General features: G+C 37.8%; 3 protein-coding genes across 3 annotated transcripts; 2 read left to right on the top strand and 1 right to left on the bottom strand.

Moving 5' to 3' along the window:
* Window positions 1-4,490: 4,490 nt before the first annotated feature.
* Window positions 4,491-24,031, top strand: LOC134669906 (uncharacterized). The gene is made up of 5 exons (XM_063527522.1): window positions 4,491-4,497; window positions 5,987-6,075; window positions 9,013-9,121; window positions 18,394-18,532; window positions 23,863-24,031. The coding sequence occupies exons 1-5, from the start codon at window positions 4,491-4,493 to the stop codon at window positions 24,020-24,022; spliced, it is 504 nt and encodes a 167-aa protein (XP_063383592.1). The 3' UTR covers window positions 24,023-24,031.
* A 38,662-nt stretch (window positions 24,032-62,693) lies between these two features.
* LOC134669905 (uncharacterized) lies at window positions 62,694-63,338 on the top strand. The gene has a single exon (XM_063527521.1). The coding sequence runs from the start codon at window positions 62,694-62,696 to the stop codon at window positions 63,336-63,338; it is 645 nt and encodes a 214-aa protein (XP_063383591.1).
* A 4,004-nt stretch (window positions 63,339-67,342) lies between these two features.
* On the bottom strand, window positions 67,343-136,526 carry LOC134669904 (uncharacterized). The gene is made up of 31 exons (XM_063527520.1): window positions 136,512-136,526; window positions 132,899-133,060; window positions 131,889-132,066; window positions 130,916-131,069; window positions 129,576-130,167; window positions 128,117-128,284; window positions 126,710-126,753; window positions 125,885-126,046; window positions 125,165-125,357; window positions 122,703-124,885; window positions 120,274-120,344; window positions 117,865-118,322; window positions 116,079-116,336; window positions 115,357-115,542; window positions 114,175-114,299; window positions 113,312-113,473; window positions 113,041-113,130; window positions 104,923-105,121; window positions 104,074-104,199; window positions 103,457-103,585; window positions 101,992-102,195; window positions 99,226-99,432; window positions 98,546-98,636; window positions 97,646-97,750; window positions 96,468-96,607; window positions 94,836-95,076; window positions 93,308-93,393; window positions 92,756-92,837; window positions 92,312-92,402; window positions 80,322-80,427; window positions 67,343-67,468 (listed from the first exon to the last, which is right to left on the bottom strand). The coding sequence occupies exons 1-31, from the start codon at window positions 136,524-136,526 to the stop codon at window positions 67,343-67,345; spliced, it is 7,134 nt and encodes a 2,377-aa protein (XP_063383590.1).
* Window positions 136,527-144,179: the final 7,653 nt, after the last annotated feature.

Raw genomic sequence — 144,179 nt, 5'->3', positions numbered from 1 at the left:
TTACAGAAGCGAAATGCTAGTAGAAAAGTGGGTGGTTTTACCTCCTTTTCTACATAGTATACCATCTACAATAATCTTTCACCGGCCCCCATAGAAGTCGGTTTTTTTTCTTAAAAAATATTTATGGACTATCGGAAAATACGAGGATTTTTGTGGAACAAATCGTTCGACACTCGTATTTTATCCGACACGTTCGACTAACGACCACGCGATTGGGCCGCCGGTACCAGCGCTATGACCATCATTTTTATTTCGTTCATTACGTACTTAGACCCCTGACGAACCGCCATACTGGTACAAATGATCCAGTAAAATGTGTCACTATCTCCCGGTCTATTAAATGCTTAAGGCATTAAGTCGGCCTTTGTGCTAGGTGCTAGTTAACTACTCCTTTTTCTGCAATAAAGTTAAATAAATAAATAATAAATAAGTAAAATAACTTGAGTAAACCGGGCCATTCCTGTCTTCAGCCTGTGAAAGTAAATAAATTGGTGCCATGTTGTTAATTGTCAGGATGAGACAGATAAACAGCCTGATGTCCATCTTTTCTGATGCTGATCCCGATAGCTAAAATAGGTAATTCTGTAGGAAAGCAGTTTTAAATTCTTTTCATTGCTTTAGAATCTTTAGATTCTCAATTAACACCTTACAATTGTTACAAAAATTGCAATTTATTTAGGGGCGATCTCGTTTTTTTGAAATGAACACTTCTTTAGCGGCGCTGTGCACTTTTTGAGGTGGGGAATAAATATTAAACTCGAGACAGCGTAAGGCGTAATCCTCTCTTTCTACGGCGCGGCGAAAATGTGTGCCTGAGACTGCTGTTTCGTTTAGGCGGCGCAGGCCGCGTAGCCAAGATGCCAATCGCTTACGCTCCGTAGCGATCGAAACGCAATTGTCACTGTCGCGCTAATATGGAAGAGTGATAGAGAGACATGATGCTTTTCGTTGTCGAAGCGATAGCGATTGTAACCTTGGCTAGGCCCGCAGGGCTCTTGCGTGACGTCACGTGTGACGGACAATGTCATAGTGTTTTTCTATTTTGATTTAAGCGAAGAAGCGCTGGTGGCCTCCGGATTGAAAGTCGCATGCTCTTACCGCTAGGCCACTAGCGCTTCCGCTAGGCCACCAGCGGGTGGCCTAGCGGAAGCGCTAGTGGCCTAGCGGTAAGAGCATGCGACTTTCAATCCGGAGGTTGCGGGTTCAAACCCCGGCTCGTACCAATGAGTTTTTCGGAACTTATATGTACGAAATATCATTTGATATTTACCAGTTGCTTTTCGGTGAAGGAAAACATCGTGAGGAAACCGGACTAATCCCAACAAGGCCTAGTTTCCCCTCTGGGTTGAAAGGTCAGATAGCAGTCGCTTTCGTAAATACTAGTGCCTACGTCAAATCATGGGATTAGTTGTCAAAGCGGACCCCAGGCTCCAATGGGCCGTGGCAAAATGCCGGGATAACGCGAGGAAGAAGAAGAATACATATAGTGCTGCAGACATTTTGAGTTACAATGTCGTTGAGTTTTCACTTCTGCCGGCACTCCCGGAGTGCAACCCGTTGTTTTTTATTTATTTATAATATTTACTTACTTTAAAATTAGATTCAGACAACAAGGCCCATGTTTCCATAGGTAAACCTTATAGACTAACATACATATAAATTTCATGATTTTCATGAACATAAAAACTAAACACTACCACGTCGGTGGCCAACAAGCTTACGGTCCGCCTGATGGTAAGCAGTCACCGTAGCCTATGGACGCCTGCAACTACAGGAGTGTTACATGCGTTTTGCCGACCCTTTAAGAACCTGTACACTCTTTTTTGAATAACCTCATACTGTAGCCCCTTAGGTTCTAGGGTATTTTTTCTTGGAAGCCTTTTTTTTTTAGAAATTCCGCGTAGCTTTGGAAGCAACACGATGGTGAACAACAGTTGTGATTTCAAATCTAAGCAACAATTCATCCATGATATCAAACCTAAGCCACAGACGCCCACTCAGCAAATGTCGCATCGCAATTCCAACGGTAAGGCTTAATGCCGTCATATGTATCAAGCAAAAGATGACCATTGTCCGACCAAAGTTTCGGTTTTGTTCTCGGCAGGGGAGGCAGTCCCAGAATAATTTGAAGATAATCTCTAAGTTTGTTTTTTCCATCTTGAGGAAACCGGACTAATTACTATAAGGCCTAGTTTACCCTCTAGGTTGGAAGGTCAGATGGCAGTCGCTTTCGTAAAAACTAGTGCCTACGTCAAATCTTGAGACTAGTTGTCAAGCGGACCCCAGGCTCCCATGAGCAGTGGCAAAATGCCGGGATAACGCAAGGAAGAAAAAGATCTATTTTTTTTTCTTGTTACATACATACATACATATAATCACGACTATTTCCCGGAGGGGTAGGCAGAGACCACGAATTTCCACTTGCTACGATCTGTACATCTTTCGCTTCTTTCACTTTCATAATATTGCTCATACACGCTCGCCGGTTTAGGGTGCTCTTGACCTTGTGCTTTTCTTGTTAGTCTAGTTAAAATGGGATTTTTTCAGAAATTTCGCGTAACTTTGAAAGTAACACGCCGAGGGTGAACAATTGTGATTTCAAACCTAAGCAACATACCATAAACTATGATATCAAACCTAAACCACAGACGCCCACTCAACAAATGCCGCATCGCAGTTCTAGTGGTAAGTATGTGGTAAGTTTTAGTACTGTCATTTAGCCTAATGACGTCCACTGCTAGACATAGGATCTCCATAGCGACGGGTCATGCGTTGTCTTCACTAATGGTTTCTGTGCGATTTTCACCATATCGACAGTCCATCATAATATATTAAATTATTACCTACATAATTATTTGAAGTACCTATGTAAGAAATAATTTTACAGCAAATTTTACGCCTACGTAGATACGCCATAATTATTGTAAGAAAATATACAACCGGATAGAAATGGTTAAAAAGTCGGTTAAAAAGTAACTGAAGTGATGATCATTTATTATACGATACTTAAGAAACTCATTAGCAGTGATCGTACATTTTCCAGAATTTTTGGTGCGGAGTGGTGTTAACGGAATCGGTATAAATAATTTCAACCCTAATGATTAATTAGCGTTAATTACGTTAATATTCACCTTAATTTACCATTTTAGTTTAAATTATCTATACCAATTCCGTTAACACCACTCTGCTGCACCAAAAATGCTGGAAAATGTACGATCACTGCTTATTAGACACACTTCAATAGATGAAAATATATATTAGGCATATTAAGCTGCTTAAAATATCGTATTCGTGCTAATTATTCCATTTGAGCACAACTTTTATTAAATTGTAGTGAAAAATCCTTAATACTGTTGAACGACATCCAACTTTGCTAACTCGCCCTAACAAGCTCATTACTGTATTTCGGGGAAACTTGTAATCACAAACTTTGTCATACTTTCAAATTATAGATCGCGTCTCACTAGATCCCGTGATGCAGAATAATTAGCAACATGCATAAAAAAATTCAGAGTTGGATCAACCTAACACTGCATGCCATTTAAATATAAATAAAATAAATAAATAAGTATGGCAATGTCATAATTAATATAAAATTTCTATGAAAACATGAAGTTTATAATGACACTCAATTTGTTCTATACAAGTCGGTGCAAAGTTAAGTTCGACATATTCTATAATTTATGTTTGTTAAATAGGTATACACGTCCAACAACACAAAATGACAAATATGCAAAAATGTGAAATACCAAATTTTTTGTTATATTTTTGTTATTTATTTAACATTTTTTATTTTATTTTATGTACTCTCCGCGTGTAAAAAATATATCTCGATGGATAAGGTTGCCAAATCGGATTTTTGTATTTTTGTGTGTACAATTGTTTGTACATGTGTCTGTTTCTCTATAACAACAAAAAAAGTCGTGCACGCTCCATCTAGTGGGATCAATCACTTAGTGGATGTTTCAAATATTCCACAGTTTTACTCCATTGGGTTTTAACTTGGAAAAGTCAGTATCACGGCATTAGCGACGTGATAAAACTTAAATATCATACTCAGACGTGAGGAGAATAGAATAAATATCATTTATCGTGATGACACCTCATTTCGGTAATTTAAATTAAATTTAAATACTTATTCTGATGCCTATTAGGGGTCGTCCAGAAATCATGTTATCATAATATATTTGGCCTATTTTTGACGCCCCCCTCCCCCTTGGTGATATTTGGTGATTTTAACGCAACTTATTTTTTCACGATTTTTAACCGTTATAATCTTATAATAGTATTTTATGCAACCGTTGTTTAAGAGAGGTCAAAAAAGGCGAGTGGCGTGAGTAACAATTTGAGGCAAAGCCGAAAATTGTTAATAAAGATGCCAGGAGTATTTTTTGACTCAGTTAAACAACGTTGCATACAATACTTTTAGCACTAACTTTGAAATAAAATTGAAAATTTAACAAATCTTTTTAGTTCAAGTAGTAGCAAAAATGGAGGGTACGGGCGGGAAAAGAATGAATGAATGAAATTAAAAAAAAAACATGTCTATGGTTCACTATTTGTCAGAGATGACATTTGACATAAAATAAGGTTGACACACACTGTATTTCATTCAATATTTTTTAAGTGGTCATTACAAGAAGTAGAGTCTGGCTACTGAAATTTTACACAAATGTTTGGCGGGAAATTCAAAAAATCTTGGGCTGGTCACACTTTGAGTAGTAGGAATTTTAGTTTTGATACTGGACAATATTTTTGTTTTTCTGTGCACAAGTAAGGTACCTAAGGAAATAAGTTAAATGAGCGTTTACGTGCACTCAAAGTCAGCTCACATAATTTCTACCACTATTTAAAGTACAGTCAACGACAAACACATATGTTTACGTTCCAATCTTTAGATTTTATAGATATTTTTCAGAACTTTTAGTTTATCCGTTTCTTTGTACACTTTTCCTGTTTATGAGATTCAGGCATTAATAAATTCACGTACTTAAACAAAGTAATAGGCAAATGTTAGAACTAGTACTTAAAGTATCAAAATATTTATAGAGCACCAACCTCCTAATTTGTTTACATTTGGTTAGGAGATGTAAACATTGCAGTTTTTCGTTAAACAACGCTTCACGTCGACTTCGCACATTGTCGTAATTATTTACGAGCTTAAATAATAGTTTGCGAACCTCACTCAGTATAGAAATTATTAATATTATTTAAAATAAACCCTTTATAAACCGCAAAAAATTTGAATGAATGACATAAATTGACAACTGACTTTTAGCTTTTTTTTTAATCATAGACAATTGGTGATACAACAACGAAATATCTGTCAACAATTTTTGGCTAGCCAGACTCTATCGTAGTTAACATCGCCAAAAAGATACTGCGTGTATGCACAAATTCTTTTTTGGGGAATAGACTAAAGACTTTTGTCTTGACAACTATAAGGTAGGGTTTTAAAGGTGTGTGCACGACCCTTTAAATGACCAATAAAAATACGGGAGTAGAAAAAAATATAAAACGGGTTATAATCGCGTATTAAATTTTAAATTTTTTAACCGACGTTTCGAGGACGGCTTTTGCCTTGTGGTAAAATTTGTATTTTTTAGGGTTCCGTACCCAAAGGGTAAAACGGGACCCTATTACTAAGACTCCGCTGTCCGTCCGCCCGTCCGTCCGTCTGTCTGTCACCAGGCTGTATCTCACGAACCGTGATAGCTACAGTTGAAATTTTCACAGATGATGTATTTCTGTTGCCGCTATAACAACAAATACTAAAAAGTACGGAACCCTCGGTGGGCGAGTCCGACTCGCACTTTTTTAATTTATATTATGATTATGACCTTAGAGCGTAAATGAACAGTAATTTGGGTTTAAATTGTCTTTTTAGATTAGTCTGAGTACGATTTTACTAAAGTTATTCTAGATTGCTTCCTAAAAACAGTAGAAAGTATTTCTCACAATGACCCTAACTTAAATTGAATTGCAGTTTCCCTCCCAGTCCCTCCGAAGAAACCGAATGAGACGGAAACACCCAAGAACGAAAGCCAAGTCCTGACACGGTCTGACAAACTTAAGGTAAGTGTCCCAAGTTTTGGCATTGGATCCTTTGATAACAACTTGTGGGAAATGTGATTTAGGTACTTTATCTGTAGCTTACGTTTATTTCGCTTTAATGTCACATTTCAGTGCGCAATTAGAGTCATGTTTGGAAAGAGAAGAGTCGTGGAATGTATTGGGCCCCATATAGTTTGTAGGTTTCTAATAGAGCCCGATGGCTAATCCTATTATCTATTGTAAAGTAAAACCGCTCGTGCCACGTGCCACAACCACCTGCACAAAAAATTCGTACTCCGGGTACTGAGTGCCGGCGAGTCGAACGCTACAGAACCAGTCTAAAATGTGTCATCGAGATGCGTAACAAAGGCGCGTTATCGGAGAGCGCACCTACACTGGTTTTTTGAGCGTTGGACTAGCCTGCGCTCATTTGCCAAATAGAATAATTAAGACCCTTCAATGCAGGTAAGTAGCACGTGCGGTTTTTCTTAACAATAGACAAATAGGATTAGCCGTCGGGCTCTATTAGAAACCTACAAACTATACATACCACGACTCTTTTCTTTCCGCACAACGTGCTTACATTATGTTTTATATGTATTTAAGTTCGAACGCGATCATAATTACCTATACTAAGTTGTTTTTGGCCTGCACCTTATTGTATCAAATAAATAAATACTTTACTCAATAAACCAGATAATAACTAGGAAACAAATTAAATTAATTTGATTATTAAAAAAAAACAGTACACAGTAACTTTTAAATGTTTTTTTTTTACAAGTTAAGTACAGGTTGTTTTTCAATTTATAGCCATACTTTTTAAGATGTTTCTCGTAGGTTTACTACTGTTACGTACAAATGTCTGTCACAAAAAAAATGACATCAGTCCTAAAAAACATAGAGTAACTTATATATAGTAAAGATAGTAATCCCCAAAAACCGACGACGTATATGAAGGGGGCTCATAAAATAAAAACTTAAAGCAATGGATCCTCATAAAAGTAACTGGGGCCATCTTCCCCTTTGTCGCAGCGGCAATGGCCGCGATTTCGAAAGAGTAAATAAAGCCCTCATCGAGGCTTATGGCTTCTCTACACGATGGACCAACGCCGGCCACTCCAAGTGTTCAGAGCAAGTGATATTGCTATCTCATTCTACCGCATGGCTGCGTCCCTTGGAGTGGCCGGCGTTGGTCCATCGTATAGAGGAGCCATTAGATGTAGTGATGAGAAGATTGCTCACGTTATGTTTTAACGTTTTAGTATTCTGTGATAATTTTATGGACAGAAATTCTTGAGAATAACATATATAAGCAATTTTAGTTTTATATTCCTGTTCATATACTTAAATACGTTTATCATCGACTCTCATGACGTGCTGCGTGAATATATGCTTTGAAAGGTAGGTAATAATCAGACATCGTAACATTTAGCATTTTTGGCGCAGCTGAGTGGTTATAACGGAATCGGTATAAACAATTTCAACCCTAATTATTAATTAGCGTTAATTACGGTAATATTAACCTTAATTTACCATTTCAGTTGGAATTATCTATACCAATTTCATTAACACCACTCCGCTGCACCAAAAATGCTGTAAAAGTTACGATGTCTGGTAATAATAGTTCAATGTTTGAACTTTACCTCACTTAAAAAGTTGATAAATACCTATGTTCTATTAAATGGCAAGCTGGTTTGACTGAGCCTGCTGATATTATTAATGCTGTAGGGGCGACGTTGAAGGCACAGTCTCCAGTTGGATGCAATATCCGTCGCTTTGTCTTGTAGAAAAATCTAGTTTTTGTATTGAACCAAGAAATGGTAAGGATTAACCCTTATAGGTATCATAGATCAGTTTTATTCTCTAGAGAAAAAAAAACCAACGGGTTGCACTCCGGGAGTGCCGAGAGAAGTGAAAACTGAATGACTAGTCCAAAATGTCTGCAGCACTATGTATAATTGACCCATCCTCCTTTCTATTGAAAAACTTTAGTTCCGAAATTGCTGACCACTGAGCTTAAATTTGTAGCGTTAATTGTTTAAAATTCGAATAGGAATTGTAGTTACCTTGCAGACCTCGCATCTAAATATATTTGGTCATGATATTTTGAGTTTTATTCACCAGTACTAGAGTTCAATTTTATTAGCGATTTCATCAAGATGTAGCTTTATTGAATTATGTTTGAGTGATATAAAGTTAGAATGTAACTGTGAGATCCTCGTATTTCAGCTCGTACAAGATTAGAACATTGAGCTTTATTGCTTATTATACAAGTCCAGTTTTAAATAATTGACCTGATTATGATACGTTATGACTAAAGTTCTTTGGTGAATAACATTGTCCGTCACACATGACGTCATCGTTATGTTACGCGTTACGCTGAATCGAGTTTATCATTTTTTCCCCACCTCAAAAAGTGCTCAGCGCCGCTAAAGAAGTTGTCACTTCAAAAGAATGGTGATGGAGAGTGAACAATTTTTTAACAAAAATCTTTAGTTTTAAATTTTTTGAACAAAAGAAATACTTTACGTAGGTATTAAATGGTGGACTTATCACTCATCCACCACCAACTTATCAGTCAATCTTAAAAAAGATCAGAGAGATTGTAGGCAGTATATTACGGGCAATTTTTTTATGAACATTAAAAGTAATGTACTTACTACAGCTATTATTTAAAAAGTAACTTACATAGCACGAGTATGTATTAGGTATATAAATTGTCTAACGCTCGGCGCATATTTATGCAGACTGTAGATTATAATAACAATACTATAATATTTTAGAGTACCTAATCAGTTGCATACAGTGCCTAAAACTTTCCAATACATTAGTAAACCCAAACACAAACAGTATCCATTTCATAAATTAAATACTCAATTGAAATCCCACATTTAATCTGACAACCACAGACAAATAATTAATTGAAGGCCTAGATTTAAACAAATGGTTTATTTCTAGGCACTATACAGGAGCGGACCGAGGGCCTTTTCAGGCCCTGTCGAAAAGGTTCTGAAATGGCACAAGGCGCTACAAGACATTGGAGTGCTAGTTATCTTCGAGATCGTGGGTAAGTGTCTATTGATTAACACTTTCGTAACCAGAATTTGATCTTTAACCTACAGATCTACAATGTACACTGGCGTTCAAAAGTGCATGGAAATGTTTCAACCGTAATATTTAGGCAGTACGGTCGACATCTATCCATGCACTTTTGAACGCCACTGTACAACTTGTACAAGATCAAAACCTCGGCCTTCGGCCTTGGCAGGGCCTCGAAACCATTAGGAAAATGTTTGGAATTATCAAAATCGAATGCTCGGAATATTTTAGACCATAGTAATAGAGTAAACAAGTTTTTTTGCTGTAACTGTATCAAGTATTGGTGGTTCTCCTTGCTCGATTTTCATACAAACTTTCTTGGCACCCTAGCTCCTATTATATAGGGTTTCTTCACTTGTATATGTAATGTTTGGGTAGTATATATATTTCTGTCTTCGCTTAACGTAAAAAAATACTAGATTTTGATTAAAATTATTAAGAAAAAAGCCTTTGAATATTGGTAAAATTTTGCCTCATTGCTTGTTTGTGTGAGTGATGCTTATAGTATCGTTGTAATTCTAACATGGCGACTTCATTTGACAAGCAATCATTTTTAATTTGTCAAAGGTGTAACAGATGGCATTTTAAAACCGCAACACAGATTACCTGTGTATTTTGTTTTATTTTCACTCAATAGAGGGAGGTATATTTAATGCACAAAGCATGTTACGAGTATACCTACTCATTTAAGAATCTCCTTTCTGATATAATTTCATTCCCAGATTTAATATAACTTAATAATTATTATGATTATTACACAATAAAATACATTTATATATTTATAGAAAGGTCAGTCCAAACAATCATTCGCGTTACGGTCGTCCACCGAAAACCCTTGTGAATTCTGCTTTCGTTTCGGTAGAAATATAAATGTTCTCTGGAAAAGCCTATATTTATTGTAACAATGATTTTAAAACTAAAGTACCTAGCTATATTTTTCTCAAAAATATATAGGTAGGTATGTGGAGAAAAATGTCATCTTGTAAATAAACAAGATTCTATAATATCTTCTGCTTGTGCATAACAATAACATTAGTAGATGATATTTTTAGGGTTCCGTACCCAAAGGGTAAAACGGACCCTATTACTAAGACTTCGCTGTCCGTCCGTCTGTCCGTCTGCCTGTCACCAGGCTGTATCTCACGAACCGTGATAGCTAGACAGTTGAAATTTTCACAGATGATGTATTTCTGTTGCCGCTATAACAACAAATACTAAAAACAGAATAAAATAAAGATTTAAATGGGGCTCCCATACAACAAACGTGATTTTTAACCAAAGTTAAGCAACGTCGGAAGTGGTCAGTACTTGGATGGGTGACCGTTTTTTTTTGTTTTTTTTTGCATTATGGTACGGAACCCTTCGTGCGCGAGTCCGACTCGCACATGCCTGGTTTTTTTCAAAAATGCTGCCTTTCACCCGAGTTAAAACACTCTACTTTTCATTTCGCATACGAGGAAAGTAAAATGCATGTGTTTTTTTAAATACATTTTTATAGTAGGTATTTTTGAGAGTAGGTATTTTCAATTAACAATTTGGCCAAAAGTATCGTTATTTATGGAATGGGGAGTCAAATATCAGAATGGAAATTGTATAACAAATCCATTTATACCCAAATTTCAATTGCTTATTGTAAAAAGAATAATAAAATCGTACTTGGAATTGGAACCTAAACTGCTCTAGTGCAGAAACGTATCATTTCCTGCACACCTTTTACAACAACAATGACCCTCTTTCATATATTCGGTCAAATTGTGCTTTTTGAAAAAATAATTATAGCCAGCCTTTTATGAATGTAGTATGATACCTTAGGGTATGGTGCTTTACGCACACTAGCGTCCCTTCCCCTCCCCCTGACGCAACCTCCCCTTTTTGCATGAAATATGTCCCGGTTCACAGTTTTTTAAATTTTTTGAGGAAAGTATACATTTTAGGACTGAACTGGGACAGAAAAGGAATAAATATAAATGGGAAACTTCTCAGTAATCTCCGTTTTGCGGATGACATCATACTTTTTTCTGAAACAGCATCTCAATTAGAAGAAATGATTAATGGCCTAAATGAAGTAAGCAGTGAGATCGGCTTAGAATTAAATACTACCAAGACCCAAGTAATGACGAACCACCATAAAATACCAATAAGTGTTAACAACAATACACTAGAATACGTTCAAAGCTATGTTTACTTAGGCCAACAGGTGTCATTCTCCGCAACAAGAATCGAAGACGAGGTCAAAAGAAGGGTTAACATTACATGGAATAAATTTTGGAGCAATAAAGAAACCCTAAAATCAAAGCTCCCTATGAAGCTCAAGAAAAAAGTTATCGACTCTTGTTTACTACCCTGCCTAACATACGGCTCCCAAACCTGGATATATAATAAAAAAATAAAAAATAAAATTCAAGTAAGTCAGAAAGCAATGGAACGGAGTGTACTTAATATAAGATTAAAAGACAGAAAAAGAAACACTGAAATAAGAAATATCACAAAAATAATAGATGCTTTGGAACACTCTAAAAAACTTAAATGGAAATGGGCCGGCCATATAGCGCGCATGGACAAAGAAAAATGGACACAGAGAATAACTACTTGGCAAGGACCAGCAAACAAAAGAAAAAGAGGTAAACCGAGAGAAAAATGGATTGACGAAATTATAAGAAAAGCCGGCAAAGACTGGATCACAAAAGCACAGGATAGACAGGCGTGGAGCAAAATGGAGGAGGCCTTTACCCGTTGAGGGGTCCATATTGAAAAATTTGCAATTAATAATTTTAATAATTTAATGTGTTAATATATTTATAAAATTAGATTTTTAATAACAGCTTTAACATAATTAATGATAGAATAATGTAATTTATATATAGAGAATGAAACTTGATTTCTGCATGGAACTACAATTTGTATTAAGTTAATTAATCATGGTTAGACTACAATTTAATGCTCAATGTATAAATTTAATAATTATGTTATGCATGTTAATTGAGTACTTCATTATGGAAATAAAGAGGCTTTATTATTATTATTATACATTTTAGGAAAAAAGTGTCAATGAAAGAAATAATCCTTAATAAATTCTTAATAAAAAAGGTCATATTCATTTTTTTTATATGATGCACCTAATTCATGTGTTAAGCTTGTCAAAATTCGAAATAACATAGTTTTTACTTAGGGTTCGAAACTCATTTATTATACACGGTGTAACATGAGGAAACCGAATAATTTTAACAGCGTATTCCTGATCACATTTAGAGACAAAAATGTCCTATAAACTTTTTGAAATTCGCCTAGTTTCAGAGTTAATACCAATTAACAAAAAAACAAGTTTCTATTGTTACATAGTTCAAAACGCCTTTTTGATGGCGATGTTACTACTATGGGATTTAGTCTAAAAATCCTTATTGATATGTCAAAAAGTGACAAGTAACATTTTGCAAAAACTAAGTTTTACGAAAAAAAACCATAGTAAGTGACAAGTTTACCAATAGCATTTAATTTTTATGTACAAATTCATTCATAAAATTTAAAAAAAAAATTTTTTTTTTGGCGAAATTGACCTAAACACATATTACATCTTTTCCTTTTTTTGGCCTCATGTATACATTTTAGGATAAAGGTGTCAATGAAAGAAATAGTTCCTTATTAAATTCTTAGTAAAAAAGGTTATATTCATTTTATAACACTTATTATACAAGGTGTCCTCAAGAAATGCGAAAGATTTTATTTCTGAGGTCAAAAGAAGGAAAAAATGTATGTATGAGTTTAGGTCAATTTCACCGAAAACAATTTTTTTTATTGTTTTTAGGGTTCCTTACCTCAAAAGGAAAAAACGGAACCCTTATAGGATCACTCGTGCGTCTGTCTGTCTGTCTGTCCGTTTGTCACAGCCGATTTTCTCCGGAACTACTGGACCAATCAAGTTGAAATCTGATACACATATGTAAGCTTGTAAACAAATGAATTTTAAACATGGGGGCCACTTTTGGGGGGGTAAATGAAAAAATTCTAAAATAAAAATTTTCAAACTATATCATGTTACATATCAAATGAAAGAGCTTATTGTAAGGATCTCAAATATATATTTTTTATAATTTTCGAATAAACAGTTTAGAAGTTATTCAAGAAAATAGGCAAAAAATGACTATCCCCCCCCCTTTATCTTCGAAACTACTAGGTTTAAAATTTTGAAAAAATACGTAAAATAGGTCTATACCTATAGATGTCAGGAAAACCTATTAGAAATGTACAGTCAAGCGTGAGTCGGACTTAATTACAGTTTTTGATCCGACTCCTACGGATTTTTTAAAGATTTCACTCACGTTTCGCATAAATAATGTTTAGTTTTAAGTTTATAAAATACATATGTATGTTAGTCTGTAAGGTATTTGTAATATGGGCCTTGTTCCCTGAATTAAATATCTAAATAAATAAAATAAAAAATACATTGTTAAAAATTGTGTAATATACGGAACCCTTGGAACGCGAGTCCGACTCGCACTTGGCCGCTTTTTTTAATTTTTTGAATATATATATGTATGTACATAAAAAGTAAATGTTATTGGTAAACTTGTCAGTTAACATGGATTTTTACTTTTTTTTCGTAAAACATAGTTTTTGCAACGTGTTACTTAATTGTCACTTTTTGACATATCAATAAGGATATTTAGACTAAATCCCATAGTAACAACATCGCCATCAAAAAGGCGTTTTGAACTATGTAACAATAGAAACTTGTTTTTTTTTAAATTGGTATTAACTCTGAAACTAGCCGCATTTCAAAAAAGTTTATAGGACATTTTTGTCTCTAAATATGATCAGGAATATGCTGTCAAAATTATTCGATTTCCTCGTGTTACACCGTGTATAATAAATGAGTTTCGAATCCTAAGTAAAAACTATGTTATTTCAAATTTTAACAAGCTAATACATGAATATGGTGCATCATGTAAAAAAATGAAAATAACCTTTTTTTATTAAGAATTTATTAAGGATTATTTCTTTCATTGACACTTTTTTCCTAAAATATATACTTTCCTCAAAAAATGTAAAAAACTGTGAACCGGGACATATTTCATGCAAAAAGGGGGGGTTGCGTCAGGGGGAGGGGAAGGGACGCTAGTTTGCGTAAAGCACCATACCCTAAGGTATCATACTACATTCATAAAAGGCTGGCTATAATTAGTTTGTCTTCCCCATACATTAGAACACAATTTAACCGAATCAATAGCATGAGAAATGAAACCGATATTTCTTGTTTTCTTTGCATTAGCATTTTTCTCTCGATAATTTAATCAATTTGCAACATAAGTAGAAGAATCCTCATATATCCATAAATATCAAAATATAAAAGGACATACATTTTCAGAAGATTTCCCCGTGCGACGTTGCCAAATGTTTTAAAGTACAACATGCTCGCAACGTTTGGATGTCAATAAGTCGACAATGAAAACTTATATTTCAAATCAATTCAAACTTGATATTTTTGACAGTAATGGGTTACTTAAATAAGAAGGCATTTTTCGCCCGGGTCTACTATGGTCAAATGGTCTAGTGGCTTTTAGCTAAGTATTGAGTATAAGTCTAACAAGTTGAACAGCATGACAGGGTTCAAACCGCGAACAAAGACTCATTTCTTTTTGTATTTATTTATTTATTTTATTTCATCTTTTTGGTAATTTTACATGCCTTATTTTAAAAGTTATTTGAAGTAAATGTATTGTATTTGATTATTTCATGTAGGTATATCATTTCAATAAAATTTTGGAAACTTTTATTTTATACCTGGTCAAGCAAATCTTGTCAGTAAAAAAAGGCGCGAAATCCAAATGTTCTATGAACGATATCCCTTCGCGCCTACATTTTTCAAATTTGCCGCCTTTTTCTACTGACAAGATCTGCTTGACCAGCTATACTTCGTCGATAGTTGACTTCTTATGTACCTATTCCGCGATCCTAATTAGCCTCATGCATGACTTTTTTAAAATTATTTTAATCATTATTTATATCCTTTGAAAACCGGAAAATAAAAATACTTTTATAAATCTTCCCATAATATTATTAAAAAATAATTAAAATACTGAAAATGTTTTACTCACGTAAGTTTAGTTTCGAAGAATAACATACGCTTAAAATAATTCAAAAGAGAATGCTAAAATTATAAAAAAAAAAAATTGGCATTGTCGGGGTTTGAACCATGTATCTTAGCTACAATCTGATTTTTTTCAAAATAGAGGCTACGGGTGCCACGAGCACATGACAGTTGATGGTCGAAAACATTAGTTGCTTCTGAATGCCATGTAATTCTTAATCGTTGCTCAAACAAGAATTTATTATTTAATTTCCAATCTTTTTTCAACAATAAACATTTCATCCGCTGCGCCCTCTAGGTTACTTTACTGTAACATTACGAATCTGCTGACATTTGACACTGACTTTAAGGTGACTTTAAGTACGTAAGTGTGCGTGAATGCAAGAAATTGCAATATTTTGCAGTTGGATTCCGATAATAACGAAATGAGACAATGTTGAGTTGAACATGTCTCGATTTAGATGTAGTATTTTTTATAGTTTTCGCACATATCAACACATCTTATGAAACTTTGTATTTTGGGAGAAATAGTGAAAATCCACAATTCGTGCACAGTGACGCCATCTTTTGGCTGATAATCGGCATCCCATCCCTAGACATCCACCTTATATCCGGCCGTAAAACCTGTACGTACTCATCGTTTTCAAAGCCCGAATAGCACGTAGTATGTTTACAAATAACCCAACTCGACTGTATCTGAGGGTCTACCGCGAACACCTAACTTGGCAAATTGCGGGAATCTTTCTCTTTTATTACAATTAAAGCGTAATTAGAGTAACAGACAGATGCGCTTTTGCGAAGTTTGGTGTTCGCGGTAGGCCGTCTGAAACCTGAATAGACTACATTCGTTCATAATATTGTATTTCATTAAGTACATATCTTACTCGATACTTGTCCCATAATCTCCTACTCAAATTACGTGAGATAAAGGACTATTTGAGAATTGGTTTACTACATTGAAATAGAATATCTAATAATAATAATAATAAGCCCGCAGGGCAGCTTGTGGCGAGCTGTTGGGGAGTAACGACCCCACGGACCCGAGTGCTCCCGAGAGTCGGTCAGGGTCTCCGTCTCCGGCGTGTCTTCGTCGGTCGGAGTGGACCCCAAGGGGACCCGCAGGACTCTCAGCTCTGGCTTGCCTTAATTGGCCGTCCAGAGAGGAGTCGCTAGAGCTATATGCTCCAGGGGTGGAAGTGAAAGATGCATAAGACGCGAGTTGGCACAGTGGCTGGTAACAGCCACTGGGTAGAAAGTGGCGCACACCTCTCGACACCCCTGAGCCGCTCACACCGATGTTGCCCCTGGTCGTCTTCACGACGGCAGTTTCAGGGGCCCATCTAGTCAGCAGCAAGTCACCACCTGCCTCGATAACGTGTGTTAGCATTGTTATGGCAGGTGTCCGAACTCTTTACAATTGGCCTGATGACAAATTTTGAAATACCTTTTAATATTGTCGGTACACTTGTATTGGTTCCGAAAAACACAATATTTCAGCTATACTCATAAGATTTAACATAAATAATTGCATTTTATTATAGCCAGTTTAAACCTCGCGCGAAAACGCCTCGCACGCCATTTGTGACGTCATAAATTATGGTGGTAGACATTGCTTACATACTTACAGTTACGAATTTCCCTTGAATCCGAATGATATTGTTAATTTAGCACCATATATTACGATTAGGGATGATAAATACATTACAAAAATTGTTCACAATAAGTCATTTTATACAAAGACTCTCACACGGTTGCAATTTAAGATGAATTATTTAGATACATGTAAATTTTGAGTGAAAATCACCGAGCCCCGTATTTACTTTTTAATTTTTAATTTTTTCTAGTTACGACAACCAACATGGCAATGATAGTTCCGTTCAGCCAAATAATTAAAAAAGTTTTTTGGGGAAATATCGTATTATTTAGCATTTTATTTATATATAATATCAAATAAATATTTACTTTATATCGTGTAATAATATTTTTTGGACGTAATAAATGTTTAGTGGCGAAACAATATTTTTTTTGAACCTCCAAACTCTTTGGCGAGTACGTAATGGATTACAGTCAATGAGGTTGTCTATGTTGCTCTAAGAAATATGTCATGCATTGATGACGTCAACTCTTACGTCGCCTCTTTTATTTTATTGAATATACTAATAATCCTTCAGTTTATACTGAGATTGGGCCATATTTTAGAATCATATTAACATATACGTTTCTTTGAAACCATTATTTCCATGATTCTTTGTTACTGTCATCAGGCCAATTAATAGCCCAGTCTCATAGTCCACCCAAACTTCAATCCATAGACCGGTATACTATTCACTTTTGCTACAATAGTCCCAATGCCTGCTGAGACCGGTTCATGGGTGTCTATTGTTGCACCTGTGAACGGGTTCCAGCAGGCGTTCTACATGACATTAAAGCTCTCCAAGGGGCCTCTACGTGTTGGATCTGTGTCCCCACGCAAGCCTATCAAAAAACCGGGATTATAGGCCCGTGATATCCAAAAGGAGATACATAATAATAATAATAACTCCACGGCCGACTTCGGCCACGGCGACTGCTGTCAACTCCGTTGCTGTCGTTGGTGTGCTCGCAAGTGGCTGATGTAGCCGATCTTGTTAGTAAAAGTTCGCGAACAGAATATCTATTAATACATTAAAGCATTATTGTAGGCTTTTCGCAGAACACTCTTCAAAGGGTAACAATTACGGGTAACGCGCTAAATTTAGGATATCTACTTGTGCTCACTCTCTGTAACTCTATAAATTAATTAAAAAGGATGTGTCTAGTGCGGAGGTAGAGCCGTTTCTACAATTACATTAATATTACGACGAAATAAAATTTGTTGAAGTAGGTATCGTTAACTTGCTGAATATTGCCTTACATTTCCATTAAAATGATGAGAGATCGTCCGCAAAAAGTCAATTAGTAAATGGCATAAAGTTAGAGCAAGATAATTCTGATCATTCAGTCATTTTATAATGTTTTGAGTATGACACTAGAAACAATCATAAAATTTATACATATTTTCCAAACCTGCAGTAAAGGCTCTCGTGTAAAGTTTGCATTTTGGCGGTTACTACGTTTCCGCTTTTTATTTGCCATTGATACGATACCTATACGTTCTAATACTCTGATGTTTTCAGCAAAATGCGTGAGCATCCAGCCAGGAACATCTTGCTCAAAAAATTTGGTGATAAGAGATGATAACGGACCGGCCATGCAGGTGGTTTACTACGAAATCGACTTTCTGCTGCCAGAGCTTAAGCCTCCGTGTACTGTCAGGTAAGTTATGGTGCTAAACCCTAATACAGATGTAGTGCATAATTGTTTTCCATCGTATTTTCTCGGAAACGTTCGTATTAGTTGAGCTACGTCAGTCAACCTCAGTTCATTTGTACCGAGACTGGCTGAAATAGCAAGACGCGTTCGTACGTTTCCGTGAAAATACGATGGAAAATAATTATGCACTACATCTGTACAGCTTGTATAGTAAAATATAGTCAAAAACACTACGCGATTGAAAGATACAGTGTCATTATATCGCAATACGACCATTATCCGATTCTGGTGAAATTTTATAAACAGTTTTATAATTTTTACTATGTTTTTTTTGTCTATGTACTTAGTTTTGGTTTTTTTTTTCAAATGGCGGAGGCATGGGTGTTTGCGAGGCTCATAGATTGATGTCAGTGCAGGTACTGAACGGCGCCAAAAGCCTTAGTATTCTTTGGATAGGGAACTTTACCCCATAAATCTTCGCGTGTCGGCCTGAATTGAGTTGCATCGCAATATCAGCAAATCCTAGCACTGTCAACACCCCAGGCCGACGCAATTGCCGCAGCTCATTTCATTTGGGCAGTGAGTCATATTTCACTGACCTACTTCCAATCCTCACGGCATTCTGATTGAAAGCCGAATATTCGCCTCGAACTATAGTACATTGTAGGAGAGGACGGAAAATCGCCAAAAGATGGACGAGTGAGTTCGAGGGCCGACACGTTAGTGGAGGCCCTCGAATAATACGAGTCCATCTTTAGCGTTTCCGGCCGAGGCATTACATAGTGCTTTTCACGACTACTGCGAGGAAATAAGAAAACATTTGCATAACTATAAGTACTAGCCCGCGATTTCTCTGGTAGCAAATTACTAGCCACTGCCTGTACTGTCTCTTGAATTTCGGTAGGCGTAAGAATATCATTTTCTTCACTAGAAGAACTCATTTTTATAGCGAGCGTAGATACGCGTTTCTTATATTTTTTAGTCAAACATAATTTACACTATCCAATTCAGTAGGTATTTTCAGATCCCGCCTTTTTTTACTTTTTTTACCACTTTTAAGAGGCGTTTTTCTGTTATTTGCTTCAAACCGACTCTAAAATTAGAAGCGCTTTTGCTAATAAAACCACAAACAGCTACAAAAGTAAAAAACGCCTTAAGCGTGAACTGAATGGATAATTGTTAAAAAAAAATGAAGTGAATGGTTTTGATATTTCTTTTTTTTTAAACAAGAAATTGGTGCTATAAATAACCTAATTTTATTTTTGAAGGAAAAAGTTGCGCAAAAAAAGACCTTTTATTGATTTTTATGATTTAAATGATACTCATTGCTGTAGCGAACTGTCACCAATGACAGATGATGACAACAATGAAACATTGTAGTAGTGGTGCTTCAGGTGCTACAGCTATTGCTTACTTTCCAGTTTGGTTTTAGACCATCTATTGCCACATTTCCGAACAGTGGCGTGAAAAAAATATTAGAGGGTACATTAGTTTCCTCAAGAGATTTCATTGTGTCCCCTACGGAACCCAATTGCGCATAGCCCACAAGTAGGTGACAACAGAATAAGAGCCTCTGTTTATCCGCGCAAAGTATCGATGTAAAGGTTTATACCACGAGATGGAAGACCCCACTAACGCGCAAGAAAGAATGAGTATAGGTACTATGTCCCACTTGGTTAATGGAATGAAACATCAGTAAACGGTATATCTAGCTAGTATTACATTTAAGTTTTCATCTAGGGCAAACCTTCCAACGCGTACGGTCTCTATACAGTTTCCAATTTCGATATATCTGTCTGTCCCCGCCGGGCACAGATGGGAATAGGTGCATTCATATTATGAATCATTCCCACCTATTTCCACCTCTTGTATGGCGGCGGTAACGTGAGGTGGGGACAAATAGGAATACACCCTAATTTTGTCATCTTTAAGCAAAGTAACGGGGACTCTTGGCTGGCCCCTGGGGACTGGCTAGTGTAATCTTTTTTTTTGCTATAAATCATCGCTAAAAGCCTTTTTTAAATACTACGAGTAGTAAATATCCAAGGCGAGTGCTCGCTAAGCTGTAGAAATAACCACCCAGATTCCGAACTCGCCACAGCACACAGATTAAAAGACCACTGCATAGTGACAGTGCTTTATGCACAAAGAAGTTTTACTTGTGACTCTGACTTGTACCGGTTTCTAATTTTATTTGTTAAAGTCCTTTTCAAACTTGGTCCTCTGTGAGTTAAGAAAATTGCGTTTGCGTTGGTACAAAAGTAAGCACTGAATTGAATAGCAGAATAAATATCATGAATTTTCGCACATCAATTTTGACAAACTTCATTGTACTGAAATAAGTAATTACATTTATTTGGATACCAGGTATGGTACTCTACCTACCATTGAAAATGTCAGTTGTATGCATTTATTCAAAATTCACATGTGTGCTCAATCTGATTCTAATCGCAGTTTGATCAATTTGTTGAACAACATCGATATGTGTGCTATTTAGAAATGTACGGTGCATTTTTAGGCGCTTTGGGCGTATTCGTCTCAATGAACTGGATAACATTGGTTAGTCGATACCGAGTTACGGAGCTCATACGATTCTCACGTGCCTACCTACTTCGTGTATATTATGTATAGGTATATGTGCAGATTTTCACGAACTTCGTTCGGATTAAGGAGCTAATTTGTTTTGAAAATTCATAAAATGTGGAAGCATTAAAAGCCAAATGTATCTATTTAGATTTTGTTACATAATTAACACCCGATGCCGATTTTTGAATTCAGAGCGCTCGATTTCGTCACTCGAAAATCGGCGGAAAACGGCGAAATGCAAATTTTTGAAATACGAGCGATAGAAATTGGCAATCGAATGGTATTGACCACTCCTTTTCAATTCTATTAAAGTCTAATTCAATTCTAGTAAAGGCTCCAGTACACAGTGGTCAAGGATGGTCCATGCCAAGCCATGCTTTGCAATGCGCAACTGTAGGCCTATACCACGTAGATGTTCACACAAAGGTGCATCAAAAAAAAAAAAGACAAAATTGCAGGCTTTGATTCATACAAATCTATAAACTGAAAAGTCTCTTCATTGCTCCACGATAATGACATTTAGGGCTATCAACATTTAATCAAGCGGTCAAAAATTCAAGCTATCGTTAAACTAAACAAACAATGGCGACTGTGTGTGTGAACACCACACCAGTACGGATATGATGATCGTTCTTGTCTACGTGACAGCGTGATAAAACGGTGTCCGTCACTTTCTATCCCACGGTGTTAAAAAGTGACAGTTATTTTATCACGTGGATAAAGCTTTCCATAATACGCCGGCTGTCACGGTATCGGTACGCCACGATTCCTTTGAAGTGTGCCAAACAACAACTCCCCGATTGCCCACCATGACTGACAACTGACGGCCAGTCGTCCGCCATTGTATACCATAGCCCTCTGTACACAATCCAATGACGAGGGCGTGGCATGGCCCATCCTTCACCACTGTGTACTGGGGCCTTTATGATTCGTTACTTCTTCTCCTTATTCCACTTTTATATTTTTACACGCGAAATATATTTTTTATGTTGATTGACGTATTATTTTTCAATGACAGCAATGTCATATTTTAAATTCTATTGCTTTTTTATTAGCGGTTAAAAAGGTCGGCAAAAAGGCGGGTGATATGAATAATGAGGTCGAATATTATATTTATGAAAGAAAGAGTGAGCGATATGGATGAATGTGAATGATAATTAATGAAAAGGGGCGCGAACTACCTCTCTACTCCGACTCTATTTTGATTAAAGATTGAAAAATAATAATTATTTTACTATAAAAAATACTTTTTTATTCATTCATCAGTCACTATACGTATTAAAAATTAAAGATATCTTATTAATACGGTTTAACACCCCCTGGCACTGACTAAAATAACCGACTTGGTTTCACATTACATCTCAAAACTTTTTTGTAGTAGAAGAATTGCATTGCGAGACTTGCATTTTTTTACATGTAATGTTTTTGATGGGATACTTTTGACCGAAAGTCAATCTACTAGACATTGAATAATTTTACGGTTTAGATTCACTTGTAGTACTTGAGAAAGGAGACCTAGGCTCTCCGAAACATGTCGCGCGAGTGACTAAAAATAAGAATTATTTAATGTTATACTGCAAAACGTAATTCAAGACCAAACAAAGTGAGACAATGTTGCCATTGCAATAATTTGTTTCTAAAATTGTAAATTCCTTTTGATAAATAATCACGCTATAGTACATTGTAGGAGAGGACGGAAAATCGCCAAAAGATGGACGAGTGAGTTCGAGGGCCGACACGTTAGTGGAGGCCCTCGAATAATACGAGTCCATCTTTAGCGTTTCCGGCCGAGGCATTACATAGTGCTTTTCACGACTACTGCGAGGAAATAAGAAAACATTTGCATAACTATAAGTACTAGCCCGCGATTTCTCTGGTAGCAAATTACTAGCCACTGCCTGTACTGTCTCTTGAATTTCGGTAGGCGTAAGAATATCATTTTCTTCACTAGAAGAACTCATTTTTATAGCGAGCGTAGATACGCGTTTCTTATATTTTTTAGTCAAACATAATTTACACTATCCAATTCAGTAGGTATTTTCAGATCCCGCCTTTTTTTACTTTTTTTACCACTTTTAAGAGGCGTTTTTCTGTTATTTGCTTCAAACCGACTCTAAAATTAGAAGCGTTTTTGCTAATAAAACCACAAACAGCTACAAAAGTAAAAAACGCCTTAAGCGTGAACTGAATGGATAATTGTTAAAAAAAAATGAAGTGAATGGTTTTGATATTTCTTTTTTTTTAAACAAGAAATTGGTGCTATAAATAACCTAATTTTATTTTTGAAGGAAAAAGTTGCGCAAAAAAAGACCTTTTATTGATTTTTATGATTTAAATGATACTCATTGCTGTAGCGAACTGTCACCAATGACAGATGATGACAACAATGAAACATTGTAGTAGTGGTGCTTCAGGTGCTACAGCTATTGCTTACTTTCCAGTTTGGTTTTAGACCATCTATTGCCACATTTCCGAACAGTGGCGTGAAAAGATAATTTATTCATTAGTAATTATACTCCTACTATTTAAAAAAGTACTTTTATTTATTTATTTGTACATAAATACAAGACGCGCTAGTAAAAAAGTGGCAACATTTCTTACTTTTTTTGGTCTTGAATTACGTTTTGCAGTTTAGTATGTCTCACAACAGTTTAAATTCGATTCTACCAGACATTCATAAATCAAAAATAATTCATAATTCATTCATAAATTATCTTTGTTTATAAAAAAAACCTATTTGTCTACAGAGTGGTAGGGCGCATGATGGCGGGCACATGTCGCCTGCAAGCGTTCAGCGTGCGGCCGGCGACGGGCGACGACGTGGCCACACTGTCGCGCCGCGCCGCGGTGGCCAGCCACCACGTCGCCAAGCTGTGCAAGGAGTACGGAGCTAGCGACAACATGTAGACTGTATAGTGATTACTAATTAATCCCAGTGTTCTAAGTATAACTGTCACCATCCCACTAACCCGGGGTTAAGCGGTTAAACCGTTAAAGTCAAATTATACTGTTAACCATGGTAACTCCAGGTTTAACCGGTTAACCCTGGGTTAGTGGAATGGTGCAAGTGATACCAAAATGATAAATGATAATTCGTTTCCCGATTTGTCCAAAAGTGTAACAAAAGGAGGAAGTCTGTGTATACTTGCCGCGATACTAATTGGCGACTGAGATCATAATGTTATCTCCTTTACCCTTGTTAAGACCGACCAAGAGTGAAAGAGATGATGGCATTATGGCCTGACTCGCCACTTAATAGTTTTGCTGCAAGTACTTATTTTGTCAATTGAACCGTCCTTTTAGTGTCTGGGATATAGAAACCAGGTGTTTGTTAGGCTCACTTGCACCATCCCGCAAACCCGTGGTTATGCGGTTAATTTGTACTGGTAACTATGGTAACTCCAGGTTTAACCGGTTAACCCAGGTTAGTGGAATGGTGCAAGTGGCGCTTAGAGATATTTAATATTGAAACCGCTAAAACTTTGGTTACGGGTACAATTTTGTTTTATACACAGTCTACCAACATGCTGTAGCAAAATTATATTATATCGCTGATTCTATGTTATGTAAAATTACATGTTCAATGAATTTTAAAAACTGTTGATTCAATGTCTGTATTCAATTATTTTCATAATTTTCGTGTGTTCTCTTTGCTGAAATTTTAAATAAAATGTTTTCGTGAGAAAATATTTTTTCTTTCATTATTTTGTAGCAGATCTTAGCCAAGTGTAAAAATCGAAAAATAGATGAACGAAAGTAAGCGAATTATCAACAGAGTGGTAAGTAGTACGCATGATGGCGGGCAAGCAGACAGCAAGCGTTCATCTCGGGTCTGTCTTCGCAAAACTCAACTTCGCCTCGTTTTAACGCTGCTATCCGATAGAAAAGCGCCGGCTCGCCCCACGCGCCGCATATGAAATAACGTAGGTACTTAGATTTAAATATCACTGGCACTACTGGCAGTCATCTCCCGAATGCCGGAACGCGGATCCACGGTAAGTAGGTATTGAACTCTAATTCAATACTTTCTGCGCGGATCCACGTTCCGGCATTCGAGAGGTAATTGACAAATAGAATAGAAAAACAATTCTTATGTGGTCGTTCTTTAACTTGTAAATTATAGACGAATTATCCTCAAAATATACACCGTGTTTTTATTGAATTCCGTTAACTTCGGTGTATGGTTAAGTACGTTTAAGATAACTAAATGGCATAGTTAATTTTGAAAATAATTTTGAAAATGTTTTTTGTTTTTTTTTTTCAAAAAAAATACTTAAAAAAGTAATTAAATGTAGCATATAGCGTTGTTGTAACACGGGCATTACATTTAACTCAACCAAACAATTGAAATCTGTGACATATCAATGTCATTTCGAACATCGATCGACCGAGATTGTACTTAAGTTTAGTAGCAAATGTATGAACTCATTCTTAACACTAACCAATATGTAAACCAGCCCTAAGGCAAGTGTACACGCTTGTAGAGGCCTTATAGGAAAAAAAAAAATTATTGATTATCTCCGAAATGGAGTTAATTATAATATCGATGTCTTTGAGAAAGTTACTTGATTTAAGCTCAGGAATGCACCCTTGAAATTAACGGAAATCAAAAAAAACACGGTGTATATCTTCTTCCTCGGTCCCTCATTGCTGAGGATTGCGACCATGTATGCCCCGTCTCCACAGTGTGCGATCATAAGCCATATGGGTCACGCACTGGGGGCCGATTTTTGAAATTCGAGCACTCGATTTCATTGTATTTCGTTAAATGATATCTCCACTACTAGGCGTTTAAATTCTACTAATATAATTTAAATCGAGTGGCCAATACCACTAGATTCCAAATTTCGATCGCTCGTATTTCAAAAATTAGCATTTCGCGGTTTTCCACCGATTTTCGAGTGACGAAATCAAGCGATCAAAATTCAAAAATCGGCCCCCTGTATGTTGCCGCCAACCACCCTCTTCACAACATCAGACGTATAATATAACACACACACATATATATATATATCCAAGTACATTCAATTTGTAATTTAACCACAAATCGTACATACAAAGAAAGCAGACCTAATAATCAGCACAAAGCTCCTTTGAGATATGATAGTATTCTCATTTGGTTCAATCACGCAAGGCAGTCAAAGTGCGCCGATGCTTCAGTGTCGAATGAATGGGGCTGAATGGGTTCTGTGATGTATCGTCTTTCATTAGCGCTGAGCTAATTCCAGTCTGGATATGTATGCTGAAATACTAAAGAATAGAGATGAATTCAAATCGATGACAAAGTTGGTGCAATTGTTATTTGTGAAGGTCGTTGAATGTCTGGGAGTATAAACCTGCGTAGATAATACGAGTACGTGTTACGTCTGCCTGCATCGTAGTGTAAGTTAATCAAAATATTAATCAAATATACCTACGTTTTTTTTATAGAGTTTAATGGCCCAGAAGTCCAATGTTAAAATATGATACAGCTATGTATCAAAATCACGTTGAAGATTTTTTCGTCCAAATAAATATTCTTTATAGAGGAATTTAAAAAAAAAGGTATTTGTTTAAAGTTTATATGTTTTTTCTTAGGAATTGTGTCAATGTGATACCAAACATGAATTCAGCACCCCCGATTTATACGAAAATGATACCAAACATGGCCTAACAGCTTCACTGATGTAGATATCAAGATAAAATTAAAACCCCTAAAAAAACTTTCAAGAGCCGGTATCTCAAAAACTATTCAAGATATCGAAAAACTTGACAAGATAAAACTTGTAACTAATATTATCAGCTTTCGGTTTGTCTTAGTAGTCATGTCGCTAAGACGCAAAGTTTCCAAGATATCAATGAAAAACCGAAAAAATCAACCTTATATACCTATATATACCCCCCTCCCATATAACCCCCTCTACCCCCCAGCACCGGGGCTACAGCCGGGGACTTTAGATATGTTCACCTCCTAACTAGTCCAAACAAAGTTACGGAGTGAAAAATTGTGTTCCTAGCATTTCCCTCTACAACGTTTTTTGAGCATTCATTTCCTGACCTAATGATTGTACGAAGACTTAAATTCGTAGAGGCGCGTATTGAGAAATTGAAGATACTCTGTTTGTAAAATGTAGATATATTTAAATATTAAGAACCCTTCTTTAGTGAAACGTGAGTGAAACCTTAGTAATGCGAGCATCGTTTGGCCTCCACCCAATCTTCGATAGCGAACAGTTTATGAACGAGCCCCAATAACGTAGTACCTACGTTTTAAATTGCCGAAAAGCACCGCAAAGCATTTCCGTATGACATTAGAGGCCGAGGCCGCAAGATGTACTTGAAATGCTGCCAAGATGCAGATGGCTGTTCAAGCGGATTTTGAAATGAATAACGACAATTTTTGCATAAAAAAACCCGATAGCACGCAGAACTTCATTGCTTTAATTATGTTTTCGTCCTAATATCAATTATTGTCAGTAGATTTAATAAAATTAGTAAAACTTGTAAGGTATGTTCGGGTAAAACGTAAAACCGAATAGGTACTTTTGAATGTCGGCTAATTCTGAAAAACCTTTTAATTATAATTAATTATTTAGTGTTCATTTTCGGAATTATCCTGCAATAATACCTTACAATTTTGGCATTACAAAATATGCGTATGGAATATTTATCCCAATAAATTGAACTTTTTCACTTAAGAATATGCATAAACAATTTGCTCCTGAAAAACATCACAATAGCTCCATGCTTGTATCCACCGACAAAATTGAACAGTTTTTCAGACATTCGAATTTCATAGCAATCAATTTCTGTGGGACATAAATTTATCAGATACTGAATTCCGGGTGCATTAAAACCGGACACGATTTATCTGTTAGACGGGTGCCGGATGATATATCGCGTCGTGTGGTCGCTTTGCTCGCTTTATCTGCAAACTCATTCAAAGCGATAAGGTAGTGCACGTGACAGATTGACAACTTTCGATATTTCTTCGTATTGGACTGAGATCTCTATAAATAGACGAAATGGAATGAGTCTTTTAGGAGAAGTATGGTTAAATAACTTGTGCTATTAGTTAGAAAAAAAGTCTGGCTACTGAAATTTTACCTAAATTATTGGCGGGAAATTCAAAAAATCTTGGGCTGGTCACACTTTGCTTAGTAGGAATTATAGTTTTGATACTAGATAATATTTTTGGTATTCTGTGCACAAGTAAGGTACCTATGGAAATAAGCTAAATAAAAGTTTACGTGCACTCAAAGTCAGCTTACATAATTTCTACCACTATTTAAAGTACAGTCAACAACATACACATATGTTTACGTTCCAATATTTAGATTTTATAGATATTTTTCAGAACTTTTATCCGTTTTTTTAAACACTTGTCCTATTTATGAGATTCAGGCATTAATAAATTCACGTACTTAATCAAAGTAATAGGCAAATGTTAGAACTAGTACTTAAAGTATCAAAATATTTATAGAGCACCAACCTCCTAATTTGTTTACATTTGGTTAGGAGTTGTAAACATTGCAGTTTTTCGTTATACAACGCTACACGTCGACTTCGCACATTGTCGTAATTATTTACGAGCTTAAATAATAGTTTGCGAACATCACTCAGTATAGAAATTATTAATATTATTTACAATAAACCCCTTATAAACCGCAAACAATTTGAATGAATGACATAAATTGACAACTCACTTTTAGCTTTTTTTTAAATCATAGACAATTGGTGATACAACAACGAAATATCTGTCAACAATTTTTGGCTAGCCAAACTCTAACTTCGTACGTAAAGATTTGTAGATTTTTTGTACTTATTGAAATACGTTGTTATATAAAAACTTTTTGCAAAAAAAGAAAACCGACTTCAAAAAGGATGAAATAAAATATTATCCTTTTTAAGTCTATGCGTTACCAACTGATATGTTTGAAGTCGGTGCCAAGCCAACTTTTGAAGCATACCATGATTTTGGTGCGATTCGATAAGGATGTACGTTGGATTGCCTTACACGACGACAACGAACATACTTTCTGTAGATACAGTCGACGTTAAAAATATCTTTACACTTTTCGTCTTATTACAAAGGAGTAAGGTGCAAAAGTATAAACATATATTTGACGTCGACTGTACCTAAGAACACACCTCAGAACACACGATCAAACCTTCATGGTACAGTACCATGTTTGTCGGCACGCAAGCGTGGGATTGGGACTGAGTTATTTCCCGTCCGTCCCTTATTCAGAGGACTACATTTCAAAATATAAAACAATTCAAGGAATTTACGTTCTTGCCAAATTTCACCTAAAACGGTTCAGTTGTTTAGCCATGAAAAGGCGACAAAGAGGCAAACAGAATTACTTACACATTTATAATAGTTATTAGTACAGTTCTAATGGGATTTATAGTCATAAAGCTGATTATTTTTGACGGGTATTGTTACTACTTGGCTTGGCACCGACTTCAAACATATCAGTTGGTAACGCATAGACTTAAAAAGGATAATATTTTATTTCATCCTTTTTGAAGTCGGTTTTCTTTTTTTTGCAAAAAGTTTTTATTTTTCCATTTTTAGTTTTAACGCATTGTTAAGAGTGCGACGCATGAATGAAAAACAACATCATGATTAACACTAAATTCGTGTACCTACTTTAATAAATATGTGATCGGGAATTTTCTCGAGTCCGTCTGGGAAATTATAATTCCTGTCACTACCCTAAATCCATCCTCCGCCCCACCACTGGCCCAATCCCTCAACCCCCCGCTCACTCTACCTCACAACGCATCAACCCCTGATCCATGAACCCCTCGAACCAGCAGCCCTTCAACCGCCATTCCCCAACCCCTTAACTCCTAACCCTAAACCCCGATCAGTAGCCTTACCAGCTTACCAAGAGTTTGACATTGATTTATTCGCTAGCGTGTGTAACTTACTTTCTTTGCATCTCGCTCGTACTGGCATATTAGTGCGAGCGAGATGCATAGAAAGTAAGTTAGGAAGACGTTAGCGTCGCTAACTTAGCGAATATGTCAATGTCAAACTTGTGGTAAGGCTACACTTGCACTACATCAAATTGGCGGTTTTCGGAAGCAAATGCTCGAGTTACTTTAGAAAACACCGAAATCACTTTACACGTGCCTTTAAAAACTGAGGAGTTCCCTCAATTCCTCATGGATTCCATCATCAGACCAGAGCCAAAAATAATACGGAAACACCTTGGAGGTAACTCCTTCCAAACAAAAAAAGAATTACTCAAATCGGATCACAGGTGCCGGGCCGGAGTAATCGCTGAAACTACATTTAAAAAATCATCATCATTATCATCAAAACAATCATCATCATCAGGTCCACTTCATCAAAGTGGTGATTTTCGGGAGAAAATGCTCGAGTTGCTTAAGAAAACACCCAAATCACCATACATGTGCCTTTAAAAATTGAGGAGTTCCCTCAATTCCTCATGGATCCCATCATCAGAACAGAACCAAATTAAAATGGGACCAACTCGGAGGTAGCTCCTTTCAAACAAAAAAAGAATTACTCAAATCGGACTACGGATGTCGGAGTAATCGGTGAACGTACATAGAAAATAATTTTTAAGAAAAAAAAAACCGACTTCTATGGGGGCCGGTGAAAGATTATTGTAGATGGTATAGGTATACTATGTAGAAAAGGAGGTAAAACCACCCACTTTTCTACTAGCATTTCGCTTCTGTAAGGGTCGTAGTTCTAGCCTAACCTAACCCACTTCTCTGATAGCAGTTCGGTTCTGTGAGGATCGCAGTTCAAACCTAACCTAACCCACTTAACGGCGCATGCGGTGCGGTGTACGGGGGTTTAAGCGGGAGGGGCTAGTAAGATTGGCATCATCATACTTATATACTTACACATTTTATGGTAGGTAATCATAGTGGTTTATTTAGTTAAGGTATCATAGTGGTTTTCCGGGTCAAGGTCCGGGTCCGAGTCCGGGTCTGAGTCCGGGTCCGAGTCCGGGTCCGAGCCCGGGTCCGAGTCCGGGTCCGGTCCGAAACGAAGAGGAAAAATCGCCAAACGTGAACTATGCGTCGTTGAAGAGTTCTGTTCTGATCATCATCAGCAGTTCCACTTCATCAAATGCGACAGTTTTTAATGAAAATGCTTAATTTTCTGATGTAAATACAAAAATCTCTATACGCATGCCTTTAATATTTGAGGAGTTCCCTCGATTCCTTATGGATCCCATCATCAGAACTCGAGCTTGACAAAAATGTGCATTAAAAACTTAACTTGCTTAACAAACATAACGAAGAGGAAAAATCGCCAACCGTGAACTATGCGTCGTTGAGGAGTTCCGTTCTGATCATCATCAGCAGTTCCACTTCATCAAATGTCACTTTTTTGGATGTATATGCTTGATTTGATGATAAAAACCCAAAAATCACTATATGTATGCCTTTAAGATTTGAGGAGTTCCCTCGATTCCTCATGGAACCCATCATCAGAACTGGGTTTTGACAGAAACGGGACCAATCTGTATACATATACATTCAATCAAAAAAAAATTTTCAAAATCGGTCCAGTAATGACGGAGATATGGAGTAACAAACATAAAAAAAAAAATAAAAAAAAAAAAAAAAATAAAAAAAAACATACAACCGAATTGATAATCTCCTCCTTTGGGATTTGGAAGTCGGTTAAAAAAATAGCCACAACCGAATACAGAACCTCCTCCTTCTATGAAATGGAAGTCGGTTAAAAATGCCAGAAATCGTTGTGTTTTAAATAGTAGAGCATATTTGGTTAACACTTTTACTGTGATTCTCTCCGATGTATAGTGTTAGACCAAGAAAAGTCTGCAGTGATTTTGATAGCCCACGCAGTGCTAGTGTTATTTATACGTTATAATTTTATAGAAGTTAGACGTTTAAAATAACACTTGCACTGCGGGGGCTATCAAAATCGCTGCAGACTTTTCTTAGTCTAGCTGTAAACATGAACTGCCGCAGATAAAAAAAAAAAAATCGTGCGTGGTGATAAAATTATTGTGCTAATTAAGAACGACAATAATTATGCCTATAAAAATTACATCTTACAATCATTAATGTGTAGTTACTTACCTACTCGTAATGTGACCCGAAAGTCAGCGAAGATCTTCCTCCAGTCCAGACATATATTATTATGCTTCCTATCCTAGTAGACTACGGAAACCTAAAACCTAGAAATAAATAGGGTACCCATACCTTTCGACACGTAAAATAAGGTATAGGTACCTCCCGACGCGTATTGTATGTGTTTTCAGAATATTTATTCAAAATTTGAGAAATTCATCCGCCCACGAAAACTTTTCCAACATTTTTTTTAAAGCGTAATAATTTAAATCACCGACGTCACTGCGAGTGAGACAAATGCTGTGGGATTCCATTCCATTATTTACAAAAAGAATTCAAAAGAAACGGGACGTCAGCGTCACTCGGTCGAGATGCAGCTGGGGTATTACTGTAGCATGCACGAGTATGGGCGAGTAGGGATCCTAGGCAAACTAGTGTTATGTGACCTCGAGATATAGTCGCACCATGAAAAGTCTGCAGCGGATTTGATAGCCCACGCAGCAGTGTAAGTGTTATTTATACGTCATAATTTCATAGAAGTTTGACGTTTAAAATGACTCTTGCACTGCGTGGGCTATCAAAATCGCTGCATACTTTTAACGGTCTGACTCTAGTACTACATACTGAATAGGTAGATATACATATTATAGTTTGGCCAGGGACTCTCTTATTTCAAACATAAACAAAGAGAATCATAGTAAATTATTACGCCGCACGCTGAACACAAGTTCTGAGGATACTTTCCTTGGTCCTGGCGACACTAACCAAAACGCCTACGCGATTGGCTAAGCGCGTGGCACCGTACTAAACTTGTAACTCTTAGCTTTATAAAATAGGGACCAAATGGCTACCGAGAATGGGACTGATGTACACTTGGAATGTTTCCAACGAAACCACATGGCAAAATTCCGGATTTTTCTCATAGTTATGTATGAAAATCGAAGTTTCCCTTGAAATTTTTCTAAAATTTTTGAATAGTATTCGCAATTTGCACTCAGGACTATAAGCGGAATCGTGAAGAATATTTAGGTGTAACAATTATGGCTCTTGGTATGGTTGTCGGCGGCCGATCGTAAGATCAGGCATATCGTGAAATTCCTAAGCATATCGTCAAACGTGAAAATCTTTGACTCTTTCCCTGAGTCGACGGAGGCTCCTATTTCTGGGCAGTTTGCCCTTCGGGCATTTGAAGCAACCTAACAAACCTATTCTACCTATATATTGGTTTTATGTGACTAACGTCAAAATATTACACAGGAATATTACGATCTGCCTGATCTTACGATCGGCTGCCGACATGGTATTGCTTACACTCGCCACTGCTCGGTAGGCAATTGGATTTAGATGCGCTCTTGTGTAAAGGATTCCTTTCTTACGTTAATGCTTTTAAAGAAAATACTTTCCTTGCCAGTTAAGTCTGCTCCTAGAGTTTTTCATTGTCTGTGATGTCATTGAAATGCTATTATGATAACGGTTTCACTCCACTATTGTCGATTCTTTTAATGGATTCTTTTCTATTTGTAAGTAGTAAAAATTCCTTTTGTAAGTTTTTCTTATATGGGTGGTAGGAGCATTCCACGGGCTCTGGGCCCGATTCGGATTTTGAAATAGACATCAATTAGATATCTTTTAGACATCACCAAGATACGATAACGATATGTTTAAGATCTAACCTGTCAAATTTGACATTTGCGCGATTCTGGAGATAATCTTGAACGATTTCCACAGGATATGACTTAGAGATCCAATTCACATCTAATAGATATCTTACTCTATCTAACTTAAAAGTGACATTGGTTGCCCGAATTACGCTGCAAAAGAAAACTAGTTGATATCTAAACTATAACGTATATAGAATGGATCTAGTAAGTGTCGTCTCTTGTGAATATCTTGAAGTTCGAATACGGCAGTATGATCCCTATTTCCGCTATTACCCAGAGCGAGTGCCTACATCAAAATCAGCTAATCAATTAAGCTGTTTGTGCGATAATTCGAGCGCCGAAGGCGGCGAGCGATTCTGAATAATGTAGGAGCAAACACCGAACCCAGGACCCCTATTCGACAAGCGACGTTTGACGTATCGTGTTGATCTCCCGTTGATGTGGGAAAAATCATAAGTTCTCGAATACGTACAATGTCAAAATTTGACATTAACAATCCACAGTTAGTGTGACAAGCAAACCAAACCGAACCACCCTTAGTTTAGAGTTGAGTTTTGGTTGTACCAAATGATATTATCCACCGTTGATGGAATCAACACTCAGTATGGAATAAAATCATCTGTTGATTTGACGTGGATGCGAAATCTGACAGTTGCACATGTCGAATTTGGCCCCAGCTATTCACCAAACATTTTGTACGCCACAGCTATGCTTATAAGTCTTCCATTTTTATTTAAACCTATTATACAATTTTAAAGTAGTACTAGCCTTTACGCGGGACTTGGTTTGGTTTGAATTTGCCTTTCCCGGTTCGTTAAGTATTTTTTTATTTTACGTTATACTTACGTAACGTAATTCATTTATCTATTTCATTAATAATGATTGTTCAAAATAAAGTGTCAATAAGAAAATTTAATTTATTTCATTACACCATGGATAGGCTGTTCGTGTCCACGGATCATCCGGCATTGTGCATTCTAACATATTTAATGTAACGGGACATGATCGCAGAACGGGACTGGTATAAACTTAATAAATACTGAGTGCCGTTATTTCTTCAGTTTAGGCATATTACAAAGCACTATGAATTGCAAAAACTATGACTTGTTCTAACCATAGACTAGGAATCCTCTAGACCGAGTTTAGAGCAATTATTTCATGCAACCGATGATGCCGAAAATGCGGGGGTGCGCGGGACGAGGTGAGTGAAATCCCGTGCCGTGATTGGTCCATTCAAAGACACGGACGTCACACAAAGACACTTTCGACTCGAACATGGAGTAAAATTACCGTATTTGTGGCAGAGGTAGCGCGACTATGCTCAGTCTGGAGGATGTCTTGTCTGCGGTTCTAACCTACACCATAGCCTCAAGAAAAATAAAAGGGATTAGGGTCAAAAAGTAAGGATTAGGTCACTTAAAAAGTAAAAATAGTGTTATCCTCTTCTCCGTGTATGATAAGGAACCTGACAGATTTTTTAGTAGAGATGGAACGGACAGTGTGTTGGCCGGATACCGGATACCGGATATTCGGCCTGACCATCGGCCGATTATCCGGTATCCGGCCGCCGAATATTCGGCCAGCGGAATTATTTATTTATTACCTACATTTTGGTTTTTCAGGTGCGCATTCCGCAGGTTTGACCTGTTTTCTAGTGAACGTTCGCGCGGACACATTTCTAGGTTCGAAATGAGTGCGCGTGCAAGTCAGTGGAATGTTTAAATTGTTTGTTTACTCCAAAATCAAGCATTGTTACTATCCGGTATCCGGCCGGATAATAGGTCGCTATCCGGTATCCAGCCGGATAGTAAAATTATGGCCGGATAGGCCGAATACCGGATATTAACCGGATATCCGGTGCATCTCAAATTTTTAGCCATATCTGCGTTTCAATAAAAATTATTTCGAGGTTTGAACCCACGATTTTTGACCACAACACAAAGTCAAAGTGAGTGCCAGAATCATAGATCAAGTTATAAAGGTTTATCCAATCTGATGCGATGCCGATGTACGGGTAAACACAGTTCAGGTGGCAACTATAGGATTTGCCTCGTTACTCTAACGACACTATTGACGCGCGTTATTAAGCTAACTTTCTACAACTCACACAAAGGAATTATTTGCGAGGGTTGAAATATCGTCATTTGTCTTATAGTTAGGGCCCGATTCTGATTTTGAAATAGACATCTATTAGACATATTTTAGACATCACCAAGATACGATAACGATATGTTTAAGATCTAACCTGTCAAATTTGACATTTGCGCGATTCTGGAGATACTCTTGAACGATTTCCTCAGGATATGACTTAGAGATCCAATTCACATCTAATAGATATCTTACGCTATCTAACGTAAAAGTGACATTGGTTGCCCGAATTGCGTTGCAAAAGAGAACTAGTTGATATCTAAACTATAACGTATCTAGAATGGATCTAGTACGTGTCGTCTCTTGTGAATATCTTAAAGTTCGAATACGGCAGTTAGGCTACAGAAATATATGCAGTGCACGTGTTAAGAACATAACAGCATTTTGCGTCATCATTCAGTATGTTTAATTTAAGTGCCTTGTGTTACTATGTATTAACAGTACCTACCTATATGTGTAAAATAAAGTCATATCTAAATTAAGTAAATAAATAACTTGAAATTAGGCTATACAATTGTATTATACTGTAATCACGCATTCAAAAGGATTTTGCGTCATACGTGTAATTAAATTGAAATTAAGTTCTATAAAATGCAACTGAATGAGGACTAAATAAAAGATTTTGGTAAATCTTGGCTTGAAACAGAATGATCTATCTATCTATATTATATAAATGCAAGTGTCCTGACTGACTGACTGATTCATCAACGCAGAGCCGAAACTACAAAAGCCAGAAAGTTGAAATTTGCACACCAGATTGCATTTACAAAGTGTACAATAGATAAGAAGCGATTTTAAGAAATTCAACCCCTAAGGGGGTTAAAAGGGGATGAAAGTTTGTATGGGGTTAAAGTTTTCTTTTAAACTAGGAATTTGAAACTTCGTAAAAAGATATATTATTAAAATACAAGAAAACTAATTTCAGCGTTTTAGAAAATTCATCCCCTAAGGTGGTGAAAAAGGGGTTGAAAGTTTGTACGGATATCAAAAAAAATTCAAGTGGTGGACTTGAATCTTTGTATTTAGAGATATTATTAGAAGACAGGAAAAGTAATTTCAGCGTTTTGTAAAATTCATCCCCTAACAGGGTTAAAAAGGGGTTGAAAATTTTAATCCATTACAAAAATGCTTTGAAACTTCGTAGAAAGGCATAATAGCCGATTACAAAAAAAGTGATTGTAACGTTTTTGGAAATTCAACCCCTAAGGGGGTTAAAAAGGGGATGAAAGTTCGTCTTCGGGTGCAAGTTTTATTTTAAGTTAGGAACTTGAAACTTCTAAAAAAGTATCAAATTCAAATACAAGAAAACTAATTTCAGCGTTTTAGAAAATTCATCCCCCAAGGTGGTGAAAAAGGGGTTGAAAGTTTGTATGGATATCAAAAAATTTTTCGAGCGCGGGGCTTGAATCTTTGTATTTGGGGATATTATTAGAAGACAATAAAAATAATTTCAGCGTTTTGTAAAATTCATCCCCTAACAGGGTTAAAAAGGGGATGAAAGTTTGTATGGGGTTAAAGTTTTCTTTTGAGCTACGAATTTGAAACTTCGTTAAAAGATATATTATTAAAATACAAGAAAACTAATTTCAGCGTTTTTGAAAATTCAAACCCTAAGGTGGTGAAAAAGGGGTTGAAAGTTTGTATGGATATCAAACATTTTTTCGAGTGTGGGACTTGAATCGTTGTATTTAGGCATATTATTAGAAGACAGGAAAAGTCATTTCAGCGTTTTGTAAAATTCATCCCCTAACAGGGTTAAAAAGGGGTTGAAAGTTTGAATCCATTACAAATGGTTTTGAAACTTCTTAGAAAGGCATAATAGCCGATTACAAAAAAAGTAATTGCAACGTTTTTGGAAATTCAATCCCTAAGGGGGCTAAAAAGGGGATGAAAATTCGTCTTGGGGTGTAAATTTAATTTTAAGCTAGGAACTTTAACTTTTTGGAAAAAAGGTAATAAATTAAAAAACATGAAAACTAATTCAAGCATTTTTGAAAATTATCCCCCAAGGTGGTGAGAAAGGGGTTGAAAGTTTGTATGGAGATCAGATATTTTGTGAGTGCGGAATGCGGAACTTGAATCTTTGTATAAGGGCATAGGTACCTATTATGAGAATACAAGAAAAGTAATTTCAGCAACCAACATCAAAATCCACATGACTTAAAACTTCATACAACTTGCTAAAAAAGAAAAGTACTTAATTTCAACATTGCTTAGATATGAAAATTATAGGTACTAAAGTTGTAAAATGTTGAAGATAAGATTCCACGCGGACGAAGTCGCGGGCAACAGCTAGTATACTCATACAGTTACATCTCTGTAGAAACCCCTAACAAATGGTTGCTAATTTAGATTGATTTTCCTCCGTCATTATGGTTTATGATTTATGATATAGGTATAGGTATACCTATTACTTAGAAAAAAGCAAGATTTTACGGAAGTTTTAGATACTAGCTTCACTAGTAAGGGTCTCACGAATAAAATCGTTAACTCCACGAACATTGAGTCAATGAAACATTTCATTTATTATCGAATAATATTTTCAAATTATCATTCCTTCTTGTTACACAAGCGGAATCGCAAAAAAATCTAATAACAGAAGTGCTTTTATTATTTCAATCGGCAATAAAACGGTCTACAATAAAACACTAACTTACTTTTATTACACCATACCAGCCGGAGTATTATGGATCGCTTTATCCACGTGGTAAAATAACTGTCACTTTTTAACTCCGCGGGATAGAAAGTGACGGACACCGTTTTATCACGCTATCACGCAGACAAAAACGACCATCATATCCGTACAGGATGAAAAATTCAGAAAGCGGAATTGCGTCCAGAGATATGTATCTTTGCGCTTACTCAAGCTCGGAGACAATTGAAAAATTGTCAAGTTGTGCTTAGGACGTGATAGGAGAGCTGATGTTACTTAGAAGCTAAGTCTCATTTTTAACTTAAATTGAGAAAGACCGAGGTTTTATTAGGTGCCTGCTATAAGAAATTTCAAATAGGTAGGTTGCGCTATGGGCGTAGCGTAGCATTTTACAACAACTTTGCTTTTATATACATAGTTAAATTACTTATTTTTTATCACAAGTACATATATGTATCATCAAAACTCATAAGTACCGCATACAATATGAATTCTTTGTTATTAAAATAATGTGCAATTAATTTCAGAATAAACCGAAAAGGTAGTCAAAGTAAATCCAAATGCTTTCAGAAACGCAAAACCCTGTCGGTGGGAACTGGTAACAAATTCGGCGCTATTTGCTCAGTGGTCTGTGCGTCCAGGAGCTCGGCGCTGCGACACAATACACGGATAAAATTTACACCGTTCCGCAATTCTACTAGCATACCATGGTATAATATACTCCGCCTGGTACTCTCTTCCCGTCTTTTCGTGGTCACGTGACTGACACAAGCCTACGTCATCATGCGACAGCGCTATATGATAATATGCGATAGCGGCCATGTTATTGTGACGTAGGCTTGTGTCACTCTGGGAAGAGAAGACCATGTTTTATTAGACTATGTAGCATACCTACACTATAGGTACAACATCTTATCTATAACCTGTAAATACAGATGACAATCACAATGAAAAATTCAACGATGATCAACTCTGGCCAACGTGGGACTCGAACCCACATCCTTGGATTGCCGGTCCAATGCGTTACCAATTCCGACAGCAATTTTTCCTGTTTTATGTTTCTTTTTGTATGTAATAAAGTGTACTACTGCAATAATGAGCTTGGGTACCTAATTTATTAGAACTTTTTTTGATTGGCCTATAAGGCTAATTAAGGGTATTTACTCCTTATTTTAATTTAACTGTAACATTGATTACACACGGGGTTCCCTTGTCAGTTTAGTTTCAACTTCACTATCGTTTGCATTATGTTATCATCATATTGGCCAGAGGATGTCCACTGCTGGACGTAGGCCTCCCCCAAAGAGTGCCACAATGACTGATCTTGTGCCACCCGCATCCAGCGGACTCCCGCGACCTTTACCAGGTCATCAGTCCACCTTGTGATGGGTCTACCCACGCTGCGCCTTCCGGTACGTGGTCGCCACTCGAGAACCTTTCCGGCCCAATGGCCATCGGTTCTACGGTCAATGTGCCCCGCCCACTATCACTTAAGTTTAGCGATTCGGAGAGCTATAACGGTTTTTTTGGTTCTGCAGCGGATGGCTTCATTTCTGATGCGATCACGTAGAGAGAGAGAGTGCATTAAAGAGGTGCATCGTGAATATTCCGTCCAACATGACAAAATGTTCCGATTTAAGTTCCGTCCTTTAATATGTAACGTTAATTTTGTATCAATCAGAAACATCTGCGAACGATGCTATTAAATAAGCTTAGAAACAAATTAATGTTTATCTACGCACATATCATTAACGCTCTAAAATGCATTCAGAAACCATAGGAAATGACCAGCATTATGACAACCAATTTTACTATGAGTACTTTCTTATCTGTGGTAGTAGGTAAAATCGGTACTTTAAAGTTATAACTTTATAGAATTTTGTAAGGTTATGAATTTAAATTTGGAACAGCTGTCAAAACTCAAGTGGGTGTCTATTCTAGTATCCATAGATATTAAAACAATTATCGATACGAAACGTCAATTCAGTATATTTTTTTAATATAAACCGTACGACATTTTATCTCGAGTGACATGAGAATAGGGACTTCATTCGTTTGTCTATGAATTTAAAAAAAAACTACAGATGCGTGACATGTGTGAAAAAAGTTTTCATTTACCGCCATTTGACGTACAGTTTATCTTTTAATTAGTTTTAGGTATAAAATTAATTTGTTTTGTTGTTTCTAAATAAGTTTTAAGCACAAGTTTCATATAAAATGAGTGATAAAAAGATATTTAAGGAGACGGCACCTCTCAAATCTGCGAGTTCCGCCAGAGAGCAACGATGGATGTCGACTGAAATATGAGGTTAGTGAATATATAAAAGAAGGTAATTGTATGTGTGTAGATAAAGTAGTGTATGTAACTGTACATAATTAGGCATTAAAACACTCGTGTGATCCTTTTAAGAAACTCACTTCGTTCGTTTCTTAACACGTTCGCGGACGCTCAGTCACACCAGTTGGACACCTAAATTTTGTATGGAAATATTGGGACTGTTATAGAATTCCTGTCACTACAAATATATCTTTTAGGTTTGTATATGACGCGTAATGCTATGCAAGGCGAATGCTATGCAATCCGCGTCAATATGAAGTATATTTTTTATACGCTATGTGACAACAAATGCTATACAATTCGGATGCATAAGCATGTCTGTCACATGACGTAGTCAAGATGAGATTTTATATGACATCGCATGTTATAGCATTCATACATCGTGCTCGATGGACTTGATGGCTGAGACTTCTGACTTCCTAAGGGCACGATTTTTGCTCTAAAGACTCATTTGCTGACCTCTTCAAACAATTTTCTTCTTCTGTTTTTTTCCCTCTTTGCTTATCATTGTAATATTGAGTCCATCTCATACATGCCCCATGCCAAGCACGTTCGCTGTTAATTCGACCTCAAATTATGTGATACTACCTACAAATTATGCGTTGGAGACCGGCTCTAATCTATAGGCCCATTCATGTATAATAAAAATTCCTTCTTTCATAACAACAATATATTTCTTGATCACAATATTCCGTTACAGTTCAATCTCCAATCACCTTACTTCACAATCGTCCTCCCTTCACCTCTGCCCGTAACCGAATGCCCGTTAACCGCTATGCCAGTCGTCTTTTATTCTTTCTTCCAACTACCTTCTATTTACAAAGGTCAACTATCAATAACGTTACTATTAAATTTATTAAATTATAGATTGCCAACGATTACTCAACTCTTTATTTTATTAAATCTGTTTCTAATAATTAGTAATTTTAATGAATCTTACACTCGCCCATCCTGACATTGTGCATGTCCTCATGCACAGTCATACTAATCGCGTCTGTCATCTAATCTTACACTCGGCATGTCAAATCATCGGGCATTCAGTAAGAAAATTATTAATACCCATTTAATACAATTTCTTTGTCTGTCTATATACATTTTTTTTAATTATTTATTGAATTCATCTAGGTATATCTTCACATTATTATTTCAAATCCAATAAATATATCCATCTAGATATATAAGTTTTTATTAATGTTACTCATACTACTACATAATATAAAGTACTTACTTTTTTTTTTAAACAAATCATCACTACATATAAAGTACATTACTTAACATATTAGGTTGCTTTTTTTTCATTATTTCTTTTGTTTTTTTTCTGTTTTTTTTTATCACTCTCATGACACAACGTGTCTCACAACATACCATTTTTTTAATCAAATTTTATATGTAGCACATTATTCCTCTTGTTTTTTGATTCCATATTTTCTCCATTCCATTCCATTTTTCATTCCATTTTTTTTGTGCTACTTACTGAATCACTCTCATGACACAAACGTGTCTCACAACATAACATCCTCTATTTCCGTCTTTTTTTTTCCATCGTTACCATATATCCGTTCGTCCATCCATAGCAAATTACCAATTCAATAATCCAATAATCCAATAATCCAATAATCCAATAATCCAATAATCCAATAATCCAAAAATCCAAAATCCAAAATCCAATAATCCAATAATCCAATAATCCAATAATCCAATAATCCAATAATCCAATAATCCAATAATCCAATAATCCAATAATCCAATAATCCAATAATCCAATAATCCAATAATCCAATAATCCAATAATCCAATAATCCAATAATCCAATAATCCAATAATCCAATAATCCAATAATCCAATAATCCAATAATCCAATAATCCAATAATCCAATAATCCAATAATCCAATAATCCAATAATCCAATAATCCAATAATCCAATAATCCAATAATCCAATAATCCAATAATCCAATAATCCAATAATCCAATAATCCAATAATCCAATAATCCAATAATCCAATAATCCAATAATCCAATAATCCAATAATCCAATAATCCAATAATCCAATAATCCAATAACTCAATAATCCAATAATTCAATGATCCAATAACTCAGTTATCCAACAACTCAATAATCCAACAACTCAATAATCCAATAACTCAATAAGCCAATAACTCAATAATCCAATAACTCAACTCAATAACCCAATAACTCAACTCAATAACCCAATAACTCAACTCAATAACCCAATAACTCAACTCATAATTCAATAACTCAACTCAATAATCCAATAACTCAACTCAATAATCCAATAACTCAACTCAATAAACCAATAACTCAACTCAATAATCCAATAACTCAAGTCAATAATCCAATAACTCAACTCAATAATCCAATAACTCAACTCAATAATCCAATAACTCAACCCAATAATCCAATAACTCAACTCAATAATCTAATAACTCAACTCAATAATCCAATAACTCAACTCAATAATCCAATAACTCAACTCAATAATCCAATAACTCAACTCAATAATCCAATAACTCAACTCAATAATCCAATAACTCAACTCAATAATCTAATAACTCAACTCAATAATCCAATAACTCAATAATCCAATAACTCAATAATCCAATAACTCAATAATCCAATAACTCAAATCAATAATCCAATAACTCAGCTCAATAATCCAATAACTCAGCTAAATAATCCAACAACTCAGCTCAATAATCCAATAACTCAACTCAATAATCCAATAACTCAACTCAATAATCCAATAACTCAACTCAATAATCCAATAACTCAACTCAATAATCCAATAACTCAACTCAATAATCCAATAACTCAACTCAATAATCCAATAACTCAACTCAATAATCCAATAACTCAACTCAATAATCCAATAACTCAACTCAATAATCCAATAACTCAACTCAATAATCCAATAACTCAACTCAATAACCCAATAACTCAACTCAATAATCCAATAAACTCAACTCAATAATCCAATAAACTCAACTCAATAATCCAATAAACTCAACTCAATAATCCAATAAACTCAACTCAATAATCCAATAAACTCAACTCAATAATCCAATAAACTCAACTCAATAATCCAATAAACACAACTCAATAATCCAATAAACTCAACTCAATAATCCAATAAACTCAACTCAATAATCCAATAAACTCAACTCAATAATCCAATAAACTCAACTCAATAATCCAATAAACTCAACTCAATAATCCAATAAACTCAACTTAATAATCCAATAACTCGATAATGCAATATCTCGATAATCCAATAACTCGATAATCCAATAACTCGATAATCCAATAACTCGATAATCCAATAACTCATTAATCCAATAACTGCTTAATCCAGTAATCCAGTACCTGATCAATCCAGTAAGTGATCAATCCAGTAACTCATTAATCCAATAACTCATTAATGCCGTAACTCATTAATCCCGTAACTCATTAATCCCGTAACTCATTAATCCCGTAACTCATTAATCCCGTAACTCATTAATCCCGTAACTCATTAATCCCGTAACTCATTAATCCGTAACTCATTAGTCCGTAATTCATTAGTCCGTAATTCATTAGTCCGTAACTCATTAGTCCGTAACTCATTAATCCGTAACTCATTCATCCGTAACTCATTAATCCGTAACTCATTAATCCGTAACTCATTAGTCCGTAATTCATTAGTCCGTAATTCATTAGTCCGTAACTCATTAGTCCGTAACTCATTAATCCGTAACTCATTAATCCATAACTCATTAATTAAAATAATCCAGAAATTTTATAATTAGATAATATTATACTTATCAGCATATGTAGGTATTTTCATCATATCGTTATATTACTTGCCACTTAAGCGTCAGTTGCACCAACCACAATTGACGAATTGATCAACAGCAATCAGCAGAGCTTTGCTTGCTAGAATAACCAATCTAAAATATTTAAAATGCAACGAACTTCTTAAAACCAAGGATACTGAAAGCGAATCAATACACGGTTATAACGAATACTTTACTAGTGTAGGCCCAACCTTGGTTATTCAATCAACACCAGCCAAAATGATCCCGCCAACATTATAAGATTTATAAGATTGAAAAAAATTCCCGTCAGTTTGTTTCTCTTATTATTCTAATAATAATTAGAAAATTGTAGATTTCCCGGATACGCGGAACTGTCCTGTCGGGCCGCACACATGTGTTAGGGTTAAAGAACAAGTCGGTAATTTTAAACAAACAACTTTACATATAATGGATTAACTTTGTTTCTAATCTACATTAACGACTTGACTTTCTTGGATCTGAACAATGCAGACGTTGTGCTACGCTGATGACACGGCAATACTATTTCACGGTGCTTCCTGGGATGCAGTAATCGCCTTCACAGAAAGCGGTCTAGCTTTGGTGACGAACTGGCTTCAATACAATTTGTAACTCTAAAAGCAGACTAAACGAGATATATGTGTGCGTGTATAAAACAGCTGCTTCCGCCTCGTGGTCTCTTAAATGTGTCAAAAGTTTATTCATATTTAATATTAGGTTAGGTACCACTGGTACCTACCACACGTCATGTAATTGTAAAACAATAGAAAAACTTCGTCTATAAAGTACTTAGGTGTTATTCTGGATGAGCAGACTGACAACCGACAGAGGAAGATGAGAAACTCAACTTTACAGCGTACATTCAAACCACAGCTAAATAGTGTCAGGAAATAACCTAACACTCATTTAAATATCTTCGAAATGTCATGGATATACCACAGCGCAAATCAACCTATATTGCCCTAGCTCAACCCATTATTACGTAGGTAGGTACTAATATCGGTGTATAGCGTATAGCGCATCGATCGTTATTGTTGTTTTTTTTTTCTTTTTATATACCTACTAAATTATGAACAAATACTGAAGAAACGTAACTTAGTCTTTCCTTTACCAGCGTTAACGGCACATTTTGCCAAAAGAGGAAACAACCAAGATCAAAACTTATGAATTAGGCTAACGAGCCCCATACAACTAACTTGAGCGAACTACAGGACACCACAGCATTGCCTGGACAACGATTCCACCCCCATAATCTGTGAACCCGTACCTCGAGACAACTTTCGTCAATACAAATAACTTTAAGGTACTGTACCAAAATATTCGCAGTTTAAGCAATAAACGACATCTATTAAAATCTACAACTGAAGATGACAAAGATATACAAGCCATCCGTTCCTGTCCTGTGCGGCTTCCACGTGAAAGCGATCCTGGCCGTTGTCCTTCCGTGTTGATCTTCGAAGCCATCTCTCATTGCCTCGGCCGTGTCTGCCGCTGCTGCGGCTTCGACGGTTGCGACTCCGCCTGTTGTTCCCCGGGGACTGGCGGCGGTTGCGACTTCGGCTTCGACGTTCTTGTCCATCATCAGATTTCGATTTTCGGCCACGCTCAGGAGTTTTCAAGCGCCGCCTGGATGTTTTTTCCTCATGGTCCATAGTCTGGAACTCGAAAACAACACCAGCAATGGAAGAGTTCTAAATCTTTGGATTGTTAATAATAGACAAATATAAATTGTTCTTATTAAGCTAAATTCAACTGTTTTATTTATTTATTTAATTTACGTTACTGCTTCCGGGGTAGAATGCGGGACGTTTAAAACAGATCTTAAATCCAAAACAGATCCGTATCCCGGTACGGATCCGGAACACAGGCTTTTCGAAACGGGAAAATTCTAGAACTGGTACAGAAACGGAATCTAGAACAAATTCGGGATCCGGCACTGATCCGATACCAATCCGGCACGCATCCGGTTCAGATCCGGCACGAATCCGGCAAATGATATACATGCGGTATTAATCCGGCACAGATCCGGTACCAATCCGGCACAGATCCGGTACCAATCCGGCACGGATCCGGCACCAGTCTGGGACGGATCCGGTACGAATCCAGCATGGATCCGGAACTCATCCGGCACAAATCAGGTATGCACCCGGCACGGTTCCAGTATCCGGCACGGACCCAAATCCAGAAACGGGATCCGGAATACGAAACGGGCCGCGTAGCCAAGATGCCAATCGCTTACGCTCCGTAGCGATAGGAATGCAACTGTCACTGTCGCGCTAATATGGAACCGAACTATTCAAAATAAAACGGTGTTCCAAAGGTTTCACGCTACCCGCGATGTAATGAATGCTTTAATTATATTATGGATAGGCATTACAGCAAACACAAAAAAAAACCTAACTGTTGGTCTTGAAGAGAAAACTTGCAGTATAATTGCTCTCGAGTGAACGAATAGGCCGAAATGGGTTTACCCAATTATTCTGTTCTTGATAAAATTAACGGTGTCTTTGTTTCTAAGCGCCCGTTAAACATAAACTTCCTAACATAGGAAATATGAAATGATAATTAATTTCAACAAAACAACAACCAATATAAGTGTTACTAATATATGTATAGGTAACTATATAATTATAATAATTTTACACCACTGTTACTATTGTAACAAATTAATTGGGTAATTAAGATTTAACTCGATCAGTTCTAATATTAATACCTACATAATATAATACATTCAGGAATACCATAGTGACTTGTAGGTACTTACCACTTCTGATGTATAATAAAAATTCCTTCTTTCATAACAACAATATATTTCTTGATCACAATATTCCGTTACAGTTCAATCTCCAATCACCTTACTTCACAATCGTCCTCCCTTCACCTCTGCCCGTAACCGAATGCCCGTTAACCGCTATGCCAGTCGTCTTTTATTCTTTCTTCCAACTACCTTCTATTTACAAAGGTCAACTATCAATAACGTTACTATTAAATTTATTAAATTATAGATTGCCAACGATTACTCAACTCTTTATTTTATTAAATCTGTTTCTAATAATTAGTAATTTTAATGAATCTTACACATGGGTCTCATAGCATGTTGTAGAGAGCCGAGTGGCAATGTTGAGCTCTCTTAAAATGAGAGGTTTGTTCTTCTAGCTGTCCAAGGTATACGCAGCATTTTACGCCAACACTACTTCTCAAAAGTGTCAATATGTACCGAATTACACTTTTTCAGTTCCCTGTAACGCACCGCCGCGTTAAGTTCTGGACGTAAAGCGTCCACCACTTTTCCTGCCAAGCGATGATTCACCCAACTTTATATTCTTTTTCGGATGCATCTGCACCAAATACAAGGCATGAAATATACACAGAATGATACCACAAATGCGTGTCATAAGATGCTTACCTTGTGGGAGGTGATCATCGAGCGCCAACAGGCTATAATTCACAATTATATGACCAAAACTATGACTAGTAACGTAATTATTTCATAATAGGTATACACATTCATGCCTCACTTTTTCACATTAATCGTTATCAAAATTTTACTGTAGTATAATTAACAGCAAGTAAACACGTTTGTTTATTAAAACACAATGAAAAACTTAAAGAAATTGTAAGAAAAACATTAATTACGATTTTATAAAAATACGTCAAAATCGCTATCGCGCACGAAATTGACCCAAATTACATGTGTCCACTCCCAGACGCACCTGCCGGGCTACTAAGGGAGCTGCCATACAAAGACGAATGCTATAGCATCCGCGTCATAGAAAGGGGGGCCAATTTGGAGACGTCACAGGATAATTTTTAACTTCGATAAAACTATGTAATATGGCAGTACGCATTATTTGACTCTGGTGACTGGTAGAGGAAAAGTTGATGAATAATATTATACTGTGGTTAAGCGGATTGATAAGCATTTCAACGAAGAAATTTAAAAAGAATAACGGATGCAATAGCAGGCGCGTCACCAGGAGGAGTACAAAAACGGATGCTATGCAATCCGCGTCCGCGAACGTGTTAAACCCACACTCGTGTTTTAATGCCTTTCATTATGTAGCAGTCACATAAACTACTATATTGTATTGGTATTTTATTAGTATTAGCGACAGTGTAACAAGCAGCACTCTGATCGTAACCACGCGGTACAGAGTTCCGAGCAGATCGTATTCCCGTTACTCCCATTAGTTATTCGCCTGAGACTCTTCATGTGCCATCGGAAAATTTCTAAAATTGCGAAATTTCCACCTGGAAAAATTTCGGAAGCTTCTCATATTTTTGTATAGAAATCGAAATTTTACATTTTCAAAATTAATGTTTCCTTTGTGATTTTTTTTTCTGGATTTTCCTACCTTTTTGGAAAATTTCCGCATTGTGTCACATCTGTACCTGAGGTTTACCATTATACTCGTAACTGCGTTTGTCAATTACCTACAAGGTTGTTTCAATTCTGGTGGTTAAGTAGGGGAGACCGAGATGAGTTGAAACAGAGGTAAGTTGAAACAACGTGAATTTTGCGGTATTTATAATCGTCTTGAGGCAAGGACGCATATTGAGGAACCAGCGAGTTACTAGGACGCGGCTAAACATCGTTTTTTCCACCACGATATCAGTTATATATGTCTCAAAAATTACGTTGTTTCAACTTACCTCTGTTCCAAGTAATCTCGGTCTCCCCTATATTATCAAAGATTGGTTTAATTAGACGGTGGAATTTTTGTACTATAGTCTGTATCTTTAGGTATTTAAATAAGAGTAGGTAAATAAATAATTTGTACATTTTCGGGTAGTTATAATTATAACATTTATTGGCTAACCGACCAATTACAAAACTGCCTCTGGATCAGTCACTCAACGACCAGACTTTAACCTACGTTATTTGATGGTGTAACTGTAATGTTTGAAAATTGACTAAAAGTAAAATAAAATAAATGTCAGCCTGTATACGGTAAGCAGGTGGAATACAAGCCCAGCACTTTCGTGGCTTTGGCTAAAACGGTGCGATTTTGTTGTCATGCTACTTTTTAACAAAGCAATTTTTGTACGAAACTCAACTACAGTGCATTGTCTATCCAAACGTAACTTCATAATTCATAATTCATAATTCATATATTTATTGCATCCATGGTAAGTACACAGGTGTTACATAGGTAATAGTTGTTTCACATGGGCCCTGGTAGGGCACGGCAATATTCTTAAATCTAAGGATTGAGTTTGTATGTAGGTACCATTAACAATGTCTAATTTCATTTTAAATTAATAAATAGTTGTAAACATTATGTAATTTTTAGGAACGTCAATAGCAAATTATCAAATTATATGTCAATAAAAATAATAAGATTAAATATTCATGCTTAAAAAAAAAAAATGTTAGGTACAGTTTATGTCAAAATATCAATAGGTATATAATGTTAATTTAAAACTAATTTATATAATTCGAAATTGAGTCATGTCTAATAAATATACTTAACTACATAATAATTACATTTCATCCTCCAAAAAATCATTCAGATTGTAATAGCATTTATTGATTAAGAAGTCCTTCAACTGCCTATTGAATAGCGTGTCTGATGTTTGCATTTTAAGGTCGTCGCTGATTTTATTGTAAATTTTGATTGCCATCATGTTTGGGCTTGATTTATGTAGCTTTAGTACAGAACTTATGGGTGGCGCCAGGTTATTCTTAAATCTACTTTCGAAACGTCGAGGACGGTCGGCAATTTTTGGGAAGAATTCCGGGTATTTCCTGACGAACTTGCAGATTTCTAAAATATAAATTGATGTCAACGTCAAAATTTTGTATTTAATAAAGTAGGGTCTGCAATTGTCGGAGTATGTGGTATTGGCTAGTATTCGTACACACTGTTTTTGGAGGACAAATATATCGTTTATGTCAGTACTGTTTCCCCAAAGAATTATCCCATAATTGAGCCATGAGGAAGCATAGGCGTAGTAGGCAGTCAAAGCGCATTGAAAGTTGGTAGATTTTTTTAGTTCTCTAATTACATATATAAAGCTAGACATTTTATTTTTGATTTTATTTAGATGTGATTTCCAGTTAATATGAGAATCTATATCTATTCCAAGAAGGGTAAAAGCGTCTACACACTCCAGGGTTTGTCCATTGAATGATATATTTATATCTAATGCGTCTTTTTGGTAAGGTCTGAACTGTATAATTTTTGTTTTTGTAAAATTTATGTCTAAGTTGTGGTCAGTGAGCCAGTCTGTTAGTTTGGTCAATGTATTATGAATGTCACTTTGGAGGTTTTGATCATTTTTGCATGACATTAACACAGAAATATCATCCGCAAAAAGTACGCACAAGTCATTCAGGATCATTGGGAGATTGTTTATATAAATTAAAAATAGTAAACAGCCGATACAGCTTCCTTGGGGGATTGAGTGTTCGACTACTTGAACCTCCGATCTTACGTAGCTGATCATACCTGTTTTATTGTCATTGTGTTGTATCTCGACATATTGTTTTCGGTTATCTAAATAAGACGTAAGCCATTTGTGCGCGGTACCCCTAATTCCTATTTCATGTAGTTTGTCAAGCAGTATTTTATATTGCACCCTATCGTAAGCCTTCGACATATCTAAAAGAACACCAATTGCATACTTTTTTTCGTTTAAAATATTATATACTTCCTGCATATATTTATAGACGGCAAGTACAGTCGATCGGTTCCTGCGAAAACCGTTCTGACTATCGTTAAAAATGTTGTACTTTTCGCAGAACGAGTTTAGGCGTTTACACATGGCTAATTCAAAAATTTTTGAGGAAGTAGGTAATAAAGCAATCGGCCGGTAGTTATTAGGATCGGTCTTAGGGCCCTTTTTGTGGATTGGTTTTATGATGGATGTTTTTAATTGATCGGGAAATATTCCATCAAAAAAAGATTGATTAACCAGCATATAATAAGGCAGTGTCAATTCGTCAGCGCAGCTCTTTATTAATTTCGGCGGTAATTCGTCGATGCCGTAACTACTTTTGTTTTTTAGGTGACGTATAATTCCATTAATCTCGCGCGGCTCGACCGGTTTCAGATACAAAGTGTTGAGTGTGCGGGGTCCCGGCCGCCCGCGCGGCTCCTCTCCCCCGGTGACTCGCCCGACTGATGCAAAAAATGTATTGAGTGCATTAGCTACCTGTTTCGGGTCCGACGTAAGATTGGTGTGGATCGCAAGTTCGATATTATGTCGTGTTTGTTTAGCAATTTTGTTGGTGCGTTCTTTTATTATCCTCCACATTGTTTTTGAAACGTTCTCGGTTTTTCGCATTTCTGATATGTATTGGTTCCTTTTTGATTGTTTGATGGCTCGCTTAAGAAGTTTTCCATATTGTTTATAATGTTTGATAAGTACCGGATTTTTTGTGTATGTGACTAGCGTTTTTAGGAGTCTTTTGTTATTGCACGATTTTTTTATTCCCTTTGTGAGCCAGTTTTTCTTAAACTTTGATTTTACATTTATTAACTTTTTTGGGATGCATCGATCAAGAATTTCCTTTAATGTGGTTTCAAAGATGTCATAATTTTTATTTATGTCATTGTTCGTGTCAAGTTTTTGTGTCCAATCTATTTTTTGTAACTCTAGCTTAAATGTTGAAATATTTTGTGAGTTAAAATGTCGTTTGTATATTTTCCACGGGATGGTTTCTTGTTTCTGCTGTTGAAATGTAATGTGTGTATTTATTATTGTACCTTTATGATCAGAAAAACCGAGATCACGCACGTAAGTATTTAAGGTTTTATCTTTAAAATTGGTAAATATCAAGTCCAAACAGGTTGACGAGGAGTTTGTAACACGCGTTGGTTCCTTTATGTATTGTTTGAAGTTGTATTCTAACATGCAATTCAATAAGGTTGAGGTATTTTTATTTTCCTCTAAAACATTTGTGTTCAGATCACCGCCAAAAATAACAGATTTATTATTATATTTTTTACTTAGGCATTCTAGGACGAGTCTTAATTGAGTATAAAAAATATCATTACATTTATTGTTCCAATAAATTACTACGAGGAGAACATTTAATCGAGTGAGTTCTATCGCGGCGATCTCAATAACATATTCTATAGAATAATCCACGATATCCTTTCGTTCCTCGTACTGCAGGTTGTCTCGCAACAATATGCAGGCGCCTCCGCCCGCGTAGTTAGTCCTGCAGTATGATGAGGCTAGCACGTATCCCGTAATGTTAATTATTTCGCTTTTTTCTTTCGATAGCCAGGACTCAGATATGCAAATAGCTTGATACTCGTTGTTATTGGATTCGATAAGTGATTCTAGTAGTGGTATTTTGTTATTTAAGCTTTGCATATTTTGATATAGTATGCTAAAGTTATAGTTTTTTTCGTTTCTAAGAGGTGGTGTTGTGACGAAATAAATTAATATTTTGCTCGTTACGGTCTACGGTAGTGGAGAGGCTCGAAGTGGCGTGTTCTTGTGAGCAGGCGGAGCTGGAGGTTTTGCTGATATCCTGTGTGGCCGAAGAGTAGCTCGCGTCCAACTGTACTGTTTCGGTTGGCTTATATTTCTTCCCGTTTATATACAGGGTGTTATTTCGTATGGTAGCGTGGTTCCCCTTTTTGCGTGCTTCGCGTAGGTGTTGCCTTAGCTCCTGCCGGATTTTTAAGCCCTCGTCGTTTAGCACTTCTGATACTGCGAGTCCAGTGCGCCTAAAGTAGTGTGCATTTTCCAAAACGTATTTTTTCATACGCATACTTAAGAGATGTATGATCAGAGGGCGGCGGTGTCCGTTTTTTCCCACTCTTTTAACGGATTCTATAAAACCGTTTATATTTATGTTCATAATATCGCTAAAAATATAGTCGATTCGTAAGCATAAATCATCTTCAGTTTCGTCGCGATATTCTTCCACTCCGTACAGTACAAAAGCCTTCAGGTTACTATTTTCGGGAGTTGTAAATTTTCCGTCCAATCGAGCCTTTAATTCAAGTATTTCGCTGTTCAATTTTTTATTGTCGCTTTCTAATTTTTCTATCGTTTTATTTGTGTTGTTTAATTCTTGGGCAATTCGTGTTTGTTCCGTTGTAATTTTGTTGTTCTTTTGTATAAATTCTTGCTGAAGTTTCGATATAGCCGTGTTTATTTCGGACTGAATTAGTTGTCTCATGTTGTTAAGAATTATGTCATTGTTTTTGTTCAGTTTTGTGTCTAATAAAGTGGAAATCCCGTCGATTGTCAAACCTTGCTGGCCCTGTGGCAGCTGTTGGGATGATAAGGTATTACCTAAGAAACTTCGGTCAGATTCATCGTGAGTTGTGCGAGTTTGCTCTTCGCCCTGATTGTAGTCTACTGACATATTTATCTCATTTAAATAAGAAGTATCAAAAGTTTTCCTTACCGGAGTACTATCGTTCTTTCGACGAGTCGTTATGTTCATACAGGAGGGACAGCGCCAAGTACTCTTTAGGGCCTGTTCATTGCTTATATAGTAGTCCTGGGTCATCCCAAGACACGCGTAGTGATAGGTGTGTTTGCAGTATACGCATTTTAACAGTCCTAGACTGCTCTCGATCAAATTGAGGCATGCATAACAATTCATTTTTGCTGTTTTCTTTTTTGTGTAGCTTCAATTGTAGGCCTAAAGTTACGGCAAGTGTTTCGCTAATGAGTGGGCGGGGCTTACGGCATGTGATTAGAAGATAAATAGTTGTCTCGCTCTTTCCTGTGCCTAAGTCCTGCGCACGGTTTGTGTGTCTCGTTTTTTACTTCGACCGAGGTGATGAAGTTTAGCCGTTAGTGTCTAGATGGCGTTATAGTAAAAGTTGTTCAATAATATGCATTTAATGTTATTATTCATGTATTTATAACACTTATTTTATATGTTTTTTGTTATTTCGATGTATCCGGTTATGCTTGGAATTTTTCTTAGGGCTTGTATATTTCTTTCCAGCAATTGCAATAATATATGAGTGTAATACACTTACAATTTTTTCAGCCGTATTTAACGGTGTTTTGTTGAATTATTTGCACTTACTTTATTTGGATGTGTACAAGTTTTGGTTCGTGTCCTTAGTAAAATATAGGTTATCACTACAGGCTCTTGAAGATGGATTATTTTTATATAGAACAGGATCCTTGTTTGAAGAGTAGAGTAACGGTTTCCTTGGTCAATGTCTTCGTAGATTATAATTATTTATAGCACTTTAAAAACAGTTTAACACTTTCACTCGGTGGTTGCACATATTATGACCATTGTTCGTCAAATTTTCTTCGCAATTTGTGGATTAAATAATTTTAATATTTTTTTCGGAACGAGAACGGTGTTTACTTCGACGGCCGCGCCATCTATCCTTCTTAACTTCATCATCATCATTCATAATTTCAGCCTATATACGTCCCACTGCTGAGCACAGGCCTCCTCTCATGCGCGAAAGGGCTTGGGCTATAGTCCCCACGCTAGCCCAAAGCGGATTGGGGACTTCACATACACCTTTGAATTTCTTCGCAGATGTATGCAGGTTTCCTCACGATGTTTTCCTTCACCGAAAAGCTAGTGGTAAATATCAAATGATATTTCGTACATAAGTTCCGAATAACTCATTGGTACGAGCCAGGATTTGAACCCACGACCTCCGGATTGAAAGTCAGACGTCATATCCACTCGGCCACCACTGCTTCGCAAACGTAACTTAGTAAGTGGGAATTGCGAGCAAATTGATTAAAGCTACGTCACGCAATAATTTATAGGAAATTGTTCTAATAGAATGTGATGTCGACATTACTATAACTAATCATGCTCCGCGATGAAGAATTCCAGTTCATCCCGTAATTGGGGGTGAAATTTAAAATTGCTTTCCTAGACCGGGAGATAGTGACACATTTTACTGGGTCATTTGTACCAGTATGGCGGTTCGTCAGGGGTCTAAGCACGTATGAAGGAAAGAAAAATGATGGTCTTGGCATTACGCTACCGCCTACTTCTTTTTTATGGACTACCGGAAAATACGAGGATTTTTGTGGAACAAATCGTTCGACACTCGTATTTTATCCGACACGTTCGACTAACGACCACGCGATTGGGCCGCCGGTACCAGCGCTATGACCATAATTTTTATTTCGTTCATTACGTACTTAGACCCCTGACGAACCGCCATACTGGTACAAATGACCCAGTAAAATGTGTCACTATCTCCCGGTCTATCCCTCCTACTACTGATATCTATGGATACTGACATATCAATTAATAGTTAAGTACCTACCAAAACTGTAAAAATGTTCACATGAAAAAATCTAAAATCCGAAATTCAAAATGGAACTTACTTATTTCTATTTGTCATTTTACAGGTTTTTAACGTAGGTGTAAGTACACGCTATGACTTATTCTTTAAAAGTATTACTCAATAAAATAAACGTAGAGATTGTTTACACCTTTTTAATAAAAAATAAATAAACGAAGAATAATAGCAAATCGAGTTAAAAGTTGAAGAATTGTTTTAGCCTTACCCTTGCAGATTGAAAATCATAAACAGACCCTCTAACAAGATAATTTTAAGAGAATCGTTTCGCCAAGGAGTTAATTCCCCAATCTTCCCTTTTGTAATCCACAACCGGAGTTTTACGTCCAAATTATCTCGCTCTTTAATTAAACGGAAAATATCTAATAGCAAATAAGAAAATATTATAGTGTTGGTGTAATTTTCAAGAGGCGAGCGTGGGCGAGGGACCCAACAAACAAGAATACTTAGAGCAAAATGGGCATGAATTCATAATTGATGTATGAGAACTAGGTAAATTTTCAACTGCGTCGCATGATTTACGGAAAATGGATTTGCAATTAAATGCGCAAGCATACGGTAGACAATTCAAAACTAACAAACACAAAGGTCCCTACATCAGTTATCGAATATAGTTTCATTAATATTTAGCAAAGGAATTAAAAGTTAAGTTAGTGATCGTTTTATTGTACTTGGCTACAAATACGATCCCATCTTCAAATAAGAGCATGAAGCATGCATTGGTTTTCATAGGAAACATATTGAATTAAAACAATCCGTCTAATAGTCACAAGCCTTCTTACTTAATTTACCAAGAAAGAGGCAACATCAAAGAAACGTAGGCTTCGAAAATATAACAAAGCAAAAGAACGTAACACACTGCGTCACAGTACTTTAACATATTCAGCGCCAAGAACCCGACTGTCGGGTACACTGTTCGTAGTGACTACGCGATCGATACGGCAAAGACGCGGCTATGCGCTACGAGCGTAACCCGTAGCACTTAGTGGCAATGAATGTGTTAAAATACATCTGAGGGGCTACCGCGAAAACCGAAATTCGCAAATTGCGGGGATCTTTCTCTTTTACTCCAATGAAGGCGTGATTGGAGTGATAGAAAAAAATGCCCGCAATTTGCGAACTTCGATTTTCGCGGTTATAGGCCTGATCATAGTCAATTGCGAACCTTAAAACATGAATTCTTAGTATTTGACAAAACCCTGCGCTCACGAGCCGACGGAACGTGATCTTCTTCAGCTCACTTGAGCCAAACGCAAAGGTCGCGATTCACCATCGAGTTTAATTTGAAGCTCATAACAGGGAATTAATAAGGCGAAGATTGCACCGGCTGAAGTATACAGGGATTGGATAACTCGATTAGACGTGGGAACGGATGAATTTCGATTTTTAAAACGAAATGGGGTGTTGAGGCGTGATTGGTTAGCGTGGCGTGTACCTAACAACATTAATAACTAGAAACTCCAAAGGAAATTTGTATAAATTACAATGGGTTACAACTGAAACGCACGTAAATTATTTTCAATAACTCTAAGCGTGACATGTATTGATAATTGCATGCTATGTTTTAAGTTTTATACAGGGTGATTCAGGAGACGTGAGCAGGACTAACGCTGCGCATTTCGTAAATAATAAGCAACTGTTTCGTATCAGTATAAGTGAGGTTAACGTAAATTTTCTAGTCGTGTTGAAAAAAAAATATTAATTCTTTTACGACATGCATGGTCACCTTAAAATTAGAATACTAAACTACCGATATTCTGTGTCAAATTGAATGTCATCACGGTCTGGTTACTTTTGAAAACTCGTATCTCACTCAAGTTTGACAGTTTTTCTTCGCAATCAAAATGCTGTCATTACGGTTAAAGAGGTTTTAAGTTTATTAATTAGGTCTTGTAGGGTAACCATGATTGTAGAGAATTAAATTTGCTCTCACCAAAAAGTAAAAAACAGGAAAACGTGTGGTTGTTTCACTTAAATACGACGATGATTGATCAATTATCAGTTACTGAGTGTGCAGGATTAGTCCTGCTCACGTCTCATGAATCACTCTGTATAATGTTTATTCCTAGATTGCTACACCGGTATCGTCTTGGGTCGTCCCATTCATTTTTCGTCAAGTTCTTAAATTAGTCCTATTCTGCTTTCGTCACACATTCTACATTGAAAGCCACCGACGATTGTGACGAATGTAGCATGAGTGGCGAAAGCAGAATAGGACTAATTTGAGAACATAACGAAAAACGAATGGGACGACCCAAGACGATAACGCTACACCCTAGCAGGGTCCATGTACATACATTCTAAATCTAAATTATAGTTAAAAGAACATTTTGTAAACACTACAGTTGCAATAAATAAATGATGACGATGATAAGTACCTATTTATTTATCTATTAAAGCACAGAGTCTGCAAAATTATATTCTCATCTAAATGTGCTGAAATTTCGCTTAAAGCTGAAATTGGCTGCGTACTTAATAACAGGAAAGTATAATACTGATAAATTCAGTACAAATAAGCAGTCCCGTGTTCAGCAGTAACGGTTGGCACTAATTTTGTTTAGCACCCTCGTGCGTAATCCGCTAAGAATAAAAATATTATTCCAGCACAAATTGCCGATGTAAATGTAATCCCACCAAAAACATTCTGTAAAAAACTAGCCAAGTCTCGATGGAGCTGCTTGTTTATCTCTAAAAAATAATGAAATCTAGACAAAGTCGTGCCAAGTCTAAGGTTCCTTACTGCGATTTCTTTATTATTATAGTTAATGTTGTGTGACTTGGCCGTTGAAGGGTACACAAGGGTACAAAACCAGGTGCTCCATGACACCATTGCACCAATCTGTCGCCAGAACCGCTACCCATTGACGATGGAAAATTGCCACTTGGAAAACGTTGATTCAATAACCAGTCAATTGTAGGCTTGATAAAGCTGCGTATTTCAATAATACTTATGAATGGGCGAGCCTGAAACAAACACTTCTTTTTGGTGCAATGGCAGATTGGTGCAATGGTGTCATGGAGCACCTGGTTTTGTACCCTTGTGTACCCTTCAACGGCCAAGTCACACAACATTAACTATAATAATAAAGAAATCGCAGTAAGGAACCTTAGACTTGGCACGACTTTGTCTAGATTTCATTATTTTTTAGAGATAAACAAGCAGCTCCATCGAGACTTGGCTAGTTTTTTACAGAATGTTTTTGGTGGGATTTCACTTCTTTTTGTAGAAACGTGGGCATATTGATTTATTTTATTAGATTTTCTTATTTAACACATTTTTTTTCTTTTTAGGAGTCGTTTTTTTATTATTACAAATCTTTCTTTTCTTTTTTTCCGGTTCTGATTCTTGTACAGTAGCAACAGTTTTTCGTATTGCCCATTCATTTAATCTAATAATTAAATAATAATCAGTAATCCGTCACTAATCATCATATAATGACTTGGCAATCGCACATAATGGTTTACTCGTACCGTACTCGTAAATATGTGTAATGCTCAAACTGCAATTAGCGCTAGCGTTATGTTCAATTAGAATTATTTTTAATAGGTGACGATGATCCTTTTGTCATAATGCAGCCGTGCGATGGCCAAGTCATTATACGTATTACAAATTAAAGATATCTTATTGATACGGTTTTAACACCCCTGGCACTGATTAAAATAACCGACTTGGTTTCACATTACATCTCAAAACTTTTTTGTAGTAAAAGCGTTGCGAGACTTGCACCTTTTTACATGTAATGTGTTTGATGGGATCTCATCTCTTTTTGTAGGCAGTCCTTCTTTTCGGGTACTCATACCCATACTATGTATACACATATCAAACCTAAACATATCTTATTTTTAGATATAGTTTAATTTTTCTAGGTTAGTTATTTAATTATGTTTTTAGAAGTATGTATATTAAGTTCGAATGCACTAATAAATACTTTTATTTTAATTACATCAACATATCTTCATTCATACTCACATCGTACATCGTAGTGTACGTTTACTTTACTTTACCTACTATTTGTAGGAACTGCAATAGTAACTTTGTAATATCATATATTTATATGGGATTACAAACTTACTTATGCAGTTCTTAGATCTTTAAAACGTGACTGATATTGCAATATTTTTAGGTTTTCCCTTTATGTGGCCATTAAACGCTAACTCTGTACCAAATTTCAGCTCTTTGAGTTTATGGGAAGTACTAGTTCTATTCTGATGATCATGAGTGAGTTTCATAAATGCGAAACTTTGCTTTCGCTTAACTTTGGAACTAAATGACCTACAGACTTGAAATTTTGGATTTTAAGTATGTGATTATAGCTTACTGGATGACCAAAATTTCTGCGTTCTGGTCCTATCCAGAGGTTCTCAAATAGGGGCCTGAAAATGCGACGAAATGGTTCCAGTAAAGGATGGTACGGCAGTGTTTGCTTCGCGCTCGACTTGGCGGGGGCACTGCCGTGCCCCCCGATAAAGGTCTCCTTGGAGCGTTAATAAAAAGGCGATAATGGTCCTATATTATTTGGGTAAGACATTCAAAGACATTCAAAAATTATCACATAATTGCGTTGCAAGAAATCTGGCTATTACACACTGAGATTTCGTTCTTAGATAGCATAGATACACATTTTAATTGTACGGGAACGTGTGCTATGGATACAACGTCGGGAATGCTGCGAGGCAGGCCGTATGGCGGAGTGGCACTACTATGGAGGAAATCCGCGTTTCAACAAGTGTCAGTGATAAAGTGTAGTAACCCGAGAATCTGCGCTATTAAGGTTTCCACGAGTGGCAGGTCTTTTATAGTGGTAAGCGTGTACATGCCTACGGACAAGTCAGAAAATTTGCCTGATTTTACGGATTGTCTTGGTGCGGTAAGTGCAATCATCAGTAGTGAAAACATTGAGACGGTATATGTACTTGGTGACTTTAACGCGCACCCGGGAGAGCCTTTCTATTCAGAACTTATAACTTTTTGCGGTGACGTTGACTGGCGTTGCGCGGACGTGGAAAAGTTAGGATTACAGTCAGGGACATATACTTTTGTCAGTGAGGCTCATGGTTCTCGACGCTGGCTCGATCATTGTGTAGTGTCGGATGCCGCGCTTGCTACTATTACGAATGTGTATGTTAAGTTGGACGTGTTATGGTCGGACCACTACCCGCTCATCATTGAATGCGATTTTAATGTTTTAAACATCCAGTCTTTTGATATAATAGTTAAAGATAAGGTGATTTGGGGTAACAGGGATGTGAAACAGAGGGACTTGTTCACAAGTGAATGTCATAAGCGATTAAGTAGCATAGATCTTCCTGCTTGTTTCCATGAATGTGCTTTTGCAAATAAATTATGTACAAATTATGAGCATAAGGCTGCTATCGATAACTTGTATATGAATATCATAGAAGCCTTGAGACGTTCGGCTGTAATTAGTAGCTCTAATACGAAGTGTAATAAAAATAAAGTTGTTATAGGTTGGAATAAACATGTCCGCGAGGCTCACGGGGAGGCCAGACGTATGTTTAAGGCATGGGTGTGGTACAATAGACCTAGTTCGGGTCCAGTATACGAGTCCATGATCGAGAGCAGAAAGTTGTTTAAATCCCGATTGAAATGGTGCCAAAAAAACCAGGATCAAATTAAGCTTGATAGGATGGCATCATTTCACTCTAAAAAAGACTTTAAGCAATTTTGGAAGTGTACGAATAGAATGAATACTAAACCTGGTCGTCCCGCGAGTGTCGATGGTATAAGTGACCCCAAACAGATTGCTGAACTTTTTAAAAATCAATTTTTGGTTCGCTCACCACTAGGACCATCACATGCAGGGTGCGAGGCTGAGACCATTACGATCGGGACTAAAATAACCGCCGAGGAGGTCACTAAAACGATAAAGAAAATGTCTGGAGGCAAATCCCCGGGTCACGATGGTCTCAGCATCGAACACCTGCAATGTGCGGGCCCACACCTACCTCGAGTGCTGGCAATGTTATATACATTATGTCTGGGGCATTCGTATTTACCGGCCGAACTAATGAAAACCGTTGTTGTTCCGATTGTTAAAAACAAGACTGGAGATACGTCGGACAAGACCAACTACAGGCCAATTTCACTTGCCACTGTTGTTGCAAAAATACTTGACAGTCTGCTTGATACACAACTAGATAAGTATATACAGCTGCACGACAATCAGTTCGGGTTTAGGCCCGGATTGTCGACTGAAAGTGCTATATTGTGTTTAAAGCAGACTGTTAGGTATTATACTGATAGAGACACACCTGTTTACGCATGCTTTCTCGACCTGTCGAGGGCTTTTGACCTGGTCTGTTATGATATACTATGGAGAAAGCTTGAGGAGATGGAGGTACCTCCAGATCTTATATCCATTTTCAAATTTTGGTACACAAGACAGGTCAATAGCGTTCGATGGGCGGGAGCGTTGTCGGAACCGTATAGTTTGGAGTGCGGGGTAAGGCAGGGAGGGCTAACCTCCCCGAAGCTCTTCAATCTATACGTAAATGGACTTATTGCCGAGCTCAGCAGCACACATGTCGGTTGCCATGTGCAGGGCGTTTGCATTAACAACATTAGCTACGCGGACGACATGGTGCTGTTGAGCGCGTCACCCTGTGGTCTCGCGAGGCTTATAACGGTCTGCGAGCAGTACGCTGCCGCACACGGTCTTAAATACAACTCTGTAAAGAGCGAAATGATGGTGTTTGGAGTCAGAGGTAAATGTCCATCAACAGTCCCAGTATTACAACTAAACAATAACCCGCTTAAGTTGGTAGACAATTTTAAATACCTGGGACATATGATTACCTCTGACCTCAAGGACGGTTCCGACGTCGAAAGGGAGCGCAGGGCACTGGCTGTAAGGGCGAACATGATTGCCCGCAGGTTTGCGTGTAGCTCACCGGCAGTAAAGATTACGTTGTTCCGAGCTTTTTGTACATCTTTTTACACCAGCAGTCTGTGGGTGAACTACACGCAAAAACAGTACAGTGCCCTGCGCGTACAGTATAATAATGCGTTTAGGGTGCTGATGGGGCTCCCTCGCTACTGCAGCGCGTCAACAATGTTTGCGGAGGCGCGCGTGGATAGTTTTGCTGCCATTATGCGCAAAAGAGCCACTTCATTGTTATGCAGAGTGAGGAACAGCACCAACAGCATCCTAGCCATGTATGCAGATAGGTTTGATGGGGCCTACCTGAACCACTGTGGTGCACTCCACATGTGCTTAAATTAAAATTAATTAATTTATATTATTATGTAAATATATATGTAATAGATAGTCAATAAGTTGTGTGTGTATACCTACTAACATTAGTTGTAAGATTAAAATGTGTCACTAACGAAATTGATCCTTTGTTGGTCTTAAATAAATCTAATTTAATTTAATTTAATTTAAAAAAAAGGCAAATTATCTCAAATTATTTCGATAGCCGAGAAGGGGAGTGAATTGAATTTTGTTTGTTGAAGAGTTGCAAAATTCGTGGGCGGTTGACTGCTGTATTGGAATTAATTCAGTTATTTCAAGATATAATTTGATATTCCCGGAAACAAAATTGTAATCTTTGATTAAGGTGGTTCGCCTAGGTTACTCAAAACTTAACTCTCGCTAGATGGCACCACTTTTGCAAAATTTCAGGTTTTATTTTTTTGTGAAATAGTCATGGTATTTGTGTACTTAAAAGTATGTTTCGCGCACTCTTTAAATAAATATTGAACTATTAAAATAAACATTGAATACTTCATTGTGCAAAAACCACCTTTTTAATTCGACGGAGTGTTGCTGTCACGCTTTTTCCTACTATTACTCACACATGCAAACAGTGTTTCCGTGATCCTTGTAGTAGACAATTTCACACAACGTAGTATGTTGCAATAGCGTAACGGTATGTTCGTGGAAATACGTGCAAGAGGATTTGGGTTCAAGACTGGTGCGAGTAGGTAATTTCTTTTTGTTTCTCCTTTGTGTTATCTTACCTTTAAACGAGCAATTATTATATATATGTTACTGTAAAAGCCCGAAGTACGGCAAAACCTAGGATTTACCGGTAAAACCTAGATTTTACCGATGCCGATCGGTAAAAGCCCGAAATGTTAAATCTAGTTTACTTCGGGCTTTTACCAACACCGATATGGTAAATCCTAGGTCTTACCACGGCGACCGGTAAAGTTTGAATCATGCACTGATTCTTGAGATTATTAGATAAAAATTAGGTAGGTTTGGATCTCCCGGTTCTGCTGAAGGTGAAAGAGAACTCTATACTAGCCTGCATCGTGGCTAGGCACCCAGGTTTAGGTATAGTTAACTTTAAAACCGAATCTGCAGCTGGCCACTGTATTGGGTAATAGAAACGCGTTCCGTATGTGTTTCGCTTTCCAGATGACCAGGGTGCCTAGCCAAGATGCCAATGGTGTACGCTCCGTAGCGAACGAAGCGCAACCGTGTCTGTCGCATTAATATGACAGAGTGTATAGAGAGGTATTACCCTAACGTTCGCTACGGAGCGAACGACTGTCATCTTGGCTAGGCACCCAGATTTAGGTATAGTTAAGATTACCGCCGAATCTGCAACTGGCCACTGTATTGAGTAATAGAAACGCGTTCCGTATGTGTTTCGCTTTCCAGATGACCAGGGTGCCTAGCCAAGGTGCCAATGGTTTAAGCTCCGTATCGACCGAAGCGTAGCCGTGTCTGTCGAATTAATATGGCAGAGTAATAGAGAGAGGTATTACCCTAACGTTCGCTACGGAGCGAACGACTGGCATCATGGCTAGGCACCCAGATTTAGGCATAGTTAAGATTACCGCGGAATCTGCAACTGGCCACTGTATTGAGTAATAGAAACGCGTTCCGTATGTTTTTCGCTTTCCAGATGACCAGGGTGCCTAGCCAAGGTGCCAATGGTTTAAGCTCCGTATCGACCGAAGCGTAGCCGTGTCTGTCGAATTAATATGACAGAGTGTATAGAGAGGTATTACCCTAACGTTCGCTACGGAGCGAACGACTGTCATCTTGGCTAGGCACCCAGATTTAGGCATAGTTAAGATTACCGCGGAATCTGCAACTGGCCACTGTATTGAGTAATAGAAACGCGTTCCGTATGTGTTTCGCTTTCCAGATGACCAGGGTGCCTAGCCAAGATGCCAATGGTTTACGCTCCGTAGCAACCGAAGCGCAGCCGTGTCTGTCGCATTAATATGGCAGAGTGATAGAGAGAGGTATTACCCTAACGTTCGCTACGGAGCGAACGACTGGCATCTTGGCTAGGCACACAGATTTAAACGCTTTTTAAAAATCAGAAACTATTACTTATGAAAGCAGAAGAATATAAATGATCGTATTTGATTTATAATTGTTACATATTTGCCGTAACTTATTTTTAAAATGTGTTTTTCAATTAAAAGACACGTCAAGATGGTTTACCTTATTTCTAATGCTAAAAGAACAAACTATAGTAATAATTGTGTTTTTCATTCATAGAAAAAATCCATTATTTTTAACCACAGGAAATTTTATACATTTCTTTTTTATTGCTGTGTGGATGTCCTGATTGTAAAAATAAGAGAGGTTAGGTAGAGTATAATTTCTAATTTTCTTTGTCAAAAATAAACGAATACGTGTAGCCCATACTTAATCAATCGATTTATGATAATAAGAAAAATTAAATAAAAATAAAAAAACAATACGAAATTTAGATGTAACAAAAATACAAAAAGTTATGTTCCAGCATACAATGACTGGGGATCGAACCGGGAATCTTCCGTTTGTAAGCAAAAAAGCGACTGTTTGCATAACACGCCATGATAGTTCTTAGCTAAGCTGACGAACTTTGGGTACTTATTCTCGCTTAGGTCAATTAAGCACCTGTCAAACGTCAGTGTCAACAAAATTGCACTAAACATGACGGCACTCCAAATTCGCGCCGTGGTCAGCCCGGCAACGTCGGAAATGGTATAGCAACGTCGCAAATGTATCTGTACACGACATTTGTGACACACACATACGTAAAATTGATGAAAATTTTACTATGATTTTTGCATGATTTGTGTATGAAACATTGTTTTCCTGTTAATTTCGCGCAAACGAATATGCGAAGGAAGATAAATGCGGAAATATTTATGTACTAATAGTGTGTAGTTACTTAATGAGCTTTGATTGAATTTTGTATGAAAATCGAACCACCTTAAGCATTCATTGTGGTGCGCAGATGTTTTATTGAGAATCGAAAAAGTTAACTTTATTACTTAGCAACATCGCGCCTGGGACAGACGGCCCGATTCGAACTTCAAGATACGTCAAATATTTGGTCGAGATACGATATGAATTCAAAAGTCAAAAGTGACGTTTCTTCTAACAATAACGTCACTTTTGACACTGACATAATCCCTATCGTATCTAGACATATCATAAAGTTAGAATCGGGCCGAGAATCAAAGATGACAATAGATGAAACACGTGTAGAGTCTGTGCGGAAAAAGAAGAGTCTTGAAATGTATGGGGCCCAATACATTCCACGACTCTTCTCTTTCCAAACAGACTCTATCAGCACCAGCACCAGCAGTAAGGAATTTCCTCCCACTCTCTACCCTACCATGGCCTATTACGTATAAATAACCTTTCCGTTGATAAAAGGACTAATAAGAAATTGGACAATGAAAACAAATACTATTAATATATTACTTAAATGTATTCTAACATAATTAAATTAACACAAAAAATTAAGTACCTATTATTTATGGTTTTCATAAAAAATTTCTTCAAATATCTGATCACAGCGTACACTATACGTTTAAGTGTGTTCAGGTACCCGTAATAATATAGGTACTACCTATTACTACACATTTACCAACTGGACGGTTAATACAATCTGCACATCTATCAACTTTATGCAGCCCAAATTGTGATAAATATTACTAAAATAATTAAGAATTTAAATAATTCACAAAATGTAATTATTCTAACAATACAATAAGGGCCACATCAATATAGGTAGTTACTTTTTGTTGGTAGCCGAGGGTTACGCCGCTGCGCCGTGGCGTCCGCCAGGTAAAATCCGTCGCACGCGTTTGCGTCAATTAGCAACGCTCAAACTATTTTTCGTTAACCCGCTCACGCGCTCCGTGCACCCCGTGCGCCAGCTGGCGGACGCCCTAAGACGTGTTTATTTATTTATTTAAACTTTATTGCACGATATACAATTGTACAATATGCCGAAAATTGTGCGTAAGCCATCTGAGAGGCTATTTATGGTTTTCCGGAGCCTTCTTTAAGTGCTTGGCCGCGGTGTAGAGGTCGCGTTTTATGTCCGGGTACCCTTCCAGCAGATCCCGCCAGTCTCTGTTCCGGAGGAACACCATATCCACTATCTGAAAAATAATAAGGTTTTTTTTAAAGTTTTAGCTTAGTAAAAAAACCGGCCAAGTGCGAGTTGGACTCGCACACGAAGGGTTCCGTACCATTATCTATAAAAACGGTCACCCATCCAAGTACTGACCCCGCCCGACGTTGCTTAACTTCGGTCAAAAATCACGTTTGTTGTATGGGAGCCCCACTTAAATCTTTATTTTATTCTGTTTTTAGTATTTGTTGTTATAGCGGCAACAGAAATACATCATCTGTAAAAATTTCAACTGTCTAGCTATCACGGTTCGTGAGATACAGCCTGGTGACAGACGGACGGACGGACGGACGGACGGCAGAGTCTTAGTAATAGGGTCCCGTTTTACCCTTTGGGTACGGAACCCTAAAAACGGGTGTTTTAACCGGGAAGTTTCGGTAACATGACTGTCGACAACGCTATGCTCTTAGGCACCTCAGCACCTCACACCTAATATACGCCCCAACTGCGCTATACATTTAATTTGCAACATCACGGCTCGTGTAAATATTCGAAGCACGGAGAAAACCACGCGTAGGGGAGAGTCGGGTAATTAGGATCCCCAAGCATCCTCCACGAATGAATTATTTTTATTATTTTGAGGATAAATTGTAATTAACATTATTAACAAATTGCCTAATAGTGAAAGGTACATATGTGTAAGTTGTGGAAAGTTTCAAAACAGTTGGAAAGTTCTCGGAAAGTTTTAGAAAAGTTTAATAGGAAATTAAGAAAACCTATTTTTTGGAAACGGATAATTTAAATCACCATATGAGAAGTTGACGAAATTTTTCAATGGGTCATTCACGTAATTTAGGTAAATCGATCTTATTTGGTTGAGTCATCTTTTAATATATCATTTTTATCGCCTAATTATAATATTTCAATAAAATATGTACCTACCGACCAAAATCTTGCAAGAAATAATTAGGCAGGTAATTACATTAAAAAATATAGTGTCAAACTCGGAGGGTAAAATATTCTTATTACCTTTGCGTGTTTTACATTTTTACTCTTCTACTCTAATTATAAATTTAGTATTCTCTTTAGTGAATATACTTGCCCTACTCTCCCCTAGCTACATAATAGGTAGTTCGCTAATAAGCCGACTTGTCGAGAACTTAAAGTAGTTACGCCGTGGGCACGTGTCTCGTCGCCTAACAACGACTGAGCGGAATCTGAATAGGACCCTTGTTTGCTGCCCTTTCGTTACATTTGAGCAAGGTGAGGCGCCGAGTACATAGTTTATATCAGTAGTACAGATAGTGCAGATGTAGTGTATAATAAAAGTAGTTACGCTGTAGGCACGTGTCTCGTCGCCTAACAACGACTGAGTGGAATCTGAATAGGACCCTTGTTTGCTGCCCTTTCGTTACATTTGAGCAAGGTGAGGCGCAGAGTGCATAGTTTATATCAGTAGTACAGATAGTACACATGTAGTGTATAATAAAAGTAGTTACGCCGTGGACACGTGTATCGTCGCCCTACAACGACTGAGCGGAATCTGAATAGGACCCTTGTTTGCTGCCCTTTCGTTACATTTGAGCAAGGTGAGGCGCAGAGTACATGGTTTATATCAGTAGTACATATAGTGCAGATGTAGTGTATAATAAAAGTAGTTACGCTGTAGGCATGTGTCTCGTCGCCCAACAACGACTGAGCGGAATCTGAATAGGACCCTTGTTTGCTGCCCTTTCGTTACATTTGAGCAAGGTGAGGCGCCGAGTACATAGTTTATATCAGTAGTACAGATAGTACAGATGTAGTGTATAATAAATGTAGTTACGCCGTAGACACGTGTATCGTCGCCTATCAACAACTGAGCGGAATCTGAATAGGACCCTTGTTTGCTGCCCTTTCGTTACATTTGAGCAAGGTGAGGCGCCGAGTACATAGTTTATATCAGTAGTACATATAGTGCAGATGTAGTGTATAATAAAAGTAGTTACGCTGTAGGCATGTGTCTCGTCGCCCAACAACGACTGAGCGGAATCTGAATAGGACCCTTGTTTGCTGCCCTTTCGTTACATTTGAGCAAGGTGAGGCGCCGAGTACATAGTTTATATCAGTAGTACAGATAGTGCAGATGTAGTGTATAATAAAAGTAGTTACGCTGTAGGCACGTGTCTCGTCGCCTAACAACGACTGAGTGGAATCTGAATAGGACCCTTGTTTGCTGCCCTTTCGTTACATTTGAGCAAGGTGAGGCGCCGAGTACATAGTTTATATCAGTAGTACATATAGTGCAGATGTAGTGTATAATAAAAGTAGTTACGCTGTAGGCATGTGTCTCGTCGCCCAACAACGACTGAGCGGAATCTGAATAGGACCCTTGTTTGCTGCCCTTTCGTTACATTTGAGCAAGGTGAGGCGCCGAGTACATAGTTTATATCAGTAGTACAGATAGTGCAGATGTAGTGTATAATAAAAGTAGTTACGCTGTAGGCACGTGTCTCGTCGCCTAACAACGACTGAGTGGAATCTGAATAGGACCCTTGTTTGCTGCCCTTTCGTTACATTTGAGCAAGGTGAGGCGCAGAGTGCATAGTTTATATCAGTAGTACAGATAGTACACATGTAGTGTATAATAAAAGTAGTTACGCCGTGGACACGTGTATCGTCGCCCTACAACGACTGAGCGGAATCTGAATAGGACCCTTGTTTGCTGCCCTTTCGTTACATTTGAGCAAGGTGAGGCGCAGAGTACATGGTTTATATCAGTAGTACATATAGTGCAGATGTAGTGTATAATAAAAGTAGTTACGCTGTAGGCATGTGTCTCGTCGCCCAACAACGACTGAGCGGAATCTGAATAGGACCCTTGTTTGCTGCCCTTTCGTTACATTTGAGCAAGGTGAGGCGCCGAGTACATAGTTTATATCAGTAGTACAGATAGTGCAGATGTAGTGTATAATAAAAGTAGTTATAGAGGCACGTGTATCGTCGCCTAACAACGGCTGAGCGGAATCTGAGTAGGATCCTTGTTTGCTGCCCTTTCGTTACATTTGAGCAAGGTGAGGCGCGGAGTACATAATTTATATCAGTAGTATAATAAAAGTAGTTACGCCGTAGGCACGTGTCTCGTCGCCTAACAACGACTGAGCGGAATCTGAATAGGGCCCTTGTTTGCTGCCCTTTCGTTACATTTGAGCAAGGTGAAGCGCAGAGTGCATAGTTTATATCAGTAGTACAGATAGTACAGATGTAGTGTATAATAAATGTAGTTACGCCGTAGACACGTGTAGTTATCGTCGCCTAACAACGACTGAGCGGAATCTGAATAGGACCCTTGTTTGCTGCCCTTTCGTTACATTTGAGCAAGGTGAGGCGCAGAGTGCATAGTTTATATCAGTAGTACAGATAGTACACATGTAGTGTATAATAAAAGTAGTTACGCCGTGGACACGTGTATCGTCGCCCAACAACGACTGAGCGGAATCTGAATAGGACCCTTGTTTGCTGCCCTTTCGTTACATTTGAGCAAGGTGAGGCGCAGAGTACATAGTTTATATCAGTAGTACAGATAGTACAGATGTAGTGTATAATAAAAGTAGTTACGCCGTAGACACTTGTATCGTCGCCTAACAACGACTGAGCGGAATCTGAATAGGACCCTTGTTTGCTGCCCTTTCGTTACATTTGAGCAAGGTGAGGCGCAGAGTACATAGTTTATATCAGTAGTACAGATAGTACAGATGTAGTGTATAATAAAAGTAGTTACGCCGTAGACACTTGTATCGTCGCCTAACAACGACTGAGCGGAATCTGAATAGGACCCTTGTTTGCTGCCCTTTCGTTACATTTGAGCAAGGTGAGGCGCAGAGTGCATAGTTTATATCAGTAGTACAGATAGTACAGATGAAGTGTATAATAAATGTAGTTACGCCGTAGACACGTGTATCGTCGCCTATCAACAACTGAGCGGAATCTGAATAGGACCCTTGTTTGCTGCCCTTTCGTTACATTTGAGCAAGGTGAGGCGCAGAGTACATGGTTTATATCAGTAGTACAGATAGTGCAGATGTAGTGTGTAATAAAAGTAGTTATAGAGGCACGTGTATCGTCGCCTAACAACGACTGAGCGGAATCTGAATAGGACCCTTGTTTGCTGCCCTTTCGTTACATTTGAGCAAGGTGAGGCGCAGAGTGCATAGTTTATATCAGTAGTACAGATAGTACAGATGTAGTGTATAATAAAAGTAGTTACGCCGTAGGCACGTGTCTCGTCGCCTAACAACGACTGAGCGGAATCTGAATAGGACCCTTGTTTGCTGCCCTTTCGTTACATTTGAGCAAGGTGAGGCGCAGAGTGCATAGTTTATATCAGTAGTACATATAGTGCAGATGTAGTGTATAATAAATGTAGTTACGCCGTAGACACGTGTAGTTATCGTCGCCTAACAACGACTGAGCGGAATCTGAATAGGACCCTTGTTTGCTGCCCTTTCGTTACATTTGAGCAAGGTGAGGCGCAGAGTGCATAGTTTATATCAGTAGTACAGATAGTACAGATGTAGTGTATAATAAATGTAGTTACGCCGTAGACACGTGTAGTTATCGTCGCCTAACAACGACTGAGCGGAATCTGAATAGGACCCTTGTTTGCTGCCCTTTCGTTACATTTGAGCAAGGTGAGGCGCAGAGTGCATAGTTTATATCAGTAGTACATATAGTGCAGATGTAGTGTATAATAAATGTAGTTACGCCGTAGACACGTGTAGTTATCGTCGCCTAACAACGACTGAGCGGAATCTGAATAGGACCCTTGTTTGCTGCCCTTTCGTTACATTTGAGCAAGGTGAGGCGCAGAGTGCATAGTTTATATCAGTAGTACATATAGTGCAGATGTAGTGTATAATAAATGTAGTTACGCCGTAGACACGTGTAGTTATCGTCGCCTAACAACGACTGAGCGGAATCTGAATAGGACCCTTGTTTGCTGCCCTTTCGTTACATTTGAGCAAGGTGAGGCGCAGAGTGCATAGTTTATATCAGTAGTACAGATAGTACAGATGTAGTGTATAATAAATGTAGTTACGCCGTAGACACGTGTAGTTATCGTCGCCTAACAACGACTGAGCGGAATCTGAATAGGACCCTTGTTTGCTGCCCTTTCGTTACATTTGAGCAAGGTGAGGCGCAGAGTGCATAGTTTATATCAGTAGTACATATAGTGCAGATGTAGTGTATAATAAATGTAGTTACGCCGTAGACACGTGTAGTTATCGTCGCCTAACAACGACTGAGCGGAATCTGAATAGGACCCTTGTTTGCTGCCCTTTCGTTACATTTGAGCAAGGTGAGGCGCAGAGTGCATAGTTTATATCAGTAGTACAGATAGTACAGATGTAGTGTATAATAAAAGTAGTTACGCCGTAGGCACGTGTCTCGTCGCCTAACAACGACTGAGCGGAATCTGAATAGGACCCTTGTTTGCTGCCCTTTCGTTACATTTGAGCAAGGTGAGGCGCAGAGTGCATAGTTTATATCAGTAGTACATATAGTGCAGATGTAGTGTATAATAAATGTAGTTACGCCGTAGACACGTGTAGTTATCGTCGCCTAACAACGACTGAGCGGAATCTGAATAGGACCCTTGTTTGCTGCCCTTTCGTTACATTTGAGCAAGGTGAGGCGAAGAGTACATAATTTATATCAGTAGCACAGATAGTATAGATGTAGTGTATAATAAAAGTAGTTACGCCGTAGACACGTGTATCGTCGCCTAACAACGACTGAGCGGAATCTGAATAGGACCCTTGTTTGCTGCCCTTTCGTTACATTTGAGCAAGGTGAGGCGAAGAGTACATAATTTATATCAGTAGCACAGATAGTATAGATGTAGTGTATAATAAAAGTAGTTACGCCGTAGACACGTGTATCGTCGCCTAACAACGACTGAGCGGAATCTGAATAGGACCCTTGTTTGCTGCCCTTTCGTTACATTTGAGCAAGGTGAGGCGAAGAGTACATAATTTATATCAGTAGCACAGATAGTATAGATGTAGTGTATAATAAAAGTAGTTACGCCGTAGACACGTGTATCGTCGCCTAACAACGACTGAGCGGAATCTGAATAGGACCCTTGTTTGCTGCCCTTTCGTTACATTTGAGCAAGGTGAGGCGAAGAGTACATAATTTATATCAGTAGCACAGATAGTATAGATGTAGTGTATAATAAAAGTAGTTACGCCGTAGACACGTGTATCGTCGCCTAACAACGACTGAGCGGAATCTGAATAGGACCCTTGTTTGCTGCCCTTTCGTTACATTTGAGCAAGGTGAGGCGCAGAGTAGATAGTTTATATCAGTACATATATAGTGCATAATAATTTTTTCATCGTATTTTCACGGAAACGTACGAACGTGTCTTGCTATTTCAGTCAGTCTCGGTACAAAAAAGTACTGAGCTTGACTGAAGTAGCATGACCAGACATAGGAATCCGCGGGGCAAATGTGATTTAAGACTTTACGTTTGCGCACTTATGGTACTAATTACAACAAAATTTAGGACTTACAAACTAATTTTTAACTATTTTGTTGTAATTAGTACCATAAGTGCACAAACATAAAGCCTTAATTCACAATTTGCTCTCGAATTCCTACGTCTGAGCATGACAAATACGAACGTTTCCCATAAAAATACGGGGAAAAACCATTATGCACTATATCTGTAGATCTATATAAATAATTTTCTGTAACAAATAGGTTTACATGCCACAAAGTCTCGCCAAAAATACTTACGAAACGTGTGAGGCAAAACTTGATGGGATTTCTAGTGGTCAGTAACCTATATAGTTCCACCGTACACCTTCGCGCTCCATCGTCAGATCAACGCAATAGAATCTACAAAATATAACCCTTTCCGACCGGTTCGATATAATCCTGCAAACTACTTTCAAAAAATCCTGTCCGCAAGCAAATCGTCTTTTCGAGCTCAAACCTATTCCAATCTAAACTGCAGATATTAGAGACACGTTTGAGTACTAAATACCGTAGGTCAATGGCATCAGTCGGTCGCAAGACAGTGGTGAAGATGGTGGCGTATTTTGGTGTGAGTAGTGACACACGTAAGTTCATAATTTCGTATAATTTTGGTATCGAAGTTGCTATTTAATACTTAATTATTACAGTAAAAGAGTTAGATGAGTTTATTAAGCACAAATTAGAGCAAAAATATGTTATTTAGGGAAAACTACATGCTCGTAAAAAATAAGTGCACGAATTTGTGGGTTCGGCCGTAGCTCGTGAATCAATTGTCATAACTATTTGCAAGTTTGTGAGTATCCGGCTTTTGCGCAAAAACTTAAATCACAATAGATAGCATATGTTTGATCCTTTTATAATATATTCCGTTTCTTAGGTTTGTATTTTTTAAGACGTCCATTAGAAGCCAGACAAATTCTTTGAATTTTGTGTTATGGTGACATAGGTATCAAGAGATGAGAGAAAAAGATTCGCTCAAATCGTTGATGTAACAGCTCCAGAATTAGTTATAAACTTTATTAAACACATGTAAATACTTTCTTTTTACTTGTGAATGAATCAATATTCATTTTATGAAAACTTTTTCAAGGATTACCATATGATGTAGGTAGTTGAATTGAGATTACTTTATAATTGTTGATTATTGTTTTCAATCATTCTATAATCGTTTCGGTGTTGATTCTTAAAGAGAACTATGATGATTATGTAAAGTTAAAGGCTTATTATTATACTAGTGTATTGTTGTGTAAAATGTTGCGTTTTTTTCATATCATTTTACAAATCCAAATGAATTTGCACGTTCGTGCATTTACAGATAAATCCTGAACGTCAGTTTCGTGCATGCGATTTTTTTTATGATGAAGGGTCGTTGGATTTTTTAAATCATTTTTTACGTGTATTTTATAACAAATGAAAACGGTTCACATGCATTTTTCATTAGTTTTTGCAAAATATTTTTCCCGGCTGTAAAGGGATAATGGTTAAAAACTGATTTTATTCTGGAGTGTAATCTTTTAGGTATAGAAGTAAGTACCGAAGTCAAAAGTCAACTTGCAAGATTTTATTTCTAACCGTGTATTAAAAAAAGTATATAAAACTTTTGTATGTTTGACTGCCATTTGTCGCGGTGAGCGTAGAAGCTGATGCTTTGCATGCAATCTCGCTTCACTCATCAGCATACCCCGGCCGGCGAGAGCAAAAATGCGTCTGCTCCTAGTGCTTAATTAAATATCGACATCCATATGTCGATAGAATAGTCGACTTTTAATTAAGCACAATTTATTTTTTAAACTGAGCCATTAGTATTTGTTATTTATTTCAACTTGATACCTCCACGCGTTTCTAAGAATAACCCTAAAACAATTTTCTATCAACATAAAATTATTATTTACACATACTTTTCACATACTCGTGACTAATAGACCTCTTTCATATCATATGTGTATTTCGCGATTATAAACAACTACTATTTGACATTGACTCAAATCAATCGGTGTCAATCGTAGAAATTACATTGAGACAAATTAATTTACCATCATTTAATTCATTTATATTATCGACCCGCCATGCCACGCAATAAGAAACAGTGTACTTGGTTAGCCGATTGTATATTACGAAAATTACATAAAATACTGAATAAATACAAACACTTGGTTTTAATTTTGTTTACAACAATAATTAATACTTCTGCATATCATAACGGTGGTCCAGTACATCGTGTTGTTTTTATCGACATCGACCAAAGTGTGTGTCCTCGCACTATTAAGCTGTCAACGCATTTTTGCTCTCGCCGGCCGGGGTATGCTCATCAGATCCAGGTATTAGTATGAATTGCCGTACTGTGCCATCATGAATAAGGAGATGATTGTTGAGGCCACGGTATTGGAAGCAACAAGTTAGTGCCATCATAACTTTATTTCGTATATATATATTTTTCGAATAGCATTATCCATAAATTATTGTCACTTGGCTTGGCTCAGGTATGCTTGTTCTAACTCGTCAGATATCAGTATTTATTGCCGTACTGTACATAAATATGTTTAGGTACTGCGCCATCATGAATATGTAGGTAGTGATTGTTGGGAGTCGCGGTATCGGAAGCAACAAGTTAGTGCCGCCATAACTTTGTTTTCGTATTGTACTGATTTTAGATATCGAGTTGTAATAAAATTACTTTACACCACACCAGTGCGTAAAGGCTCTCTTTATTCTTCAAAAACTGACGAGAACGTTGCATTTTATTCACAAGAGTTGCAAAGTTTGATGCTAATTTTGAGTTGTTTCCTCGTGTTGATTGATGAAATTGACTTTCATCTGATGATGTAAGTAGAATCATGAGATTGGAGAGATTCAAGGCACGAGGGATAAACAAACTTTGTTACCGAGTAAACACAACATTTCTCACCATACCAACGTTTTTGTTGTATAGCCTATATTGTGTCCACTGCTGGGCAAAGGCCTCCCCTGTATTTCGCCACTCGTCACGGCTTTGTGCATGCTCTCCATCGCTAGTACTAACAATAAGGGCCACCCCACATTTAGCGTCTTTCGAGCGTCGGCGTCTGGTAAGCGCTATGGAAAATGACGTCGCTGCGCAGTTGCGTCGACGTTGCGTCGAGCAGCGGCCATAGAGTTGTAGACGCCGACGCTCGAAAGACGCTAAATGTGGGGTGGCCCTAAAACATTACCTACCTACAAATCAAATCCAAAATTCCAAATGAACGCTATTAAATATTTATCAATTATCATTCGTCATCACTTAATTCAATTCTACCATCTAACTCAAAAATGGCATCAAATTACTTTGTGACTCTTGTGGATAAAATGCAACGTTACAATCAGTTTTTGAAGATCAAACGAGTCTTTATGAGCTGTAGTAAATACGATAATGGAGCATTCCACGGGCTGTCCCGTACAAACGCATTTTATTTCCTTGTTGCGACTTTTTTTTTCGACATTTAAAGTAGCCAATTCTTTTTCTGCGCATAATTTTGACCATTTGTCATAGAAAAGGAAACTCTTGTATCTGCAAATCTTCAGAAAATCGCGTTTGTACTGGACAAATGGTAGACAATTTCATGGAAAGCTCCTAATTCGTGCAAGTAACGAGAAACACATTGGCACGAGTCGGGGCTTTGAGTCTATTTGAAACTAATTAATTAATTATCGTAGTAACATGATCGTTATCTATCTCTGAGCCAAATTAATCAGCTTAAGCGGACGTTGAACTATGAATCTGAATTTGGTCGTGTACCTATGCCATGCCATTATGTTCTTTCTGTATGACTATATTGACTACTAGCAGAGAACAACCTATAACTCCGTATAAGATAAATAAAGTTAAGAAAAAAACGTGCCTCGGAAATCAAGAAAAAGTCATTCTCGAATAGATGGCGCACACACCTTTGGCCTATTCTCGGCTAGATGGCGTTGAAGAAACCGTTTGATATTTAACAATTTTAACACATATCAGTGAAAGAACATGGGTCAGTATGGAACAATAAAAATTAAAAATCATTTATCCGTAGGTGGGCGTTTTCAGAAATAAATATCGAAAACCCGATTCTCACAGATCCCGGTGTTTTTGGGTTCCTTCAACTCAGAATTACTAGCATATTCAATTCTGATGATAAAATAAAATGTCCCAAAAATTTGTGTGAAAATTGTACATTCCACTACGACACGCACATACAAGTGAAAATTTTTGTCATACTAAAACGTGACGTAATGGAATGGACATTTTGGGACATCTTTTTTTAATGGTGGGATGGAGAATGCTGTCGATTCTGAGTAGAATGAGCCCAAGAACGTCCAGATGTAAAAGAATCAGGTTTTCAATATTTATTTCTGAAAACGCCCAGGTAAACATATTTTGATTAATTTATACATTTTCAATTTTATTTTAAGTTTTAATCGTGTGTCGATAGATGGGAGTAAATGTACCGTGACTACAAAATTTACTTTGGCAATAGCCCTCTATACTATCTATTCTCTTTGCTACTAGCGACCCGCCCCGGCTTAGCACGGGTTAACAAATTGTACACCTAAATATTTCACAAGAATCACTCTATTGATAGGTGAAAACCGGATGGAAATCCGTTCAGTAGTTTTTGAGTTTATCGCGAACAAACATACAAACACACAGACAGACGCGGGTGACTATGTTTTATAAGCTAGTGATGTCTGAGAGTTGGCAACAATATAATTTTTAAGAAAAAAAAACCGACTTCTATGGGGCCCGGTGAAAGATTATGGTAGATGGTGCACTATGTAGAAAAGGAGGTAAAACCAGTACCTACTTTCTAGTAGCATTTCGTTTCCGTAAGGGTCGTAGTTATCTAGCCTAACCTAACCCACTTCTCTGATAGCAGTTCGGTTCTGTGAGGATCGCAGTTCGAACCTAATCAAACCCACTTTTCTAGTAGCATTTCGTTTCTGTAAGACTCGCAGTTCTAACCAAACCTAACCCACTTTTGTTCGGTTCTGTGAGGATCGCAGTTCAAACCTAACCTAACCCACTTAACGGCGCATGCGGTGCGGTGTACGGGAGTTTGAGCGGGAGGGGTTTGGCATCATCATACCCACATTTTATGGTAGGTAATCATAGTGGTTTATTTAGTTTAGGTATCATAGTGGTTTTCCGGGTCAAGGTCCGGGTCTCTGAGTCAGAGTCCGGGTCCGAGTCCCGGTCCAAGTCCGGGTCCGGGTCCGAGTCCGGGTTCGAGTCCGGGTCCGGGTCCGAGTCCGGGTCCGAGTCCGGGTCCGAGTCCGAGTCCGAGTCCGGGTCCGAACCGGATCCGGGTATGAGTCCGGGTCCCAGTCCAAGTCAAAATCGAAATTCGAAATCACCAAACATGTACTATGCGTCGTTGAAGAGTTCTGTTCTGATCATCATCAGCAGTTCCACTTCATCAAATGCGACAGTTTTTAATGTAAATGCTTGATTTTATGATGAAAATACAAAAAATTATATACGTATGCCTTTAAGATTTGAGGAGTTCCCTCGATTCCTTATGGATCCCATCATCAGAACTCGAGCTTGACAGAAATGTGGCTTAAAAACTAAACTTGCTTAACAAACATAACGAAGAGGACAAATCGCCAAACGTGAACTATGCGTCGTTGAAGAGTTCCGTTCTGATCATCATCAGCAGTTCCACTTCATCAAATGCGACAGTTTTTAATGAAAATGCTTGATTTTCTGATGAAAATACAAAAATCTCTATACGCATGCCTTTAAAATTTGAGGAGTTCCCTCGATTTCTCATGGATCCCATCATCAGAACTCAAGCTTGATAAAATTGTGGCTTAAAAACTTAACTTGCTTAACAAACATAACGAAGAGGACAAATCGCCAAAGGTGAACTATGCGTCGTTGAAGAGTTCCGTTCTGATCATCATCAGCAGTTCCACTTCATCAAATGTCACGTTTTTGAATGTATATGCTTGATTTGTTGATAAAAACATAAAAATCACCATATGTATGCCTTTAAGATTTGAGGAGTTCCGTCGATTCCTCATGGATCCCATCATCAGAACTGGATTTTGACAAAAACGGGACCAATCTGTATGCATATACATACAATCAAAAAAATATTTTTCAAAATCGGTCCAGTAATGACGGAGATATGAAGTAACAAACATAAAAAATAAATAAAAAAATAAAAAAAATAAAAATAAAAAACATACAACCGAATTGATAACCTCCTCCTTTGGGATTTGGAAGTCGGTTAAAAATAGTACCTATTTAATGGCTCCTCTACACGATGGGCCAGGGGTCCCTCTAACGCATAAATGCATCCCTTGGAGTGGCCGGCGCTGGACCATCGTGTGGAGGAGCCATAAAATGTTGTTACCGTTCTTGTGACGAAAGTGAACTGTACGGGCGTGTCCGGGAACAGGCCAGGCACCAATCCGAAGAATCCATTAGTTGTCAGTACTGATACCAGCTTCCTTTCTCCGCTGAAACCATTTTTCAAACAATTTTCTATTATTTTGTACTATGAATGAAACAAATATTACATGGAAAGTGGAAATTTAAGTTACAAGATTTGAAGCAATCTATACACAGTGTAGCTAAAAGTGTGTGATATAGTGATAGAGCTTAGCGAAAAGAAACTGCATTTTTGGCAGAAAGCAAGCCGCTTTGCCCAGTGATACTAGGGACCAATCTGAATGATTTCATCCGAGGAAACACAAATTTCATTCACTAGAATTCAAGATGGCGGACATTTTCCAAAATGGCGGCTGCAATATTTTAAAAAATTATAGACACAAAACGGCTGCACCGATTTTGGTGATTGATATATCGATCAATTCGTATTGACACCTGTAATTGAATAAAAAATATGGCATTTAAGAAATTAAAGATGGCGGCCGAATATTAAGAAAATTGTGTTTTTTTTCTTTAATTTTTTTCCTTCTAATTAAAATAACAACTAAATATTCTATAATATGATCACATATTCTTTAATTTAAATGAAACCTGATAATATTATCTGCAAAATAAAAAAATAATCTTAACAATCCGTTGAGTAGTTTTTGAACTATACGCATTTCAAAAAGCGCGTAACTGCCGTCCGAAACTGAGAACTTTGATGATTTAAAGGCAAAAAAAGAACTGAAAACATGTTTACTATATTTATTGAGCTATAAATTAATAAATAAATTGTATTTTCGCTAATTATTTGTGACCTTCACGGGAAAAGGTATGGCGGCTGGCGCTTACGTCGCTTAGCACCGGAATAGTATTGGAGCGGCGTTAATAATAGCGTAAGCGCCATCCGCCCTAAGATACCTATACCCGTGGGTTCAAATTTATTCCTCTTTATCATCTTCGTCCGATGTGTTTGAACAGAAAGAAAAGAAAATTCATATGAAATCAGAACAAAATATACCTAATATAATTAAATTAAATATATAGAGATGAACTACGCCAAACTGTCCCGCCCCTCCATTACTATTTCAATGTGTGTAGTATTGAAATAGTAATGGAGGGCGGGACAGTTTGGCATGATTTACGTATAAGTACCTTTCGTTTTTGCAGTTGTCTTTGCAAGTGCTGCATTGCACTGTGCAGGGTAGACCCACCCTCTGACACGTGCAGCGCATTGTTTCGCAGCCTTTTTTAGAGCCGCAATGGTCCAGGTATGATAATTCATGCCATATCTCCCTGGCACCAGACCGTTGCGGTTCACAACTGCCATTAGACGACTTCCAACCCCAAGAGGATGGCAATGGCACAGAGGCATCATGAAGAATCAGGTTTCATGGGCATATCATCTCATAAGTGGCCTGCTTGATATGTGAGACGGAGCGCGTGTTTATGTAATGCTGCCGATGTTGGTGGGATGGTGGTTACCAATTTATTATTAGTAGCAAATAGCTCCTTGCGTACCAAGTTGACCAACGAATGTGCTATTTGTGGGTCATATAGGTAGCAGGTGAACTTTTCCAGCATAGCCATGATTTCTTCAGGAAGGCTTTGTAATGGCTGCGATATTTCTTTCAAAGCTGGTGTAACTTAAGGGTGTGACAACCACGTTTTGAAGCAAGACTTCTTTCCTTTTGTATGAAAGTAAGAAGTGTCACACCCTGTAGAGGCGTGAAAGTCACGAAGAGCGGTTGATCTGTCAGGACCCAAAGTATTTGCTATTTTATGAACATCGACATAACGGCCTTTATTTGCAGTCCCAGTTAATAGCCATAACTCTTGCAGGCCACTCTCAATTTAAGTTTGATGAACGATATCTTTATTCTGTAACACCAAAACATCTGTATCGGAAGATCTAATCATAAATACGCCTAATTCCCTGTTTTGCCTGATCTTATGAATAGGAACACATGCGGAAGAAGCTGATGGCCGCATCGTACTTCACGCGAAAGATCAGGAAGAACAGGGAATTAAGCGTATTTTGATTAGATCTTCCGATACAGATGTTTTGGTGTTATTGATATCATATAATCAAACTTTAATTGAGAGTGGCCTGCAAGAGTTATGGCTAATAACTGGGGCTGCAAATAAACGCCGTTATATCGATGTTCACAAATAGCAAATACTTTGGGTCCTGACAGATCAACCGCTCTTCGTGACTTTCACGCCTCTACAGGGTGTGACACTTCTTACTTTCATACAAAAGGAAAGAAGTCTTGCTTCAAAACGTGGTTGTCACACCCTTAAGTTACACCAGCTTTGAAAGAAATATCGCAGCCATTACAAAGCCTTCCTGAAGAAATCATGGCTATGCTGGAAAAGTTCACCTGCTACCTATATGACCCACAAATAGCACATTCGTTGGTCAACTTGGTACGCAAGGAGCTATTTGCTACTAATAATAAATTGGTAACCACCATCCCACCAACATCGGCAGCATTACATAAACACGCGCTCCGTCTCACATATCAAGCAGGCCACTTATGAGATGATATGCCCATGAAACCTGATTCTTCATGATGCCTCTGTGCCATTGCCATCCTCTTGGGGTTGGAAGTCATCTAATGGCAGTTGTGAACCGCAACTGTCTGGTGCCAGGGAGATATGGCATGAATTATCATACCTGGACCATTGCGGCTCTAAAAAAGGCTGCGAAACAACGCGCTGCACGTGTCAGAGGGTGGGTCTACCCTGCACAGTGCAATGCAGCACTTGCAAAGACAACTGCAAAAACGAAAGGTACTTATACGTAAATCATGCCAAACTGTCCCGCCCTCCATTACTATTTCAATACTACACACATTGAAATAGTAATGGAGGGGCGGGACAGTTTGGCGTAGTTCATCTCTATATATTTAATTTAATTATATTAGGTATATTTTGTTCTGATTTCATATGAATTTTTTTTTCTTTCTGTTCAAACACATCGGACGAAGATGATAAAGAGGAATAAATTTGAACCCACGGGTATAGGTATCTTAGGGCGGATGGCGCTTACGCTATTATTAACGCCGCTCCAATACTATTCCGGTGCTAAGCGACGTAAGCGCCAGCCGCCATACCTTTTCCCGTGATGGTCACAAATAATAAGCGGAAATACAATTTATTTATTAATTTATAGCTTAATAAATAAAGTAAATATGTTTTCAGTTCTTTTTTTGCCTTTAAATCATCAAAGTTCTCAGTTTTGACGCGAGCCGCGCGAGCGGGCCGTTACGTACGGCAGTTACGCGCTTTTTGAAATGCGCATAGTTCAAAAACTACTCAACGGATTGTTAAGATTATTTTTTTATTTTACAGATAATATTATCAGGTTTCATTTAAATTAAAGAATATGTGATCATATTATAGAATATTTAGTTGTTATTTTAATTAGAAGGAAAAAAATTAAAGAAAAAAAACACAATTTTCTTAATATTCGGCCGCCATCTTTAATTTCTTAAATGCCATATTTTTTATTCGATTACAGGTGTCAATACGAATTGATCGATATATCAATCACCAAAATCGGTGCAGCCGTTATGTGTCTATAATTTTTTTAAATATTGCAGCCGCCATTTTGGAAAAGGTCCGCCATCTTGAATTCTAGTGAATGAAATTTGTGTTTCCTCGGATGAAATCATTCAGGTTGGTCCCTAGTATCACTAGGCAAAGCGGCTTGCTTTCTGCCAAAAATGCAGCTTTCGATGTAAATATCGCCGTAAGCCCTACTACTAATACTGATACTATTACCTATATGCCAAGAGTCAAAACAAAGAAAAAAAAAGAGAAAAAAAGAAAAAAGAAAAAAGAGTCAAAAAGACAAAAAGAAGAGAAGAGTCAAAGAGTGTGTTCCAAACTCGGAGGTTTTACGTCGAACGGGCATGCCAGGTATGGAGTGTCTGCTCATGAAAGGCCAACTGCGTTGGTGTGGGCACCTTGTGCGTATGGCCCCATCGAGACTGCCTAAGGCAGTGTTTTACTCTGAGCTAGCCTCAGGTAAACGCAAGGCTGGCGGGCAGTACCTGCGCTACAAGGATGTCGTAAAACGCCACTTGTCAGCCACCGGCATATCATGTGAGACGTGGGAGGAGCTTGCAACACGGAGATCGGACTGGCGAACTGCTGTCAATACGGGTCTAGATAACTTTGAACGCACTCGGCTTGAAGATCTTGATGCCAAACGCCAGCTCCGAAAATTTCGGCCCAAGCCCTCCTACAATTATACATACAACGCATCTGGACAGCTCTACTGTGTTTTGTGCTTCCGGACTTTCAAAACCAAATTTAGATTTGCAAGTCACGTGCGCGTCCATGCGCGCAATAGTTAAGTAAACCCCTTTTGAATAGCAGGTAATACTCATACTTAAATTAATAAATACAAAAAAACTTGTCAGGATGTCGCCGTCGACGGATACGTCTGGGAGGACATCATCATCATCATCATCATCATCATTACCTATATATAAACAATTTAAACATACTATTACTATATAACGAATATTTTTATTGGAAATCCAACTAGCTACGTTTAGGTACCTACTTACAGAGTACGAGTACATGTACCGTTCCATATTCTTCGTAAGAATAATGAAAATTAAACAGAATAGGAAATGTTCGAGACAACATAACAGAAAAATAAAAGCGCTGACTACGGAAGAATGCATTTTACAAAATAAAGGCGCAGAGCATTTCTGTAAAGTATTCAATGCGAGGTGGAAAATCCGCAGCTTACTCATATGTACAAGAGAAAGAAATGAAACAGAGTAACACCTTCATCTAACGACGCAAAGCACACGCAAAGTAAACTCTAGCCATTAGACAACACAGTATCAGAAGGATCTAAGCTGCGAGTGAAGTGCAGTTTGAAACTGTACATTATTATTAAGTAAATGCGTACATGACTGAGTGCATACACGGTGTAACATGAGGAAACCGAATAATATTAACAGCGTATTCCTGATCATATTTTGAGACAAAAATGTCATATAAACTTTTTTGATATTCGCCTAGTTTCAGATATAATATTAATTTAAAAAAAGCATGTTTTTATTGTTACATAGTGTAAAAGGCCTCTTTGAAGGTGATGTTCCTGCTATGGGACGTAGTATAAATATCCTTATTGATAGATGTCAAAAAGTGACAAGTAACACTTTGCAAAACGTAGGTTTTACGAAAAAAAATGTTAAAATCAATTTTAAGTGACAAGTTTACCAATAAAATAACATTTATTTTTTATGTACAAATACATTCAAAAAATTTAAAAAATAAAACAAAACAATGAAAAAATATTTTTTGGCGAAATTGACCTTAACTAATATAACATTTTTTCCTTCTTTTGGCCTCAGAAATGCGTGGTTAAAATTATTCGGTTTCCTCATGTTACACCGTGTATAGTTTTTAACACTGAATTAGCTTAGTGCGAGATTTGAGTTCGTTGTAGAATTCCGACACGATACTGATCTGTCAGTGTCAAAATGTGAAATTTCTTCAACCAAAAACTTTCCTTATAACTAAGAAGCGAGTCAGGCCGCGTAGCCAATATGCCGATCGCTTACGCTCCGTAGCGATCGAAACGCAACTGTCACTGTCGCACTAATATGGAAGTGTTATAGAGAGACATAATGGTTTTCGTTGTCGAAGCGATAGCAATTGTAACCTTGGCTAGGCCGGCACGTCGTAAATAATCGGAATCATGCTATTATTTAAGTAGAGTAACAAGTAGATCTCAACTGAAACCTATAACGGCAGGAGTTCCGCAAGGGAGCATATTGGGGCCATTACTATTCTTAATGTACATCAATGATCTCCCTAATTCTACGAAACATGACTGCATCTTATATGCAGATGACACTACCCTGCTTGTCAAGTGTGAAGATCCCGAAACGTTCGAGGAAGATATAAATAGGGCTATAAATGATATAATAACATGGCTAAATGATAACAATTTGAAGATTAATATATCAAAAACAAATTTTATACAATTTCACAATTACCGGTCCAATCATTTGCCGATAAAAGTACAATATAAAGACAGAACACTGGAACAAGTAGATACAACAAAGTTTTTAGGCATAATCATCGATGAAAACTGTAAATGGACACATCATATTGATTATTTATGTAACAAACTCGACCGCTTCGTATACGCACTGAAACGACTACGACAGATTGCATCAATAGAAACAGCGCTGAATGCATATCATGGCTATGTAGCTTCGGTTTTATCATTTGGCCTACTGATATGGGGAAACTCAGCCGACATAACTAGAGCCTTCCGACTACAAAAGAAATGTATACGTGCTGTTTGTGGAGCATGGTTCTTAGAAAGTTGTAGACCACTATTCAAGGAAATGGAAATTTTAACTCTGCCATCGATGTACATAAAAGAGGCCTGCGTTTTTGTCAAGACAAACCCACACATGTTCAAAAAAAGCTCAGAAGTATTTAAACGACAAGTGAGACACGAACATGCACTTTACATTCCTCTACAGAAGACAGACATCTACAGAAAAAATTCTTACTGCATGTGCATAAAAATTTATAACAAGATACCGGACAAATTCAAAGAATTACCAGAAATAATCTTTAAGAAAGAACTTACTAAGTGGCTAATTAATAAGTGTTTTTATAGTGTAAAGGAATTCCTATTAGATTAACATTTTATTACATTTAATTTATATTTGTTTGTGACTATTATATTAATTGAAATTTGGTAATTTGACATATAACTTGTAACATGGTGTATTTTCTATTTTGAATTCTGGTATTATGATAAGGTTATATTAATTGAATTTTGGTGTTTTGACATATATTTGAGATTAATTTTGATGTATTTATATTTTGTATAAGATAGGGTTGTGGTTGTCAATTAGTTTTAGTAATATGTTGACATTTTTACTATATGAATACAATGTGACAGAATTTTGCACGCCAATAAATGGCTGAATGTAAATGGAGACCAAAATTATCACCCTGACATCTTGTAATTATGTACCTATATTCTTGCAAATAAACATTTATCTTATCTTATCTTATCTTATTTATGAAGCGGGGCTCGCGACAGTAGTGAAGATAGCATTAAAGGTACCTACTGAAGAGCTCGTAAGCTGATTCGGTGATCAAATAAAACTTAAATCTTTAATTATTATTATTTTTTAATAATTGAACATGTAAAAATATTGAAAAAGTATATACACCGTGTTTTTTTTTGATTTCCGTTAATTTCAAGGGTGCATTCCTGAGCTTAAATTAAGTAACTTTCACAAAGACACCGATGTTCTAATTAAGTCCATTTCGGAGATAATCAATAATTTATTTTTTTCCTATAATGCCTCTACAAGCGTCTACACTAAATTAGTTGCTGCCTTTTTGCTTAGTAACAATAAATAATTCGCACTTGAAATCCTAAGTTAAAAGACCTTATAGCAGCTATTCGGCCTTTTTGGTTAGTATACTAGGACAAATTAAGATTTTGTCCAGATTTTCGACTAGCGTGCTAGTGTAAAAAACCGTATACCACCAAAAACACCGAATATACGGTTTTATAGATTAGTATTTATGGAAGAAATGGGAATAAAAAACAGTCACGTAGTTTAAATGTTTATTTATATACGAACTAAAAATGCCATACTACTAGGCTATTATTAAAAAAACAAGATCCAGCGATTATTTTTTGGATTACAATCTTAATTACCATACAAAATTAACACATAAATTGGGTTATTCCCACTAGTTACCATTAAGTTATTACCAGTGATAAGTAATGGGATTTGTTTTTCAGTAGTTACCACTGGTAAAAGGTGGGAATTTTTTCCCAGTAGTTACCACTACAATTTTGTTAGGGTTCAATAAATCCTCTATATTTATAGTATTCTAATTATACTGTTTTTGTTACTATAGAAATGTAAGAAAATGTTGGTGGTAACTACTAGGGAAAAAATCGCACTTTTTACCAGTGGGAAACAAACTTTACTGTTTACTGGGAAACAAATCCCATTAGTTATCTCTGGTAACAACTTGATGGTAACTAGTGGGAATAACTCGATTTATGTGTTAATTTTGTATGGTGATTAGGATTCTAATCCAACAAGTAATCGCTGGATCTCGTTTTTTAATAATAGCCTAGAACTTAGAAGTATAGTGTTTTTTGTTCATATAATAAATAAACATTTATTTAAACAACTGTACTGCAAAAAAATGTTGGTGGTATCTAGTAGGAAAAAAATCCCACCTTTTACCAGTGGTAACTACTGGGAAACAAATTCCAGTAGTTACTACAAAACTGATTTGATGGTGTACGGTCTTTCTGATTTTATTTGTATCATAGGCTAGATTTACTCGACACTACTAATGATATTACATATACTGCTAATGAGCATGAGCAACGAAACTTAAAAGAGTCCGCAATAAGCTCAGCCGAATTTTACTTCCCATCAAAACGGAGATTCGTACTTATTTTAAAACAAAGTGTTGGATTGTAATAAATTCCACATACAATGACATGAGGCATATCTATGCCAGTACCTAATTACTCTAATTAGTTTATATTCCAACAAAATTAATGAAATAGAGGAAAAATAAGTTTTGTATGAAAAACTTATATTCGCTGTATTTTTTTAACTATGGTATCTGAAGCTACACATTAATAAAATTACAGGCATAGATATACCTTATCCTTTCCTGAGTACAAAGTTTTAGAGCAATCTAGCTAATCGTTTTAAAAATGAGAGCGTAACTACAGTTGTACGGAGAACCCAGCTTGCTGCTGACTTAAATCTTAGCAAACATTTATCTTTGTAGGTGACCAGTTTTTGCATACACGTAATTCAAAAAATACATAATGTTTTACCGAATTCGTGGCATCTCTAATAGTTATTTTAGTTTGTTATCAATAGGCATGGAATCATCGAGAGTTTCATCGCACGATAATACGTTAGCGAACTATGTAGTCTACGTTAGCAATAAAATTAATACGAGTGTATTAATTCCTGCACATACTCTGTCATTTATTTAATTCTAAAACGCCTTTTAGCGGTTGTAATTAAAAATCAGATTCACAATAAAAATATTTTTCTATTAGATTACAAACTCATATCTTTGACTATTTTAACATACAACTATTACCTAATACACAAACATACCAACCTATTTTAAGATACATATTGTTTTTTTTATAAAACGTAATAGATAAAACTGTAATATATAAATACTATGATAAATAAAACGTAATATAATTTGCAGTAATTAATTTACGATATTTCTTATCGAAATCTATTGGTGCGATATGAACTAGATAAAACCTACTTAAGTATTTAATTTAAGTAAAATATTATATATATATGTATAATATTTTACTTAATTTAAATACTTAAGTAGGTTTTATCTAGTTCATATCGCACCAATAGATTTCGATAAGAAATATCGTATATATATATAATATAATATTATATTTAACTCTCAGTTGGTTTTCGGATGGACCCAGGTTCCATACAAAGATGCCCATGGTCCTATGTCCTGGTTATCTAAATAATTAGGCGGAAAATGTTATACTGGCCGTAAGAATTCTCATTAAATTTCCCTTTAAAACATTTTTCTATAAGATTTAAACTCTTCATAATGTCAAATACCTACTTGGCTTATAAGGAATTCAACCCGATACGTTTAGCTCTAATATCAATTTGATTTTATTTAAATAAAAGCAGCGAAACCGTCCAATGAATAAATAAAACTTAAACAACGTTTGCTGTAGAAAAGTACGTATGAACAATTTTACCATCACAAACTACGCTAGAAAGACGTATTTGCTGTCGAGCGGAAGTATTTGCGAGGCATTTTTAAAGTATATACCTTGATAAAAATGATAATACTCGAAGGTACTAATTGTAAACACAACATATTATTGATAACATATGATGGTAATGCAATAATAAAGTATTTTTTTAACCTTGGCGTTCGGTCAATATTTGGCGCGCAAAAAGCCACCTTCGCTCTAATTCCGGCAGCCACAAGCCTGCGCTTGCGGCTGACGGCTTTTACTTAGCGTAAAGGTGTCTTTCGGCGCGCGGGGAGCATGACGAAGGTTGGAGCATATACTGCGTTATAGACTAGTTAGACGCACTTTCAACCATTTTAAAAGTTTGTTTGCGTTTAATACGACGTCCATACAAAATAAGAAGAACGTATAACAGTTATACGTTTCTAAAGACTATTATGGTGACGTAAATAAGTTAAGTGATACTAGGCTAAAATGGCGTATGAGACATTTAAACAAAAAAAAATATTATACGATTTTTTAGACTAGTATCAGATCTAAAATTTTGCTCAAGATCCTAACCTTAAAGTGCGTATAGCGTCTTTTACGTATTTTTAGCCTAGTTTTTGGCTTATACGTTATTTTAGGCTAGACATGGTGGATAAGATTTTACGCAAACCAGAGCGTAAAAAAACGTATAGCTGCATATACGTTGTTTTAGCCTGGCTTTGTCAAATAGTCGCTTTTTAGACTAGGAACGAACGAAAATTAGTGCAAATACGGTCTTTTTACGATATTTTTCTCGAAAACTAAGCCACTTATCGGAAAACGGGCCAAAGTGGTCGATGCGTCTCGATCTCTACATTACGATTATCACAAAAAGTCCATTTTGGCAAAATGTCGAAAAACTGCCTTTTAGCTTAGGGCGGCAGACTTGCCTTAGGGCCGGTTTACATATCAATATGTGTTTAGAATGAGTTCATATATTTGCTACTAAACTTAAGTACAATCTCGGTCGACTGATGTATGAAATGACATTCATATGTCACAGATTTCAATTGTTTGGTTGAGTTAAATGTAATGCCCGTGTTACAACAACGCAACGCTATATGCTACATTTAATTACTTTTTAAACAAAAAAGAAATCCAAAAAAAAAAACAAAAAAATATTTTTTTTCCAAAATTAACTATGCCATTTAGTTCTCTTAAACGTACTTAACCATACCCCGAAGTTAACGGAATTCAATAAAAACACGGTGTATATGTATCCAAAAGAGGCCGTCATCTACTCACATACGGTAGGTAAATATCTGACTTTAAAGCTCTGGTTTCTTAGGATAGCGGTGCCGTCTTATAGCTGCTATACGCTAGCTGTTGCAGCCAACTCCATACATAATACTATACCATCCATATTTAGCAGTAGATTTTTTTATGGAGACATTGGAGACGGCCGTTATTATGACGGCACCGCTATCCTACGAAAACAAAGCTTTATTGCCCGACTCGCCATATAGCGCTGCGGCTAGTATAGCTATGAGGCTGATACTCTGTCACATTAGTTTACTCCTACCTTGCTGCGTCTGTCGACCATTTCTCGACTTCGCCCTCGTGTATAAAGTAGATACAGGCGAAAACATTGCTCTCCTGCATCAGTCATGAGGCTGACACTCTGTCACATTAGTTTACTCCTACCTTGCTGCGTCTGTCGACCATTTCTCGACTTCGCCCTCGTGTATAAAGTAGATACAGGCGAAAACATTGCTCTCCTGCATCAGTCATGAGGCTGATACTCTGTCACATTTGTTTACTCCTACCTTGCTGCGTCTGTAGACCATTTCTCGACTTCGCCCTCGTGTATAAAGTAGATACAGGCGAAAACATTGCTCTCCTGCATCAGTCATGAGGCTGACACTCTGTCACATTTGTTTACTCCTACCTTGCTGCGTCTGTCGACCATTTCTCGACTTCGCCCTCGTGTATAAAGTAGATGCAGGCGAAAACATTGCTCTCCTGCATCAGTCATGAGGCTGATACTCTGTCACATTTGTTTACTCCTACCTTGCTGCGTCTGTAGACCATTTCTCGACTTCGCCCTCGTGTATAAAGTAGATACAGGCGAAAACATTGCTCTCCTGCATCAGTCATGAGGCTGATACTCTGTCACATTTGTTTACTCCTACCTTGCTGCGTCTGTAGACCATTTCTCGACTTCGCCCTCGTGTATAAAGTAGATGCAGGCGAAAACATCTCCCTCCTGCAGCAGCACCCTGCCTGCAAAGGATTTAATATTGATTTGGAGGATTTGATGTTATGTAATTTGTACATACATACATATAATCACGCCTATTTCCCGGAGGGGTACGCAGAGACCCGTGTTGGAGGTAATGAAATTAATTTGTAATTGCATTCAGGGATCTCAGAAACGGCTCTAACGATTTTGATGAAATTTGGTGTATGGGGGTTTTCGGGGGCGAAAAATCCATCTAGCTAGGTCTATCTCTGGGAAAACGCGCATTTTTGAGTTTTTATATATAATATGCTTTGCTCGGTCTCCCAGATAATATCTTTATCCCACATATTATGTTGATTAAAATATGTTGTGAAAAACATTGCAATGATAATACCTGAACGGATAACGACCCTATGCAGCCTTGTAGCTAACTGCCTAGTAAAATAAGCTGGCTGCGACCTGAACAGAGGGATATCCTGCAAGTAAACAAAACGTTGATTAAGTTCTTAGGAACACCACGAAAAAAGAAATACTATGGAAAGTGTTCGGGCATCCGCTAGCTGGCCTAGTTTGTACGGCGTTGCTAACTGAGGGCCTACCGCGAATCACGTTGGACGTGTTGGCTCCCTGTCACACTTACGTACGAATTTACAAGTGCGACAGAGAGGCAACACCTCAAACGTTCGCGGTAGACCCTCTGGCGCGGACGCATGCGACGGATTTTACCTACAATGGCACCCGCGAATTGCAACCGTGCCAGTTAGCGAACGCCCTTTATCTAATGCGTCTTATGGCTCCTCTACACGATGGGCCAACGCCGGCCACTCCAATTGACGCATTTATGCGTTAGAGGGAGCAAGTGATATTGCTATCTCATGGCTGCGTCCCTTGGAGTGGCTGGCGTTGGCCCATCGTGTAGGGGAGCCATTACCGCATCAATACCTACCTGCAAATGATAAGCGTACAACGCCATGTATAGGTCCTCTCTGAGGCACAGCGGAGCTTCCACCACCAATTCGGGCATCCAGTTACCTGAGAAACAGGTATAGTAAATACAGGCAAACAATTTAATTTCTGTACCATTTTTTTGCACCAACGACCAGTGGACGTTGGTCTGACCAGACTTGCGCCGCTCTTGACTTCACAGTCCACATGGCTCTGGTGGAATTATAGGTACGTCAAAAAAATTGACATCGACTTATAAAAGCAATTAATGCCCTGTTTAATGTCCCAATGCCCTGTTTAATGTCCTAATTAAGAGTCTTCTTCTTTTTCAATCTATCGTTCTCCCGGCCTAGCGCCAGGGTCCGCTTTCCCACTCAATCTTCTCCACTTTGCCCGGTGTTCGGTATCCGCAGGTGTGAGATTGTTCTCTTCCATGTCGCTATTACGACGTCCAGCCAGCGCTTCAGCCACAAAACAGATGTACAGAAGTCATACATGTACTTCACTTTTCATACCTACGCTCGGCGGTCGCTCTAGGGTTGTTAACTATAGCTTATGCACAAAAAACTATCGTGGTAGTGGCACTCGTATCAGCTCGTAGCTAGTTGTTTGATTTATTATTGAGGATGGAACGGGAAGAATGGAAATATAAATTAATAATAACTAAAATATTTTAATTTTAATGTCATTGTTAAACTGGTAGTTTAAAAAACGAAAATCACCGTTTAATGTTGAATTTAAACAACCATCTACTGAACAGTTATAATAACTTTTTTTTTGTTTCTCCATTATTGCACAAAAAAGTTCACAGACGCGTGTCTCAAGCGGATGGCACTCGCGCTAGCAGTGGTCCCAACCGGTCCGAGATATCGTGTCCGTGAGCAGTGTCTGTGTGCGTTGATCGAGCGCACGTTGTATGTAGATTGATTTCTGTACCTACAGTAGAATCCGCTTACAATGACATCGAAGGGAAGTTACAAACACGTCATACTCTAAGCGGATGTCATATAAAACACACTTGTAGAACTTCTTATTTTTGTTATGTTTTCCAAATTAATCTCAAATTCCTTTGTGAGAAATGAGTTTTATTAAACTTGTAACAAATATCAACTTGTCACTGATGATCAAAACTAAAATACCTTACACGCCACGAACGCACCAAACGTCCTCGCAGGGAAAGACGTTGTGACGGCCACGAAAACCAGCGAATGTGTCAGTATAACCGGACATAATTTCATGGAAATAAGATTTTTCGGTCATAGTAAAAGCGATTTGTCACTATAAGCGAAGTCATCTTATCCGAATTTGTCACTAAGAATTTTATATGAAAACCAAACTTCGCAAAGTAATAACGTCATACGTAGTAAGCGGTTGGTCAGTATAAGCGGAGTCATAATAAACGGATTCTACTGTATCTGTTTTGTGCTTCAGCCTACCGCGGCCGGGTGATCTAAAACCTTGGACAGTGAGGTTGAGGCATATATTAAGAGTAAAATACAAGATCCTTACAATTACAAATTACCACCCACCTCTTTGCCTCTGCCAAAGAAGAGAGGTATACCCTTTCACGCGCTCCAACAGTGAAAGATTCAAACCGCTATGTTTCAAGTAGCTGAACAGATTAGCCGCATTATAATCGAAGTTCAGCAGTTCCCTGTACCTCAAGTACAGCGCTCTGAACGCTGAGCTGCCTACCCATATACACACGAGGTGACATACGTAGCATACGAAACATTCGTAGTACATTTCTTGAAGACTGATGGAGGCATACTGAAATAGGATGTGGATGTTGACAATCGGCTCGATTCGGGAAATGAATTAGAGACTCACTAGATATGAAATAGTAAAGATATGTGACGTTCCACTGCAAAAGGTACCTTATGGCGGCTGGCGCCGCAATTCGGGAAATGAATTAGAGTTGCACTAGATATAAAATAGTGAAGATATGTGACGTTCCACGGAAAAAGGTACCTTATGGCGGCAGGCGCTTACGTCGCATAGCGCCGCAATAATATTGGAACGGCGTTAATAATAGCGTAAGCGCCATCCGCTATAAAAGGTACCTTTACTTGCGGGACGCCACATATCTTTACTATGTCGTATCTAGTTAATCTCTAATTCATTTCCCGAATCGCGCCGAATGACATTAAGTAGAATTTTATGACACCCTTGTTTATAGCATAGAGAAACATAGTAAGAATAGAGTGCTCACTCTATACATATATCAGTTTTGTTGATACCATAACGAAAGAATTATCAGTTACCGCTACTTAATAGTAGAATTCTCTAGTGTCGCGTCTCACAAAAATTGTATTGAACAATTATTTACAACTAATATTAAAAGAAGGAGATGAAAATAGAGTTCCAATTAATCCGGTTATAATATTAGCTGAAAACTGTTAAGCATTAGACTTTTCGGTCGTCGGAACATCTATTGTAAAGTAGCAGTACGGATAATTCCGCTACTCGATGCTAGATGTCGACTACGAAAATAATAGTCGTTTTATTGCTAAAACTGATGTATGGAGAGAGCACTCTATGTATTCTTTTCTCTACGGTAATAGTCATAATTCATAAAACAACCAAACCAAAACAAAATTATACACTTTTTAGGGTTCCGTACCCAAAGGGTAAAACGGGACCCTATTACTAAGGCTTCGCTGTCCGTCCGTCCGTCCGTCCGTCCGTCCGTCCGTCCGTCCGTCCGTCCGTCCGTCCGTCCGTCCGTCCGTCCGTCTGTCACCAGGCTGTATCTCACGAACCGTGATAGCTAGACAATTGAAATTTTCACAGATGATGTATTTCTGTTGCCGCTATAACAACAAATACTAAAAACAGAATAAAATAAAGATTTAAATGGGGCTCCCATACAACAAACGTGATTTTTGACCAAAGTTAAGCAACGTCGGGAGTGGTCAGTACTTGGATGGATGACCGTTTTTTTTTTTGCTTTTTTTTGTTTTTTTTTTGCATTATGGTACGGAACCCTTCGTGCGCGAGTCCGACTCGCACTTGCCCGGGTTTTTTTCTATAATAAATATAATAATCATAATGCATAAAATAACCAAACCAAAACAAAATTATACACTTTTTTGGCTTATGTATTATATACTCGTATACTACTAAAATCGCATTCATGATATATGTAGGTATGTACTTACATTGCCAGAGTTAGTTCTGGTGATGAGACTCATGATGAAACCCAGGGCAATCGCGTAATCGTCCTGCCACCTCATCGGCACTAGGAAACTGTGGTTACCGGAGAATTTACTTTTCTTAATGAACACTACTGTTTTACAACCTAAAAACATACAAATGAACATACTGAGGGTTGGTTGCACCAAATTGTATGTCACCGTTAAAGCGTTCGCTGCATTGACATACATATAATGTATCTAAATATCGAGCCCTATGCGAAGCTAGGCTGATAGAAAACTGTCCCATCCCTTCTCTGTATGAAATCCTGGATTCGCGCCTGGTTGGGACTAAAAGTAAAATTGCGTTTATATAGCGAAAAATTTTCGATATAAAACGCAATTTTAAAAATTTTCGCGCTTCGCTCGCGTTTTCAATAACTTTCTAAGGTATGATAAAGGTGACATTCGGGTGGCGACTGCAGCAACATTACTCTGTTGTAACGTTACTGCTACAGTACTGTCAACTTCCGTGATAAAATGATGTGACTGATTTCCATTCTCAGCTGTAATGCGGCAATGAACTTCTCTCAATTTACCAAAAAAAAAACAATGTAATCTTGATGACCTACTAGGGAGAGGGGCACCTAGAAATGCTCAGGGCATCAAAATATCTTAAACCGGCACTGATTGTAAAAAATTGTGTAATATACGGAACCCTTGGAACGCGAGTCCGACTCGCACTTGGCCGGTTTTTTGGAATCTAATTATGATTTTCAGTTTAGTTGCGACTAATCGCGCGCGTGATGCGAACTCATCAACGCGGTAATCGCGTTGCGGCGTTAGTCTGCACGATTGGGTCGAATTCGCGTGCGTGACACCACTGTACTGGCATTGGCATTCTTATTGCCCGTAAGGCCCGTCCTTATGTATATGTCAATGGTTCGCTGAATTTTATTGTATGGGAATAGGCAGTTTCATACTTCACGACCGATTTTCGTTGATCAGTCTGTCGAGTGTGGATGGTGCAACTAGCCCCTAAGTACACATCTTGGACACTTATTCTTTGTTTTAGGAAACAATGAAACAAATGATGAATCAAAAAAAAAATGTTACTTTATGTACTTTTCGAAACGTTCGAATTAGGTTGAAACAGAGTGTACATTGTAATGCACACTGGGCCTTACAAGGTTAGTAGAACTTACCTTCTTCTCTGATATCAGGGTCTATCCATTCGTTGTAATACCTCTTATACTGATCTAGAGTTTCCACAGGTTTTGGTATATAATAAGAGTTGTCCAATACAGATGCTGAAAAAAAAACATCTCATCCCATGCACTTAATTTTAATATTCTCCGATGATTTGTAAAACAAAATAAATAATTTGTCAGAAAAATGAAAAAGAAAAAAACTGTCCTCATGAACTGTGATAGGTAGACAGTTGAAATTTTCACAGATGATGTATTTCTGCTGCCGCTATAACAGCAAATACAAAAAAGTACGGAACCGTCGGTGGGCGAGTCCGACTCGCACTCGTCCGGTTTTTAACCGACTTTCAATAGCAAGAAGGAGGAGATTCTGTATTCGGTTGTGGCAATTTTTAGGGTTCCGTACCCAAAGGGTAAAACGGGGGTCCCGTTATTACTAAGACTTCGCTGTCCGTCCGTCCGTCCGTCCGTCCGTCTGTCTGTCTGTCACCAGGCTGTATCTCACGAACCGTGATAGCTAGACAGTTAAAATTTTCACAGATGATGTATTTCTGTTGCCGCTATAACAACAAACATTAAAAAAACAGAATAAAATAAAGATTTAAGTGGGGCTCCCATACAGCAAACGTGATTTTTGACCAAAGTTAAGCAACGTCGGGCGTGGTCAGTACTTGGATGGGTGACCGTTTTCTTTTTGCATTTTTTTTTCCGTTTTTTTTTTTGCTTTATGGTACGGAACCCTTCGTACGCGAGTCCGACTCGCACTTGCCCGGTTTTTTAATGTACGAGTATGTTCAGTCAGTGTTCACCGATTATGTTATTATGATATTTTTACATTATATGTATTTATTGGGATGTAAATTGTTGAGTAAAAATATTGTTTAACTATTTACTTACGTCTGCAGGCAATCACGACCCACCCACAAACCATTGCTTCGACGGTCAAACTAATTATTGCAAAGTCAACCAAGTTGGAATAATTTTGACTCTGAAACAAAACAGATCGGAAAATAATAATTCAGCCTATATATGTCCCACTGCTGGGCAGTTGGGCACAGATCTCGTCTCATGCACGAAAATTTAGTATTTTCACGAAACCGTAGGGTAGGTTGCAGGTTAAGTATATTTTTCACGCATCCGAATAGGTGGGCTAGTATAGCCACTAAGTGGATGCCGCAAAAGAAGCGCGGACGTGGCAGGCCCAGACGAAGATGGTGGGACGACTTAGACACCTTCATCAGTAGAGCGGTTCTTTTATTTTTTGCCACTTTTGCGTTATTTCTACACAGAATCACGAGCTCTTTTGATCCTAATGGGATAAAAAAATGTCCCAGAGTTTATTTCCCATTGTGTTACCATTTCCTCATACACTTTGTATGGCGGTAACAAAAAGGAAAGTTTGAAAAATGTATGGAAATTTTGGGACAATTTTTTCAAAAGGCACAGCAACTTGAGTTGTGGAAATCAAGGGGAGAGGCCTTTACCCAGTAGCCTTAGTGGAAAAGTTGGTACTATAACAATTAACAGGCTAAAAAAATATTTTTCACGCATGTGGGAGGTAGATCAAGAGATCTTACCTTAAAATCCTGACAGAAATGTTTATAAAAATTGTAAATGAATCGAAGACGAAGAAGTCTCGCCAGCTGATAGCCCCAGTTGTCAGTAAACAAAGTCATCATCGGCAGAACAAGAGAAATGATGTCGATGTACGTTTGCACTTTCTTGAATCTTCCGAGTTTCACTTGTCGATATACACACTCGTCGTTTATTATAACTAGTTCCATCTGAAACATGGTCGAACCCATCACTACATCTATAGGTATCGTCTTGGGTCGTCCCATTCGTTTATTCGTCAAGTTCTTAAATTAGTGCTGTTCTGCTTTCGTCACGCATTCTACATTGAAAGCCACCGACGACTGTAACGAATGTAGAATGGGTGACGAAAGCAGAATAGGACTAATTTAAGAAATTGACGAAAACGAATGGGACGACCCAAGACGATACCCATCTATACATCTTAATAAAACAAAGTCCCCCGCCGTATCTGTTTAATGATATGGTGATAAATTCATCATAGCCCTCCTGTTCTATTTGTATGTTCGCGATGAACTCAAAAACTAGGTACTGAACGGATTTTCATGCGGTTTTCACTTATCAAAAAAGTGATTTTTGAGGAAGATTTAGGTTAATTTGTTAAGGTTTATCATTGCAAAGCCGGGGCGGGTTGCTAGTAGCTTAAAATAATTATGTTTGAATATTTCGTAATTTTTTGACTGCCTCCTAGCCTAGTTGGTATTACGAAACAGAAGGTCTCGGGTTCGAATCCTGGTAAGGGCATTTATTTGTGTATCTGAGTTGTAGTCTATGTATATTGTATATATAGGTACACCCACGGCCCCAGTGTTTACAATAGAGTCAAGTTACAAGTTGGCATGATTCTAGAATCATAACCGGAGTTAAATCCAAATGACCAAAACAGATGCTACCGATAATATCAAATGTCAACGGTTCTAATTGATGCCGTTTGCATTTTGTTGATGCGAATGATCATCAGTTTCCATTCCAGCTTTGTTTGTGAATTGACTACGTAAAATGGCGCTGTCCGGTTGGTGATTGTCCGACCGGACAGCTAATGATATCGCTTACTAGGTAGGTACAGAAATTCTGCCCTCCTGCCGAATAGCGCTATCTCAAAAACAAATGATTTTGAAAATGGAACTCTCAGTAATAGAAACTAAAGTATAAGTTAGCAATGAATTTTCTTTTGAGATAGCGCTCTTTGGCTTAGCAGGGCAATGTAGTGTACAAATCCTTTACCATCGTATTTTCTCGGAAGTGTTCATATTTGTCATGCTACTCAGTCAACCTCAGTACTTTTTGTACTGAGACTGACTGAAATAGCATGACACGTTCGTACGTTTCCGTGAACATACGAGGGTAAAATATGCACTACATCTGTATCCTGTTGCTATTGTCAATCTGCGTTAAAATTTATTGTCTTTTTTTGCAAGTATCTTGTTTTGAGTAAGTGTAAGTACGTTGTGAGTCCAAGTTACTGAAGTTTTGCTCTTGTACAAAATACAGCATCAAATAGAATTTCAATTCATAAGTAATAGACCGGGAGATAGTGACACATTTTACTGGGTCATTTGTACCAGTATGGCGGTTCGTCAGGGGTCTAATCACGTAATGAACGAAATAAAAATGATGGTCATAGCGCTGGTACCGGCGGCCCAATCGCGTGGGCGTTAGTCGAACGTGTCGGATAAAATACGAGTGTCGAACGATTTGTTCCACAAAAATCCTCGTATTTTCCGATAGTCCATAAAAAGGAAGTAGGCGGTAGCGTAATGCCATACTTCTCCGGTGTGACTTACAGCCCGCCATACTGAGCCGAACACATTAATTATAAAAAAACAATTCAATCATTTGTGCCAAGCTAATTTTTGCACAGGTGATCATCGTCGAGCAGCCATTCACGGACATCACCATGCCATACTTTTCGGATGGTTCCAAATGGCCGCCATACCGCCGCAAGGGAGTTAATTTTTTTTTATTGCTAAACGATTTACAAATGACCCAGTAAAATGTGTCACTATCTCCCGGTCTATAAGCATTGACGTATATATATCTATGGACGGGCCTTACGAGCACTAAAAATGGTACTAGTTCTGCGGTATTATGGCTCCTCTACACGATGGGCCAACGCCGGCCACTCCAAGGGACGCAGCCATGCGGTAGAATGAGATAGCAATATCACTTGCTCCCTCTAACGCATAAATGCGTCCCTTGGAGTTTCCGGCGTTGGCCCATCGTGTTGAGGAGCCATTACTCACGAATTCCAGCCAATCGTGCAGCCTAACGCAACTAGTTGCGACTAATTAGCGCGCGTGATGCGAACTCATCAACCAATCGCGTTGTAGCGGTATCACACCGCTGTACTGGCACCTGTAATGCCTCATTATTATTGCCCGTAAAGCCATCAGTCCCTAGATATCAATGTAAATGTAAGTAAGTAGGTAATATTACCTACTGGAGCTGTGATCCATAAAGAATGCGACTAAAATTCGTTCAAGCGCCTTATTGTTATTACATTCCTAATAGAAAAAGCTAGAGAGAAAAATATGGATATAATATACCGATACATTTTTTTACTGAACGAAAAATGTTTTATCTTATAAATTCTCCTATTGTTCCTAATAGGATTACGACGACGAAACCTCACAAACGAATCCCACTAATTTTATTATTTGTAAAAAAAAAACACATGATGATGACGCTTTCTATAAAAGGTCCTTAGCTATTACACATGATACTAGTTCGTAATGATAAAGTAATATTACCGTATAAAACTCCGACACAAAATGCGCAAGGTGTAAAATATCAAGAAGAATCAACACCACAATCAGTATATGTATCGTCTCCAACGGCAGCGTGTTCAAGATCAAGACGATGGCAGAAGAGAGGTAGGGCCCCACGAACCAGACCATGGCCAGCCAGCAGGCGTATTTTCGGGTTAAGTGCGCTTTCACCGGCTCTCTCATCCACTGAAATAAGATCATTTCTTAACCCTTTTCCAGACATAGTATGGCGGTCAGCATAATATAATCAGCGCGTGTCGATAACTTAGTATAGGTTGGAGCACGCGCTGATTCAGTCGAGATATTGTATGTGTCGCCGCCGATTAGACTTGTGATGTAAAGATAACAGGACGTATAAAACGCCTAGGGATGATTGAATAAATCAGTTAAAGATTACCAGTCAACGGAGTCTTTAACTCACTCTACCCAGTTCCTCTAAACATAGTACATATTTATCGACCACATACGCGCCACGAGAATATCACTTTAGCATCCCGATTTAAGATTCAAATAAGATTGCACTTTCGGGAAATTAAACTTGTCTTCAAATGAACCATCAAAGCCGAACCGAAAAATCCAAATATATTCCAACTAATCCATAGTTGGAATATATTCGGATTTTTCGGGAAAACCTTATAGCAATCTACAAGACGTGCGACCTGTTAAAGGGTTAATCCTTTCCAAGTCATAAGTACAGATGGAGTGCATAATTGTTTTCCATCGTATTTTCTCGGAAACGTTCGTATTTGTCATGCTAATTTAATCAACCTCTGTACTTTTTGTACCGAGACTGACTGAAACAGCAAGACGTTCGTACGTTTCCGTGAAAATACGATGGAAAATAATTATGCACTCTGTAGATCTGTAACGTTTTCTTGCCGTGTCGTGTAGATGAGCCTACAGAGCCAAGAACGATTATAGTTGCTATAGCGTTCCCTGTCCATATCTTAGGACCAAGGTCGCAGTGCAATGCGGTACTACCGCATTCGAACTTCAAGATATTCACAAGAGACGACACGTTCTAGATCCATTCTAGATACGTTATAGTTTAGATATCAACTATGTAGTTCTCTTTTGTAGCGCAATTCGGGCAACCAATGTCACTTTTACGTTAGATAGAGTAAGATATCTATTAGATATGAATTGGATCTCTAAGTCATATCCTGTGGAAATCGTTCAAGAGTGTCTCCAGAATCGCGCAAATGTCAAATTTGACAGGTTAGATCTTAAACATATCGCTATCGTATCTTGGTGATGTCTAAAAGATATCTAATAGATGTCTATTTCAAAATCCGAATCGGGCCCGTAGCCTGTTACGGCTTTAATGTTCCCAATAATCTCTTAAACGGATCGCTCGATTTCGTTTCAGTTTTCTATAAATATGTGATTGCGATAGATAGATAATGCCCAACAGATGGCACCTATTTATCAATCAAATAACACTAACGGGTAGTTGAATGGTCTTGCCGCCTCTGAGCAAGTACTTGATCGAGAAGTATGGGTTCTCTTTAGGCGGATCCTTCACTTGCATGTAATCCATGGCTGCTGTGGGGTGCCGGTGTATGGCGAAACGAGTCTGAATGACAAAAAATTTAACATTTACATGTATCATACGTTTAATTACATTTAACACAATTATTATATTTTAGGCTCATGTAATTGTTGGATTTATCGATTTTGCTCGCCCAGTACCTACAAATTGCGGATCGGTCGAGCGACAAATCTGACTTCTCATCTCTCAGAAAACAATAAAATTCTTCGACTAAATTCTTCGACTGTGCGTGTTGTGACACTTGTGACTCGTCCGTACACAAAAACAGATCGAGGTGTGCAAGATTTGTCTGTGTAGTGTGTCATTTTCTATGTATTTTGTGTCGTCATTACAGATAGAATTTTTGTATGTAAGTGTGTGGGAAGAGCGACTGTGTGCACGTTTCCCCCCGCAAAAAATGGCAGAAAGATTTGTACGGTAAGATATCGCTTGGGCATCTCCCTTCTGACGTGTCGGAAGCCGGTGTTGCTCGAAGACTGAGACAGGTTACGGTAGAAATACGGCTACAATACCTTGTCGTCAATATTTTCCTGGAAGGCAGTGACAGGTATCCTCAGAATATCGGTGTACGTGGCGGTGTGGGCCGACACCCGCACGGGCCGGTGCTCCGTGCCTTCTAGCTGCCCAAATATTGAGCCCTATCAAACGATAACACATCAAGGTGCGTCTACGCTAGGCGAGCCGAGCACGAGCCGAGCACGAGCCGAACACAACCGACTTACAAGCCACGAACGAGCGCGCTGCGAGCGTTTCGTTCGTGCTCGGCTGCGTTCCGCCAGTTGTCGGTTTCTTGACGAACACAAAGGGATTTGCTTCGCGCTCGCAGTGCGCTCGTGGACGTATTCGTTGTACGTCCACACTTGACGCCGCTTACGACAAAGCCGGGAACGGCTCCGCTCTTGCTTCGCTCGTGCTCGGTTCGTCTAGCGTAGACCCACCTTAGGATCATTCATAAGTCGTGGTCAGAATTACCTATGCGTTACTTACTGCCCGATTCGAACTTTAAGATACGTCAGTTACGATCTAGAGACGATATGGATTATAATGTACACAATACTTATAAAAAACTTTCCATACGAATTACTAATGTTACTATGTAGATAATACCAAAAAAGCAACCCCATGCTACTTTATCAGATACATTACTAGTATAAAATATGAGTATACTGATTTAAAAATAAAAAAAATATCTGGGAGATCGAGCTTTGCTCGAAGAACATATAAAAACTAGAAAAAGACCTAGATCGATTTTTCACCCCTTAAACCCCCATAGCAAATTTCATTGAAATCGTTTCCGAGATCCCCGATATATTATAAACATATTATATGCAAGAATTGCTCGTTTAAAGATATAAGATAACCTTCTTAAGAGTAGCCAAAGTCTTCCCTTCGTGAGTTATGACAACTGCGCCCCTATGCACTATGAAGACCCAAGGGTTCAGGTCCATCTCCCTCATAACTGGGCACCGGGGCAGCAGGTGTAGTTGAAAATAAACGCAGGAGAGCCTTTTCATCATTTGCTCGCCTCCTTTTAGTAACGTGTCGACACCGGCGAAGGTTCTGTAAATACAGGGTGTTACTGACCATGGGGCTTTAATTCCAGGGCTCGATTCTACTCGCTAAACTGAGCTACTTTTATTATGGCACGAACCCCGAAATCCCAATTTTTTTTTTACTTCTCATACATTTTGGCTGATCAGATGTCGACGTTTTCTATGGAAAACCTAAAAAATTTTCCCCGATTTTAGGGTTGATCCCATAGTAAAAGTAGCTCAGTTTAGTGAGTAAAATCAAGCCCTGGATTTAAAGCCCCATGGTCTGACACATCTATATATGTATATAAATGCAAGTGTCCTGACTGACTGACTGACGGACTGACTGACTGACTGATTCATCAACGCAGAGCCGAAACTACAAAAGCCAGAAAGTTGAAATTTGCACACCAGATCGCATTTATAAAGTGTACAAGAGATAAGAAGCGATTTTGAGAAATTGAACCCCTAAGGGGGTCAAAAAGGGGATGAAAGTTTGTATGGGGTTAAAGTTTTCTTTTAAGGTGGTTCTCCTTGCTCGATTTTCATACAACTTTCTTGGCACCCTAGCTCCTATTATATAGGGTTTCATCACTTGTATATGTAATGGTTGGGTAGTATATATATTTCTGTCTTCGCTTAACGTAAAAAAATACTAGATTTTGATTAAAACTATTAAGAAAAAAGCCTTTGAATATTGGTAAAATTTTGCCTCATTGCTTGTTTGTGTGAGTGATGCTTATAGTATCGGTGTAATTCTAACATGGCGACTTCATTTGACAAGCAATCATTTTTAATTTGTCAAAGGTGTAACAGATGGCACTTTAAAACCGCAACACAGATTACCTGTGTATTTTGTTTTATTTTCACTCAATAGAGGGAGGTGTATTTAATGCACAAAGCATGTTACGAGTATACCTACTCATTTAAGAATCTCCTTTCTGATATAATTTCATTCCCAGATTTAATATAACTTAATAATTATTATGATTATTACACAATAAAATACATTTATATATTTATAGAAAGGTCAATCCAAACAATCATTCGCGTTACGGTCGTCCACCGAAAACCCTTGTGAATTCTGCTTTCGTTTCGGTAAATGTTCTCTGGAAAAGCCTATATTTATTGTAACAATGATTTTTAAACTAAAATACCTAGCTATATTTTTCTCAAAATTATATAGATATGTGGAGAAAAATGTCATCTTCTTGTAAATAAACAAGATTCTGTAATATCTTCTGCTTGTGCATAACAATAACATTAGTAGATGATATTTTTAGGGTTCCGTACCCAAAGGGTAAAACGGGACCCTATTACTAAGACTTCGCTGTCCGTCCGTCCGTCCGTCTGTCTGTCACCAGGCTGTATCTCACGAACCGTGATAGCTAGACAGTTGAAATTTTCACAGATGATGTATTTCTGTTGCCGCTATAACAACAAATACTAAAAACAGAATAAAATAAAGATTTAAATGGGGCTCCCATACAACAAACGTGATTTTTGACCAAAGTTAAGCAACGTCGGGAGGGGTCAGTACTTGGATGGGTGACCGTTTTTTTTTTGTTTTTTTTTTTTGCATTATGGTACGGAACCCTTCATGCGCGAGTCCGACTCGCACTTGCCCGGTTTTTTTAAATACATTTTTATAGTAGGTATTTTTGAGAGTAGGTATTTTCAATTAACAATTTGGCCAAAAGTAATTTATGGAATGGGGAGTCAAATATCAGAATGGAAATTGTATAACAAATCCATTTATACCCAAATTTCAATTGCTTATTGTAAAAAGAATAATAAAATCGTACTTGTAATTGGAACCTAAACTGCTCTAGTGCAGAAACGTATCATTTCCTGCACACCTTTTACAACAACAATGACCCTCTTTCATATATTCGGTCAAATTGTGCTTTTTGAAAAACTAATTATATCCAGCCTTTTATGAATGTAGTATGATACCTTAGGGTATGGTGCTTTACGCACACTAGCGTCCCTTCCCCTCCCCCTGACGCAACCCCCCCTTTTTGCATGAAATATGTCCCGGTTCACAGTTTTTTACATTTTTTGAGGAAAGTACTAATACATTTTAGGAAAAAAGTGTCAATGAAAGAAATAATCCTTAATAAATTCTTAATAAAAAAGGTCATATTCATTTTTTTTATATGATGCACCTAATTCATATATTAGCTTGTCAAAATTCGAAATAACATAGTTTTTACTTAGGGTTCGAAACTCATTTATTATACACGGTGTAACATGAGGAAACCGAATAATTTTAACAGCGTATTCCTGATCACATTTAGAGACAAAAATGTCCTATAAACTTTTTGAAATTCGCCTAGTTTTACCAATAAAAAAAAACAAGTTTCTATTGTTACATAGTTCAAAACGCCTTTTTGATGGCGATGTTGCTACTATGGGATTTAGTCTAAATATCCTTATTGATATGTCAAAAAGTGACAAGTAACACTTTGCAAAAACTAAGTTTTACGAAAAAAAACCATTTTAAGTGACAAGTTTACCAATAGCATTTAATTTTTATATACAAATTCATTCATAAAATTAAAAAAAAATCCAAACAAATTTTTTTTTGGGCGATATTGACCTAAACACATATTACATCTTTTCCTTTTTTTTGACCTCATGTATACATTTTAGGATAAAAGTGTCAATGAAAGAAATAGTTCCTTATTAAATTCTTAGTAAAAAAGGTTATATTCATTTTATAACACTTATTATACAAGGTGTCCTCAAGAAATGCGAAAGATTTTATTTCTGAGGTCAAATTAAAAGAAGGAAAAAATGTTTGTATGAGTTTAGGTCAATTTCGCCGAAAACATTTTTTTTTTTGTTTTTAGGGTTCCGTACCTCAAAAGGAAAAAACGGAACCCTTATAGGATCACTCGTGCGTCTGTCTGTCTGTCCGTCTGTCACAGCCGATTTTCTCCGGAACTACTGGACCAATCAAGTTGAAATCTGGTACACATATGTAAGTTTGTAAACAAATGAATTTTAAACATGGGGGCCACTTTTGGGGGGTAAATGAAAAAATTAAAAAATAAAAATTTTCAAACTATATCATGTTACATATCAAATGAAAGAGCTTATTGTAAGGATCTCAAATATATATTTTTTATAATTTTCGAATAAACAGTTTAGAAGTTATTCAAGAAAATAGGCAAAAAATGACTATTCCCCCCTCCCCCTTTATCTCCGAAACTACTAGGTTTAAAATTTTGAAAAAATACATAAAATAGGTCTATACCTATAGATGACAGGAAAACCTATTAGAAATGTACAGTCAAGCGTGAGTCGGACTTAATTACAGTTTTTGATCCGACTCCTACGGATTTTTTAAAGATTTCACTCACGTTTCGCATAAATAATGTTTAGTTTTAAGTTTATAAAATACATATGTATGTTAGTCTGTAAGGTATTTGTAATATGGGCCTTGTTCCCTGAATTAAATATCTAAATAAATAAAATAAAAAATACATTGTTAAAAATTGTGTAGTATACGGAATCCTTGGAACGCGAGTCCGACTCGCACTTGGCCGCCATTTTTTAATTTTTTGAATATATATGTATGTACATAAAAAGTAAATGTTATTGGTAAACTTGTCAGTTAACATGGATTTTTACTTTTTTTTTCGTAAAACATAGTTTTTGCAACGTGTTACTTAATTGTCACTTTTTGACATATCAATAAGGATATTTAGACTAAATCCCATAGTAACAACATCGCCATCAAAAAGGCGTTTTGAACTATGTAACAATAAAAACTTGTTTTATTTTTTTAAATTGGTATTAACTCTGAAACTAGCCGCATTTCAAAAAAGTTTATAGGACATTTTTGTCTCTAAATATGATCAGGAATACGCTGTCAAAATTATTCGGTTTCCTCGTGTTACACCGTGTATAATAAATGAGTTTCGAATCCTAAGTAAAAACTATGTTATTTCGAATTTTAACAAGCTAATACATGAATGTGCATCATGTAAAAAAATCAATATGACCTTTTTTATTAAGAATTTATTAAGGATTATTTCTTTCATTGACACTTTTTTCCTAAAATATATTCTTTCCTCAAAAAATTTAAAAACTGTGAACCGGGATATATTTCATGCAAAAAGGGGGGGTTGCGTCAGGGGGAGGGGAAGGGACGCTAGTGTGCGTAAAGCACCATACCCTATGGTATCATACTACATTCATAAAAGGCTGGCTATAATTAGTTTGTCTTCCCCATACATTAGAACACAATTTAACCGAATCAATAGCATGAGAAATGAAACGGATATTTCTTGTTTTCTTTGCATTAGCATTTTTCTCTCGATAATTTAATCAATTTGCAACATAAGTAGAAGAATCCTCATATATCCATAAATATCAAAATATAAAAGGACATACATTTTCAGAAGAATTCCCCGTGCGACGTTGCCAAGTGGTTTAAAGTACAACATGCTCGCAACGTTTGGATTTCAATAAGTCGACAATGAAAAATTATATTTCAAATCAATTCAAACTTGATATTTTTGACAGTAATGGGTTACTTAAATAAGAAGGCATTTTTCGCCCGGGTTTACTATGGTCAAATGGTCTAGTGGCTTTTAGCTACTGAGTATAAGTCTAACAAGTTGAACAGCATGACAGGGTTCAAACCACGAACAAAGACTCATTTCTTTTTGTATTTATTTATTTATTTTGTTTCATCTTTTTGGTAATTTTATATGCCTTATTTTAAAAGTTATTTTAAGTAAATGTGTTGTATTTGATTATTTCATGTAGGTATATCATTTCAATAAAATTTTGGAAACTTTTATTTTATACCTGGTCAAGCAAATGTTGTCAGTAAAAAAACCGGGCAAGTGCGAGTCGGACTCGCGCACGAAGGGTTCCGTACCATAATGCAAAAAAAAAAACGGTCACCCACCACTCCCGACGTTGCTTAACTTTGGTCAAAAATCACGTTTGTTGTATGGGAGCCCCATTTAAATCTTTATTTTATTCTGTTTTTAGTATTTGTTGTTATAGCGGCAACAGAAATACATCATCTGTGAAAATTTCAACTGTCTAGCTATCACGGTTCGTGAGATACAGCCTGGTGACAGACGGACGGACGGACGGACGGACAGCGAAGTCTTAGTAATAGGGTCCCGTTTTACCCTTTGGGTACGGAACCCTAAAAAGGCGCGAAATCCAAATGTTCTATGAACGATATCCCTTCGCGCCTACATTTTTCAAATTTGCCGGCTTTTTCTACTGACAAGATCTGCTTGACCAGCTATACTTCGTCGATAGTTGACCTCTTATGTACCTATTCTGCGATCCTAATTAGCCTCATGCATTTTTTTTAACTTTTTTTTAATTATTTTAATCATTATTTATATCCTTTGAAAACCGGAAAATAAAAATACTTTTATTAATCTTCCCATAATATTATTAAAAAATAATTAAAATACTGAAAATATTTTACTCACGTAAGTTTAGTTTCGAAGAATAACATACGCTTAAAATAATTCAAAAGAGAATGCTAAAATTATAAAATAAAAAAAAACTGGCATTGTCGGGGTTTGAACCATGTATCTTAGCTACAATCTGATTTTTTTCAAAATAGAGGCTACGGGTGCCACGAGCACATGACAGTTGATGGTCGAAAACATTAGTTGCTTCTGAATGCCTTGTAATTCTTAATCGTTGCTCAAACAAGAATTTATTATTTAATTTCCAATCTTTTTTCAACAATAAACATTTCATCCGCTGCGCCCTCTAGGTTACTTTACTGTAACATTACGAATCTGCTGACATTTGACACTGACTTTAAGGTGACTTTAAGTACGTAAGTGTGCGTGAATGCAAGAAATTGCAATATTTTGCAGTTGGATTCCGGTAATAACGAAATGAGACAATGTTGAGTTGAACATGTCTCGATTTGGATGTAGTATTTTTTATAGTTTTCGCACATATCAACACATCTTATGAAACTTTGTATTTTGGGAGAAATAGTGAAAATCCACAATTCGTGCACAGTGACGCCATCTTTTGGCTGATAATCGGCATCCCATCCCTAGACATCCACCTTAAGCTAGGAATTCGAAACTTCGTAAAAAGATATATTATTAAAATACAAGAAAACTAATTTCAGCGTTTTTGAAAATTCATTCCCTAAGGTGGTGAAAAAGGGGTTGAAAGTTTGTATGGATATCAAAAAAATTTTCAAGTGGTCTAACAGGGTTAAAATGGGTTTCAAAGTTTAAATCCATTACAAATGCTTTGAAAATTCTTAGAAAGGCATAATAGCCGATTACAAAAAAAAAGTAATTGCAAAGTTCTTGGAAATTCAACCCCTAAGGGGGTTAAAAAGGGGATGAAAGTTCGTCTTCAGGTGCAAATTTTATTTGAAGCTAGGAACTTGAAACGTTGTAAAAAGGTATTATATTAAAATACAAGAAAACTAATTTCAGCGTTTTTGAAAATTCATCCCTATGGTGGTGAAAACGGGGTTGAAAGTTTGTATGGATATCATGCATTTTTTCGAGCGCGGGATTTGAATCTTTGTATTTGGGTATATTATTAGAAGACAATAAAAGTGATTTCAGCGATTTGTAAAATTCATCCCCTAACAGGGTTAAAATGGGGTTCAAAGTTAGAATCCATTACAAATGCTTTGAAACTTCTTAGAAAGTCATAATAGCCGATTACAAAAAAAAAATGCAACGTTTTTGGAAATTCAATCCCTAAGGGGGCTAAAAAGGGGATGAAAATTCGTCTTGGGGTGTAAATTTAATTTTAAGCTAGGAACTTTAGCTTTTTGGAAAAAAAGGTAATAAATTAAAAAACATGAAAACTAATTCAAGCATTTTTGAAAATCATCCCCCAAGGTGGTGAGAAATGGGTTGAAAGTTTGTATGGAGATCAGATATTTTGTGAGTGCTGAATGCGGAACTTGAATCTTTGTATAAGGGTATAGGTACCTATTATGAGAATACAAGAAAAGTAATTTCAGCAACCAACATCAAAATCCACTTGACTTAAAACTTCATACAACTTGCTAAAAAAGAAAAGTACTTAATTTCAACATTGCTTGGATATTAAAATTATAGGTACTAAAGATGTAAAATGTTGAAGATAAGATTCCACGCGGACGAAGTCGCGGGCAACAGCTAGTACTGTATAAATAAGTTTTTGGCAAAAATTTCATTTTTGGTACAAGATTTTATCGCTGACTGTACTGTAAAGGGTTTAAAAAGTTTAGCGTACGAGAGTTGAGATATGATTTTTTATACCACGACGGGGCAAACAAGCGTGCGGCCCGCCTGATGTCAAGCAACTCCAACGTATAGGTGCTTGCAACTCTAGTGGACTTATGGTCTCCTGTAAGGTAGAGGTACTTCCCCAGATGGGCTGCTCCTGATTCGAGATCAGATTTTGCATTACCCCACCTCTGTTTTAATTAAGTGTAGTTTAAAGACATACGCGGGTCCACGGATTTTAATCTAACGTGAAAAATTCCAGTGTCCCTCGTGCCCCTGTCTTTCACACTCCCCCCCTGACCTCATCATCATCATCATCATCATCATCATCATCATTTCAGCCTATATACGTCCCACTGCTGAGCACAGGCCTCCTCTCATGCGCGAGAGGGCTTGGGCTATAGTCCCCACGCTAGCCCACTGCGGATTGGGGACTTCACATACACCTTTGAATTTCTTCGCAGATGTATGCAGGTTTCCTCACGATGTTTTCCTTCACCGAAAAGCTAGTGGTAAATATCAAATGATATTTCGTACATAAGTTCCGAAAAACTCATTGGTACGAGCCAGGATTTGAACCCCCGACCTCCGGATTGAAAGTCAGACGTCACCTCATAGAACATAAAATGTGCCAAGGGTAGTATAACAGGTCCGAATTGTAGAAATAGTACTACTTATACCAGACAGGATTTATACTTACTGTTTGTGAAAAAAGTGAATGATATCCTGTCTGAACATGGAACTGACACGCTTATGTATGAAGATTTCGTATATATTGACGCCATTAGTTCTGTAAAAGGTAATACACAATATAAATATGGAGTATCACAGGACAGCGTGTGAAGATATTGAGATTAGTTGCATTTCAGTTGATGAAGGGGTCGTTTAGACATACAAAAGCTCCGGAAAAGAACTAAATGCGTGTTAAGAATTAGACTGTTTAAACAATTTGAGAGAAAACTGGAAGGTACCTTATCCACCAATAGCTGAAATGACTCAAAGACCTCTTGATCAGATTTGCGTCCAGCCGCTCGGCGTTGAGAAACTTGTGTAAAGAGCAGAACGCGTGTTGGAAGAGGGTGCTACTCCGCCGGCTCAGCATCAATATCGCCAGGGAGTAGCACAAAACACACCTAAAATTACATTACTTACTGATATTAGGCAATGGTTAGGTATACAGTATGTGTCTAACCATGGGGCTTTAATTCCATTCCATTTGATTTCACTCGCTAAACTGAGCTACTTTTACTATGGGACCAACTATAAAATCGGGAAAAATTTTTTGGCTTTTCCATAGAAAACATTGACATCTGATCAGCCAAAATGTATGAAAAAGTAAAAAAAAATTCGGGATTTCGGGGTTGGTGCCATAATAAAAGTAGCTCAGTTTAGCGAGTAGAATCGAACCCTGGATTTAAAGCCCGATGGTCAGTAGCACCCTCTATATCATCACAAAGGTACAAAGCGGAGTAAACTCTACGAACAAAGGGTGAGGTCTAAAAGAGAGCATCTAAACCATAAAGAAATAAGTAAAGAATGCTCACTACGCACAATGGCTATTAGCTCAAAAGCTTGAAATAATGAAATCATGACAAGCAATGGGACCGAGGGTTGGGTGGGTTTAGGACGTCAGTTGTAAAACTTGGTATTCATATATAAATCGATGAACACCGGTAGCATGCACGAAAAAGTGTCATGTTGTGGACAGATCTCCATGGTAACGTTACGGCCAATGTATGCAATTTTTTATCAATGTTTTCTTATGACGTTATCACGCAAAATTATCGTCCGTAAACCGACTTTGCAGATAACCATATTCTTCTTTTCGACTAACCAATAAACGACTGTGAGAGAATACAACACGACGCCCAAAAGCATATCGGTCTCTTTGACATTAAATAATCCATAAGAGATGCGGAGGAACGCACACTGGGCCACGCTGTAGCTCTGTCCAATCAGCTGAAAACATACGTAAGAAACAACTATACTGGCTCATTTTGGGATCGTGATCCTGAATGTCAAGAATGTGTTTAGGTCATAATAAACAAATTTCCTCATGGGACTAACAACATCGCAAAATAAAAAGATCTGATCTAATATAGGTACACCCCCTTGACGGCCCGAAGTAGACGTAACGTATGGGCCAGGAGTATATTTTTTTCACGATTTTTATATCGGTCAGGAAACCTTGTTCAGTATGACCGTCTTAATATACTTTAGACATTTGGGATCACGACCCTAAAATCATCCAGTAGTTGGACACCATAAAGAAGCTAGACATAGGTACTGGAAATGGAAACTAGAACAAAATGTTGGAAGTAGCTTATTCATCTGTAGCTCATGTTTTATCTCGTTCTGCGGGACAATTAGTTACCTTTAAATATTTCTGAAAGTAGGGCATATGCTTATTATTGTGATCAACTTGATATAGCAAAGGTTCAACTGCTTATAGAATGATAACTAACGAAAATTTATAAGTTTATGTATGTATAAACTCTTTATTGTACAAAACACAAAACACAAATTTATGGCACAGGATAGGCAGTACAAAGGCGAACTTATCCCTTTAAGGGATTTATGATTACGATAAGCTCAACTTAATTAACAAGAAAGAGTTTTATCAAAAACATTGTCAAACTAACAATATAAGATCCCTTCTGATTTCATATTTGTAGAGTGCGGAAAGAGAAGAGTCGTGGAATGTATGGGGCAGGGGTCGGAAACCGGTATTTGCTCCATACAATAATACCGGTATTATTACGTTCTTTGGTTTATTATTTCATTTTTAATGGGACAATCTAAACACAAAGTTGTTACCTGAATACATGATTCAGTCCTACGCAAAGAGCATAAAATAATTCAAAATATTGGGCTAATTCGGGGTTTAAAAAAAATACCGGTTCCGAGGCCTGGTATGAGGCCCAATACATTCCGTGACTCTTCTTTTTCCGAACATACTATAACAAGGTACGAAGTACCACAGATATCAAATTCCATGACTGTGCTTGACACTTACCAAATCCATTTGTTCGGGTGAAGGCTCCTCGTCAAATTCTATAAATTTCGGTAGCCAACAGCCAGGCCGTTTCGTTATATTGATCAAAGCAAAATTACCATCCCAATCATGCGTGACGCATTCTACTATCAGGTAATGGCTAATTGAGAACATCAGTAATATAGGGAAACATTGCCATTTTATCAACTGCAAAAAATATTTTATTTTATAATATTTCTTGTTATGAAAACTGAGTAACGCACATGGCAGTATCTAAAAATATGCGACCAGAAAGAACTGACGAATGGAACGTTACCCGTGAACATGATGCATGTAACTGCGTCGAAATATTGGGAGCTCGAAAACAATACACACGGTTCATAGGTCGATATTTTTGAATAGACTTATAAGTCTAGTGAAACTAACCGTGAATCAATCAAAACGGTTATTGACGTATGCAAGGTCCAGAGAAGGAGTTTTAAGCGAGATTTAACTATAGTAGCTGCAGCTGCACACAAGTCCTCAGCACAGTCTTAGTTACCTTATTCTTAGTATATTTTTCGTTTTGACAATTGGCAAATTATTTTTTACAAATTGCCAGTTGCCATGCTATGCCAAAAATTAGTAAACCGTATCAGTAAAAATTATTGAAAAATTGTTTGACAAAATATGAACAGACAAAAATTTTCTTTGTAAGTATAATAAAAACGATTTGAATGAATTTATTTTGAACGAATACATACCAACAGTGCAACAACATTCGCAAAAGGAGTATCAGCCAAATAATTAAAATAGCCCATAAACAGATGCAAACGCGCATATTTGCTCACAGCATAGATGAGCAGTGCCGTATCCTGTGCTATAATTACGGGTAACACCGCTGGCAACATATACCAGGGGACTAGGGCAATAATATCGAGGAATAGACCACGTGTGGAGTAGTGGCATAAGCATTTCCATTTAGAGTAGATTAGAAGACCTCTCTCATCATAATAAGGCGACTGAAAAAATAAAGTTAAATAAAAACACATCTTGCTCAGCACACAGGGAGGATTGGAAAGTGAGAGAGGAGGCCTTTGCCCAGCAGTGGAACACACACATAGGCTATTAAAATACAATGATGTTGTATCACCGCCTATGTATATATTTATATTGTATTCCTTGTTGTTATTCTCTCCCGTCGTCGGCCAGAGGACAAATTATTATAATACATATGTATATATTTATTTCTTTTAATCTTTATTGCACAAGAATAAGTAAAAAGTGCAAAAGGTGGACTTAATACCTTGATCCTTATCGTGGGGGGTAATAAAGTTGATGTTACATTTGAGATATTCTGGAGTGAAGTTAGTGGGTTTTATTTTATAATACTTATATATATTTTACCATTGTAATATCCTTGTTAGATCTCTTCAGTAGAAAATGAGGTGAACCTATCCTTGTATCAATTCTTAGACAAAAATAAAAAATACTTACCAAGCTTTTAACTACAATATCTACTGCAGTAAAACAGTCGATCAACGTATTTATCGGCAACAGTACTTGTCGTTTCCCGGCTAAACTCCCGCCTGTTATTAAAACAAAATATTAGTAGGTACCGTCGCCATCAGATATATCGGAACGGCCAAGGTGTTCACAATATCTGAACGCGCACTCTAAAGCCTTGACAATAATAATAATAATAAGCCCGCAGGGCAGCTTGTGGCGAGCTGTTGGGGAGTAACGATCCCACGGACCCGAGTGCTCCCGAGAGTCGGTCAGGGTCTCCGTCTCCGGCGTGTCTTCGTCGGTCGGAGTGGACCCCAAGGGGACCCGCAGGACTCTCAGCTCTGGCTCGCCTTCATTGGCCGTCCAGAGAGGAGTCGCTAGAGCTATATGCTCCAGGGGTGGAAGTGTTAAAGGGCATAACGCCGCGAGTAACTTCGGAGAAAGCGCAGCACCACCTCTCGACACCCCTGAGCCGCTCACGCCGGTGTTGCACCTGGCCGTCTTTACGATGGCGCATCAGGTGCCCATCTAACGAGTGGCGAGTCACCACCTGTCTCGATAACTTGTGTAAGCAATGTTATGGCAGGTGTCCGGACTTCTTTGCAATAGCCCAGTATTTTTTCCACCCAAACTTAAACCATAGACCAGTATTCTGACCATATTCTTTACAATAGCTTCCAATGCCTGCTGAAACCGGTTCACGGGTATTTATTGATGTACCCGTGAATGGGTTCCAGCAGGCGTTCTACATGACATCAAATCTCTCCAAACGGCCTCTACGTGTTGGATCCATATTCCCACGCACGCCTTATAAATGACCGGGCTCGAAAGACCCGAGAGTTTTAAAACGGAGATACAAATAATAATAATAATAAATCATTTATTTCAAGTAAGTTACACTCATATCTTGGTTAGTAAAAAATATTCTAAAATAATGTATTAGTACAGTACTTAAAAACTACGAATTAATATTATATACATCTATATTTATAAACTATGAACTACATATTACATATTTTTCTTATCCGCTGAGTACGGCACATGTAGCCGACTGCAACGCAGCAAATAAGGGGAGTCCAGCCTGTCCCCTATCATCTTCATGATGATGTTGGGGCTGGCGCGAGTCCGGCGCACCAGAGATGCGGCCCTCTTGCGGATTGTGGCATAGAAGCAATCCACCCTGGCTTCGGCGAACATCCCTGATGCGCTACAGAAGCGCGGCAGCCCCATCATCACCCGGAACGCATTATTATACTGGACGCGGAGGGCTTCGTAGGCCCGCTTCGTATATGAGAGCCACAAACTGCACGAATACAGTGAGGTGCAGTAAGCTCTAAATAGAGTCACTTTCACCTCCCTGGTACAGCGCGCAAACTTGTGAGCAATCATATTCGCGCGGACCGACAGAGCCCTCCGTTCTCGCTCTATGTCTTTATCGTCTTTGAGGTCTGCCGTAACGATGTGGCCTAGATATTTAAATGTGTCCACCCTTTCGAGGACTGCCCCATTAAGTTTGATGGGTGTTACTTCGGCTGTTCTGCTACGGCCGACCTCAAAGACCATATATTTACTTTTCAATACATTGTATTTCAAGCCGTGAGTTTCAGCGTATGTTTCACAAACCTCCAGCAGCCTACGTATGCCACCAACCGATGCGCTTAGCAGAACCATATCGTCTGCATAACTAATATTATTAACGCAGACATCGTCGATATGACATCCGATATGCATTCCGCTAAGCGCATCCAGGAGCTCATTCATATATAGGTTAAATAGAGTTGGCGAGCTCAACCCCCCCTGTCTCACCCCACACTCCAACCTATACGGGTCTGAAAGCACGTCTGCCCATCTAACGCAGTTGACCTGGTTTCCATACCAGTACCTGAAGATGCTGACTAGTCCAGATGGAAGTTTAATGTCTTCGAGTTTCTTCCATAAAATCTTGTAGGAAACCAAGTCAAATGCCTAAGATAGGTCGAGGAAGCAGGCGTATACAGGGGAATTTCTATTTACGTAATACTTGATAGTGTGCTTAAGAGCCAATATTGCATTTTCTGTGGATAATCCTTGTCTGAAACCAAACTGGCTGTGATTTAATGCCACATACTCGTTTAATCGTGTGTTAAGCACACTATCAAATACTTTAGCTATTACAGTTGCGAGTGATATCGGCCTATAGTTATTTACATCGGACAGATCTCCCGTTTTATTCTTTACTATAGGTACAACTATCGTTCGCATTAAGTCGTCAGGCAGATAAGAATGCGTTACACACAGATTAAACAGCATTGCTAACACTCGCGCTAAATGGGGACCTGCGTGCTGGAGATGCTCAATGCTGAGACAATCATGACCCGGTGATTTGCCACGAGTCATTGACTTTATAGCTTTCTCCACCTCCCGGACAGTGATCACCGGGCATGGTATGTTTGTCTCAGCATTGCTTATCTCTGCTTCCCTCGAGATTAAAGCAGACTTCACAAAAAAGTGATTTTTAAAAATATTTGAAATGCACCTTTTGTTGCTTTCACTGTTAACACACACAGGCAGGCCAGACCGAAAGTTCAAACTATTTGTAGCCTTCCAAAATGTTCGAAAATCTTTCTTTGAGTGATGAGAGGCTATTAAGTCCATTTTGATTTGATGCTGGTGATCCTGGCACCATTTCAACCTTGACTTGAATATTTTTCGGCTCTCGCACATCTGCTCAAAGAAGTATCCAGATTTAGGCTTTCCCTGCAAATTCCACTCGTGAAATCTCGCTCTGGCCACCTTGTGAGCTTCACCCACATGTCTGTTCCATCCTACCAGCCTATTCCTATTTTTAAGATTTCTACCTGTCCAACTTGCGGAAGCGGCTCCTTTAAGGACACACACTATATTAGAGTACATTGCGTTAATAATTTTTATATAATTTATAATTCAATAGAGGCGTGTTCAGATATTTGTGAACACCTTGGCTGCTCCGATATATCTGATGGCGACTGTGCCTGACAATAGCCGTATGCCGAAAATAACCTGTAAAAATATACCAGTGTGCTAATAATTAAAAATATCGATATAGCTAAGATCAGATTTTTTGAGAACAAAAATAAACAGTGGTTGTTAAATATACATCATTATAAAGTATGTGAGGTGATGATCTTTACATAATTATATTATTGTTATTTAATACATCATTTCTACATACATTCATGTATGGCGAGTTTAATGAACGCATGGGTTATCCGCAGATGGTCTAGAACGCACCTTTGTAAAATGTGGTGATATAAAAAGTGAGCATTTTGCGTTCTAGACCTTTTGCGATGTAGACTAACTGCGATTTAGGCAAAACAACACACTAGTCATTTTGCGTTCTAGAATATCTGCGGATAACCCGAACGCATTAGTCGCGCCCGTGTTTCACTCTTTCAATATGATAATGAATGTATAAGTAATTAGTATAATTACCCTGTAGAGCAGCACCAATGATGTTTGCAGCGACGAGGAAAGCGCGCACTGCCATCCAGTATTTTGTGAACCTGAAGGAAAATTCAATTTTAATGTTCGTACAGTCACCACACGGGACTGTTATGCCATTTAGGGTTCTTAATAATTCAGCCTTTATACGTCCCACTGCTGGGCATAGGCCTCCTCTCAAGCACGAGAGGGTTTGGGCTATAGTCCTTACCTTTGAATTTCTTCGAAGATGTATGAAGGTTTCCTCACGATGTTTTCCTTCACCGAAAAGCTAGTGGTAAATATAAAATGACATTTCGTACATAAATTCCGAAAAACTCATTGGTAGGTACGAGCCAGGATTTGAACCCGCGACCTCCGGATTGAAAGTCGGGCGTCATATCCACTCGGCCACCACCGCTCTCGGGGTTCTCTTAGTGTTCTTGCTAAATTGGAAATGCTATGCAAAATTAAATAGCGTACTTAGATCCTGGATGTCTCCAGTTAGTCCTGGGCATTTCTTTGGATTCTTTTAACAGTTTCTCCTTTTCTTTAGAAGGTTTTCCGATTTCATTCCAACTGTCCTGAAAATATCATTGCAGTGTCTTAACAGGTTTGAATAATAAGCAATTTGCAGGGATAATAAGCAAAATGGACGGTCGAATTTAAAGACGAAGTAATACTTACCACTTTCCTGATCGCCACATGTGCTTTCAATAGGTCATTAAATAAAACCTTGAACGATTCTGTGCACGACCGGATGTGTAACCTTTCTATAGGGTATTGGTTTATAATGCGGAAGAAATCGACTGTACTTATGCATAGCATCTGAAAAGTATTTAATAAGTATTATGCGAAGATAATTTAAAATAAAGGTTTGGCGCCCTTTTTTCGAGCGATAGCGCCATACCTTCGGCCTATACTCGGCTTGCGACAACTTTTAATATTTAACACATAATATATCAGTGAAAGAACACGGATCAAAGTCAAATGGCGTTATAAAAGTTTTAATAATGTGTCGAAAGATGGCAGTAAATTTATTGTGACTACAGAATTTACTTTGACAATAGGTACGCCTCTAAATATACTAAATTCTCTTTGATTATGAGAAGAGTGCAGGGAAAAACTAATAACAGTTTATTATACGATAATAAATAAAAAGTTAATTGGTCATGATCATACACACCATAACTTTAATGTTTAATAAAAAAATTAACACGACAACGAGCGAAGCGAAGAAGAAGTAGTAGAAGTAGAAAAGAAGCGTGCACACAGCGTTAGAAGCCGAGCGAGCAAAACGAACGTGCTGCGTTTTGCATATTGTAAAGAAATATAGTCAATGATAAAGAAGTAGTCAAAATCAATGTTATCCAAGGCATTTAAGAAGACCAAATGATAGAGTGTTCACTGAGGATGATGCGTTTTAACTTAAGATAAAGAAATATGATAGAGTAAAACCTTAGAGCAATTAATAACTGGAGTCGCCTTTAAGAGCTTACCCCTCTGCCGAAAAACTTGCACAATTGTGCAAACTTTTGTATGAACTGACATGACTATTTGTACGTAACGTACAAACACATACATACATGTACATGATTTGTATCATGTAGAAATAGCAAAAATCTGCAGACTGTTTCGTACAGAAAATGACAGTCGTGACATCTCCAGTTACTGAATGCCCTAAGAGTAAAACTCTATATGCATGAGATATAGAGATATATCTTCTACCAATAAAGATACCTCACATTCCGTTAGAGATGTGCATGTGACCATAGACGGTTTCCCAAAAAACACGGCCGAGCAAGAAACTAGCCTCTCGTCCGGTCCGTAGATGGTCTCTGTTACCACTCCTGTCCCCGTTTGGTACTCTTTTACTATGACTCCCTGTGAGAAGATAAACAATTTCAGTGCCAAGTGCGCCAAATATAAAATGGACACACCTAGTGGGTTCTTGAGTGAATGTGTTAACAAGTTACGTGATACTGATGAGGATTAGCATATATTCCACACTTCGCTCCGAGACAGCAAGACCGATTTTTAATTACCGACCATATTTCGTGACATTCAAAATTATTTCTACAATTCTGGTACCTACAGTTTGAAAGCGGGGTTGCGTCTGAGATAGACTTCATGAAACCGTCCACTTTTGCGATGGATAGCAAATTTCCCAATTGAAATACATATCATATAGGTACAAGACCGATACAAACATACAAACGTATGTATAGGTAATTCTCTTAATTCATTTCATATTGATTCATGGTTTGATTACTAGGTTATTTATATTCTTTTATATTTTTCACAAACCCATGTTACTTTTGATAATATACTTTATAGATGGAGACCCTCCATCGCAAAGTTGGACGGTTTGAAGGTATAATGTTAGCCTTAGTTCCGAATTGTAGTAACAGTAAATTTTATCAAATTGTAGTAGAATAAACATAAAAAGCAAAATATTTACATTAACAAGCCAGCACACGTCCTTTACCGTCGCACCAGTTAACAATATTGTTGAGTTTTTCGGTAAAATTGTAAATCTGGCTATATGTGCGAGTTCCTTGATGAGAGATGGATTAGCCCCAACAAAAGCCTTACACATCATGATGATTTTTGCAGCGATCTCACCATGCGCCTTCCAGTATATATCATAAGGTTCATGTCGGAGCAGGCTTGTATCAGAAATGTCTAAATTCCTGTTGTGCCTCCAGTGACATTCCACGTACTTTTCCAGGCGATTCCACAGCTCAGGATGAATATTCTGGCGTTGAAATTTTTGCTTCAAGTGTATTGCGAAGAACAAGTAATTCGAAGTGGTTATGTTCCTTAAATAATTTACAGCTATCAAACGGCCGGCGCAGTATGTTGCTATTATCAAACTCAGGTAATCGGTAAGTACTCTGATACCTAGTTCTTCAAGCGTAAAAGGCCATGACTTAACATACAAATCCCGAAAGGTCCACGTCAAACAAGCGGCAAACATTTGAAAAGGTGATGGGTCACATACGGGTTTCTTTCCACAAAGTGACGTGGAAAAAAAGTACGTTATACGTAACTTCGGTTCAATTTTTGTAAGCGAGAGCACAAAATAACCACTTATATAAAGATAGGATAAGTAAAGGAACATAGGTGGATAAACACTTAAGCTTGGGTCTCTGTTCACATCCTTAATCGTGTCGTCCACGAAAAATACTAAATAAACTTTAATCAGCCTATTGAACTGACAGATTGAGTATAGTTCAGGTTTTCCTATAATAACTACGAAATCCTCCAACCAAATACTTGCCAGAACATTAAGAATGAATGTCAAACTTTTGCAGCGCTTGAACATTACTGATGCAAAGTTGGATAATAGGTAGCCTTGTTCCTCTATGGCCGTTAATAAACACAAACAAACATCAGCAATATACACAATATTCGTCCACCCTTGGAAATGACGAAAATACTCCGGTTTATTAGATAAAGGCAAATGCGGTGGATACAGGATTAAAACAAGAGCGACAGTGACACGAACAATTACATTCCAAATTCTTATGAAATTGGAATCGGGCACGAGTATCCACGGAAACTGACAGTTAGCAAACATTGACTGCCTTTGCAACTGTGCATCAGGACACAAGACTAGTTGGCCGATATATTTTGAACAGTGATACACAGCCTCTTCGGGAGGTATCACGAATATTGTCTCTGACTTTTTGGTCGCGTTTTTCCATTTTGTAATCGCTCCATGCAATTCCCACCAGCGTTTTTTTATCCAAGCGACTCCTTCATCTTCTGCTCTGTCCAGCCCCCTAACATGCTGCTTGCAAGTATGAAGAGTCCTAGCATGCTGTATTTTACTCTTTATACGCTCCATAATTTTTCTACGATCTTCCGGGAATTTGGACAAAGCTTTTAAAATATCATTCCGAGTAAAGAAATATATTTCGCAGTGAGTCAGGCAGCGGACGATTACAGTTTTTGTGGCCGGAGGAGGTATAAAGAAATTGATGTCTCCAAATAACGTTCCGCCTGACACAGATAGTAAAGAAGTGGTGCCATCCTCTGCGGATATCAATTGGACTATTCCAGATTTCAGATAAAACATGTGAGAGCGGGAGTGGGGGCTCGCGAAAAAAACTTCTTTAGGTAATTTGAATTCAAGGTGTGTCAGATCACAGAGCCAGTGAATGAAAGGTAAAGAAACCCGTCTCAACGTGGGACTGTGGTGGAAGATAGGCCACGTCAGATCCTTCTTTATGTCAAGTCGTAAATGTCTGGGAAACTCAAGAATAAGTTCTGGGGTTGTTGTGATGCCACCCCGTTTTTTCCACGCTAGGTTATAGAAGTTGCTGACGTCAACATACGCTCCAGGATGGTGGCTTTTTCTTTTTGTTTCCGCTACAATTTTTTGGACTCGCGGGAAAAATTCAAAGCTTCTTCGCAGTTTAAACTGCGCTTCGGCAAATGACTTGGGATAAGCGATGAACGTATAGATCGAAAATGTGATTAACATAAACAAAGTCACACAATAGTAGGTTGTGATGTTGTTTGGCTTGGTGTCGCTCGATAGATCTCGCAAACTATATGATAACACTAAAAGCATCGCGCTCATATATCTCGCGTATTCTGTATTCGTCTTATTCATCTGCAAAAAAACACGACTTATAATGTCATAAAACTCTGTCAGGTATTATGAATTAATCGCACTCTTACAAAGTTAGACATTTATGTAACATTAACCGTTTGAACGCCAAGAACACCGAACATACGATTTAATTAAAAAAAAGTGACTCCGTGAAGTCCGTACGCAATTTAACTAGGAAACCTATTTGCAATGTGAATATTATTTATCACAAGTGAATTAAAGCTGAGGGTATAAATATCTCTTATAACGTAAATAAAAGTTTGTAAAATTATACAATACCTCATAGAGCAATTTTTTTCGCCAATCGTGTAAATCGATAATGCCGAGTCCGTATGGCTCCCGGTAAGTTAGTAATATGAAAACGCATGATATGACATTAGTGAACACCACAAGTAATAGACTGTAACCAATGACCAAGTTCCAGAAACTATGCGTTGATGACAGTGAAAAATACTCGCTGATTCTGTAGACTCTGTAATAGAAATTAATCAATCAATCAAAACATTTATTTGTAAACACAGGTACTTAAGGCGAAAGTGGACGACTCGCGCGAAATTACCTTTCCATAGAAACGTACCTAGTCCTCATTTTCCTCTCTCGATATTAATATTATTGAAAATATTTTGACCCAATTTGTTGTGTGAAATCAAGGCGTAGCGTGGCTGAATGTCAAATAGGTCTGGCATTCAGCCACGCTTTCGATGGCTGACCTGTCAAAAATTACAATATGGCGGCCGAATGTTTGAAATGTCAGCGTATTTAAGAATTATTTCGCTTAAAATTTAGTTTTTTCTTCGCAAGTGTGATGAAAAACATTGTGGAACTCCGGGGGTAAGAATATTGCAAACTCGGGGTCTTTAATTCACTCCACGCTGCGGTGTAATTAGAATTTTAATCTGAATATTACTATTTCGTCTCCGGTGGAAGAAAAACAGAATAAGACTGCACCCTCTGATGGGATTAATTCCCAAGGAAAGAGAGAGACAGAGAGATACTCACATGACGAAGTCAATCAAATTGATCACATTGGGCCAAATTCTTATTGGGGGGCATAGTTGAGATGTCAGAAGTCTATGCAGCGGCAGCAAAGAGATGATATCGAGCATTATGTACAGTTTAGGCTTCGGAGGGTGCTCCCGTCGCTTAGAAATGTCCGCAACCCTAGAATGAAAGTAGTAATTAGGTACCGTGAAGTCAGGTAACTATGGTTCAGTTTTTAAAGTGGATTATCAACGAGTCTTATTTATTTATACTCGTTTACATTTATTTACCATCGGCCAAAACATCACCTCAAAACTCAAAGTCGCTCAACGAGCTATGGAGAGGGATGCTCGGAGTTTTTCTGCGTGATCGAATCAGAAATGAGGAGATCCGTAGACGAACTAAAGTCACCGATATAGCCCACCGGATTAGCAAGCTGAAGTGGCAATGGGCAGGCCATATTGCGCGCAAAGAAGATGGCCGATGGGGTCGAAAAGTGCTCGAGCGGAGACCACGGACTAGCAAGCGCAGCGTAGGACGTAAACGCACAAGATGGACAGACGACCTTGTTAAGGCCGCCGGAAGACGCTAGATGCGGGTCGCTTCCAACCGATACGAATGGAGGTCCAAGGGGGAGGCCTATGCTCAGCAGTGGACGTCTTATGGCTGAGATGATGATGATGATGATGACATTTATTTTGTTGCGTCAGTATACTATGCTTTTTCTATCTTAGATACTCATTATAATTTGAACAATATTTATACATAATTATTATTTACTGGAACTTGAATTTGGCCCATAGTTGTAAGTGGACTAACTACTACAGCTACAACTAAAGTTACCTCATCAATTTGTTAACCCACGCAAAGCTAGCCGGGGCGGATCGCTGGTGATTATATACAGTATGTGTCTGACCATGGGGCTTTAATTCCAGGGCTTGATTTTACTCGCTAACCTGAGCTACTTTTACTATGGGACCAACCCTAAAATCGGAGAAAAAATTTTGGCTTTTCCATAGAAAACGTCGACATCTGACCAGCCAAAATGTATGAAAAAGTATAAAAAAATTCGGGATTTCGGGGTTGGTGCCATAATAAAAGTAGCTCAGTTTAGCGAGTAGAATCGAGCCCTGGATTTAAAGCCCCATGGTCAATAACACCCTGTATACCTATATGGACGATGTATTAAAGGCACTGCCGTATTCGTACTTCAAGATATTCACAAGAGACGACACGTACTAGATCCATTCTAGATACGTTATAGTTTAGATATCAACTAGTTCTCTTTTGCAGCGCAATTCGGGCAACCAATGTCACTTTTACGTTAGATAGCGTAATATATCTATTAGATGTGACTTAGATCTCTAAGTCATCTCCTGATGAAATCGTTTAAAGAGTACCTCCAGAATCGCGCAAATGTCAAATTTGACAGGTTAGATCTTAAACATATCGTTATCGTATCTTGGCCTGATGCCTAAAAGATAAATAGGTGACATGACCTAAGGTAGGTGGGTAAGTTTTATTAGGGTTCCGTAGCCAAATGGCAAAAAACGGAACCCTTATAGATTCGTCATGTCTATCTGTCTGTCTGTCTGTCTGTCTGTCTGTCCGTCCGTATGTCACAGCCACTTTTTTCCGAAACTATAAGAACTATACTGTTGAAACTTGGTCAGTAGATGTATTCTGTAAACCGCATTCAGATTTTTACATAAAAATAGAAAAAAACAATAAATTTTGGGGGTCCCCCATACTTAGAACTGAAACTTAAAAAATTTTTTTTCTTCAAACCCATACGTGTGGGGTATCTATGGATAGGTCTTCAAAAATGATATTGAGGTTTCTAATATAATTTTTTTCTAAACTGAATAGTTTGCGCGAGAGACACTTCCAAAGTGGTTAAATGTGTGTCCCCCCCCCCTGTAACTTCTAAAATAAGAGAATGATAAAACTAAAAAAAATATATGATGTACATTACCATACAAACTTCCACCGAAAATTGGTTTTAACGAGATCTAGTACGTAGTTTTTTTTTAATTGTCAAATCGTAAACCGCAATTTTATTATGTTACTTGCTGATACGGAACCCTTCATGGGCGAGTCCGACTCGCACTTGGCCGCTTTTTTATTTATTTTATTAGTTTTAGTTTTAATTTATTTAGTTTATACTTAATTTTAATAATAGTTTGTATAAGTTTTGTTATTGAATAAATTACCTATAGATGTCTATTTTAAAATCCGAATCGGGCCCGCAGTGCAAAGATGGCAAAAAGGAACAGACCTGTGAGCAATATGAAGTAGAGTGTCTAGTCCATAGATGGCGTCACAGTAGTACTGGTAGAGGTACTTAATGATGAGCAAATAAACATTCGTGTCCATCGCATCGCTGCACTGTATCGGATACAGGCACTCTATAGCTCTCTGTAAAAGTAAACACATTTCTATACAAACTTTAATTTATTTATTTATACAGGGCTAAGACATATGTAGTATGGGGTAGTGGACATCCACCAACCCGCTGGATGGACACTGTAAAAAAGGCCTGCCAGGGATCTACACAGGCGCCTATTATTAGGAAAGCGGAAAATCGTGCAGAATGGAGAACCTTGGTGCACAAAATAACGACCTCATGTGGTCGCGACCCTCAGTCATGAGGAATCGAGGAAGAAGAAGAAGAAGAGAAGACATATGTAACTTCGTATAGATGAATAAAGTCTAAGGAAAAAACGTGCCTCGGAAATCAAGAAAAAGTCATTCTCGGATAGATGCCGCGCACACCTTTAGCATATGCTCGGCTAGATGGCGTGACGACACCGTTTCATATTTAACAATTTTAACACATAGATATCAGTGAATGAACATGGATAAAAATGATATAAAAATAATAAGATCATTTATCCATATATATATATATATATATATACATTTTTTTGATAATTTTATACGTTTTCATTTTGAGTTTTAGTCGTGTGTAGATAGAGGGCAGTAAATTTACTGTGACTACAAAATTTACAATGACAGGACCCCTCTATACTATCTATTCTTTTTGATACAGGGTGTCCCTAGCCATTGGACAAAGCCGAAATGTACATATGCATTAGGGTATTTAGAACCAGTATACAAAATATCATTACAATCGGTGTAGCGGTTACGAAGAAATTAATAAATTGCGATTTTTATACTTTGGAGCAACCTGAATGTGTTAGTAGTTAGTAGCTCCTATGGGTAATAAATAGTTATGAAACCTTCTTCGACCGTTTTGATTATCTTTTTTATATATGACATTAATAAGATTCTGATTTTTGACAAATGCTATCATTGCCGCACAATTTCAAACAAATTGTCAAAAGCACTGTCAATGATTAATGCAGTTTTTTTTTGCTGTCGAATATTGGAAATAACTTTTGTTTGATAATTTATTTTTTAATCTCTTTTTTTTTTTTTAGCCTGGCTAAGTGTCCCGCTGCTGGGCAAAGGCCTCCCCTCGCTTTCTCCACTCAACCCTGTCTTTTGAAGTTTCCCGCCAATCCGGACAAAATACGTCCAAGTCGTCCCGCCATCTCCTTTTTGGTCTGCCTGCACTCCGACTAGCATCTCCATGTATGGTGTTCCGTGGGTCCCACTCCGTAACCATTTTTGCCCACCTTTCAGGGTGCATGCGGCAGACATGTCCAGCCCAGTCCCACTTAAGCTTAGCGGTCTTGACACCTACATCTACAACTCTAGTTCTGGAGCGCAGTTCCGTGTTTCTGATTCTATCAGTCCTGCGAACACCCAGTATACTGCGCTCCATCGCTCGCTGGCAAACCTTGAGTTTGGACTTCAAAGCCTCAGTCAATGACCATGTCTGAGCACCATAGGTTAGGATAGGCAGGATACACATGTCGATGAGTTTGCGCTTGAGACACAGGGGAAGGTCACCCTTCAATAGCGCCTTCATGGACCAGAAGCTCTTCCAGGCGTTATCGATACGTCTATTGACTTCTATGGTTTGCCTGTTTTCGAAGGAAGCTATCTGGCCCAAGTAGATGTACTCATCAACATACTGTATATCCTGCCCATCTACCGTGTCCCTATGTTTTGCTCTGTTGGACATCAACTTGGTCTTCGCTCTGTTCATTGTGAGTCCAACTTCAAGGCTCGCCGTGCTGAGGTCTTGTAGCATGAGTTGCAGTTGAGATGCAGTGTGGGAGAAAAGAACAATGTCGTCGGCAAAACGCAGGTTAGTTAACCGTTTATTTCCGATGACAATGCCCAACCCCTCCCACGAGATCGCCATCTTTTTGAATATCTCCTCTAGGCAACTGGTGAACAGTTTAGGAGACAGCGGATCGCCCTGTTTAACACCTTTCTCTATTTTGAATATAGGACCAGGCCGCGTAGCCAAGATGTCGATCGCTTACGCTCCGTAGCGATCAAAACGCAACTGTCACTGTCGCACTAATATGGAAGAGTGATAGAGAGACATAATGCTTGTCGTCGTCGAAGCGATAGCGATTGTAACCTTGGCTAGGCCGGCAGGTGCGTGTAATTTAATGTTAGCTGTACTGTTATTATAGATTGTTCCAACGAGTTCAACATACGTCGGATCTATACCTTGACTTTGCATGGCGGAAAATATAGCGGAGTGTTCAACGCTGTCAAATGCTTTGCTATAGTCTACAAAAGCAAGGTATGGAGGCACGTTGAACTCGTTGGACTTTTCTATCAATTGATTTAAAGTATGAAGGTGGTCTGTTGTGGAGAAACTAGGGCGAAAACCAGCTTGCTCGGGTGGTTGATGTTTATCCAGCAGTGGGGCAATTCTATTATCTATTACCTTTATGAACAATTTATAAATATGAGAGATTAAACTAATGGGCTTGTAATTATTTATATCTGACTTATCGCCTTTTTTGTGCAGAAGTACTATATTTGAGTGGCATAATTTAGGAGGGATTTTAACGCTGTATAAAATTGAATTGAAAAAGTTCGTTAAATCGTAATGAATAGAAGAAAATAATAATATCTAAGCTGTAATATCTAAGAAAAATCAGTTCCTCAAATTTGTACAGCTGAAGTGGATAATGCTGTATGGCCGGTAACAATGTAATCTTTCCTGTATGAAGTGCTTCGGTTGTGACACCGTCATCCCCAGGACTTTTCTGGTACTTCATGCCCTTGAGGGCGGCGTTGACTTCACAACCGGTTATAGGAGGGATATTATCTGGACAAGAGTGGCTATTATTGAGTGGCGATTGCAAAGTGCTGGAAGTATAAAGGTTTTTGTAATATTTTGTGCATAGATCTGTAATTTGGTCCCTACTGCTGCATTTTATCCCGTTTTCATCTCTTAGGCTTGTTATCCAGGGTTTTTCTTTATTTATGCCTTGCTTGGCTGTTCGAAGAGATGATTGTCTTGCTAATGCTATTTGAACGAGTTTCGTGTTGAAGTTACGTATATCACGCCGGATACTTCTTTTTACCTGTTTATCTATGGTATTATACTGTTCCCTGTTGTGTTTGCAGTGTTCTCGGTCCTCTATCAACTGTAATGTGTCCTTTGTTAGTTTATTGTTATTTTTTCTGGTTGGTTTGATTTTGTTGCTAACTGATTTAATACTGTTTATAATGGTGTCGTATTGTAGTTGAACATCGGGATGAGTATTTGTGTTATTATTAAATGCGTCCAAACTGTTTTTTAACTCTAGGTTGAATTGGTCATGATTAGAAATGAGCGTATCTTTGTTTAATCGTCTTATCTTTTTCAGAAAGACCTGTTTGCGATGAATTTTGATATTAAATTTTAATTTTGCTCTTATTGGTCTATGGTCGGAACTGAATTTGAATCGGTTGATAGTGGATATGTCTGTTATTAAACTCTTGTCGGAAGAAAGGATATAATCAATTTCGTTTTTGACGTTTCCATTTGGCGCGATCCAGGTCCAGCGACGTTGAGGTTTTTTGAGATAGAAGGTATTACTAATACTCATGCTTTGTCCAAAGGCAAACTGGATAAGCCGAGCGCCACGGTCATTTCTGCTACCAAGGCCGTGTGGTCCAACTATGTCGGTGTTATCCAATTCAGCCCTTACTCCGACTTTGGCGTTGAAATCACCGAGGACCATGGTCCATGTTCCTCGGTGCTCGTCGCAAGCTTTGTTTAGGAGATCGTAATACTCTTCTATCTCGTCATCGCTATGTGAAGATGTTGGTGCGTAGGCCTGGATTAGCGTCAGAGTGTGATTTTGGGATAGACTTAACTTCAACACAGCTACCCTTTCGGAGTAACCTAAGAATTCGACAATGTTGTTCTTCCACTTCTTTTTAACGAGGAAACCAACCCCGTACAGACCGCCGGCTGTTCCGAAGTGGTAGAATACATTGTCTTCGCGTACTATTGTTTGTTCGCCATTTCGTCGAACTTCAGATAAACCTAAAATGTCCCACTTAACTTCTATCAAAGCGTGTTCTAATTCTATGAGACGCTCTTCTTTCATTAAAGTGCGAACATTGTAGGTTAAGACATTAAGCGTATCGGAATCCGTTTTTCTTGCTTGGGTCGTTATATTCATTTTGTGGGAAATCTCCGCCCGGGGATTCTTAGTACCCCTTCTGCCGGGCACTCGGGGCCGTGACGGGGAGTTGTACTTCATGAGGGGGATTTGGACCGTAAGCCCACCACGCTGGTCCAGTGCGGGTTGGTGGGTCGCCAGAGCTTCGTTCGTTATTTAGCAGGGTGACCACGAGCAGGGGAGGTTGGCTTGGGATCCGTGAGATGGAATTTGGACCCCTTACACCCCTATATAACCCTTAATCTGTTTAATTAAAAAAATATTACCGTTAGAGCATTTCTGAGAAGTAACCCTACGTGAGATTTCAGGGTTTGTCCAATGGCTAAGGTCACCCTGTATGAGCCTAGAGAGGCCTTAGGAAAGGGAGGGGCCTACGTATCACGTGAAAACAAAACAGGCATCGATGCTAAAGGGAAGACGCTAGAGATCAGGCGGGTAAATGTACGGAGTTCCCAGTGCTAAGCGTCCTTTAGTGACTTACCATATTGATCCTCACGAGAACAGAAACGAGAACCATGAAACGGAAGACCGGATGAAAGGGAAGGAAGATGATGTTCATCCACTCCACGCTGTCGGCCTCATCATCGTCTTCCTCGTCATCTTTATCATCATCCTCTTGGTAACCACTCCTTGGAATTGCTTGCTAGGGACGAGATGTTTATTTTGTATTAATCTTAGATTAACCCTTTACCAGGCTCTTCTTTTTCTTTTTCCTGGCGTTATCCCGGCATTTTGCCACGGCTCATGTGAGCCTGGGGTCCGCTTGACAACTAATCCCATGATTTGACGTAGGCACTAGTTTTTACGAAAGCGACTGCCATCTGACCTTCCAACCCTGAGGGGAAACTAAGCCTTATTGGGATTAGTCCGGTTTCCTCACGATGTTTTCCTTCACCGAAAAGCGACTGGCAAATATCAAATGATATTTCGTACATAAGTTCCGAAAAACTCATTGGCACGAGCCGGGGTTTGAACCCGCGACCTCCGGATTGAAAGTCGCACGCTCTTAGCGCTAGGCCACCAGCACCAGGCTGACAGTTCAAAAATGACAATCGAATGTCAGTCTTACTGATTGAAAATAGAACACATGTACCGAATGTGGGAAATATACAGGACGTCCCAAGACTATGGGACATCAAGGGAAAGTAACTTAACCCTTAAAGCGTTTGTGTCACTTTTTTAGTACCGGTACTAAATGTGACGCCAAGTTTAAACACTAAGTGCAGGCTAGAAAAGGAAGTACGTTAAAGAAAGTGCAAGAATTGTACTTTTTTTCCTACGTTAAGACAATATCAGACAAAATTCGGCTTATGCGCAGGCGGCAGTTGAAATTTGAAATTCGGTGAATTTGCGACGGAGTGTGTTCCTGACACCATAGAATATAAAGTAAATAGCCAAAGTGTTTTCTTTGCGTTGATATTATTACTAGATGAGTTAGACATTGCTATTTAATATAAAGCTCATTAAATCTTAGATTAATTCTAAGTCAAAAATTGCGAAATAAATCTTGTCCCATTTTTATGACATTGCCGACAGTACTGGTAACAAAGTACCATTTAGCACGTCCTAAAAAACGGACAGTGCCGGCTTGTGCGGAGACAAGATTGTGACAGAAAACGGACATTGCCATACTTAGGGTATATATATTTTTTTCATTTATTGTCGTTTTATAGGCTATTGTTGCGTTGGGGTTATGTTATACATAAGTATATGTATACATTTTTTTATATTTTAGTCTCAGGTGGTTCCACAATCTGACTCAGAAGAGTGAGATAACAAAAAAGACGACGATGACGAAATTTTACTGGAGGCCGATTGTACATCTGCCTTGCCCCAATCGGACTCTTTTTCAGCCAAGTGACTTTCTAAGAGGATGTCAAATATGATGGACAAATATATGTTTATTTACAAACACGCGTGCTTTTATTCTTATTGTCGTGCTATTAAAGTTTAGTGCGCCTCATTGTGAATGGCACTATCTGTATTAAAATATAATTTCGAAGTCTAACGTAGTCCTTGTGGGAAAAAAACTTGTTCATAATACACGACCTGATGACCTAAATACGACCTATCCACTAGTACTCCATCTACAAAACTTATTCCTCGCCATTAAATGCATAACTCGCTTCAGTATCCAAATTATTGGCACGTCTTGAGATGTCCTACGGTTAAAACCTATTTCAAGTCTATGATGAAGATGCTACTGTTCCTGGAGGCCTATAAAATGTAATCTCTACAAAATTCAGGAGAGTAAATAGCTAATTTCGAATCTAGTCTTTCATATGTCGGGCAGACGAAGCAAAGCATTTCTACTAGGGTACAAGAACATAATTATTATTAGGTATAGCTAATTATGTCAAGCACCGCCAACTAAAGCTTGCGGTCTGGGAGCATGACATGGATAAGACACTGGTTCTCGCCAAGGAGGAGCCATATATTCCCAGAATGTTGCCAGAGGCCATTGAGACTGAAAAATATCTAAACTTTTACAGAAACTACAGGTACTCTCCACCACCAGCTTAGGTTTCAGATAGTCCGGGTAATAAGAAAACAAGCAAGACATAGAACAGTGAGACCATAGTGATAAATGGTGTGGTCATTTAAGTAAAGTAATATTACTTACAATCATTTGTAATGTGTAACTAGCTCTATGAGCCTATTTTGCATGTATACGTAGCTTTAAAAAGTATATTATTTGTCTAATATATCTGTACGTGAGTCGTTTTACATATCAACACTAGAAGTAAATATAGTATTATTATGTTTCTTATAAGTTTTTTCTTCTTGATATTCTAATTAAACATTTATTCCAAACATTTACTAAAGTGTTATTGAAATAATTTAAAATTTTCTTGCCCTGTAATTGTTTAATAATTTTTATTTTCTTAATCTGTATTACGGCATTGTCCGTTTTTTAGAACAACCTTGGCAGCAATCAATATATAAGGTTCGTGACAATGTCCGTTTTAACGGACGTCCTGAAAACCCTACTTTCAGAATACTTTTAATTTTTTTTTCTTAAATATAGTACTTTTTTACTCGTTACTATCCCCAAAATCATTCCATGTGATAGGTGGCTACATTATTTCATGTCTTGCCATGTTAAGGGTTAAATATCGTAGATAGGATATTTTGCTGAAAGAAGACATTATTTTAATTTAAAAAACAATTTAAACTGCAATCATGGATTTTTAAATAATTACATGATTGAACCGGGAATCGAACCCGCTGCACGAGAAAAAAATCATGTAGTTTTATCATACCGATCGAAAGGATTCATCATAACTATTATTTTTTGCTAAATAACATAGTGTCAGAAATAAAAGGAAAACAATGAATTTTAACATTTTTAATTCAAACTTAATCAATTTAATTTATCAAATGCTCAAAATGCGTCCCATTCTGTTGAATACAAAGTCGCACTCTTTTGATTATTTTGCTAAATTTCACATAATTCATGGTCTTCCTTTTATTTCTGACACTATGTTATTCAGCAAAAAATAATCCTTATGATGAAGCGTTTCGATCGGTATGATAAAACTACAGGTTGATTTTTTTTCTTGTATAGCGGGTTCGATTCCCGGTTCAATCATGTAATTATTTAAAAATCTATGAATGCAGTTTAAATTGTTTTTTAAATTAAAATAATGTCTTCTTTCAGCAAGATATCCTATCTACGATATTTAAGGTACTTTCCCTTGATATTCCATAGTCTTGGGACACCCTGTATATCCCTTAGCACCACTTGCACCATTCCACTAACCCGGGGTTAACTGGTTAAACCTGGAGTTACCATCGTTACCAGTACAATTTGACACAGGGTTAACGGTTAAACTGGTTAACCCCGGGTTAATGGAATGGTGGAAGTGGCCCTTAGCCTGGTAAATGGTTAACACATATACTTAATGACCCATACGAGAAAGCAATAATCTAAGAAAGGGGATTTTCATTATACATAAAAGTATTGTGTTAATTTAATCCTGAATGGCACCTTACCGAGGGGCGATTTTTTATTGTAGTTTAGGTTTTATTTTTATTAATTTAGTATAATTTTATCCTGAATTTAATGTTAAATTTTTAAATAAGGAACTTACGTGCCGCGTTGCCATTTCGCCGTCTTACTTACGTATACTATAAGTAAGTTTAGGTAGTCCTAAAACAAAGAGAATCTTTAAAGAAATGTATTATAATTTGGATGACGTTTTAAAATAGGAGAATCATAACTATCGACCAGTGGAAACAACTAAAAAGCATGTCATGACATCCTCAAGTCGCTTAGGCCCAAATGCACCAACCCACTAACCCGGGGTTAAGCGGTTAAACTGTTAACCGCAAATTGTACTGGTAACCATGGCAACTCCAGGTTTAACCGGTTAACCTCGGGTTAGTGGAATGTTGCAAATGGGCCTTAGGCGCTTAAGCGACTAGCAAGTGCTTGCATGCAATTTACGTTCCATTGCCGACTACTAAGGTAAACTGCATTCAAAGGTTTAATCAGATACCGCAATGTAATGAAAAATACGTGGAAGTTCTTGCTAGTCTAACCTCGCTTTAGGCGAAAAAAAAATAGACATACACGAATCTGAACATTAAACATGTATAATATTTGTAACTAAGTAATGTTTATATTAGTGTGTGTGCATAGTATGTGAAACTATTTCTTCCAGATTTCTTCACAAATTATGGTTAGCATTACTTAGTTAGGAATTTTTTATGTACCTATAAACTTACTAAAACTAAAATACCTAGCTACAAACTTCTTATTCTTGCAATTTTTTCGCCGTGCTTTTTGCTTTCAAACTGTCTTCTTGATGTCTGTCACAATTTTATTTTTTCTGTATGATGTAGATCAAAATTTTAGCAGTAAGTAGGTTTGTTAATTTTATATCAGTATTAGCTACTTTGATCTTGCTCAGTCACCACCAACACTTCCTTTATCGCTCATTTTATATCAAATTGCATTTATTTATAACTAGCAAGCCCCGCCTTCGCACGGGTTGACAAATAATACATCTAAACCTTCCTCAAGAATCACTTTATTATAGGTGAGAACTGTGTGAAATTCCGTTCAGTAGTTTTTGCGTTTATCGCAAATATACAAACAAACACACAAACAGAGAGAGGCGACTTTGTTTTTTTTAACCGACTTCCAAATCTCAAAGAAGGAGGTTATCAATTCGGTTGTATGTTATTTTTTATTTTTTTTATTTTTTTTTTATTTTTTTTTTATGTTTGTTACTCCATATCTCCGTCATTACTGGACCGATTTTGAAAATTATTTTTTTTGATTGAATGTATATGCATACAGATTGGTCCCGTTTTTATCAAAACCCAGTTCTGATGATGGGATCCATGAGGAATCGAGGGAACTCCTCAAATCTTAAAGGCATACATATAGTGATTTTTGGGTTTTTATCAACAAATCAAGCATATACATCCAAAAAAGTGACATTTGATGAAGTGGAACTGCTGATGATGTTCAGAACGGAACTCTTCAACGACGCATAGTTCACGGTTGGCGATTTGTCCTCTACGTTACGTTTGTTAAGCAAGTTAAGTTTTTAAGCCACATTTTTGTCAAGCTCGAGTTCTGATGATGGGATCCATGAGGAATCAAGGGAACTCCTCAAATCTTAAAGGCATGCGTATAGAGATTTTTGCATTTACATCAGAAAATCAAGCATTTTCATTAAAAACTATTGCATTTGATGAAGTGGAACTGCTGATGATGATCAGAACAGAACTCTTCAACGACGCATAGTTCACGTATGTCGATTTTTCCTTTTCGTTATGTTTGTTAAACAAGTTAAGTTTTTAAGCCATATTTTTGTCAAGCTCGAGTTCTGATGATGGGATCCATAAGGAATCGAGGGAACTCCTCAAATATTAAAGGCATGCGTATAAAGATTTTTGTATTTACATCAGAAAATCAAGCATTTTCATTGAAAACTGTCGCATTTGATCAAGTGGAACTGCTGATGATGATCAGAACAGAACTCTTCAACGACGCATAGTTTACGTTTGGCGATTTTTCCTCTTCGTTGTGTTCGTTAAGCAAGTTAAGTTTTTAAGCCACATTTTTGTCAAGCTCGAGTCCTGATGATGGGATCCATAAGGAATTGAGGGAACTCCTCAAATATTAATGGCATACGTATAGATTTTTTTGTATTTTCATCATAAAAACAAGCATTTACATTAAAAACTGTCGCATTTGATGAAGTGGAACTGCTGATGATGACCAGAACAGAACTCTTCAACGACGCATGGTACACGTTTGGTGATTACGAATTTCGGTTTTGACTTGGACTGGGACCCGGACTCGGGCTCATACCCGGATCCGGTTCGGACCCGGACCCGGACCCGGACCTAGAGTCGGATCCGGATTTGAACCCGTACTCGGACCCGGACTCGGATCCGGACTCGGACCCGGACTCGGATCCGGACTCGGACCCGGTCTCGGACCCGGACACGGACCCGGACTCGGACCCGGACTCAGACCCGGACTCGGACCCGGACTCGGACCCGGACCTTGACCCGGAAAACCACTATGATACCTTAACTAAATAAACCACTATGATTACCTATCTTAAAATGTAGGTATAAAGTATGATGATGCCAATCTTACTAGCCCTTCCCGCTTAAACCCCCGTACACCGCACCGCATGCGCCATTAAGTGGGTTAGGTTAGGTTTGAACTGCGATCCTCACAGAACCGAACTGCTATCTGAGAAGTGGGTTAGGTTAGGCTAGAACTACGACCCTTATGGCTCCTCTACACGATGGGCCAACGCCGGCCACTTCAAGGGACGCATTTATGCGTTAGAGTGGAGTGGCCGGCGTTGGCCTATCCTGTAGAGGAGCCATTACAGAAGCGAAATGCTAGTAGAAAAGTGGGTGGTTTTACCTCCTTTTCTACGTAGGTAGTGTACCATCTACAATAATCTTTCACCGGCCCCCATGGAAGTCGGTTTTTTTTTCTTAAAAATTATGTTTTATACGGTGTAGTGTATATCTTTTATCAGGAATTTAAAACACCCTTTGATTCAATTAAAATTCTCTGCTTACAATCAGCCCTCGACATTCAAATGATTCGAGCCAGCGATAGAAACCAAAACAGAAAAAAAGTTAATTAAGTTCTTTTGAGAGTGCTTTGAGAAAAAAAAGAAATACCTCCCTCGGCACTTGAAGTATTAATTTGTGTATAATTTATGTTTCTTACCAGCGTTTCGCGTTTGCAAGTTGGTTGGAATGAATAAATATTTTCCAAATAAAGTAAAAGAAAACTTTACAGTCGTAATGACGGAAATAGGGTACTTTCTCCGGGCAATTTTTTGGATGAGAATTTATTTTGAGTTCCCTGACAGATTCCTTTAACTAAGAGTTACTGTTACAGGTATACTTTTTCCATATTTAAAAAGTTATTTTAAAATTTATTTACTGTTAAAATCTGGACGGTTAAAGGTTCAACACAATATTTTTTTTATTTTTATTTATTGAACAATAAGCAAATTAATCTACGTTATTATAACAAGACCCATCGTGGGCAAAACCTTGAGGAGGTTTGTGTGCCGATGGGGAGTTTGAGAAAACAACATGATAAAATTAAAATTCTTAATATATGTAACTAAAGTCGTTAGATTGTAACAAGTGCGTCTTGATAACTTTTTTATATTTTTTCCGTTTACACAACTTCACAATTCTCCTTACTAATAACTACATCATTTTATTAAAGCCACTTAGTAAGCTAAGTAAACAAACTGCCGTATTCGAACTTCAAGATATTCACAAGAGACGACACGTACTAGATCCATTCTAGATACGTTATAGTTTAGATATCAACTAGTTCTCTTTTGCAGCGCAATTCGGGCAACCAATGTCACTTTTATCAACGTGTCAACGTTATCTATTAGATGTGAATTGGAGCTCTAAGTCATATCCTGTGGAAATCGTTCAAGAGTATCTCCAGAATCGCGCAAATGTCAAATTTGACAGGTTAGACATATCGTTATCGTATCTTGGTGATGTCCAAAAGATATCTAATAGATGTCTATTTCAAAATCCGAATCGGGCCCAAAGTTAAAGCTACAGATGTAGTGCATAATTATTTTCCATCGTATTTTCACGGAAACGTACGAACGTGCTGTTTCGGTCAGTCTCGGTACAAAAACGTTGACTGAAGTAGCATGAAGTTCGTAACATTTCCGAGAAAATACGATGGAAAACAATTAAGGTAAACGTACTAGTGCTCGACATGTTAATGTCCAATATATGACACCTTGCTGTCACCTCTATTGACAATGACTTAAGTTTCAAGATGACATGCACTGGGACCGCGTCGAGCACCAGTACGTTTATCTTATGCACTACGTCTGTAAGTCTAATACAATCCGACATATCCATGATAACAAGATTATTCTTGAGCAAACGCCGTACGGTGTTTAATTAGTACTTAGCAAACAAGCTGAGGACGATATATAATGGTAAGCCTTAGAGACGCAAGCCAACTGTTGTGAGAGTGACACAATTGCAGCTTTCTAACATCCCGGCCATGACTTGTGGTGGGAACTATAGGTGAGAACGAAAGCTCCGATCGCTGTGTCTCGCTCCAACCTATGGCTGCCGCCGCCGCCGTCGCCGGTCGTACAATATCATGGACGAGCGTTAACACCTGCATAATAAGCGCTGTTGGCCTAGCGATAAGAGCGTGCGACTTGCAATCCGGAGGTCGCGGGTTCAAACCCCGGCTCGTACCAATGAGTTTTTCTGAACTTATGTACGAAATATCATTTGATATTTACCAGTCGCTTTTCGGCGAAGGAAAACATCGCGAGGAAACCTGACTAATCCCAATAAGGCCTAGTTTCCCCTCTGGGTTGGAAGGTCAGATGGGTGCTTTCGTAAAAACTAATGCCCACGTCAATTCTTGGGATTAGTTGTCAAGCGGACCCCAAGCTCCCATGAGCCGTGGCAAAATGCCGGGATGACGCGAGGAAGATGCAATCTTCTAAATAACAAATAATATTTCGTACATAAGTTCCGAATAAAAGAAGTCATGAAAACTACTTCATGCGATAGTTATACTTCACCTTACCGATAGTTATACTACACATTACCATCATCATACTCGCTGTATATACAGTAACTTTTATCATGATTCACAAAACGCTTAGGAAACATCAAGAAACAAACACTAATGTAACCATTTAATTAAGATAATGGCTTCACGGCTTTTGGCCCGGCAAAGGGAAAGGTTCCTTTTCACCATTGATATGCGTGCCAAATCACTATTCACTAGCACCATGGTTAATTACTTAGCGACTGTGAATGTGGCCTTTTTAGTTGGATAAGGCAAAGCCCAAAGGGCTACGTATGGTTTTAGCTTTGCGCTTCGTCTTACGTAAGCGAACAACTCGCGAACGCGACGCGGCGCGGAGGGCCTAAGGCGTTCGCGTTCGCAATGAGATCGCCCACGAAGGACACTCGGCGCGATTCGAACTTTAAGATATCGCGCCGTTAGACATTCACTAGATATGAAATAGTAAAGATATGTGACGTTCCACGGCAAAAGGTACCTTATGGCAGCTGGCGCTTACGCTTATTATTAACGCCGCTCCAATATTCAGTCGGGGTAATGGTACCTTTCGCCGTGGAACGTCACATATCTTTACTATATCTTATCTAGTGCATCTCTAATTCATTTCCCGAATCGCGCCGACTGTCTTCTATAGGTATCAAAATCAAAGGATTGATCCACCCCGCGCCGCACCGCTTCGCTTAGCGTTCGCGTGTTGTTCGCCTACGTAGTACGCTACGTTATATGGTTTAAGCGTTTTATGTGTATTATGTGTGCCGGTTACAGGGAAATCTATGTCGGGCAAGTTCGAATAGCTTCATATAAAATGTTCTGCCAATGGGACATCCGATTAAAATCCGGGTCCAACTCTTATAATGCAGCATCAAAATTACGAATCCAATAAAATTAAGTAATGAAGGTGTCGGGTGATTTATTTTTGTGGCCCGAGCGACTATTGGCTGACACACGCTAGAACGGTCCAGATCTGGGCTAATATACTTCATTCTTTTTAGATTCATCTAATTAAATGCTGTAAACATTTTTATGTTGAATGTTGATATCCAGTTTAAAATGCTATAAATGAGCTATATATAATCCATAAACTGTCTATAAGATCTTACTAGATCTTTGATAGATTTCAGATTAGAATAATTATAGTTGGTACCTACTGTCGGTAATAGTTGGTAGGGACTTTTTAGTTTTTAGTATGCAAACAAAATTACATACAGCGACAAAAGCTTTTGACATCAACTTTTATGTACGTCCGGTACTTCTCGCATTGTTTTCAAAATGGTTTCCTACGACATTCAAAGTGCTTTTACAATGTCTCTATTGTAAAGTAGGATGTCGTAACAATCATCGATATCGTAAACCGGTGCAAGTATTCCCATTGCAAGTGGTATTTCACTCCGGTAGGCCGCTTGTAGTAGTCCGGTGTTTTCGCCGGACTACTGATCGTATTACGCAACTACGTCCAGTTTTGTATGTGCCTACAGACAACTGCACCCAAGAAAACAAGACGTCGTCACCGAACACGGACAATTGTCCGGAGAAAACACGGGAAGTCTACACGCGGCCTTATGTCATAGAATAAGTAATAGTATTATCATACAAAACGGCCACGCACCGCCCCGCCCCGACTCGCATTACCTCACCCCGCGACTGGCCGCGACATGAATCTGGTGGACTTTTGGCGTCCTCTCAGTAAAGCGACTTACTCACACATACATAATGACGCGTGTACAGACGTGCCGCGAACACATATAAACGCAAATGATTTTTGATGTATGGCGTGTCCGCCCTGTGCTTATGCTATGACCAAGGCATCCAGTGCCCGAGGATGGAATCGAACCAGCCCAACAACCAGTTCTCTGCTGTCGCGGCAGGAGTTCGGTTTGCTATTGGAATAGCAATTCGAATGCTTTACGATTGAACGTACTTTTGATTTTAAAGTTATTCCGAGAGATAAAATGGTTTACGAGATCCGAGTCGTAAAATGACATTGATACGGTGTTGTGTTTGTAACTTACTTGTGTAAAGTAATAAAATCATTTCAAGTTGAAAAGGACCCCGGACCTAAAGTATGGAAAATGTGGTTTCAGTTAAATATCTTGAGATTTTGATATGCTATAGATTTCAGAGTCCTGAACAAAAGTCTCTAGGGGTGCTACCACTGTTTCCGAGTCCCTTTCAGAGTTTTGACTGATTTTGTACTAGATATATAGTTCTCCTCATCGTTTTCGATGAAGGCGACCCTAAATAAATATCATGGACGTTGTCTGGCGTGAGCTCTTATGTGGCTGGCCAGGCCGAACTTGGTCTTAAATATTCTTTGGCACGTGTGACAATAAAGTTGGCCAGCTTCGTTGAGCGTGTACACGTAGGCGGCTTAGGTCTCTCTTTCCGTAATTGGCGTTTTGTGTCTAAGCTTGTGAGGCGCTTATCCTCGAACATTTTGACACCGTTATGGATGGTAGAACGCCAAGATGACCTTCTTCCAGCAAGCTCCTCCCAATGCTCACTAGATAACAAAGTATTAGGAAGTTCTTTAAAGTTGAATATATACTTACTCTACGCATATAAATACCATTCCGTGAAATAGAGAGTTCCAGAGACGAAACAGCAGTCTCTTTCGTTCGCGTCTAAACATGATTGTGTTAACAATAATAAAATAACTCAACAATCCCAG

The sequence above is a fragment of the Cydia fagiglandana genome, chromosome 13, assembly GCF_963556715.1.
Source record: "Cydia fagiglandana chromosome 13, ilCydFagi1.1, whole genome shotgun sequence".
Taxonomy (NCBI): Eukaryota; Metazoa; Arthropoda; class Insecta; order Lepidoptera; family Tortricidae; genus Cydia; species Cydia fagiglandana.
Note: the sequence above shows the minus strand (reverse complement) of the source record. Positions and strands in the feature narration are given on the sequence as shown.

Excerpts from the sequence above, each read along its gene's own strand:
- LOC134669906 (XM_063527522.1), top strand. Across the intron at positions 6,076-9,012 it reads CACGGTCTGACAAACTTAAG|GCACTATACAGGAGCGGACC; the intron begins GTAAGTGTCCCA and ends GTTTATTTCTAG. Across the intron at positions 18,533-23,862 it reads AAGCCTCCGTGTACTGTCAG|AGTGGTAGGGCGCATGATGG; the intron begins GTAAGTTATGGT and ends ATTTGTCTACAG.
- LOC134669905 (XM_063527521.1), top strand. The coding sequence starts at position 62,694 with ATGGTGCTGTTGAGCGCGTCACCCTGTGGTCTCGCGAGGCTTATAACG.
- LOC134669904 (XM_063527520.1), bottom strand. Across the intron at positions 130,168-130,915 it reads CAGCATTATCCACTTCAGCT|TTGCCTAGAGGAGATATTCA; the intron begins GTACAAATTTGA and ends ACTGTTCACCAG. Across the intron at positions 124,886-125,164 it reads GAAAAAAATTGCTCTATGAG|ATGAATAAGACGAATACAGA; the intron begins GTATTGTATAAT and ends GTTTTTTTGCAG.